The sequence below is a fragment of the Pelodiscus sinensis genome, chromosome 2, assembly GCF_052426305.1.
Source record: "Pelodiscus sinensis isolate ZL-2025 chromosome 2, ASM5242630v1, whole genome shotgun sequence".
Lineage (NCBI taxonomy): Eukaryota > Metazoa > Chordata > Testudines > Trionychidae > Pelodiscus > Pelodiscus sinensis.
In genome coordinates this window covers 242471410-242593305 of record NC_143053.1, presented here as the reverse complement: position 1 = coordinate 242593305, position 121896 = coordinate 242471410, and the positions used below count along the sequence as shown (strand labels likewise).

Sequence of the window (121896 nt, the reverse complement as noted above, 5' to 3'; positions counted from 1 at the left end):
CCCTGCCCTCGCTGGCCCTCACGTACCCCAGCCGGAGCTCCTTAACCTTTGCCCGGACTTGCTCAATGTTCCAGGCAGGGTGTCCATGGTGGGCCAGAGCCTCGGCCATGCGGCCAAATATATCCGCATTGTGGCACCGGTACCGGGTATCATGGAGACCCTCCTCCTCCTGCCATAGGTCAAGGAGGGTCTCCAGCTCCCTGGGGGTCCACAAGGGAGCCCGTTTTTTGCGGCCCCTGGGGGCCTCCTGTGCTGAGGGTGCAGGTGGCTCAGCACCCGGTGCTGCCATGGCTGGCTTCTGATGGCTGCTGGTCACAGCAGGGGCAAGGTGGCAGAGCTCAGTCACAGGCCTGAGACACGTTCCTGCCACGTGCACTCAGAAGCCTGCGACTGCTTTAAGAGCTCGGGTTACCAGGAAGTCTGGGGCTCCTACGGGGTCTCCAGGCATCCAACCCGCTTTTTTCCGTTTATTCTGCTTTTTCGGAAAAGCGTTAGCTAGCTGTCTAACCTGGCCCTTTTCCGCAACAGTTTTTTGGAAAAAGGACTTTTGCCCGAATGGGAGCGGCAAAGCTTTTCTGGAAAAGCGGCTGATTTTGCACAGTAGATCGTCATTGCTTTTGCGGAAAATCAAGCGGCCAGTATAGACAGCTGGCAAGTTTTTCTGGAAAAGCGGCTGATTTTCTGGAAAAACTTGCCAGTCTAGACACAGCTCTGGGGAGGACACTTGGAATAGGAATAGTTGGATGGGTCCTGAAGAGAGAGATTCTGGTTGGCAATACTCACCACCCTGCTTTTCCAGAGGGGTCTTGCCCTTGCACAAAGGAAATTGCAGGCATTTAAATTAAAAGCACAACAGTTCAATCCCATGGCTTCACTTATCAGAAGGGTGGTAACAAATAAAGAACCTGACCCAGATGACCCACAACTAGAAAGGGAGATAAGGCAAAACATTACTGAGATTTCCAGATCAGGTATGGGCATCTGGTCAGTTATGGAGACCCCTAGAAAGAGACACGTCTGGATTGGATGGTGAAGGTGATATCGTGAACTGTCAGAAGGTCAACATATTACCAGGTTTTAGCCCAGGCCTGTGCTAGTGCTTCTGACTAAGCAGTAATACGCAGTACTAGAGGAAGGTTAGATGGAACAGCATTGTTGCTACTGGCTGGGACTGGGTGAAGGAAGTAATGAAGGCAGTGATGTTGGAACAATTCCCGCAGTTGTTGGCTATGTAACAGAATAGGGCCCTGGTGACTTCCCAGAATTGTATGTTATTAAAAAGGAGATTCTGGCTATGGCTGTTGGGTTTGTGCCTGTGGTACTCAAAACTGCCCCGATTTCAATATATTGGCTCTTAAAGTGTCATTGTTAGATTATTTGTATTAAAAAACTAAAGTGATTTTAGGACCTGTGGATTCAGACAGGGTATACCTGGAATTGAAACAGTAGTTTTTCATGTAGCCCTTCTGCTGGTAGCAGTCGGTAGCCAGGACTGGGTTCAGTATCTAGGGAGGTGCTTTCAACAAGATAACCAAACTGACTTGAGTCCCCACCTGGTAAACTGGGAAAATTCCAACCTATTCACTGGGCGTCTTTAGAAGCACTTCTTCCCCTCTTGCAAACACTGAGTCAGAAATAGCAACAGTCTGTTTAATAACAGTAATCTCGCATCAACCTACAGGTACACACATAAAAAAAGAAAACCCGTAATCAAGATACCATCCCCAGAGTCTGCAGGGCACAGTCTTCTGCTTAAAGGTCTTTAGTTCATCCCCCAACTCATATAGTGTGTTCCCCCTACCCCTTCAAATACAGGCAGTCCCCGACTTACGCGGATCCGACTTATGTCGGATCCGCACTTACGAACAGGGCTTTCTCGCCCCGGAGGTCGAGGTAGCGGATTGCTACCTGCGAGCTCCGGGCGAGAAAGCCCCGTTCGTAAACTGCTCCGGTGCCCCTGGTCTGCTGGAGACCGTCTCCAGCAGACCAGAGGCACTGGGCGGGTTCCCGCGCTTCTGAGGCTTTGCCAGAGCAAAGCCTCAGAAGCGCGGGGAACTGCCGCTTGAGTCCCGGTGCCTGTGGTCTGCTGGGGACCGTCCCCAGCAGACCACAGGCACCGGGACTTAAGCCGCAGCCGCCGGGGGGTCCCACGCCTCTGAGACTTTGCCAGAGCAAAGCCTCAAAGGCGCGGCACCCCGCTGCCACTGCGGCTCTGCTCCCCGTGTCCCTGGTCTGCTGGGGGGGGGACGCAGCTAGTGTGCCCCCCCCAGCAGACCAGGCTTTTGTTTTGGACCCTGGAGCAGAGCAGCTGGGGCGCTGCGGATTGGTCCTGCAGCGCCCGCTCTGGGCACTACTGGACCAACCCGGCAGCACCCCAGCTGCTCTGCCCCAGGTCCTGATTCAGCCGCTGCTGGTCAGTTTCAGCAGTGGCTGAATCAGGACGCCTGGGGCAGAGCAGCTGGGGTGCTGCTGGGTTGCTCCAGTAGCGCCGAGGAGCAGTGCTACTGGAGCAACCCAGCAGCACCCCAGCTGCTCTGCCCCAGGCGTCCCCAAGTCAGCGGCTGCTGAAACTGACCAGCGCTGACCACAGGAAGCCCGAGGCAGAGTTGCTCTGCCCCAGGCTTCCTGGAATCAGCGCTGATCAGTTTCAGCAGCAGCTGACTTGGGGAAGCTTGGGGTTCTTAAGATGAATCTGTATGTAAGTCAGAACTGGTGGCCAGTTTCAGCAGCGGCTGAATCTGGACGCCAGTTCCGACTTACATACAGATTCAACTTAAGAACAAACCTACAGTCCCTATCTTGTACGTAACCTGGGGACTGCCTGTATCCCACTCATGGCTCTGTCCAGTCAGTGCAGACCCAGAGTCTGCACAGTGGTACATCATCCTGATATCTCCATTCATTAAGCATGTGGCAATGCCACCTCTGTGCTGTTCCCGCCAGCCACTCTACTGGCCACCTGCCATTGCTCCCCCTGGCCACCTCCCTTGCTAGCCAGCCTTGGGATGGATTTGGGCTTTAGGCCAAACCTAGTGATTTCAGCTCTCTGTGATGCCAGCTTTTCAGTGATTTCAGCCCACAGCACGGTCCAGTCAAAAGATTCCAGCATCCACTAGAATAACATTTTAAAATAATACAGAGACTCTTTATGGAGTCAAGTATCAGAGGGGTAGCCGTGTTAGTCTGAAGCTGCAAAAGCGGCGAGGAGTCCTGTGGCACCTTATAGACTAACTGAAGTGTTGAGCATAAGCTTTTGTGGGCTCCCACTTCGTCAGATGCATGTAGTGGAAATTTCCAGAGGCAGGTATAAATATGCAGGCCAGAATCAGGCTGGAGATGACAAGGTGTATCCAATCAGGGTTGATGAGGCCCATTTCTAGTACCTGATCTGGAGGTGTGAATTCCAAGAGAGGAAAAGTTGCTTTTGTAGTTAGCAAGCCATTCACAGTCTTTGTTTAATCCAGAGTTGATTGTGTCAAACTTGAAGATGAACTGTAGCTCAGCAGTTTCTCTTTGAAGTCTAGTCCTGAAGTTTTTTGCTGCAGGATGGCTACCTTTAGATCTGCAGTTGTGTGTTCTGGGAGATTGAAGTGTTCCCCTACAGGTTTTTGTATGTTGCCATTCCTAATATCTGATTTGTGGCCATTGATTCTTTTATGTAGGAACTGTCCGGTTTGGCCAATTTATATGGCAGTGGGGCATTGTTGGCACACGTTAGAGGAAGAAATGGATAGGAATATGGGTATCAGATGCAGATATGGGTATCCATTTGGTTAAAGGTGTTAGAGGGACATTGAGAGCAGAAGCATGGAGGAAATTCGTGCTGGAGGAACCAAAAAAGAAATGAAATGGGAAGCTCACAAGCGAGTTACGGCAGAGGGCTGCCCCTTACAGAGGCAAGAGGAACTGACTGACAATGCTCCTGTAACTCCCACAATGCACCCGGACCCCAAACGCTCGGAAGTAGTGGCCCAACTACATCATGACAAATGGGGGGGGGGGTCCCCTCTGTAGGCAATAAGGGGCAGATTGGGGGAACCACCCTGCCCCATGAATTATGCTCAGTGCCTCTGGCGCATCAATGCCCCGCTGGGAGGACAGCGGCGGCCCGGGGCGCTGTGCAAACACCGCTAGTTCCACCTGCCCGGGAGACAACGGAAGCTTTTATCGCCAGAGCGGCCCTGCCCGCGGGGAACGAGGCGTCACGCGCTCGAAGTCGCCCGGCAGCAAGTGCCTTCCCCGACGGGGGAGCGCGCGGGGCAGAACAGCGACAGCGCCGCTATCGGACAAAGCCCCAAGTGCTGGGCCGCCCGTGAAACCAGGGCACCGGCTCACCCGAGCGGGGCCTGTGACGCGCGCGGAGACGGGCCCTCACGGCCTCGGCCCCGCCTGGGCTCCCGCGCCGGTCAAGTCTCCCGCGCCACAACTCAGCCGCCAGGCGCGCTGCCTGCGGCCGGCAGATGGCGCCGCCGCTCGTTCGCTCGCTCTCCCGGCGCCGCCCTCCCCCCCGCGCTTCCGCCGCCAGGGGAGAGGGAGAGACCGTTCCAGAAACGTCCGGAAATAGAGGGCGTTAGCGGAAGTGACGTTTCGGCGTGCGACGCAATTTCTGTTTGTGCGTGGCCGGCCGACGCTTTTGTAATCGCTGCTGCTGTTCGGGGAGAAGGGAGCGCAGCGGCCGTGCAGGGTGAGCCAGAGGCTCGTCGGGGATCGGGCATTGAGGGGGCGGCGGTACCGTGCTGGCGGGGGCCGGGGTTCCGTCGGGTCTGGGGGGGGCGGAATGTGAGGCCGGCTCTCGCCCCCAGCAACCGTGTTGTTGGTAATGCAGCTCCTCGCTCCCCCCCCCCCCCCCCGCTGGTGGCGCAGAGCTGGGGCTGACGGAGCGCGGAAGGGCGGGCGGGGGTGGGGGAGCGGAGGCTGCTGCCCGGGCCCTCGCCCGCTGTGGGGGCGCTGCGGGACGCCGGGGGTGGCGCTTAGCTCTGGCCCCCGTTCGGGGCTGAGTCGGCGGCGGTGGGAAGGGAACGGGTGCAGCGCTGGGCTTCCTGCTTTGGGGACGGCGGCGAGCGAGGCAGGGCCCTGGCGGCTCGATTATCGTGACCGGCCGCTGGGCGTCCTGGAGATGCGCCGCGGCTCTGAGCAAAGGAAATGGCTCGTGTTTGATCCCTCGCAACGAGGCCAAGTCAGATGGCTCCGAGCGATCAAACGCTGCTGGGGAGATGCGGGAGGGGCGAGAGAGCTTAGAAAACTCCCAGCGCGCTCTAACGTTGTGAAAACTACTGTGCAGCCTTCTCTTTACTGTGACTTTGCTGCAAGCTTATGATGGGTGATGATGGCCCGTAGTAGTGTGTTTTTACAAAAGCAAGCAAGGAAAGCAGCTACTGCACTACATGCCAATTCCGGGGTCCTGCATTAGCTGCTGTTTACAGTAAAACTTTCATGCGCTGTGAGTTTCTTCCAGCCCAGTGTGTTGTGTGCAAAGGTGAGGGGCTTTTGGATGTTGTGAATGTGAAATTGCCAGGTTTCACACAGACAATATTCCCTGTGAAGGGGAAGTAGGTAGTTCTTGTCACTGCTGCATGCAGGACTTCTGAGATGACAGTGAGTGGGGAAGTGGAGTCTCTGGTCATCTTGCTGGTTATAACACTTAAAACTAGTTTCAGTTTGGTCACTGATAATGTAGTTTGAAGTTGACTTGTCTGCAAGCTGGTTTCCTCTTTGAGGCCAGAAGAACTTGTTCCCAAGGTATTAGGATCCTTGAAGCCATTTCTCAATATGTTTTAACTAGTAACACTAAATGGTAGATACCTACAGTAGTGTATTAGTAGCAGAGCATTGTTTTAACTGGACCAAGATGAAAGTTATAGAAGCTAAACTTGTGTAATAAGGTTTTAAATGCACATGGTCAAGCTTGTGATCTGGCATAGTAGGTCTGTTGTCTGTCTTGTGGATAGAATGTCGGGGGGGGGGCATGTCGGACACATTTTTTGACTTGTATGAGTGATTGGAATGGCTTTGGGCTCTGTTAGATTTCTATGTTCTGATTATATGGTCCTTTAGCAAAGTGTATTGCTGAGGAGTGAATAATCATATTGGGTTGGATTTTTGCTCCATTTTGGGGGTGTAAGTTATGTAACTCTAGTTACAAAAGGTGTTTGTCTCCAGGTTGGGAGGTAACATAACTGCCAAGTTCCTATGTTAGCTTACTGGGCCAACTAAATTGTCTGCTGAAGTCTGTATACAATAGGGATGTAAAATCATGTTGAATTGATTAACCGGTTAATTCTATTGTTTAACTAGTTAGCGGATTGAAGAGGGTGGTTGGGCTGCCACCAACAGAGCTGTTCTGGCAGGGATGTTGGAGCAGCCCTGTTTGCAGTGGTTCCCCCTTGGTGCTGGTGCAGTTGCCTTCCCACAGCAAGAGGAGAGCTTCTCTCGCCCCCACTAGTTAAAGATTCACATTTCAGTGTACACTGATTTACTAATCTTATTGCTAGGATCCTTGTGACTTTCAGAAATCTGCAGAATAAAAAATTAACAATTTACTTAAACTTTGGTTGTATAGATAATATTTGAGAGCCCCTGTTAGCTCTGACTATAACCACAGAGTCCTTCTTATCAGATGTTTACATCATTTTGTTTTCAATTCTCTTTTCAATTTTTGTATCTGAATTCAGCTTTGTTGTAGCTGATGTCATGGTCCCCTGTTTTGTGTCAAGAAAATCATCAACATCCAGTGAAAACACAAATATCTTGAAATCTAGACATCAGAACAACAGGGATCTTTCACTTCCTGTTGCTTAACAAGTTGCAGTAAAGTCAAAATTTCATAAAATAGTATTATACAGCATTCTACAAGTTGAACCTTTCATCTGGTATTTTCTGGTCTGGTATGATTTTGGTCGGATGTCCACTTATGTGTGTGGCCAAGTTTCCCATGGTCCCATCAAGTTTGTTTATAGCCACCAGTCCTGTCTCACTATCCTGTGCTGCTGTTCAGCTCCAATTTATCCCTAAATGTCACCTACCATCCCAGTAAGTAGAAGTGCTGGTAATGCTGCTAGACAATATTGACCTTCTGTGGTCTGGAAGATTGTCTGGTTCAGCACTGGTCGGGTCCAGAGGGTGCTGGAGTAGAAAGGTTAAATCTGTATTAAAAGATCTTGCTCTGATAGCCTAAGTGACTGCAAGATTGATTTTTCTCCTGGCTCCCTGCAAAACGGCGGAGGGTTCACCCCTTGCTGCGCCATTCCCTGCTGACCCCTTCGTAAGATTCTCCAGAAGATTTTATCAAACAGTGACCCATTAGAAAAAACCTCAGGTTTTTTTTTAAAACTTTGGAAAAAAATCTTAATTTAAAAACATTTTAGTGTCATAAATAGAGAAATTCCCACTTGCATTTGGGATGTAAGGGACTAGTTGACTATCTGATAAGCAAAAGCTTATTGGATAGTCATCTAGTGCTTTGACTATTTGCGGCCCCCCCATTAAAGGCAGCAAGGGGGGGGAGGGAGAGCAGGTGCCAGTGCTGGGAGGAACTGGCTTAAAAGCCGGTTATCCCCCCCCAGCACCGTCTCCGTGGGAGGGCAGGGGAGGCATGGAGGTAGCAGGGACTAGGTGCAAGCCAGGAATCAGTTGGTTAAATGAGGCCAAGGGGATAAGTGCCTTTCCAGTGTGCTGCATTAGTGCTGCCAATGCCAAGCTGGAAGTTGCCAGGGGGAGGGGCAGGCTGCTGACAACCATCCCATGAGCCTGCATGGACTGGGAGCTAGCAGCCCTCCCACCCCACTGCTGCTTCCGCTTCCCACTCCCTGCATGAGTCTATGCGGGGAGCCAGCGCTGTGGGCAGTAACAGTTAACCATTATCTGGTGAGCATCACCCATTAACAGTCATCGCTTTACTCTGTGTCCCACAGCCCCTCCCTCTGCCCTGCCTCCTCCTTCACCCTTTGGTGGCTGAGGTGGGGAAAAGCTGGGGTTGGCCCGTCCTTAGGGGGAGGGAGAGAACTCGGACAGGTCAGGGCTGCTGCGCCTTGGCCTGGCCCTCCTTGGCAGCCAGCAGGTGAGCCAGGGCTGCCTACCCCCAGAAAGGGGATTGGCGAGCATAGTGAGCAGGTGAGTCTGCTCTTTGATCTGATGTAATCTGACCTTGTTTTAAATGCTTCAAGCTTGTATCCTGCTCTTCAAAATGTAAACCCTAGTTCCACAATTTGCATGTCTGTTAAGTTTGTTCAGTTAAATATAAAAGAAAACTTCTGCTCAACTTCTTAGGGAGCTCTGTTTCCCACAGTTAGGAGAAAACAAGTATCTACTGAATCAGGTGTAAGAGCCTTATGAAGTATCCCATCTTAGGTATCATGTGCATCAGAGGAAGATGCAAGAACCATGCAGTAGGTAAATGTAGGATGATTGGCCTCTCTCACTAGGGCTTGTCTTGATATCCCAATAACCAGTTTGCCTCATGTTTAGTATTTCTTCCATAATTTGTTAGCATTATGATAATTCTGGATTTTCTTTATCTTTCTATAGATTTAGTCTTTTGGAATTTTGCTAGGTTCTTGATTGCAGCTCCTCCTAGTGACAATTAATTGTGCTATCTAATTCTGATGTTATGAGGAAGAGTATTTACTTATCAGATCTGAATTTCTGACCTTTTTAGCTTAATTGACTGTTACCTTGATTGTCCGTTTTCATTGTCTCATTTTATACTTTTCTCATGTATTGAGAACATAAGACTGGCCATACTGGGTCAGATTCATCATCCATCTAGCCTAGTATTTTGTCTTCTGAAGCATGTGACACTTGCCCTTGTCAGAGGGAATGAACAGAACAGGCACAGTTTCAGGCAGTTGGAGGTGTAGGGGCACCTGCAGCATGGGTGGTGAATAGGTCTTAGGAACATAAGAACTGTCATATTGGGTAAGCACAATGGATCACCAAGCTCACTGTCTCCTGTCTTCTGACCATAGCAAATACCATGTGGTTTGGGGAGAATGAACAGAACAGGCAGTTAAGTGATACCCCTCCCATTGTCCTCTCCTTGTTGGACAATTAGTAGCTAGAAACACTTAGCGCATGTGGTTGCATCTCTGATCATCTTGGCTAAGAGCCATTAATGGACTTGTCCTTCATCAATTTATCTAGGTTTTTTTAAATTAGGAATGTAAAAATGTTTTAAAGCAGTGGTCCCCAACCTTTAGAGGCTCCCGGGCCGGGCGCCTGGGGGCAGGGCTGCGCGTCCGGGGGCACGCCAGGGGACTGGGATGCCCTGGACCCGGCGCTGGCATGTGACCTAGGGCTGGGGCTAGGGCCGCCCGAGCGCCTTGTGCCTGGGGCCGAGGCCACCCAAGCGCCTTGTGCCGTGGGCCCAGGGCTGGTGCTGCCACCCAAGCCGCACGCCTGGGGCCGCCCGAGCGCCGCGCACCCGGCGCCGGTGCGTGTCGCGCGCCTGGGGCCGTTGCCTCCTTTGCGCCACTGGCGGGGCCAGCCCAGGTTGTTGGCGGGCGCACACAAATGCCCCAGCGGGCGCCATGGCGCCCGCGGGCACTGCGTTGGGGACCGCTGTTTTAAAGTGTTAAAAATTCTAGTGGTTACATGTGCTGTGGGCTCCGCAGCCTTTTACTGCAGAACCTGCAGCACGGGGGAATGGCCCACTCCCTGGGAGCAGGCATGGCAGCCAACACACACCAGCAGAGCCTGCTGGCCAGAGCCTGCCTTTGTCACCTTAGTCCCTTCCTTCCCTAACCCTCTGGCCCCTGCTCCTGCACCCTGCTCCACATATCCCAATCCCCTGTCCTGATCACAGTCTTCTCATGCCGTAGTTCACAACCCAAATTCCTGAATCCCCTCCTGTATCTCAATTCCCTGCCCTAGGTTAAAATCCAATTCCCTGCACTCCAGTCCAGTGTTGCAGGTCACAACTGCCTCCCTCACCCAAACTGCCTCCCTTGCCCCAAACTCTTCTGCAACCAATCTCCATTAATATTGTGGAAGAGTGTGGCCCTTGACCACTTTTCAAATTCTTGGAGTGGGGCCCCCGCTCTACACCATTTGTGATTTTATAAACCTCTATCAATCTCCCCTCTTCATAGCTATCTCTTTTAAATTGAACAAGTGGCTTTATATTACCTATTCCTTTCCTAATGGTTCCTAACATTGGTAGCCATTGCACATAGAAATTTTTTGGGGAACTATCCCTGGTGATACCAAGAACTTTCTTCGGTGGTAGCAACTAAATTGAACACCATATTTTTTTGTGTAGCTGCAGTTATTTTTTTCACATGTTACTTGTTTGTTTTTTTTAATCAACATAGAATGTTATCTGTCTTTCTGTTGCTCATTCACCCCGTTTTATGAGACCCCTTTGTAACTCATGGCAGTTAGTTTGGACTTAACTATGTCAGGTAATTTTGAATCCTTTGTAAATTTTGCTACTTCATTTTTCATCCCATTTTCAAAATCCTCTATGAATATGTTGAACTACACATGTTAACAGATTCTGGTGAGATCCCAGCATGTGGCTTCTCTATTGTGAGAACTGACCATTTATTCCTATCTTTTGACTTTTATTTTTACTGATTTGAGCACCTTCCCTATAATTTCATGACTGTTCTGTTTGCTTTAAAGCCTTTGGTGAGATCATCCTAGTTCACACGCTCTTTGACTTTCTCATCGAATTTTAATAGATGGAAGCATGATTTCATTTTATAAAATTCATAATGATTTCTTCCACAGCTTATATTCTATATCTGTCTGATAATTCTGTTATTTACTAGAGTTAAAATCAGTTTGCTTGGTAATGAACAAAAGGCTTTGTATTGGCTACACTGCAGTCATTTGGCACACAAGCTGACTTAAGGGATAGTTACATACCACAGTTAGTAGTTTTGCAGTTTCATGAGTTCCTTCAGAACTTTTGGGAGAATGCCAAGATGTCCTTTCTTTCTTGTTTTCTTTGAGGTAAACACTTCTAGCCTATCTGCATATAAATTTTTGCTGTAATGTATAGTATTTTTTGTAAATGTTGAGCTTCGTTTGCCAGTATAATCTCTTTCTCCACACTTATTTAGGTGCTGCTAGACTTCCTCCTGGTCCTCTATAGCTCTGATTAATTTCAAATTAAACAGGAAATTCTGTTATCTCCCTATTTATCCTCTTTGTGAGATCTAGGCTCCTAAATCAACTAGGTGTTATGCTGAGACAACAGTGCCAAGTAACTTCACAAATTTGGGTCATAGGCTCTAACACAGCTTCAAATATAATTTTAAATGTTTGGTTTTAATGAAACACATTAAGAAACACAATTCAGATACTTTAGTCAATTTTTATTCATTATATTGTTAATTATTGCTTCAGCTGATTTATGGAATTTTGAGAGCCTGACTTATGCTACCACTGTCATGAAATATAAAAGGTTGAGAGAGCCTGGAGGTTCATAAATCTTCACAAAGGTCCTTATAGTCTCTGAGCCAGAGATATAATGCTATTTACCAGAGGTGGCTTTCATCAGGTAAAGTCATTGGTTTTTAAGGCATTTTGTGTTTTTATAGTTGCTTCATTGTTGTGCATCACATTACACTTTTATTACTCTTTGAGTTACTTATTCAAACATAAAGCAGTAGATTAATTTAGGGTTGTACAAATCAAGTAAAACTGCTTGAGTGCAATACTAATATACCGAACATCAGAATGTCTGTACATTTCAGTTCAGTGGTTTCTTTGGGAAGTCACATGTTTTCATTTATATAAATAAAAGTAAACATTTGCTTACATGAGGACAACAGTACAGAGTTAAGCTTGAAGCATATAGAATTGCAGATTACAAGTCCATATTCATTTGGCTATGTAGCATTCTGTAGCAGAAGACTAATTTTCATGTAGTGGATTGACTGCGAGCCTGTTCAGTTTTGAACAGATGTAGTCAAAGTTTGAAAAGATTTGTTCTATGCTTGTTGGACGCTGATACAATTCCCCCCTTCCTACCTCCCAGGATAAATCTGATTTAAGACAGTATTTACCAATGCTTATTTATCCTACTTTTATACAATTCTGATGTAAGCTTACAGGTAACGAACAGATAAAGTGCTTCTCTATTTGCTGAAGTTCTTACATGTGTAACGCTTTTATTGACAACCTCATTTTTATATTCAAAATTTTGTATTTATGTTTTTGCAGAATGACAATAAATCTCCAGTTTTTGAAAGGGGGGAAAAAAGCCCACCAAACTTCAGATGTACTGTAATCTAAAATAATCTTAAACGTTACAGGATCAGACAATAAATATGTAAATTATCTAGGTTTAATCTAAAGTATCTTTTTCAGTTGCATATGACTTTCTGGATGAAAATTTCCAGTTTGGGCTAGTGTCAGATGATTGGGATATTTTTTTTTAGAAGCTTGATTCAATGCCACATAATCTGATTTGAATACCTATTCAAACACCTTCTTCTTGACTCTCAAAAGTTTGTCCTTTGGTGGTTTAAGGATACACATTTGGCCCAATCCCTACTTTGAACACAGTCCCTTCTAGTATCTCTTATTTAGCTAGGTTATGAATAAGAGATAAGTGGAGGAGTGGCCAATATTTCCTCTTTTCCCATCCATGTGAAGGTTGAATTTTGTTATGTGAATTACCAGTATTGAGGTTGTGTGTGGCCATGCACCACCAACCAAGCGAACCTAGATCTAATACATATTTTTTTAACTATTCATGGGAATGGAAGAAAAATATTAAAACGAGGGATAATTAATAAGATGCACTGGTTAAAATGTGTAACATGAAATAAAAAAAATTAACACTGCCCTTAGACTAGGTGCATTTTATCCTCTTTTCTAACAAATGTAGCTAGTAAGCACATCAAAATTTGGCATACTGAAGCAGTTATATAAATAAAACGAAGTTATGGCCATTCATTTTAAAGTGTGTTTAAAAAAAAAAAAAAGTACCAAAAGCTCAATTTAATAACCTACTCCTAACATAGTCTGATCACTAAATTTTCAGGGAAAGCTGCTCTCAAACATTTTTGCCAAAATGCTAACATGCTACAGACTCCTTCATATGCATACTATCAGCACACATAGCTCAGCTTTAAGATGCTAAACATATCTGAGTCAACTAGAAATAGTCATGTTCTCATTGCAAATATTAATACAATGTTTTCTGGAAAGGAGTGTATAAGGCATTCTCCCATACGTACACAGTTTTTCTGGAATGCCAACTCTTGATTGCTGTTGCACATATCTAGAACACTAAAAGAACAAAAATGGACAGAAAACAACCACAAAGTGACACACTGAAAATACAGAGGTAAGTAAAAAATGTAGTGGCTGGTTATGGGTATTCTAAATCTGTAAAGGACCCAAACTGTGCAAGTGCAACAGAGACCTGTAGAAAAAGGCATCACCGCTTCAGAGGTGGAGGTGCCCTTATTGACTAATGGAATAGTCGATGCAAATTGCATCAACTATTCAGTTAGCCAAAATTTAACATCCCTAACCCTCACTGATGTGGCCCCCAACTGACACACCTCACACCCCTGGCACTCCAGCTCCATAGTGGAGGAGGAGGGGCAGGGAGGACTGAGGTTCAAGACCTCAAGCCACATTTAATCTTCTGGGGTTTCAGGGTTAGTGGATTTTATTGACACCCTCTCCCCCCCCCCTTTGCCCCCGGGCTCTGGAGTGGGGCCAAAAATGAGGGGTTAAGTTTGTGGGACAGGGCTGCCAGTGAATGGGATAGGAATGGGGGTGCAGTATCTGGGCATGAGGTGGGGTGTAAGAGTGAGAGTGGGAGGTAGGGTGTCTGGCCGGGGGGAAGGGTCAGGTTGTCAGCCTGTGTGCAGGGTGTCTTGGAATGGAGCAGGAGTGGGCTGGGGGTAGGTTGGGCATGAATGGGTAGGCAACACTTGTGTTCACAAGGTGTGTCAGGCACTGTAACTGCTTCCATTGTCAGAAGGAAGCCTCCAGGAAGTGTGTCCCGGGGGAAGAAAAATGGCACAGAGCTATTTTTCATTCCACTTGTTCCCTACATGCTGGATCTGGTGGGGAGACTTGGGCTTTTCTCTCTCCCTCCCCCCTTGTAGGAAGCTGGTGCTGGCGTTCCGGTCTTGTGGGAAGCTGTAGCACCAGTTCTGGCTCCTTAGGGTGGTGGTGGAGTGGGGGTTTGAGTTGGGGCTCCATAAGAGCCATATCTGGATCCCTTGTGAGCCGTAGGTTGCTGACCCCTGCTTTAGAGTTTGTAGACCAATCCCTGTTTCAAAGAGCTTGCAAATGAGGTCTTCATTATACACAAAAGCTAGCATCATATCTAGTGCTGGCTACTTATGAAGCAATAGGAATACTCTGAAGAGCCAGAACTATTTCTCAGGTAAGTTTTGGCACCTCTAATTTAAAGTCCAAACAAATAAACAGGCTCCTTGGTAAAGTTCTTCTAGTTTTTAACAACTTACCGTGTATTAATTAGTAACACTGGATATTTTAAAAAATCATTAAGATACAGTTTTTCAGGTTATCAACCACACTACAAAAGAATGGTGGTGCTAAAAGAAGCCTTTTCTTTCTTAAGGAATTAATGCTAGGGAGGTGAGCGTACAACTGTGTAAATGGCTAACTGATAAACCTGATCTTATTGGTTAATGTTCATGGTTACATGGAGCTCCTGTCCTCCTCCTGGGGAGCTTACTGCTGCCCCTCTATCAGAGGCAGCAGTGTAGGGTGCCGGCTTAAAAGCCAGCTCTCTGCATGCACAGGCTCAAGGGGAGCTGGCTGTGGTTGTGTACCCTACTGATGTTTGATTAATCAGCTAATCGAGCAGTCAATGGAATTTCCGTTGACTGCTAGATTAGTCGAAGGCGGGTGGGGTGCTCGCTATCCCCGCTGTGCCTCTGCCATTTAAATGTAGTAAGAGGCGCTCATGGCAAGCAGTCTCTGCTTGTGCCAGGTCCCGACTGCTGCATTTTTGCCTTTGGGGCTCTTGCACCTCTGAAATGTAGGCAGAGGTGCAGCAGTTGGGACCTGGCACAAATGGGGACTGCTTTAGTCCCTGCTTGTGCCATTTCCCCTGCTGTGCCTTTGCCTCCCCTGTTGAGACAGTGCTGAGGGAAGCTGGCTTTTAAGACAGCTCCCCCTAGCACTGGCTCATGTCCCCCCCCCCCCCCCCCCAAGGTGTGGGGGAAGCAACTAGCCTGGGCTTACCAAGTAGTCGACTAGTTGCTTACACCCCTAGTGTAACCATTGAGTAAATGTGTAACTGCTGAAAAACTCAATTACCTGCATTTTAACATCCCTATTTAACACGTATGTAAATGTTTGAAATCTAGCTCATGGCATTTGCATGGTTATGCCTGTCCACAAGTTTTAGCTCTAGTATTTATTCACTGATGCTCTAGTCTTGTGAAATGTCTGTGTGGGAGCCCTTGTGTATAGGATCAGTATCTGAGAGAGTAAATAGTATGAAAGTAGCTTCTTAAAGGACATCCATCAAAATAAAATCCGATCTATTTCTGTGAGTGTTAGTGCTGTACTTTACCCATAAGATCACTGCAACAGAAAGATCCAAGTGTCTTTTTTTTTTTCAGTTTGCTCACTCTGTGGACTTGACAGCAGTTTACAGCCTGATCCTTCACATACTAAAATCTCATCTTCAGTCTTCACTCTTTAAAAATACTCATAACCTCCTCAGAACTCTGGGAGGTCAGATTAACACTTATCTACAAAGTAGCTTAAATGCTTTCTACAGTTAAAAAAAATAGGCTTGAGATCCTGCATTAAGATCTGCTAATGCAGAATCCCTGAACCCTCTTTACCTCTGTCTCCCTCTGATCAAACTAAATCTTAGCCCACTCTTTTCAACATCTCCCAGCAGATGTCTACCAGCTGTCAACTGAAATTCAAAATGGCCCAAAACAAGTTCTTAATCTTTCATTGCTGATTATTAGGTGAAAAGTATTTTGTTTTAGACCTGCAGTGGATTCACTGTGGTGTGTATTCGCTCTATAATTCTAATAGTGGAAAATAGCAGTGGTGCCACAATTCCTTCTCCATCCTTTTATTACTGGTGTATTTCAGATCTTGTCAACAAGGATTTGGTACTTAATACCAGGCCTTCATTACAATCTCATAGCTACCTCAACTAGAAAAGGGCAGGTGTGTTTGGTCTGATCTCAGTCTGATGAATTAATCAGACAGTAAGTTTCCCTAGGACCCATCTCCCATGTGGCCGCTTCCATCCTTATTCCCTAGAGTGGGAGTAACCCATCTGAAGTCTTGGCTCCTCATGCCCTTTGCCCCACCACAACCTACTTCCCCAGCCCTGCTTTGGGTTGGGAGAGGGTACTATCTCTCCCTGGCACTGCAGCTGCTGTTGTCTCTCCTCTTCCAGCTTGGAGTTGGAACCCTCCAATCTGCTGACCCCAGTGCACTTCCTATTTCTCCAATCACCTCAGCTTCTTTCATGTCTTTGCCAGGATTCGTGAGGCACCTAACTAATGGAGCCAGACTTGTGCTTCATTCCCTTGTGTGTTGCCACCCGGACACATGGGGATGGGCAATAATTTTTGGTGGTGGGGGCACTCAAAGGGGGAAAGTGGTCAAGGGCTACACTTTTTTTGTGGAGGAGGTGCAGGGTCTAGGATGGAGGTTGGGTGCAGAAGGTCGCATGGAGTAAGATTGGGGTACAGGAGATGTGAGATCTGAGGGAGTTTGGGTGGAGGGGATTGTGACCTGGGTGAGGAGATGAGTGTAAGGACGGGGAGGGAGTGGGGGTGCAGAAGAGGATTCTGGCGTGGGAGAGAGGTGTAGGAGGGACAGGGAGGGGCAGAGGGTTTGGAAGGTAACTTGAGGGACACAGTTGGGGTGAATGAGGGACGGGGTGTCAGAGGCAGGCTCTGGCTGGGGGATGCTTACCTAAGCATCTTCTGTCCTGCAGCACTCCCAAGGCAGGCTGGACTCCCTGTCTGCTGCAGTTCCAGAGCATTGAAAATGCAGCCTGCTCCCTCCACGTTGTTCTCAGCTCCAGGAGGGGGGAGAGGTTTGCGCTGCCCCCAGACCAGTCTCTAAGCTCCTGCCGGTTGGCTGTTTCTCAGCTCCTATTGGCCAGAATTGGGCTGGGTGTGGGGAGATCATGTGAAGCCTTCCCCTTCCCTCTGGAGGAGTCACATGGAGGAGCCCTATGTTTAAAGCAGCAGCTGGGTGCCTGAGGGTCCCATGAGGGATGTCTGTGGGCCGGATCCAGTCCGTGAGACGTAACTTGCCCACCCCTGCCGTAGAGAGAGATGGTAGTACCCAAGAGTATCTGAGGTGTAGGCTCTGCATTACCCTGCCTTCCCTGTTTTTTCTGAGGTAGAGGATTTTATTCTTAACTATTTACATTTTAGTTGGCTGATTAAGAGTGTTTTTAACTGTAATACCTTCTACAAACATGTATTTTAACACACGCTTTCCTGGTCTCAGTGTCGACTATGGTCTGTACTTGCAGTCAGTTTAATCTTACACTTTTTTCTTTTGGGGCCTCCCCCAGCTTTATGCTCTGAAAATGAGTATTATTTTCGAGAAGCAGATTTAGAAATTAAGTGACCAACCTGTGGAGGTTGTTTGACACAGCTATTTTCTCATATGTTGGTATTTTTGCTTTTTGACGTAGAACTATGTTGATTGGAAGGGAAACTGGTGTAAATGTAGGAGTTAATCATACTTCTAAAAGCGTTTTAGTTTGTAATGTAGTTTTATATGCAGCAGCGCATTTTGTGAAGATAACCTGTGCTAGTCATTCCCCAAATGATGGGGTACAGAAGAATGTTCTCGGAGGGAAGAGGTGGGATCTGGAGTGCCACACTCCCACTTCTCCCTGAACTCCAGTCTGGCCTTACTTGCAGCCCAAACTTTGGCCCCCAGCTCTCATCCCAGTGCAGCTGTGCCAGGTGCAGACAGATTCCATTAAGGGGCAAGGGAGGTGTGACAGAAAAACTTTTGGGATTGCTACTCTATGCCAGTGGGAGAGACTTCTCCTGTCTGAATCCCCCCCCCCCCCCCAAATCTCTGTGTGGCATAAGCTACATTGATGGGAGAAGCTCTCCTGCTGACATAGCACTGCACACACAAGCACTTACATCTGTAACTTATGTTACGGGTGGAATAGTCACACCTCTAAATGACACATAGATTTTGTTTAGTTTGTGTCTAGGCATTCAGATGTCTTTCACCATGTGAATCTGCAGCTGAGTTTCAGGTGTATACATGTTACATGTGCCCAGCGGTGGGGAACCTTTTTTGGGTCAGAGGCTTCTTACCACAGAAAAATCAGTTGGGGGCCACATTCAAGTGAACAAATAACAAACAAAATAACAACCCCCCCCCAACACACCAAACAAACCACCCCTTTCTTATGTGGCGCCTGACATAGGAGAGAGACACTCCTCACATTCCCCTCACAGACCAGAGTGGGGGGTGGGAGGGAGGGCCAGTGTAGTAGATTTTGTGTGCTCCAGCCTTGTGGTAGGGGAGCTGGGGGGTTGGAGTGCCAGTGTGAAGGCTCTGAGCCTCGTCTCCTAGGCCTGAGGTTCCCCACTCCTGCGTTAGCCTATGATACAGGTAGTATCTCTTTCAAGCTCAATGGTCAGATAGGATTGAAATGACAGTAGAGTTCCGATAATCTGGTACCTTTGGGACCCAGGAGGTGCCGGATTATCTGATATGCTGGAGTATCAGGAGGTGCTCCAGCGGGGGAGTTGTGACGAGTCTGCTGGGGGGGGGGAGAGCGAAGGGGTCAGCAGGGAATGGTGCAGCAAGGGGTGAACCCTCTGCTGTTTTGCAGGGAGCCGGGGGAAGCCCCGCGCAGCCACTGGCAATAGGCCAGCTGGGGCTGCAAGCGACAGCGGCGGACTTGGGGAAGCTACGGGGCAGAGCAGGTGGGGTGCTGCCAGGTTGGTCCTGCAGCGCCGCTCAGCTGAGGGGCGACGCTGCAGGACCAACCTGGCAGCACCCCACCTGCTCTGCCCCGCCGCATCCCCAAGTCCGCTGCTGCTGAAACTGGTGAGTGGCGGACTTGGGGAAGTGGCGGGGAAGAGCAGCTGGGGTGCTTGCTGGATTGGTCCTGCAGTGCCGCCCCTCGCCTCGCCCCCTCTCCTCCGCCACTGCTTGCAGCCCTAGCTGGCCTGTAGCAGGCGGCTGCTCGCGGCTTTCCCGCACCTTGCTGCAAAAGGGTGGAGGGTTGCCCCTCGCCGTGCTGTTCCCCGCTGACCCTCCGCGCCCCCCCCCCCCCTCCGGCCGGCCGCGGTGTGGGTCCTGGCAGACCCGTCAGTGGTATAATCCCCTTTCCCTCTTCTCCCCTTCCCTTTCCCGGCCTGTGAGCATGCGTGGGGCTTACAGGAGCTCCAGTTGTCCGTCTGGTTGGAGCACTTCTGGGTTCCAGTTGATGCTGGACTATCAGGAGTGCCGGGCCACTGGATGGCGGACAATTGGAGTTTTACTATGCTTTAAAATATCCCAGTTTTACATTTTAATCTACATATATGAATGTTGGTCACAAAGAGTTGCAATTGATTTCTGAAGATGATAGTGATGTTGAAAGTTGGATAAATCTTTAAGAGGTTTTCGACTGAATTCTAGTGCCCTGGCATCAGTGCAGAGCAGGTTTCATTAGTTTATTTGGCAAATGTTGTGAACGTTCATTTATACTGTGTTTGGAAGGTTTCTATAATTTGTCTCTGAAGCAAAAATAGTGGACCTATGCCAATGCATTCTTTGTGGGATCCCTCTAGGTATCCAATGGTGAATCCTTAACATTGTTTCGGGGGGGGGGGGGTCTGATGTTTCATTAAGCTTTTCAATAGCACTTCTGGGTAAAATGTATCGGGATTAATTATATTTTGATTTCAAGCTTCTCTCTCTCTCTCTCTCTCTCTCTCTCTCTCTCTTTCTCTGTCTCTCTCTGTCTCTGTCTCTCTCAAAACTGTGAACAATGGGAACCATGTTATGATTGCTACCAAAATAAAAACATCTGGGGTCATGGTAGTTTAAAACTTATTCATATTCAGATAGATTTTTGTCTTGAGTTGCTGGTCTCTACTGTATATGAAAACTGAGCAATACAACAAGCAATTCCTCTGCTGCCTTCTGCTTTTGACATAGCATTATAGCATGGAGGGCCTTTTTCACACTAAGGCTCCTTCTGTATAAAAGACAGTGAACTCATTGAGGGTTTTGGTTTTTTTCCCTTCAGTGTAGCAACAATGTTAGGTTTGTTTACTAGGTCTGGCATCCGAACAGCTGTATATGATTAAAGGCCTGCTGGGTGATTGTTATAACCCTCTTTTTGGTTGCCCCTTGATGCATGGACTGGAATCTGGTGTCTCTCCATTTCAGTTATGGCTCATATTGGGCATATAAGGGTCAGATATTAAGAAATGTGCAACTCCAAAAAGTGAACTAACAAAGTTTCCCCTACAATCTTTAAATAGCTAAGGATGGGCTCTATATGGACTCTCCTGTCACTACTGGGCTAAGTGAGCTTGCTGACTTGATTTGGGGTGGGAGTAATAAAAATCTTAAATTTGTCTTTTAAAAAATAGATGCATGAAGTTAAAACATAAGATCCCCTGCACACAGTAAGTGGGTGGGTGGGTAGCGGGGGAGAGAATCTATGTACCGTATTTTCCGGCATATAGGGCGACTGGGCGTATAAGACAACCCCCTATCTTTTTAATTAAAAGATAGGGTTTCATCTTATACCCCAGTGCCCCTCCGCCTCCTTTGCTCCCGGTGTCCCTGGTCTGCTGGAGATGGTCCCCAGCAGACCAGAGGCACCGGGAGCAAAGCCGCAGCAGCTTTGAAAGCCTCGGGGGAAGCGGGCTGGGGGGCATCCCAGGCGCGCCTGGGCTGCTCCCCCACCGGAGCCCCTCCGCGGCTTTGAAAGCCTCGGGGGAAGCCGGCAGGGGAGCAGCCCAGGCGCGCCTGGGATGTATACCTGGCGTACAAGACAACCCCCGATTTTTGGGGGATGTTTTTTAACATCAGAGGTCATCTTGTACGCCGGAATATACGGTAGTCATTTGGATTAACTGATAAATCCAGCCTTTCCAGTTAGCATATAGACATTTAAACGATTAACATCCCTAATTATAGCTGTCTTCCCAAGGGAAAAAGATGATAGGTATACACTGCAGTGAAAGGCAGATTGCATCCATACTTGTTGCTGGTGTGTAGCTATATGCAGTGAAGAAAGGCTCCAGCAGGGGAAGGCAGTGGTATACTACAGTGCTTTAAAAATAGCAGTACAGCCGGTCCCCAGCTTTACAGCCCCCACGACTTAGGACCATCCGCACTAACTACCAAAGAGGTCAACTGTGGGCTCCGAGTTACAAATGTGCTTACGAACGGCGCGGTCACAATGTAACTCAATGGGTTCCGAGTTACGACCATTCCAAGTTACTGTTCACTGAAAGGCACTATTCCCACTGATACAACACGGAAGTCATAATGATTTGACCTAGCTTGTGTCTGTCCATCTGCTTTTTTTTGTTATAGCTTCTTATTTTACACTGTAAGACATACTGGGCGTATCTAGATTATGCTGAATGGTTGAAAGAGGATTTGCAAATTCTGCGTGAATTTTCATATTTTCTTCCAATCACGCTTTCGAAAGTAATTAAGATGCGGCTTTTTTTGACAAACCTTCCCTTTGTTGAAAAGTTGCATAAACTTCCTTTTTTAAGGAAGAGCAGCTTTTTGATGAAGGGAGTGACTCCCTGAAAAAGCTGCATCTTAATTACTTGAAAGTGCGATCAGAAGAAGATATGCAAATTTCCTCTTTTGACCATTTGGTGTTGTCATGATTGAGGGTTAGCCAGCAGCCTGGGGATTAAGGGGTTAACTACACCTAGCCAGGTGGAGTGGCCAATAGGAATGTAGGTAGGACTTTCAAACTGGGACAAAGGAATTTGGGTTTTTTCCTCCTTTGTGTCTCTGGGTGAGTCCTCTGCAGCTACAGGGAGGGACAAACATGTCTCTCTCTCCCCAAGAAACAATTCTTCACTTTCTGTAAGTAGGGTAAAATTTAGATAGTTAAAAAGAAAAGCCAAACATCTCTTAAGCACTGCCAGATATCAGATCGCATTCCTAACCCTTAAAACAATAAAGCCTAACAAAACTAAGTTCTAGCCCATGGTGTAATTCCTCCGTGAGTATATTTTGTTACCTTCCTATCTAATCATTAGGCTTGCAACAGGAATATTGTTGTAATAAGTTTTCTCTTTTCTTTTAATTAACCTGGCATTGGTTAATTGTGTGCCTTGATTTTTATTCTAGGGGTGAGATTTCCCAAATGATCTTCCCCTAATCTTGTTATTAATATTTAGGTAGTGGCAGCGGAAGTTTTATTCCCAAGATCTAGGGTTTTAAGATTTTGGAGGAAGTTTTATACCAAAGCCTGGTCGATAAGGCTTTGGGGTACACTTCCGGGCTCCCACTTCTGCATTTATCGTGCCAGAGTGGGGAAGGAGTCATGACAGGCGTAGTCTAGATAAACCCACTGTTTTTATGTTGCTTTTGGTGTGTATCATTCTTGTAAGGAGGTGTTGTAAAGTCTTTGCATAATCTAGTTAGCTGTAGTGGCATATCTGGTTAAACATGAACAATTTCTGAGAAATACTTAAGTGTACTTTGAATTTTAGTTTGGTTTCTACATCTTAGCTATCCTAGCCCATTGTCATGGGTGGATAGAAATTAGAAAACCTTTTAACATTTACAACATTTTAAATGTGTTGTAAATATTGGGAATTACAGTAACCTATGCTAGGGTCTAAATTTCACCTCTGCACTACTGAAAGTCACTGGCCTGGCATCTGAAACTAGTCTGTAGTTCTAAACCATCTTTTTGCAGCATACTCTTGTTTCTGCAGGTGTAAAGAGAACTCTTTACTTTATTCAGCTTGTTCAGAGACTAAAATAGATCATTCAAAGTTAATCTGATAGGGAGTTGAAAAAGGAGAGAAGCTTGCTTTCCTCTTAAACCTGTGAATAACATTTAGATGTAAAAGATGTAATCTGAAAGGATTAGATTTTCTAGTTCTAAAATCTCAAATGACACGATGACTGGGAATAATCAGATCAATTAACTAATTACAGAATACTTTAAAATCAGTTTTAAATGCAAACCATGGCCTTCACAATTAAGGTAACATTTAATTGTTGGTTAAATTAAATTATAAAATGTCTTTGCACTTGAAATTTCAGTTTCCATCCAAATAAAAATTGACAGTCACACAAATATTATTTAGCAAATAATACAAATGATGTATTTCTTACATGGAAACTGAAATTTAAAGTGCACAAAAACAATCAGAAGATAGGAATGTAAATCTATATAATTGCTCTTATAAATGTGTATAGCATGCATTCTTCTGGATAGCAAAAAATACACTATTATGCCGGCCAATGAGAATAAATTTTTCTCTATGAAAACAAATAGCAAAACAAATTAAAAGTAATTTAAATCAGTTCATCCTGCCCATTCTTATGTTAATGGTGATCCATAGTGTTCATTAGCACTAGTATAAAATTCCTCACTTAGTGTTGTCACAGTTAATGTTTCACTGTTATGTTGCTTCTCTTAGAGCACATACTTGTTGAAATTTATGCAGTGCTCCCTTAGAAAGTGGTTTAGCTGCCTGCTTTGTCCATTGTGTGCAGGATTTTCTTGAAAAGCAGCTGGTCTTTGTGAAGGTTTGGAACCAGAGTAGGCTAGCAACCCCCCTTCAGCTCCCTGTAAGGTGGTATGTGGATGAGAAGCTGCAGTTCAGCTGCGCCTCCTTCCCTTCACCCCCTACTATGGTGTTGCTCCTCCCCTCTGCCTTGTTCCCAGAGCAGCCCCTGCCTTCAGTGGGTCTTGTGGGGCTGGAGCAGCCCCCTGCTTGGGACAGGTAGGGAGGGAGCTGCTCTGGCCCCTGTAGGGCTGGATCAGCCAACTGCTCTGGATGGGTGGGGAGCTACTCCAAGTCCTGCCAGTTAACTATTTACATCCCTATCTGGAATGGCTCCTGAAGTATCCACGTGGGACTTTGGAGTGGAGGTAGGGTCACCTCAAGTATGTCATCCAGCTCTTTGTAGAACCGGCAGGTTTTGGGTATAGCGCCAGAGCAGCAGTTTGCTTCCTATGCCTTATGGGGTAGGTATTTTGTAGCTCCTTCACTTGGACTCTACACTGAAGTCCATTCTGGTCATGGCCTCTCTTTGTCATGCAGCTAGAGATCTGTCCCTAGATCTCATTCCTACAGCTGGAATGCTGCTGGGACCAGGCATCTTCCTCTTCCCCAAATGCTGATGGGGTCTAGTACCTCAGCATGACCCCAAGCAGGGGATTTCCTGGTGCATGGAGCAGGCCTGGCCAGATTGAAAGATGTGCTGAGAATACAGCACATGTCACTGAGCAAACAGGAAGGGGATTTTATATTCCTTTAGAAATTTGAAAGAGTGGGCCTGAGGGTCACTTGAGAGCCAGGCAATAGCGTTCGAACTTGACCAGAGGCAAGAATAGCATTGTGGGAAGGGTACCAGAGGCCAATCACAACACAGTACTACACCATAGTGTCCACTAAAGATGTTAGTGCATAGTCATGTAAAGGTTCACTTCCCCCTTGCTGCTTCAATGTCTGATACAAATGGGAGAGGTAAGAGGGTAGGTGGGAACCGGTGCTCCCTGCCCTCCAGCATTAGAGGCAGCAGTGCAGAGGGTGAAGGGCTGCAGGTGGGAGCCAGTATGTGCAGGAAGCCAGCTTTAAGACTGCTCTCCTTGGGTGCTGGCTCCTGCATCGTTAGGCGGCTCCTTGGGAGCTGGTGTGTGCTGGGATCTGGCTTTTAAGTTGGCTCTGCAATTGTACTGGGAACCTGTGTGTAAATGTGAATGTTAACTGATGAGCCTAGGCTCATCAGTTAACTGTGTACACCAGCCATGTCAAACAGGCCTTGGGTGGGCTGCATGTGGCCTGATCAGAATTTTTTGTGGCCTGCCACTACATTCATGAAAGAATAAAGTGCAGCCCACTGGCCGCTTTGAGCACATGGCTGAGTGCAGATCACAGCTGGCCAACCAGCCGCTCTGCATGGCACCGCGGTGACTGCTCACGGCCACCCGGACCACTCAGCACTCCAGCGACAGCTCACAGCCGATCAGGCCACTCTGCACACAGCACCCAACATGTGCTCCCAGCTGGCCAGGCTGCTCTGCGCTCCATGCTCTAGCACGTGTTCACAGCCGGCTGGCCACTCTGCACAGGCATCAAGCACCTGCTCACAGCTGGCTGCTGTGCTCACTCCGTCCCAGTGCCTGAGGAAGAAATGGGTGGCCGTGGCTCCAGAACCCAGGCATTAGGTTAGGGGGTGCTGGGAGTGCCTGGTTCTGGAGGATGGGGGAGTCAGGTTGGGGGGTGCCTGGCTCTGGGAGAGAGGGAGGCATTAGGTTGGGGGTGAGGCTGGCTCTGCGGGAGGGATGAGGCATTGGGTTAGAGTGGGGGCGGGGAGAGCGGAGCAGGATTGGGTTAGAACGGGGGTATGGGAGTTCCTGGCTCTGCTTGGGGGAGGGGGGGAGGAAAGGGGAGAAGGGGGATATTTTGTTAATCTTTTGCTTTTTATTTATTTATTCCCAAATAAAATCACAATGTATATTAATTTTATATTAAAAAAAGTCAATTTTTTGAAATTGCATGAATATTATGTTTGTGCAAAATCTCAAACTTACAAAGTATCTTAAGTTTTCACAGAAGACTGTTCTATTTGATTAACCATGGTCTATACTTGTTTTTATTTAACAAAACAAGTTATGTATCATAAATTAAAAAGTACCTTAAATTTATATTTAAATTAAAAATTATTTTACATTGGCAAATACAATAATTTGATGTGTAAAATTGTTATTAAAACAAGACCTAAAAATTATAAAATATACCTAAAACATAATCTATAATAATAAATAATTATGATTTTCCATAGAAGTACATTTTCTTTGGTGGCCCTGAAAGCTATCAGTTTTCGTTTGTGCGACCCTCAGTAGGCTTTGAGTTTGACATGCCTGGTGTACACAGTTACACTTTCACATCACTAAATTGCATAGCTAAACACTCTAAGCTAGAAAGTCAGCTTGTGATATGGTAACTTGAGTGTTCTTTGAGTGTAAAACATTGTTTAACCATACAATTTAGATCTAGATAAAGCTAGAAAATATACTTTACATTCTCTTTACTAATTTCACAAAGTTTCAATTTAAATTATACTTGGTTCTCTAAGGTGTGTTTTTTAATTACTTGTATCCATATAGTATACATTATCTCCTCTCCATTAAGTACTTGGATGCAGTTCAAGTGATGATGCAGTTAATAATTAACTGCAGGTGGCTCATGTATGCAAGCAAGCTTTCACTAATAGGCTGTATGTATGATTCATATAAGCTATTTCTAGGATATACCTAGGGTATATCTACACTACAAGCACTTTGCTGGTGTAGTTTAGATGTTTGAATTGACAGAAGGCCACCCCTCCCCCCCCCATTGATATAGTTAATTTAACTCCCTGAGGCATGGTCTGCACTAGAAAATGAGGTAGTTTTAATTACATTGGTCAGGTATGTGGGGGGGAAAAGCCACATCCTGGAGTGGCATTAAGCTGACCTGTATCCCTGTATAACAGCGCTAGGTCAGTGGAAAATTTTTTCCACTGACCCCTTGCCTGTTGGGAGGTGGATTACCTAAAGAGATGGGCGAAACCCTGAAATATTAGCTTTCTTTCTAAGTTGGGAAACATTTCACAGCCCTGAGGAACATAGCTAGATTGATCTAACTTAAGTGTAGACAAGGTCACCGTAATATACTCACAACTTTTAGGCATACATCCTCTTGTATTGTATCTTGAGGAACTAGAGTGTCATAATGCAGGTAAAGACCGAAAGGTCTTCAGGTCATTGACTTTTGTATTCAGTGCAGCACCTAACAAAAAAGATGCCCTGATTTTGATTGAAGTGTCTGAGTACTACTGTAACAAATAATGTGTCAACACCTAGCAATGTGTATTTTGAATGCTTACTCCTGCAATTTTAATGTGCTTATCAAAGTGAGGGCTCAGAGCATTGTCTTTTGGGTTGAATTTTCTAATTTTGAAACCAAGATTGGAGAGATGGTAAAAGGATTTTTCATCTCTGGATAGACACCACCAGGGCTTCCCCAGGCACTTAGGATGGGAGGACATCTTCTCCATACTTAAGGCATTACTTCTGATTGTTAACCAAATGCACAGTAATAATAGAGATTAATGTTCTCTTTGGAACTACTTCTTCCTTTCCACAGGATAGTATCTGCTGCTTTTGCTTCAGGGTAAAATGACAAGATTATATTATTTAATTCAGTTATTTGAAGCCATATGTGCAGGATAGGGACATATGAGATTAACTGGTTAACAGATAAGCTGATACTTATCAATTACTGGCACCAGTTAAACTCTTCACAGGGCTCCAAGGAGCTGTGGTTAACCAGTAACAGAAATGTTATCTGTTACACAGTTAATTTGTTTCATCCCTAGTACAGGAAGAAGGAGGCACTTATATTTGAGGCCTTAGACTTGGACTCTGTACACCTGGCTCCAATTCCCTGCTCTTTTGTGGACTTCCTGTGACTCTTTGGGCACGTCACTTTATTATGTTTTCATTTCCCATCTGTGAAGTGGACATTAGCTTCCTTGCCTTAAGGGTGTGTTGTGGACAGGGATAAGTCCATATATGGTGAAGAGGATTGTGTAAGAGGAACACGAGCAACTCGTTATTGTTGATGGCCCTCGGTTTCTTTACTTCCTTACATCCCTAAACTGCAAACTGCTTGTTTGGAGGAAATAGTTAATTAGCAACAGGTCTATTTTGAATGTTCATACAGGTTGTATCTCCCTAATCCAGGACTCTGCAGTCTGTGCCTGACCACGGATACCAGGAACAGGGAGGTCTGGTGGCAGGGTAGGAACATGGTAGTGGGGGGGGGGGGGCAGTGACTCAGCTGAGAGTCCCATATCAGAGGGGAGCTGGTGGCACAGTAGGGAGTTCTGGCCCTAGTGGTTGGGAAGCACCAGCCTCAGTGGCAACCAGGGAGCTCCAGGCCCCACCTCAGCTGTGGAGCCAATCAGCTCTGGAGCTCCAGTCCCAGCTGTGGAGCCAAGGAGCTCCAGCCCTGGGTGTGGAGTTCTGGTTGTGGTGCTTTTCCCTGGCAGAAGCTGAGCTGGTGGCAGCTAGAGACCCCCAGGGTAGCTGGGGCAGTAGCAGGGCCAGGATGGAGCGCTAGCCTGGGGGCAGCAGGACAAGCATGCACCATTAGGGAAAGGACCTTCCCCGGTCCAGTAAATCCCCTTGTTTGACACTGGTGAGATTCCAGTGATGCCAGACCCAGAGGTTCAACCTGTATTTACTTTGGCAAGATAAACCTCTGGGTGCAGCTAAACTGAATGCTGAGCATGATCAATCTACATATTTAGACAAAAACACAAACAAAAGGTAACTTGATCTGTGATTTTGTAATTTGAAAGTTCAAACATGAAATAGTAGCAGGCATTCAGAATGATTACTTAAGTAGAATTTGCAAGGATGCGTATCCTATGCAAGTAACCTTTTTGTTTGAAAGGAAGAATTAAGTATCAGTAGCTCTGCATGATGGAGTAATGCAATGGTTGTGTTTTTGCCTTGGCTGTCAAGTTTTCATGACCATTTTGCAAGCCTACATCAGTAGGGATGTGAGGATGTCAAATTTTTCTCAGATGGTGAATTACAATTGTTGTTCAAAAACTGACTTTCAGCAACACATGCTTTAACTTGCAGGGTGGCTTGCACAACAGATCTTCCTTATGTAGGCTGTCCCATTGTTGATGGGTTATGCAGATGTTTGGCTTTCATCTTATAGCTTTTGTTAGTGAAAATCACTTGTCTTCATAGAAAAGTTCCTAGTTGTCATGATCTTGGAACATTATGCTTTTAATGTTGTGTACTACAGCAGTATTTAACTGGTCTGTGGACTAGTGTTGGTTCCAGAGATCTTCACGATACAGTTTAGGAAGGCAGCAAGCCAGTCCCTGTTATCAAAAGTTGAGAAACATTGTTCTTGGCGAATTATGCTAAGTCACTTTTGTCTGTTTCTATTTCAATCAACTTATGTAACATACTGGAAACTCATGAGCAGCAAGGCCTTCCCAAGTAGCTTCATATCTTGTTAGACATAGTCATATCTGAGTTCCTATTATGAACAAATAACCTTTGGCCACAATTTTACTTATGTAGGCATCAATAATTGAGCCAGTACAAAATCTTCTAATCTATTCCATGCTGGTTGAGGATGTGTTGGAGTCATTTGTGATTTTCTTTAGTGGGTTTTTTGGTAGCCATTTTACATATTTTTAATGTTAAACTGGTAAAGTGGGTGTCTTGTACATTTGTTTGATTAATGTTCTAATTGCTAGTATAACTTCAAGTTTAAGACTTTATCCTAAGCTCAGCACTAAAATTCTTTTCTTATTTGCCATAAAGAGGCCAAGGACTTAACTTGTTACTATGAGAATAGTAACTACCTAAACTCAAAATGGATAGGTAAAAAGCCTGTTTTTTATTTGCCAACATTACCACCTTCCAATATCTTAAATTTCCACAAGTCAAGAAAACCTATTTGTTTTGATTGTTATACACCTAAGTTTTGCAGGCTGAAGTCAGTGGGACTTGTGATTCAAAATCACTAAAGTTCTCTAAACATTAGAACTGAGCAAAATCTTGTCAGCTATTGATATGCTAAAAAGTAGTTTTGTGGGGTAAACAACTGATTGCAAATTAGGATAGGATATTACAATTTTAGCTGAATAGAGTAACTTATTTTCAGAAAACATCAGGATAGTTGACTTCATTTTCTAAACCAGGTCTGGGCAAGATGTGGCCCGGGGACTGGATTGGGCCCACCCAACACTTTGATCCATCCCGAGGACTTCATCTGCCCACTTTCTATTTATATCCTGCCACCCATGTCACCGGGTTTCCAGGCAGTGGCACAGGCAGCAGGATGAGTCCTGGTTCTCGGGTGCAGTGCTACCCCAGCCGGAGCCATGAGCTTTTTAAATAGCTGTAGCAACCCCAGGTGTCTGCCAGGCAATGCTGTAGCAGCTGGGTGCCATGAGCTCTTTGCTGTGTTTTTAATTCAAAGCCTCAGCCCCAACAACTCTATGGGGAGACTAGTCCCCTGTCCCGCCCCTTCTGCTCCAGGTCTTGCCCCTTCCACGAGTGGAGCTGGCCTGTGACCATGTACCAAAATTCATCAAGTGGCCCCACTCTGAAAATTATTGCCCATCCCTGTTGTAAGCTGTATTGACATTGTTATAAAATGTCTTTTTTTTTTTTTTTTTTTTTTTTTTTAAATTGTGGCCTTTTCTTTTTGGAAAGAAAATAATTCACTTTCACAGAATTGGTTGGCTAGCTCATCTGTACTGAATATGAATTTAGGAGTCAAATCTTAGGCACCAGTGTCTAAAATTACTGCTGTATATGAAAATTCATAAAATTAATGTACTCAGTTTAACCTAATCCCTAAAAGAAACAACTTCATTGTGATTTGATATATTCTATGCCACTAAATGTTTTATTGAAAAAAATGTAGCCACCAGTGCTAGAAATATGTAAGGGCATATTTAATGGCAAGTAAATGAGTAAATCAGAAGACAGTAGGGATTAACCATGTCAGTAAATTTACATACCTGTATGTGCGCCAAACATCTTGTTCTGGACAGACAGCAGTAGGGGAAAATGGATTGTGTGCCTTCATGTTCCAGATCTAAACCCCTCTATGGTGAGAGTCCCTTTTTAGGTCCCAGCCCTCAGTAGGGGACAAAGAGGACTTTGCTTCAGTTGGGGTGCCTGAGACCTGTCCTCCCCCATGTGCCAGCATTTTGTTGGCCCTACCCATTTATGTCCATTTATCTGCCTCCAATTCCCCTTCATGTGAGTCAGATTTAGGAGTGGGGATATCTTGTCTGTCTTGGGGTATCTGAGTTCTTCTCCGATTCCCTGTGTTTGTAGTTTGTATCAGATCATCTGTCGGTTTCTGATTCTCCCTCCATCTCACCTCCAGTAAACTAGACTCTGGAAAAGCCCCATCCCACTGGGTGGGCATCTTGGAACAGGCATGGAAAATGCGCCAGGGTCACACTGATGATAGTGGTTGAGGAGCTTACTTGGCATATCAGAATCTCTTCAGCACTGGGTTGGGGAAAGATGCATTGACAAGAGTTGAGCAGTTCTTGAGTAAAAATCCATAACTGAAGTTCTGATTACTCCAGGTCTGTTTCTTTTTCTGTCAGTAAATTTCTATTACCAGTGGAAGTACTTTTTGACTGTGTGAGGTAAAATCCAATGTTTGATACTTATCAATAAAAATCTAAACCTTCCAAGCATTGCTATGCGTCAGACAGCAAGGAGCAACTTGTGAGTGTCAGTAGCTTCTGTTGTGTCAATTAATGGCTTAATCAGTTTGGAAAGGGAGGGGATATCAGAAGGGTTGCTTGGATATGGAGGGTGCTTCTGTTGCAGGCAATGGCGGGAAAGGAGAGACACCAATCCTCTCACTATTTAACAGCCTTGTAATAAAACAGAGTATTGGGGCATATACCATGGATGAGACTTTTCACTGAGTCTGTTAGAAATACTCACAATGTGTAGTTGTTAAGCATAGCCATTCTCCTATGTACTTTTGTTGGTAAAACTTTGTCGGGTATGGGAAAACATTTGACTGATGGGTTTCACAGATAAGTGCCATTGTGGACCATGCCATGTTTTCAGGATAAATGTTAGCAGGAGAGCCTAATACTGATAATTGGGGTAATAATGTTGGCAGGAGAGCTCTCTTCCTGTCAGAATGGCTAAATGGAAAGCCTTGTAGTTGTGCTGCTTAAGATATGTAGTGTAGACATAGCCTGAGGAATTGCATAGCACTGTGTCCCAATGGAAAGACCACTGGACTGACTAGTCCTTGCTCTGCCTCTGGCCTGCTGAATGACCATACCTAAGTGACTTCTACATCTGTGCCTCAGATTCACACCTGCAAAATGGATATTATGTAAAGTTCTTTCAGATCTTTAGTATCGTGAAAAGCACTATACTAAAGCTAAATCTCTTTGTTACTACTACCCTAAAAGTATATCTGCTGCAAATATATAGATGAGAATTACACCTGCTTAAATGACCATTAACTGCTACCAACAAACATTTCTCTTCCTGTTTCTTCAAAAAAATAGGAAATTAAATGGCAAAACTTCATTAGTGCAATTAAGGTTACTTGGTGATAGCTCGTGGCCTTCCAGAGCATAGAGTTCAGGGAAACAAAAACATCATACGAACAGGAAATAGAGGTAAGGTAAGCATCCACACAGCCTCTGTCATCTTTGAGCGATACCCCCAATATGCTTATCTCACATACACTTTATCCCTTTTACTGTAATAGACAGTACCTGCACTTGCCTTATTCAGACACTGAGCCTGCTCTGACCGAATTTTACACTTGTATATTTTAACAGCCTCTTCTATCCTCTTCCAATTTCTTCATACTTCAGCACAGGATAGGGAGGGATGCGATTCAAAGATGGCTCATCTATCACTGTCTCAGTTGCCCCAATCTACTTCAACTCATCTCTCCGCCATTCAGTACTGTTATATGTAGCACAGTGAATGTAGCTGGAATGCATGCAGATACCTAACGACTGTTACCAGGTCCACAGAGCCACATTGCAGTTGTATGTATGGGTGTAAATTGTAACTCTTTGCTGGTTTTTAGACTGCTGGACTCTGGAAGGGTACAGTGCTGATAAAGCCACTGACATTTGTTGTCTTGTTCTTTGGGTCTCTTCCCCACCCTGGCCTGCTGGACTAGATCTCCTGGTCTCTTTGCCTTGTCAAGGCACAGAGCTGAGATAACTGACCTACTCCCCCAAGAGCAATGCAGACATTGAATGTGGTACCCCACACCCTGTTAGAACTTTATTTCATGGCTTCTTAAATGTTGGCTTACGGTTCCACGGAAATTGTAACTCAGGATATAAAACTTTAAAAAAACCAAAAAAAACCCACTAGAACAATTGGGTTCAGAGGTTACTTGAAATCTTACAGTGGATCAAGAAGCATGAGTAGCCTAATGTTGAAAAGAAGGGTAATTATTTACAGAATACAGCAAGGAGGTAAAGTCTCTAGTAGTATTCCAGAAAGACTCTTGTACTCAAGACCATTCAGCTTAAGTGGGGACTCAGTGAACTCCTACTGTTGTATTTCTGTCTCTTAATAGTGACCAAAACATCAGTATTGACTTCTTAAAAAAACTGGACAAGACTGTTGCTTTAAGCCAGTAAGTCAAAATTTGTTCACTAAAATTACATCCGATAAAATGCCTAATTTGGCTACTATACATCTAATATTGATCATAAGATAAACTGCATAGGGGTATTCTACTGCAGGGTAGCCAGTCTTAATGACCTGTGACTGTAGATTTACAACTGGGAAAAGTGACCACAGTAGCAGTAGATCTTGACAAATGTTTGTGTCTAAGAAAATATTAGCATCCACTTTTATGTACTGTCAATACTCATCTCTCTGGCTGTGTAGATATGTGCCTAAATGGCACAACTGGAGAATAGAAAGCCAAATTGCCTCAGTACAGCTTTTTCTGCTGCAATTTCTTCCTATGTATAACTTCATCATATGAGCAACCTATTCCTTGTATTACCATTTACAGGAAATGTTTGGATTTAATAAAAAAATCTGTTAAATCTTGCAATGGTCAAGATGGAATGTTAGAGTTGTAGTACTGTACCCATTTGGTAAAAGGTTCTTGTAATTGCAGGATTTGCTATTAACAAGACGACTGTTAAAACATGGTGGATTATTATGAGGTTCTAGGAGTGCATAAACATGCCTCACCAGAAGACATTAAAAAGGCGTAAGTACCATTTTCTTGGTGTACAATATTTGACTCAAATATTCTCTTAAACTTACACATGGTCTCTAGATATCAAATTTCGAATCTAAAGTATTGAATATTTGTAATTCAGAAAACTTACATTATTAGTGAGATTAGCGGTGTGCCAAAATCCATCTGTTTTATGTGCGCACATCAGGAGAAATGTTTCATTAAGGTACTTTTTGTATCCTAATAAGCACATTAACATTCCAAAAATTGATCCCAAGCTCACTTTAAAAAGAGAAACTTCTGTATCAGTCGCTTCATTCTAGAGTATTTAGGCTAATTTAGTGTCTAATTTAGAATAAATTACTTAACTCTGTAGTTTCCAATTCTCTTATTGTAGATCATTTCAGGTTAGAACTTTCCTTGGTTCTCTCGTGCTTCCTTGGCTTTTGTGTCTCATAAATTTTCTTTTCTTTCACTTGCTGTAGACTGCATGATTGAAGCTCTCCTCTTGTTTCCTCCAAACCCAGACTACTTCAAGTCATTTTGCGTTCTGATGCTGCCCTCCTGTGTATGCTCTGTCTACTTCTGACACCATTTGCAAATTTGATCAGATTGGTACAAACCAAAATTAAGCTCTAGCATCTGTTCATACTTGTGGAGAGAAGCTTTTTTAGATTGCTTTGCCGAAAAGCTTCTAGAAACCCTTAAGGTTCTAGAATTCACAGAACTTTCAGGAATAGTCACCATTTTCAGACTGAGGACTTCCTGGAAGTATACCATGGCCCACCATTGAGAACTGGCTTCTCGTATTACATGCAGTTCCCTTTATAGTAGGTTTTTAACTGGCATTAGATTATCATTGTGACCAGGGTCCCGGGGCAGCCACACTGAGGCTACGCAATTAGCGCAAACTGTAAAGAATGGGACTGACAACCTCCAAAATTGTGGATAATCTAGTACTTAGTTTAGGGATGTTGGTGTGTAATGGAATAGTCATGTAACCACATCAAAATTTAGCGTTTATATGACTATTTGATAGTCCCTGGAGGTGGGGCCAGCACCCAGTGAGTTCCTGGCCCCACTCTCTGGGAGCCCCCTGCCATCCCCATGCTGCAGCATCTCTATCGGAGGCAGCAACGCAGGATGGTAGTCAGGAGCTCATCCACCAGGGGAGCCTGTTTAAAAACTAGCTCCTCACGCAGACCGGCTCCTGCCTGCCACTTTGTGTTGCTGCTTCTGATACGGAGGCAGCAGAAGCCCCTGTCTGCAGAGGGCCTGAGCTTCTCATGAACAGAGGCTACACTGGCATCCATGGAGTAGCCTTTGTGTGTGATGAGCCCAGGCCCGCTGTGGACAGAGGCAGTTCCACGGCAGCCTCCCCGTCTCCCTCCCCTCCATTCACTGCTGCCCAGAGTCCTTAAGTAATCAAGAGGTAGTCTTCCAGGCTGTGAAGTAGACCTGTTTCCTAAGAATCATTGGTAATTAGCTACCATGGATTAACATAAGGCCTGTTCTCTAGCATTCATAGGTGACTTGCTATATACTCCTAAGATAGCTGAATCCAGTAACATAACTACAGTTCATTTAAATGTTAAGATTTCCTTTTGATCTCTGAATTATCAGAATACAGCATAGACAGACTGGTGGTTTACATTGTTTACCTCTAATAATCTATATCTAAGCACAGACATTACCTACTGCAGTGTCTAAAGCCATGGTATCTCAACATGCTGGCCGTGGTTTAGTGTGGTTAGTTTGCTATAGCAGTAACCACTGATTGAATACTAGGGATGTTAAATATTGTGTAATTGAGTATTTGGGTAACTGGCTCCCTCCTGCCACGCCATGCTGCTTCCACTGATAGAGAAGCTGCAGTGTGGAGTGGCAAGGGGCTCTCCGGGAGTGAGGCTGTGAGCCAATTTAAAAACCAGCTCCCTGCACAGACCAGCTACCTGCCCCCCCCCCCCCCCCCGAGCTGCTGTCTCTCATATAGAGTCAGCAGTGTGGCATGGCAGCAGCCCCCGTCCATGGGGGTCCAAGCTCCCTGTGGAGAGAGGCTGATCTGTGGGATGCTGGAGCAGGCTTTTTCTGTGGGCACCTCAGGCCCCCCATGGACAGAGGCTGCTACTGTGGACCAGCCTCTGTCTGCAGCAAGCTCAGGCCAACATAGACAGAAGTTGCTTTGTGGCAGTCTCTCCTGTGGCTGCCTCTGATAGAGGCAGGGGCGGGGGACCAGCTTTTAAGCCAGCTCCCCCTGGCATGGTGGGATGACAGGCAGATCCAGTGCTCTTGGGGAGCCTGCTTAAAGCCAGCTCCTCATGGTCACAGACTCCCGCTCCCCCCCCCCCCTGCTTCTGATACATAGGTAGCAAATGGGCAGGTTGGGAAGTGCATGTAGTCGACAGGATTAACAGTTAATCGTGTCATCGGCTACACATTGACATTCCTATTGGTCACCACAGATTTAAGAGTTGAACTGAGTCACTTACCCTGCAATTTGGATAACCCTTTCTGGCTGTGTCACATCATGCTTTATGCAACTTTTAACTTGCTTCGGATTGTTGTGCTTCAGTCTGTAGTTATCACTTCACAATATGGAGGAATGACTTCAAATACTATTAAAAGATTTCTACAGAGCTGAGTTGAGCAAGAATGGCATTGAGCTGTTGGAGTACTTTACAGCTTCAGCCCTAGGTCCACATGGCACCTACAAGTGCTTCCACCTAATCTGAACTGACATTGCCCTGCAAGTTCGCCTCAGGTTTTGAGGCCGCACAGTTAATGGTAACATCTGCTGTGTGGATCAGCCAAGGTTATCAGTCTGATTCTTTTCACAAGTTATTCATTCACTTCACTTGTTTAGAAGAGTCTTGTGCAATATTATAACAAACATTTTCTTCCCACTTCAAAATGTTCGGCATGCCTCAAAGATGAGGTCTCATCTGATAAAACTAGACAGTTAAATTTGGAGATTGGTTTTCCAATTTGCGTATCTTTCTGACTTTTCTTTGCAGTCTAGACATAGCCTAATTTAGGCTATCTTTTAGAGAAATCAAATACAGCTTTTAGTTTAGGCTTTTGTGCCTTATTTGGGGCTATAAAATAGCTGTCTGGTAGCAACACACTTATAAAGTGAATGAATGATGGGTATCTTAATTTCCAATCCCTCTTTTCAGAAACAATTCGGAGGGAACTTTTCTTGTGGAACATCTTCCTTTCATGGGCTGTCAAATATTATGCAACACTTCTGGTTTCCAGTAAATACTGTGTCATTTCCTGTCCCTGACACATATATAAGGCTTATGCTGATCAAACCCTGGTAGCAAATGTTTCTTAAGCTATCACAGTATCCTTAGTTTTTCTAAAGTTACTTACCTGTGTATCAGCAAAATTTCTTGGCATAGATCTACAAATAAGCTTTGAATAACTAAATATCCTACCTAATTAATTACTTCCTTTATTGCGTACATCTGACTGGTGCTTATGAGTACCGTTTACTGAAATAGAATATGATTTATTTTCCCTTTTTATTTCAGTTACCGCAAACTAGCATTAAAGTGGCATCCTGACAAAAATCCAGACAATAAAGAAGAAGCCGAGAGGCGATTCAAACAAGTTGCAGAAGCATATGAGGTTTTGTCAGATGGTAGGTATCTTAAAAGGGCTAATCTTTGGTTATGGAGTGATACAGAGGAAATGCTGAATAAGTATAGTGCTTTAAAGGTTTCTTCAAAAATTGGTCCATAAATGGCACTTTGTGGTGAGTGGTTCAATTTGGTGCTCTTGGAAAGAAGTGTAAGTAGTTGGACAGTGTAGGGTGGAGGAGCAGGGTGACAGATGAGAAATCCCAAAACACAAGAAGGTTCTTGAATGAGTTAATGTAACAGTTTCACCCTTCATGTTAAATCCTGTGTCTAGAAACCTGTGATTAAGAGAATCCTTGATAAAAGTCCATAAAGATCTGAGAGCATAGAATTTGAAGTAATACATCCTTGGAATCCGTAGTGGTGATGCTTCCTCCTAAACTCCTAAAAGTCTCTTCTTACCAACTCTTCTCACCACTTGGTTCTCCATTTTTTTCCCCCCCTAATCATCTCATGTTAATTGGGATTAGTTCAAATAATTTTTTTCTTTACCAAGTAGCCAGCTGTATTCTAGGGATGTGAATGGATAACCAGTTAATTGGTTACCTGGTAAGCATCACCCTCAACAGATGATGCTTACTGGGTAACAGTTAGCAATTACTGGGGAGCAAGCCACTGCTGGTGGAGGCTTGTGACTCATGGCTCCTAGCCCACATGGGCTGAGGGGCGGCAGCTTTGCGTGGTGGGAGAGGTTGGAGGGGGTAGAAGTGGAAGTGGGCTGGGAGTTAACTTTAAGTCTTTAAAAGCACTGAACATCTTCCCTCCAAATCTGGGTCTCTCCTTTGGCATTTTTCCCTCTTCTCTCATTGCTTCCCAAAAAAGTAAACTGGTAAAGTTGGGCATTCTCCTCTGCACCTATTTCATCTGTATTAATGCTGCCAGGAATATTCATTGTACATGAGCTGGTCATAAGTTTGTTGTTCTATCCAAAACATTATTATTCAGACTAATAGGGGTGTATTACCACCTCCTCTTCAGAAATATCCTTGTGAATTGTCTCTCAAAATAGGGCCTAGTTTGGCAGGATATAGACATGTTTACTCCACCTCATCTTTTGGTTTCTGCTGTCTAATTTGTAAGGATTAAACTGAAACTTCTTCCATAACTGTCCTTCTGAGTGGTTTTTTGTGCTTTCCTGTGGAACATTTGCCTCTGAGTGTTAGGGACAGGATATTGGACTAGATGGATTGATCTGTTACAATTGTGTTGCACTGAGATGATTATTTCAGTGTAATATATCTTGGATATTTTTTATAACCAAGCTGTACAAATCATACCGTTGTTATCCAGAGGGTAAGGTACTATGATTTTGATTCAACGTGGCAAATTTAATCCTAGAAAGTGGTTGGAGAGGCAATAAATTCTCCTAAACTTTATTAATAATTTTGTCACTACAGTTTTAAACAGAGATGGGTTTTGGCAAGAACAGCTCTAAGGATGATCCCTGCAAAGAATATTTGACCTGCAGTCACTGTAAAAGTGACTAGTGCTTTTTCACTTGCTTACAGTTCCTGGTCAGACTCCCACTAATGTCAATGGGAAGACTCCAGTGGTAGTTCGATCAAACTGTAAATATCTAGTTGTGTCAAATCCTCTGGCAGTCTTGCACTTGCAGAATAGTGTCCAGACTGCTGGAGCGATAAGCCCCATGTTCTAACGTGCAAGATATCATCAGCCTGCTGTGTCCGTAATAAAAGCGCAGACTAAACTCTTATATAAATGAAAACTTGATTTTCTTTGCCCTCTCCATCCCCCCCCCCCCCCCCCCCCCCAAAAAAAAATATTGAAGAATGAAGTTCTTTGCTTATGGACTGTAGAATGTGGCAAGCAACTAATTTCAGTCAGCTCTTTTTTGACCTACATGGTCTCTGTCCTTCACTTGCTTTTTCATCCTGCATCCGTTCCTAGCAATTATCAATGCATATCCTTTTTGAAAGAGGCCTTCCTATAATCTGATGTCACGGTGGCGAAGTTTCTTAAAGTTTTGCCACAGTGTATTTAGTTATTTTGGTAAATATATATATAAACATGAAGACCATAGGCTTCCTCCAAGCAAGAGCAACCTTTCAGCATACTAAATGTGTCTCAGTGGAAATTTTGATACAATATAGTGAACATGGCATCTTATTAGCAGCTATTAGAACTAAATTATTGATACTTGTGAAGAGGGTTTTTTTGCACCTGCAGTGCTTTGATCCTCAGCAACATATTTTTACTCAGCATTTTCTGTAGCAAACTTGCTGTGATAAAATTCAGCTTGGTACATTAGAGATGTTTACTGCATTTCTTTTGCTTCCAAGTCAACTTTACTGATGTAGTTAATGTAATTTATTGCAGCTAAAAAACGTGATATCTATGACAGATATGGAAAAGAAGGCTTAAATGGAGGAGGAGGTATGTAGGCATTTAGCATGTTTTTTCTTCTTTGTAATCTGAATGATAAACCGTTTCACTCTGCAGACTTTAGTTTCAGATTAGAACATGTTCTGAAAAACATTTACAGCCATAAGAGCTAAAATCTTTTAAAATGGATTGAAATTATATAGAAATAGAGGCACTAACGTTGTTGTTGTTAGCACATACCATAGGATACCAATTTGACATGATCCTGATAAACACACTGGCTGGCTCTAGTCCTGGGAAATGTAAAACAATATTTTTAAAAAGCATATAAGTGGGTATGGTCAAAGTAATTCAGGAAAAGCAAGTTAGAATTTAACTTGGTCTAATGTTTTAATTTGAAAAATATTTTAGAAAGCATAAGACCAGAAGGAGACTCTACAATTTTTCTAAAATATATTCCAGTCATCAATTGTTTTTCAAACAAACGTGACACTAACCTGCAAAGCAGAATCTATAATAGCTTTATTTTTATTTGTTGATGTTTACCCAATTTTTTTAAAGACTATTTTAAGTAATCAAATAATAAATCAGATGAGAAACTCTTCCAAAATTCTTCTGAGAATCTATGATCATAAATAGTTTTAAGTACTAAAATCTAATTTTTAACTTGTGTTTTCGAACTGTAAGTCAGTGTCTTTGTATATTATAAATCAGTGGTTTTCAATCTGTGGTCCCCAGACTCCTAAAGATCTGCAGACTAAGATTTCCAAAGGGCCCTGCCCCTCCTATTCAAAATATTTTGGGTGTCCGAACATGAAAACAAGTTGAAAACCACTGACATAAATCAAGAACTGGCAAGTGATGTGATCAAATAAACCATTGCAAGATTATACTGATTCAGGGTGTAAAGCTGCACAAGACTTCAGCACTGACAAAGGACTCTGATATATTTTTTTTTATGTTAACAATAAGGGCTTAGTCAACTCTCTACCTTCAAATATAGTGGAGTAATAAATAATGATGTCTACACACCTGCAGAAGGACATAAATGATCATTTGAAGATTACTGTTAATTTTAGTGTTATCTAGAAGAAGGGAGGGAAAGAAATTGAACAGTCTTAAACTAGATGAACTGTTTCAATATTTTACTAATTGGACAATCATTGTTCTTTGCTGTTGAAAAACTGATTACAGTAATTTAGGTACAATAAAGCTTTTTAGCTGAATGGGAATTTAACATGAAAATATTGTTTTAACTGTATTAAGTGTTTGAAGAATATATTAGAATCCATCTGAGCGAGGAATGAACTATTGTGAAACTAGAATTCTGTAATTTAAAAAAATATAAAAACACAGCTTGTACATACCATTCAAATAAATTGTGCTTTTGTAGTGTGAAGAGTGAAATGCCACTACTTTTTTGCAGGTGGAAGTCATTTTGATAGCCCGTTTGAATATGGATTCACATTCCGTAATCCAGAAGATGTCTTTAGGGAGTTTTTTGGTGGAAGGGACCCCTTTTCATTTGACTTCTTTGGTAAGTTGACTGCTTGTGGGGGAAAGGGAAGGGAGATGGATCATAATTAAACTAATCCTTTTATAACATGTGTGTAATTTGACTTTCACAGGACATTTTTCTCTTCTCCTTTCTTGTTCTCTGATGTTTGGCATTTAATGGATGGTTTTGTGGTCATTTTATGCTCTTAACATCTGATTTGTTTTAAAAATAGTATATCAAGTTAGCTTTGTACTTTCTAAAAGAGGAAACTAATAAATCACACAACAATCCTGCTTTAGTACATTTAGATTGCTATGTATGGCATACAATCACTTTCTTCCAAAGTCTGGTGCGTGTCAGTGAGAACCAAAAATGAACCGAGAAAAGCACATGCAATAGGTGCAGTTTAACCAGATTCTACCACGGAGTTTAAGAAAATAATACTTAAGCTGTCAACAGAGCAGTTTTAAAAATACTTCTCTTGCCAGCATCATGCCAATGAGCTGTTTTGCTTATGAATGCACCTACGACCTAACAAAAGATCTCACCAAAAGTGCTGGGGATCTTATTTAGTCTCTGCCAGTGCAGCTGCTTTCACCTTTGATCCATAAAAGGGAACATATCCTGTATTGAGCCTTTCAATCCTGGAGCTTCATGGAGGATCCAGGAAGAGTGACACCTGGAAGATTGCAAGAAGAATTCTCTGCCTGTTTACAGACAAGATCTGAGATACAAGAAGTCTCTTGGCTCTTTCATGGAGCTGAAGAGGAATTAATGCATGACTACTGCAGACAGTAGGTGACTTTTATGATTCTCTCCAGAATGGGAAAGGAGCACAAATCACTGTCTTACTGTAGGAATCTGGAAAAAAATAAACTAGTGGGTCAGAGGAAGCTTGTCTACTAAATGTTCACCGTATACATGTACAGTTTATATAGTTTAATGTACAGTGGGAGATATTTGTACTGTGAATTTATTTTAGGGTAATGAGGCTTCCCAGAAACTGACACATGTACCAACATCTCATGATCTTAATCAGACCCCATTTTTCTGTCCTCTCCTTGCCCTCTTATTTACATATATGCCAGCACTATGTAGGTATATAGAAGATCTAGCTAGGTTGACAGTCCACCTTATTTCCCAGAGATTGTGCCAAGTCTATCAAAACATGTAAAACAAATGGGGGAAAGATGATGAAATCCTTGGAAACGTGGGGACTTGTTTTCTAATGTTTTACAGAGGAGGAAAGTGGGGGATTTTAAGGGCTTTTATTTCTTTTGCCCTAGTTGATAAGAAGCAAGAGAGGCTTGGATTCTCTCTGTTAATAATGAAAAACAGAAATTTTCATTCTTTTGGAGATGAGCCCTATTGACCTACAGGAAAAAGAAAAGGGCTTACTGAGGGAAGAGAAGAAAGGAGTGAAAGGAGTCAGGATTTTAGACTTGGTCTCCTATTCAGAAGCTATCTTGTTAATTGCTCTGTAATCTCCACTCTCCCACGTACCATTCTCCCCTCCTCCCTCACCCTACCCCCCATACCTTTAGTACTGGCAACATTTAAATAAGATACATGAGGTAAGGGGGTTACTTGCAATTGGAGTACAGATAAGTGGTGATGGTTTTTTCAACTACAGGTTGAACCTCTCTAATCTGGCATCCTCGGCACCTGATCTGTCCTGAACCAGGGAATTTGTCAGACAATGGGTGATGAATATTGTCTAGCAACATTACCAGTACTTCTGCTGTTCACAGAGATGTTAGAAGACATTTAGGGGTAAAATAGAGCTAAATAACAGCACAGAACATGGAGAGCCAGGGCTGATGGCTGTAAACAAATTTTATGGGACTGCAGGAAAGTTGGCCACACCTGTGATAGGTGGACATATAACTAAAATCATGCTGGACTACAGATGTTGCTGGACCAGAGTGTGTTGGATTAGAGGTTCAACCTATACTTTGATTATAAAATTAAATATTTAAACATGAACTGAGTGCAAGGAAACTTGCATCTAACCACAGCATCCTTACACTGAAACTATTTCATTTCAGTATAATATATAGAAAAATAAGCTAAAGTAAAAAGGTCTACACACATAGCATCTTCATTTTAGAGATCAGCTTCTAAAATAAAACATGCATACATTGAGTAATTAAATACAAATATTAAACCATTTCATTACTGCTTGTAGTTTATTGTTGCTGCTTTCCTGTTCAAATGGCAGATAATAGGGCTAGCTTATAAAGGAGGAAGATGTTTATTGGTACTATCTTATATTTAAGATGACATGTAAATTCACTGACATATCTGGTAGGTGACAAACTAGTTTAGAATTATGAGCTTACTTAGTAATAACAGTGAGCATGTTTCTTTAGATTCCTACTCAGTGGTCATCAGATGGCTGCCTGAGGAGCTTAATGAAGGATCAGAGGAAGGGTTTGTGGAGGATCTGGAGGAAGAATCTAGTGGAGGAGTAGCAGAGGAGTTAGTGGAGGAGCTGGAGGAAGAGTTCAGTGGTGGCTCAGTGGAGGAGCTGGAGGAAGAGTTCGGTGGCGGCTCAGTGGAGGAGCTGGAGGAAGAGTTCGGTGGCGGCTCAGTGGAGGAGCTGGAGGAAGAGTTCGGTGGCGAATCTATAGAAGAACTGGAGGAAGATTTCGGTGGTGGATTGGTGGATGAGCTGGAGGAAGATTTCAGTGGCGGATTGGTGGAGGAGCTGGAGGAAGATTTCAGTGGCAGAGCGTCAGAGGAAGAATCTGATGAAATATTGGAGGAGGACATTATAGGATTAGAGTGGAGGGCAGCAGTTTAGTAGACAATCTGAGGAGGAAGTGGCTGAAGAATTGAAAGAGGAACTCAGCTGAAGATGTTAGTTAAAACAATAAAAGTTTATTTTTGGAAGTGTTTTGATTCCTCTTTACATTGTTTCTTTAGTGGGAAGAAGTGTAACAAATATCTTCACTATCTGCATGTTCAGTCCTGGAGATTGATTGGTCTTCAGATCTCAATCTCAACAAAAGATTAATTTAGGGTTTGAAAAAAAAAATTGAAAATGTGTGGGTAAGCATTTGAGTTCTGCATATGAGGTGGTGAAGATTTTGAGGTTCAGAAAAATTACAAGTAGTTTGAAAACTTTGTAGGTAAAAAGATATACATTTGCATTTTGAACTAGGAAATAGCCTGACTACCTGTCTGGGCATTGGGGACATCAAGGTACGCCTCTACAAAAAAGATCCTGAGATGAACTGGTGCGAAGAGAATGCAGATACCACAGTGCCTGTCAGTCTTGAGGTCTGACTATGGTATCAAGAATTCCAGGTTCTACTGAGTGGTATTAAATATATTTAATGTGTGTGGGGTGATGTGGTTTATTCAAAGACCATACACTATGTAATAGACTTATGGCATCAGCTATCTAAATTCTGCATAGAATAATGACACACCTTGCTTTATCAGTGGAGAATTGTGCTGTTTTCTCTGCTTTTGAGGAACACACAAGTCGATTACTGTGTTTTGATGTTCCCCAACTCCCTGTAGTTGTGCATTGATGCAGAAATCTAATTGTATGACACAAATGTCCTCAACGTTTTTTTCACACTCTTAACCAAAATATCATTGAACTTTCCAATGCTTTTTCTGTATTGTACTTGAAGTGTTGCCTTTATGGGAGGTGCCTGATGCATAATATTGAATTCATACCTAAAATGATACTACAAGTGAAGCCAGTGAAAATTTGACAGCACAAGGATTGAAGTAGGTTAATATTCCAGTTAGAATGAAAAGTTGTGATTGCTTATTCTGACCAGATTACTAAATGTACCATGTGTACTTACTGCTTGAACTAGTGAACCAGAATTATTGTGGATTAGGGATGTTAACTAATGTGTTTGTGTAAATGTGTAACAACTGGATTTTTTTTTAGTGGTTATATGTTTACACCCAGTGGGAGCAGGCAGGAGCCAGTACTTGCGGGGAGCCAGCTCCCACCTGTCCCTCTTCTCCCATGCTGCTGCCTCTCTATCAGCCAGATCTTGTTCACTCTGGTCAACTAGTTTAAAAAAAAGTTAATAATGTCTTGGTCAGCAGGGATCTGCATACTTAGAGAAGAGTGTTTTTACTGAAGTTTTCCTACCTCTGGTTAGGTTCCTTTTTCCTTTTTTATTTAGTAAGTTTTGGAGCATCTTTGTTTACTACTCAAGTACTGAACCAGAATAGATAATTGAGAAAATAAATAGTTAGACATAAGAATTGCCATAATGATTCAGACCAGTGATTTATGTAGCCCAATAGCCTGTTTTTGAACAGTAGCCAGTGCAAGGTGCTTCAGAGAATGGCCAAAAGAGATAAGTTGCTTGAGTGAACAACTCCTGTCATCTGGTACTAGCTTCTAGTAGTCAGAGCTTTAAGGACAGCCAAAACATGGTGGTGGTTGCAACATTGATAGTCTTAGCTAATTGCCATTGATTGATCTATTCATGAAGATTACTAATTTTCTAAACCCATTTGTGCTTTTGACCTTCACAACATCCCTACAGCAAGGAGGTTTGCAGACTGACTGACTGCATTGCATGATGTACTTATTCTGGTTTGTCTTTAAATCTGCTACCTATTAATTTCATTGGCTGACTTCCTAGTTAAGTTGTATGACGGGATAAATAACACTGCAAAAAACAGCAATCATGATTGTATAGATCTATGTCATTCTAAGCTGAACAGTTTGTGTTTAATCTCTTCTTGTATGGAAATTGGTCCATATTCCTAATAGCTTTTGCTCTTCTGTATACCTCGTCTAATTCTAATATCATTTGAGATGAGGTGACTGGAACTGCATATAGTATTCAAATGATTGATATTGATACTGATTTTTGTTTTTTGTTTTACTATCTCTGTCTTTGCTAATGGCTTCTAACATTGTATGTTTTTTGAGTGTCTCTGTGTTAAGCAGATTTTCCCCAGGGAACTATCCACAATGAGACAGTTTGCTTTCTAAACAGCAGCAGCAAATTTAGATCCCACCATTTTGTGTGCATAGCCGGGACTCTTTTCCCTCATACATTCCTTTTTATATTTGACTTTTGCCTGCCATTTTGTTGTCCGGTCACCTAGTTTAATAAGGTCTTCTAATAACTCATTGTGGTCCACTTTGGCTATAATTGTCTTGAATGATTACATTGCGCAAATTTTGCCACCTCACTGTTCAGCCCTTTTCCAGATCACCTTTTTGAAGAGGTTGAACACAGATCTGAGTTGAGATCCTTGAAGAACCTTGCTGTTTACTGCGTCCCATTGTGAAAATTGATCATGTTTCTTCTCTTAATCATTTATGAGATCCTTCCCTATTATTGTATTGCTGTTTACTTTGCGTAAGAACTTTTGGTGAGGGGCCTTGTCAAAGGCTTTCTGAAACACCACTTGCATTATATAAATTGGAACGTGCCTATCCATGTGTTTGACTCCCTCAGTGAATTCTGATTAATGAAGCATGATTTCTGTTTACAAAAATCATGTTGACTCTTCCTCCAACTGTTACATAATGGCAGTAAATATTTCATTTATTAGCAAAAGTAAAAAGATTTAGTTTATATGTATGGGCAAGAAGGGCTTGTAGATAACTTGGTGCTTTCCTGATCTATATTACTGCCTGAAACCAAGATAAAATTACATCTGACTACAGCTTACGTATGTACACCTTAAATAACTGTCTTTGAGTTCCAAGACAGTTGAATTTTAGTAGCTTGATGCGGAGTACAGCCATCAGTCGGTATTATGGAAGAATGCATAGGTGCTGTACAAAAGCAAAGGAAGCTGTTGAGGAGGGGAAGAAAATACTGTGCGCGACATGGTTATAGGCATGTCGTGTTCTGTTTTTATAACTATATGCTTATTCTTTGTTAGAGAATGTAGTGTCTTTTGGGGACACTTAGTTAATTTTAAGGCATTAGTGAAGTGTGCATGGTGTACGCCAAGGATTAGGAAGTGGAGGACTAAGCATGGAATATGAGGAACAAAGGTCAGGGCAGTTGGGGGACTGCAGCAGTAAAAGTGGACATCGACACAGGGAAGGGGCACCATCTGGAGTGTAAGGCTACAACTACATTGTGGAACTCATGATGTCCTAGCCCCCTAACATAGATGCAGACTGCGCTGGCAAAGGAGTTTCTTCTTTTAAGTGTCAGAACTCCAGCTTTCTGAACTTAGTACAAAGCTGCATAAACCCTGAGTTGATTGGCTTATGTAGAAATGTACATGGGCAAGTAAAATTCACCTTTCCACTTACAACCAGAGTGGTAGGCTGCAAAACAGACCGTCCCAGGACTACTGCTCCACTCTGTGCTACAATAGTGGCTACTTCATCCCACTTATATTGCAGCAAACACGTTCACTTAAATATGGATCTGATGATCCCTCCTCTGGTCAGCACAGACTCTTTTTAAAGCACCCAGAATATGTGCAGAACTTTTGGCAAAGTGGCTATAGTGCACATAGCTTTCCCCCCGTATGGCCTCCAACTTGGGGCTTAAATACGGAATGTGGTTGATGGCCGGCCACATCACTGGTGCATTGCATCCTTAATGTGTAGTACTGACTGGGAAAACTGTTGCTCTGACAGTCTCCAGCTTCCCCCATGTGCACTGGCCTGGTGGTGTTCTGAGGCACCCAAAGCTGAAGGGAGGAAAGAAGAAAAGCCATCAAAACAGTATATTTAAAAAAAAATACAGAGATCCTGGCAGCAGGAAGAATTGTTTTTCAGCCACTAATGGAGGTATTATTGACTTTAAAAACTGTCAGTGGCAGGCAGATCTGTAAATAAAAGTGTGTAAGTTAAATCTTGGCACGCCACTTCTGAAAGATTGCAACCCTTGGTCTATCCCCTTCAGGCTCCTCTTAGCTTGTGTTACTGTTGTGACTGAGATAAGGAGAATTGGGGTTTGGTGGCACAGGTTGCTTGTAAGGGGCCAATAGTGCAATAGATTATAAAAATATATATTGTAGCTTTGACATGAGTGTTTTTGTTTTTATTTTAATACCAGGTAACTGAACATAAGCTGCATTATAAATAGAAAGCATAATAGTGGCAGTAATATAATATAGATCACTTGTATGCATGAGTAAATGACCTTCATAACTCACTAGTGAGTCATTCTCTAACTAGAAGGAATAAATTGGACTATACCACTGTTAACTGCAATGGCTTTATTTGCTAGCTAATATGCTAGACTGAGAAACTCTTCTATGCTAGTCTTTGAAATAGCTACTCTAGGTATATGATGACTTGGCCAGTAACATTTTTTATGTTGAAAGTTGGTCCTAAGATTTTACTATTGCAATTTGGTGTTAAAGGTGATCTACAAAGGATTTTTTAAAATTGAGATTTAAAAAATCTGAATGTTTTAACGTGGAGAAAAGGGGCTAAAAGCATTTTAATGGAGGAAAAACACTGCCTGAATTTTACCTCACAATTAAGTCTGGGCTGTCTCTCTGTTTCTGGTTTTGTTGGAGGACCAGTGAGACGTGCAATAGATTTTTGAGTTCTAATTCATATTTGATGGGAGTAAGAATATTAGAGTGCCAGCAAAGGCTTCTTTTATTCAAAATTTAACTTGTCACATATGTTAAGTAGGTGTAAGTAAAACAAGCAGAGGTTTAAGGCGTGACTTAAAAATCCCATCTTTCCTTTCAGTTCTTAGCTGTTTTTATTTGTAATGTTATTTTTCTAGCACTCGGTGATCAGTCTTCCAACCTAGTCTGGAAGTGGATTTTAATTGGGAGGCGAGGAAGGAAACCTGCTGTAGGTCTCTGATTTTTCACTTAACCATTGTAACTAGAATTACAAGTTGATTTTATTATGAATTGTCTGAAAATGATAATGGTCCAGATTCAGGAACACTAGGACATGCTTAACTTCAGCTATTGCCTTCAGTGGGACTTCAGGATGTAGTTATTATCCTTTTATTGAGAAGTAACCCATTCTCTGAAACATGAAGACAGATTTGGTTTAGAATAAGAAAGTTCTGTAGTTGAAGAAAGTATTACAGACCTCATAAATTAGAAAATAACTCATTTCCGGTCACTTTTACACTTTTAAACTCTCTCTTTTTTGCAATGTTATGTTTTTCAATAACAATTACAGACCTGGTAAACATGTCTAAAACTGTTCTGTAGCTAACCCAGACCTGTAAAATATTTTGTAAATGTTGCCAGTGTCCTGTGTGGTGTAGTACAGGGTCTTGTACAATTCTACTGCAGTGAGAACTTTAATCCAAAATAACTTGCATTCATAATTAAAGATCCCTACCTTAATGGCACATTGTATTGTGTAAATCATGGTTTTGTACAAATGCTGATGCTATGCTAGTATGATGTAAAACTCAAACATAGGTTTCCTTATACTTATATTCTAGTGAAATTTCCCTTTTATCTGCAGCTTTCTATAAAGTAATAACTTCCATATAGGTATTCCATAGTTACTGATTATAACACACTAGTCAGATTATAACACACAGTTACTAATTATAACACATAAAAGGAAAAAAAAATCTGTTCCAGGGAATAGAACAAGTGGCCTGCCAGTTTTATTTTATTCAGCTACAGGTCTTTGAGTTCAGCTGGTCCTTAATTCAGGGAAATGCTTGCATGGCCCGAATCTCTGCACCTCTGGGCTTGCTATATCAGGTATGAAAGTTGTAAAAAAAATTTCCTTGAACCCCAGCACCTCTTACATTGCCCATTAAGCACTGCCTTCAACCCTCTTTTCTTCCCAAAAGTTCTTATCTGAATTTCCTCTTAAGATCTTAAGCATCTAATCCTCAAACTAGAAAGCTTAAACTAAAACGTTTGCAGATCCTTTAAAAGTGAATATTTTAACTTCCTGTTTCCAATACCTTTTACATTACAGACTTAATGGAACACTAGCATATGTTGAGTCTGTCTTATGCAGAGTTCTGGTGGTAATGGCCATCCAATAAATCTTGAATTAAATTCTACAAGAAATCTTAGATTATTTAGGGATTGAATCAGATTTAATAACCACAACTCCACTTGAGAGATGATATATTTTACAGAGAAAAGGGCTTTTCTTGCAGTAACTTTTGATATTTTGACATTCTAATGTTGAACAGCATGTAAATTGTTCCCTTTCTGAACCAAAAAAGTTGTCATGTCTTGATACCATGGTTAAAGCAAAGTGTTCTTTGTAGTTAATGGCCATGTAAGGAGGAGACAAATTCTTAATTACCCAAATGTTAACTGATCTCCTCTATGTGAATTTGCTACAAAACATGGATTTGTGTGTGCGTATATATGAGCCATATAGTTATTGAATAAGTAGTAAGGCTTACTTATATAGCATAATTCATGTGGAACACATTTCTCTGCTGAAAAGTGAATTCATGTTTTTTCCTGCTTCCCTACCCCTGTATTTATTAGTTATTTGCAAACTGGAACAGAATCAAGGAAGCAGGACTTCGTTCTTAGCATACCCTTACTTTAATAATAGTTCCTAAAGTTCTGGAGGCCAAAAACAGCTGGGTGGATGTGAGAGATAATATTGGTCTCTTACAGGGCTCAAGAGAACACAGAATTGCTATATTGAATCAGACCTGTGGTCAGATCCTGTCTGGCAGTAACCAGTACCAGATGCTTCAGAGGACAGCGCAAAGCAACTTCCTTCTCTACTGAAAGTCCCCATAGTTATTAAAGAACTACTGAATAAAACTGATCCCTTTCATGTCCTCTATTGAAGTCTGTTTTTTGTTGTAGAAGATCCCTTTGAGGACTTATTTGGAAATCGCCGAGGTCAACGTGGGAACAGAAACAGAGGTGGTGGGCCATTTTTTTCAGCATTTAATGGTTTCCCTGCATTTGGGAGTGGTTTTTCTTCATTTGATACAGGTAAATATTTTAAATCAACCTTAAAGCCAAATATAATAATGCTACAGTAGTAGTTTCTCTGCAGTAAGTTGGTACGGCATGTTTGAGAAATTGAAGCCTGTTAATTTCACTGGAGATTCCCTTAGTTTCAATAGAACCACAGTGTTGTAGAGAATTTGTTCTATCTAAAGTCTTATATAAAAAAAGGAAATAAGCCCTATCAAAGGAATTGAATCTCTTCTTCTGCTTGATCTTTTATTTATGTCCTTACACTGGCCAAGTCTTAACCTCTCAGTATGTCAGTTTCTATATTGGTGTTACTTACCTTACTTAGGGGGTATTTTCCAATGTTTTTTAGAGCTCTAAAGGCGCATACTACACCTTTTTAAAAAAGATTATGGCCTTTTGTGATCTCAATTATTGGAATCTAGTTCAGTGGTTTCCAACCTTTTCAAGCCTACAGACGCCTTTTCAGTCTATTAATTTCAAAGACCTCTCCCTGAGGAAGAAAAATAAAAGGAATAGAAAAAAGTAAGGCTTGAGCCCCCCCACAGTGGGCCTGATCCTTTTTTTTAAACTTTCCACGGACCCCCTGCATTACTGTCCATGGACCACAAGTTAGGAACCACTGGTCTAGTTCAATGTTAGAGGCCTTGTTTTCACAGCTCCACTTAGTCAGTGGGAGTAGAAATTACCAAGTTACTGGACTTGTTGGGTATCTGAAATTGGGGAGCTGGAATTAGTAGACCAGAATTTGATGGTCCAGCAGACCAGCTGGGAAAAAAACAAATTTGGCAGTTGCTTCTGTAGTATCTTTCCTATAGTAGGAGTTGTTACACTATCTGACCCATTGCTGAAGCTTATTAGCTGATATATTTTTGCTTTTGTGCATGTGCACAAACTATATAGATACCATAATTTCATTAGAAATTTCTTCACATTGCCTTATTCAAATACTTTCCATGTCTTCTCCACCCTCCAGGTTTTACTTCGTTTGGTTCACTGGGACATGGGGGCCTTACTTCGTTCTCTTCTACGTCATTTGGTGGCAGTGGGATGGGTAGCTTCAAATCCGTATCAACTTCTACAAAAATAGTTAATGGCAGAAAAATTACTACAAAGAGGTAACAATGATGTAAACAAGTTAAATGTTGTAAAAGAATTGGTCAATATTTTTTGAATAACTTTATTTACCCTTACTGTTTTGGTGTCCTGTACTGTGTAACTTAGATCTCCAGTTGTGTGAATTGTAATGATAGATTGGTTTTGATTCTCTTTTCTTTCCAGGGTGATGCCCTGCTACAGTATGTGTAAGCATGCACAAGTTGGGCAAAAAGTGTTTAATATCCTACAGTCAAGCGTTTATTTAAAAGTGGGGAAAACCCGTGACAGCAGTACCCTGTATAGCCTGATTGGTGTTTTGGTGAACTTCTTTGGCAGTACGGGTTGAACCTCTCCGGTTCGGCAACACCTGTGGTCCAGAATGATTTTAGTTAGCTGGATATCCACTTATTATGGGTGTGGTCAAGTTTCCCACAATTCCATAATTTGTTTACAGCCACCAGACCTGTCTCTTAGTATTCTGTGCTGCTGTTTAGGGGTAAATTAGAGTTAAATGTCTTTTCAGAGCTCAGTACGTGGTGCGAAGTGTTGGTAATACTGCTAGACAATATTGACCTCCCATGGTTTGGCAGAGTCTCTGGTTAGGCACTGGTCAGGTCCCAAGGTTGCCAATCTAGAGAGGTTCAACCTGTAGTGGATAAGGTTTTGGTTTCTTGAACAGCTATTGCATCAGGAAGTTTACCAGTGTTAGACTGAGACATCAACAGTTGAAGTCAAGTCCCTTTATTAGCAAATCCACCATGCAGATAAATAATCCCATAAACACCAAAATAAAACTGCAGATAAAGTGAGTGTTTGGTGCATAGAATCTTCCAATGACCTTCCCAGCAGATAATGAGAGTGATGCCAGTAACAGGTTTAAACAAACAAGCATTAACTGCTAACAGGAAGAAAGTTATTTCAGTCCAGGAGGAAAAATGCTGTTAGCTGACATAGTAGTTAACCAAGTAGTAACTGTCCACAAATTATGCTTAAAATTACCCAGGCCACAAACTCGTTACCAGTGTTAAGTTGTGGGATGGATAGGATTTTTTTCTTTGACTAGTAAAAATAACAATGAATTGCTCACGCAAGCAAGCAGGAAGCTATTGCAACATATGGAACACAGGTGTACTGTGCTTAGCATAACTAGCACTCTGAGAAAAGGGGTAATGTTTGCATGATATCCTTTTGAAAGACTACCATCTTGTGTGCTGTGGCAAGAAGTTCATGATCTTGCTACGTGATCTCTGAAATGTAGGTGTAGTTATACAGGCAGTCCCCGACTTACACGGATCCGACTTATGTCGGATCCGCACTTACGAATGGAGCTTTCTCGCCCCGGAAGTCGGGGCGAGAAAGCCCCGTTTGTAAGCTGCTCCGGTGCCCCTGGTCTGCTGGAGACCGTCTCCAGCAGACCAGGGGCACCGGGCGGGTTCCCGCGCTTATGAGGCTTTGCCAGAGCAAAGCCTCAGAAGCGCGGGAACCGCTGCTGCTGCCCCTTGAGACCCGGTGCCTGTGGTCTGCTGGGGACGGTCCCCAGCAGACCACAGGCACCCGGACTGAAGCCGCAGCCGCGGGGGGGTCCCGCGCCTCTGAGGCTTTGCCAGAGCAAAGCCTCAGAGGCACGGGGAACCGCCGCTGCTGCCACTTTGACTGAAGCGGCAGCAGCGGCGGTTCCCCGCGCCTCTGAGGCTTTGCTCTGGCAAAGCCTCAGAGGCGCGGGACCCCCCCGCGGCTGCGGCTTCAGTCCGGGTGCCTGTGGTCTGCTGGGGACCGTCCCCAGCAGACCACAGGCACCCAGACTGGAGCGGCAGCAGCGGCGGTTCCCCGCGCCTCTGAGGCTTTGCTCTGGCAAAGCCTCAGAGGCGCGGGACCCCCCCGCGGCTGCGGCTTCACTCAGGGTGCCTGTGGTCTGCTGGGGACCGTCCCCAGCAGACCACAGGCACCCAGACTGGAGCCGCAGCCGTGGCGGGGTCCCTCGCCTCTGAGGCTTTGCCAGAGCAAAGCCTCAGAGGCGCGGCACCCCGCTGCTGCTGCGGCTCTGCACCCCGTGTCCCTGGTCTGCTGGGGGGGGGGGGCGCAGCTAGTGTGCTCCCCCCCCCCCCCCCCCCCCAGCAGACCAGGCTTTTGTTTTGGACTCTGGGGCAGAGCAGCTGGGGCACTGCCGATTGGTCCTGCAGCGCCCGTGGGCACTACTGGACCAACCCGGCAGCACCCCAGCTGCTCTGCCCCAGGTCCTGATTCAGCTGCTGCTGGTCAGTTTTAGCAGCGGCTGAATCAGGACGTCTGGGGCAGAGCAGATGGGGTGCTGCTGGGTTGGTCCAGTAGCACCCCAGCTGCTCTGCCCCAGGCGTCCCCAAGTCAGCTTCTGCTGAAACTGACCAGCGCTGACTACAGGAAGCCCCAGGCAGAGTTGCTCTGCCCCGGGCTTCCTGGAATCAGCTGCTGATCAGTTTCAGCAGCAGCTGACTTGGGGACGCCTGGGGTTCTTAAGTTGATTCTGTATGTAAGTCAGAACTGGCGGTCAGTTTCAGCAGTGTCTGAATCTGGACGCCAGTTCCGACTTACATACAGATTCAACTTAAGAACAAACCTACAGTCCCTATCTTGTACGTAACCCGGGGACTGCCTGTAATTTAAAAACAAAGAGAAGCCCTGTCCATGATGACAGAGCAGACAGTCTTCTTTGGAGAGAGCAGAGAGCAACTTTCTCCTAACCACTATTACAACTATTTTGTGATTCTTTACTGAGTAGTTCCTTCCTCTCGTCAGAATAGACCTCTATCAATTTGGCTTATGCAGAAGTTTTTCATTTCATATTTCTGTACTCTAAAATCAGGTTACTTATGGATAGTATTAATATCACCACCCCTAAATATTGCCTACACTTGTGCTTTAAACAATTATAATCAAAGGGATAAAATGGACTATTTTTCAAAACCAAAATTAAATATTTAACAATGGGGGGGGGAGGGGGGGTTAAACTTTATGTGCAACATCAAGATTGCCTGTGAAAACCAGTCGAGATGCAAAAGTTAATGTGTTTGAACCTTAACTTGGCCACGTTAAGCAGCATGAAACAACATACGCTTAACTAGTTAAATGTAATTGAACATTGAGGAAAATGTACACTAAACACACAATCTGCTGAACACTGCTGCATATCCTGACTACTGCTTTTAACTGCAATACACAAATTGCAAATGATGCTTTTTGCATGGCAGGGAGGGGAGAAAAGGAGAGAGATGAAAAAACTTCAACCGAAGAGGAGAATTGGGATTATGGAGAGTGCAGTGCAGTAGCAGGCAACCTGCGTAATCTTATTGTAGGCCACAAGACATTTTGCTGTTGTTGACCCCCCACAGCTCCCAGTGACTGACTGGTATGCCGTTCCTGGCTAAATGGAGCTGTTGGGGACAATGCCTGAAGGCAGATGGGTCAAAGAGACCTACAGTCAACATCAGCAAAATGTCTTGCGGCTTGAAAATCCAGTCACCCTGATGAGCCACAGGCTGCCTGTCACTAATGTAGTGCCTCTTCAGCTGCAGCAAATGTTACAATGCTGCCTATAACACTTCAGTATAATACATGGGAGGGGAGGGAGTTAGTCACTTCCAGAAGGGCTTTTCATGGGTTGGAAGAGAAGTTTTTTACTTTTGATCCCTACTGTTGAATGTGATCACTTACTGCAGTTGTATCCGCCAAGTATTAGCCCTAGACTTGGGCACAGTATTTCATTATATAAACATCTGCATGTGTGGTGTACTTCGATCATATTGAAATTGCTTTACAGTTGTGCTTAAATGGATTTTATCCTACAGAATTGTTGAGAATGGACAAGAGAGAGTGGAAGTTGAAGAAGATGGCCAGTTAAAGTCATTAACAATAAATGGTAAGGAGCAGCTGCTACGCTTGGATAACAAGTAATTCAACGCACGTGTTTAACAGAAATGTTAAGCTATAACAAGCACCATTTGAGGAGTAACAGGAACATTTTTTTTGAAGATTTCAAACGAACTCTTTCAATATCTACTTAATCTAAAGTATTTATAAACAGCTCATCGGAGCTCATGGTATTTGTCATAGACTTTTGAGTTAATTGTTGGGACCACATCAGTAGGACCATTTTTTTGTCCTTAAAACTGTTGTAAATTTCTGTATGCACTTTGCTTTTTATTAAACATGATCCAAGGTGAGCCGTGAACCTTCAGTAGTGCTAGGGCAAAATGTACACTAACCACTAGCATGAACCTTGCTTTTCCCATTTTGTTTGAAATGTGAGCCAGCTGGTAGTTTGTCTGCTGTGAAGTTAACATTTCAAAGATGAACTTTTCAATAATTTCAACTTTTTTAATATTTAGTAGTGAAAGATGTTAATACATTCCTGGTAATGCATTTCTGGTTTAAATAAATTAAGGATGTTTTCTAGTTGTGCATGAATGCCGACAACTTAGTAAGTTCTGACAATGTTTAAATATGTAATGTTTAAGTCTAGGAAAACAACAAAGTAAAGCTGGTGAGCTGGGTCTTTTGTCAAATGCTAAAAAATTCAAAACGAATAAATGCTGATGTTTGTGGTGCATTCTTTCATGGCTGGCATTTGTAGCCTTCTTGTGTCTGTGTGTGATTTGGGCAAGTGGGGAACCATATTTTGCTTTTCAGCAACTGCTTCCTTCAGGATGAGGGGCTTTTCTTTGAAGGTGTTTTCTTCAGTGTGACTGAAAACATAGCTTGTAGTTTCCTTTTCAGGCCTAATTGTGAAGTGTTTTTATGGTGTTTCTTCAGCCTTGTAATTAAGGTGTCTAACAGAAGAGTACTATATCTCTGAAAACACTGCATTAAAAATCCTTTTGGAAGGATGTTTTTTTCACATGAAGCAATATGCCCATCTGTAGATGGACTTCCACAAAATTATCAGTGACTGTAAATGAAGAGCAAACCCAGAGTGTCTGAATTAGCAGTATTTTCTAATGTTCTGGCATAGATGTAAAAGGAAGAGAAATTGTGATGCATAAATGCCAGCATCTTCAAAATTGAGTCGTCAAGAAACTAACTTTAAACTGCTATTGATGTGGTGTCTTCAGCTGCAAACACTTGAGTGCCACTGGTTTACACACTTACTAACCAACATTAAAATTGAGAAAAGTGCTTACTTACATTAACGGAATGAGGAGTGATGCAAAGTAATAATCTGTAGATAATGCAACATAGTTAAAACAATGGAGACCTATGGCATCTTAAAGACTAACAAGTTTATTTGGGCATAAGCTTTTGTGTACTGGAGCCCACTTCATCATGCCAAAAAAAGCTTATGCCCAAATTTGTTAGTCTTGAAGTTGTTTTTGCTAAAATAGACTAACGCAATTATCCCTCTGAAACTTGAAAATATCATCAGATTTTCAAAGCTAGGCAAAAGCATCCATGACTCCTTAGGCCTTCTTTATACAGTAAATATTTCTGCTCATTCATTCAGTATTTGATATACTGGATATTTCTGTATCTAAGTAGTGCATGTGCAATTTTATCATGCAGTTATCTCTGACCTACAGTGAATTATTTAGGCTTGTTTAACATTCAGAAATATCTCAAATTATATGGTTTGAAATGATAATTAATCCTTTCTAGACCATGCTGTCTGATGTTACATTACACTAATGAATGTTTAAAATCTAAAGTTCAGGACATGGAAAAACTTAAATTTTTCTTAAACCAAGAACAAATAACTGAACAAATTGTTTTAATTGTTGGTGACTGTAGTGAGGTTAAAAAAGGTAATGAGGTTATACAATTTTAGATTTTTCTCTTCCCTACCCCTCCCCATAAAATTGAATCAAAGAATTAGAGGGTAGGAATAAAATAGAAAAGTTATACTTTTTGGTTGGGAGATCAAAAGGTACGCACCCTTTTCAAGTTTGTCATGTCCTTGCAATAGAAGTATTAGCAGTTCAGAACTCAATCTAGTAATTCTCCATGGCTTCCTTTTCAGTTTTCCTCCCATGTGCACACCACTCTTTGCCCAAAAGATGAATAAACAGAGGGACAAGAAGTTATTTAAATGTTTTGAAATACTGTTGTCATTAGATCTGAAAATAGACACAATGCACTCCCCCCGAGTGCATTGTCTTCAATTGGTTGCAATTCCTACCTATGAGAGACGTGTGGCTTTTCTACCTCTCTAGCTGTTTGGCCTAAACTGAGTTATAAATTGCATTATCAGGGAAGTCACCATGTTGAATTCTAAAGATCCAGTCTGGATGTTGCTTTCTATGCCTTTAGATTTGCATAGTTGGCATTTTCAGTGTTAGGCCCCATGAAGTTATGAAATGTGGCAACACTGCACTTTTCAAGTAAAACGGGAGAACGGGGGAAAAAAAGCTGGCCAGTGATCTGTTCATTCTCTAATTAGTCCATCAGCAAAAGACCTGCACAATATTAAAAAACAAACCTACCTACACACTAACATCTGTGGGACCCTTGAACCAGATAGCTATTTTGATTTGGTCTCGGCTTTTACTACTTGACTGGCAATTTCACTTCCCAATACTGAGTGCAGTGGTATAAAGGCTTTTTTTATGCCCTTGGTAGGAAAGGCTTTAAGGCTCCACTTGGTTTCAACATGAAGATTGCTGTTATTTCAGAATAAATTCATCCTTGCTGCTCAGTCTTAATTGTCCCTTGCTACTGTTCATTCTGGACATAAAAATCAAGCCTGAGACCCTATGACTGCATGTCTCTGGTAGCCTTAATGTGTTAAAATGGTCTCACTGTTGTAATACAGAAATGGGTTACTCTTTTCTACCATATTGAAAACCTACTTTTATTAGGTTGCATTTAAGAACTTTGTATCACTTTTCTTACTAATAAGTTCTTTGCATGTAAGACTACTCCTTTGAAGTAAAGGGATACTTTGGGTGCCATATTTAAATCCTCATTAACTTTCCCTTCTGCATGGTCACTAGAAGAATACCTAGTAACTGGTATACCTTTTCTGTTCCAGAAAAATCTGCACTATGCTTCATCAAATATGTAGAGTAAAATGGGACTAAATGGACATTTTTCGTCTTAAAAGCTATTTGACTAAAAGTAGGAGAAATGTACAAGTTGGGACACAGATTATGATAAAGCTTTCTTGAGATGATTTTGAAATATTAGAAGAAGTTTCCAGAAATACCAACTTTTCTGTGATCTGGACTTTCATGTTTAGTTTTCAGTCTACTGGTAGCGTACAATATTCTTCTAATGCTTTTCAGCTGCAAGGACCATGTGCCTCTAGTCACTGCATGCTCTTTGCTGTGGGAGAGGGAAGACTTCGCACACTGTCGCTGCCCCCAGCACAATCGTAACTCACATTGGCCAGAAACCGGCTGTGAGAGTGGTGGTGATTGTGCTGGGGTGGAGGCAGTGCACAGAGACACCTGCCTCCCCTTCAACACTCCCTGGTATGTGGAGCAGAGGCACGTGGCCCTAGCTTTGAGCAGCTTGGGGCTACACCTGAGTTTCCCACTGAATTGGTTGGGAGCTGCCTCCTAGCCACAGCTAGCATCTGGCACCACACTCCCTTCTATAGCCCAACTCCCTGCACCAGTTCACCACCCCCTGTACAACTGCTTCCCAGACCCTGGCCCTCAGGCCAGAATCCTCTCCTGCACCTATACCTATTCCTTGGATTATTACACCCTTTGCTCCCCCCAATCCCCTGCCGTAGGTCATTACCTAAATCCTCTGCATCCTGGTCGTACTCCTTTCCTAGGTCAGAATCCTCTCCTGAATCCCTCCCCCTTCATGGATCCCGAACCCCAATCCTCTGCCCCAGGTTGCAATTCCCTCCTTCACCCATTCTCCCTCTGTACTCCAGGCTCCCTTTTGCACCCAACCTTCATCCTAGACTCCACGCCCCTTCCATAGAAAAGTGTGGTCCTTGACCACTCACCAAAATTGAGTGCCCTGCCGTCAAATCTTATTGCCTAGCCCTGGATTACATAGTGTGGTGATTGGTGATGGAGGGGTTTGGATTATTTAGTTTTCAATGCTTTCAATGTGATAGTCAGAGAATGCTTTATAAACTAATGGTTTTGGTGTTGATGAACATATTTAGATGGCAAGATACTACTTTGTTAATAATGTTCATGATTGAAATTGTGTATGTTTGCATCATTCAGTCTTAATTTGTAACCCAGGGGAATCTAAAAGACATTGAGCAATATAATTGGCAAAGCCCTGAATGCATGTTGTATAATGTAGTGAATAAGCTACAGTTATAACTGAATTAAATTGCTTATGTCCGTTTGATAGATGGTAAAATGACTGCATTTCATGGAATTGATGTCTGATATTTTTAGACCAGCTATACTTTGTAGTTTCCTGCAGTAACAGCAGCTTGTCAGTTTGGAAAACTATTGATATGAAACTTTAACTTCTTAAAATCCCATCAAAAGGAAAGTCAGTAATAGTTTTACATCTTATGTGTGTCATGCTCATATTTTACTTTGCTGTTGTCCATGTTGGTCTGGCTAAGCACAGTAGGTTTTATTTTAGTGGTGTTTCTTAGTATTGTGTGTAGTTGTGCCTCTGTGTGTGGTATTGTCTTTAAGCTGCTTTGGCTAAGGAGGTTTGGAGACCTGAGTATCTATCTGCCAGTATCCTGTTGCCATAGTGAGGGCATTCACTTCTGTGCCTCAGTTTCTTCATCATTAACAAGGGCAGAATTTACACTTTCCAGACTGTAATCAAATTAAAATGGGTATTTCAGGTATATATTTTGCTTGCAGTTAAAGTTTATTTTAAGACCATTTGAACATGGTGGTAACACTTCTCCCTCAATGAAAAAAATAGGCAAATTGAGTATTTGGGAAGACCCATTTCTTGTGTCAATGCTTAGTACTTTTTTTTTCTTAAAACAAAACTTTCCACAGTGCAGATGCACTCTAGCTATTAGTTATCCTGACAGCAAGTTGCAACTCTTACTTTTAAGGCTTATCTTTCTTTAAGGGGGGGGGAAGAAACAGTTTAATCTGTCCATTTTGTCCAGACATTTGATTAGTTTACTTTGGTCCTGAATTGTGCCAAACTCACTTCACATCCTAACTGATTTCAAATCCAAAGATAAAAAGAAAGCAGTGGCTACAAGTAAAAGGTCTTCACCTCCTCATGCATTTGGGCCTGCCCAAATCCTTCTAATTTTCTAGTGATTTGAAAACTACTTGCAGGTAAGGACTTGTATTGCATTACTGCTTAAACCAAAAAAGATCTTAGACTTTGGGCTGTGAAGGCCGGCATAGTTTACATATATTGCATGAAGTTGTCCACATAGGGTAAACTATATCTTATGGTTTCTAATTATAATGGGATTTGTTTTGTTCTGAATTTGGATTTAGTAAAAAGGGAAGATATGGTGAGTGGGAGGAGAGACAGCTCATGCCAAGGATGGACAAAATGGGTGAAGGTAAATAGAAGATTTAGACTTAAGATTTAGTTGCACCAGCTTGTCAGTGTAACTGCGTTGCTCAAGGATGCGGAAAATCCACACCCATGAACAATGCAGTTATACCACACCAACTCCCAGTGTAAACAGCGCTATGTTCCTGGGATGGCTTCTCTCTTTGACCTAGGTACCACCTCTTGGGGAGGTAGATTACCTATGCCAATGTGAGAAGCCCTCCTGTCAGCTTAGTTAGCATCTTCAGAGGGGCAATGTCTCAACTACTAAATTGTCTGTCTAACTTATGTCCGCATACAACCATTGCAGTTAATACATGACTTGTACACGTGCACACTTTGCTCCTTGTTGGTGGTGCATGTCCTCACCAGTGTTCCCTCTGATTTCGGTCCACGGGCGGTATGAATTTTATGTGCACTGGTAACAGAAGTGATGTGTGACCTGTTTAACCAGTTAACCGTGGAGGGCTGGGATCCCATTCCCATAGGCAAGGGAAGGTGACTGCTAGGGCCGGGTCCTCCTCTTTTAAACTGGTAAACATGCTGGTAAGGCTAATGTTTGCCAAGTAACTGGCTTGTATTTCATATCCTAATCTCACAATACTTTGCACTGTCAGCCGACGGTCAGGGCTCCCTATATCTGTCCCTTTATGACCTGCTGAAGTTCTTTTAAATTGTGCTTGGTTCTATTACAGCAACTGAAGGAGTCAGGTTAAAACTTAAACAGTTACAGGTTTATTAAAGAAGCTTATAAATCATATGGTTACAATGGCTATTGCTCTATTTCTTAACTACTAGCAAAATATAGATCTTAAAAATGGTTACAAAGAAGATAAAGATAGAAAAATAGAAATAATGGTACCAAGTAACAGCTTACTCTTTCTATGTGTACACTTAAGACCACATCCAGGTACAGTTTTTATCCCCTTCTGTGCCTCTCGACTCCAGCGTGTCAGGCCAGGGCCGGTCCCTCAATTCCTAGGAAAGACGAAAATACGAGGTGGGCGTCCCCATAGAACCTCGGGAGGTCAAACACCTAACCCGACCAGCAGGTAGAGGGTAGAATGACACTCAAAGTGAGTGTGTGCTGGACCTATCTTTTATACTCATGGGGTCACGTATTTCTCTTTCTTGTCTGTCATGCCAAATGGGGCTGGTCTGTCTTTTGTGAGACCAGTTCTTACAAGGGAGTTGTGAACTTAATTTACACTTGTAAGAGAGAATTGAGATGATTAAATTGGAAGTACTGGGGATTCTTTTCTCAGTGGGAAATTCCTCTCCCAGGGACTGTGTGTGTTCGAATCAACATAGGTGCCAGCCTGACACTTCTTGCAGCCTCGAGCTTAGCTTATTTCCTTAATCGTTACTCAGAGTCAGAAACTCCCATATCCTGGTCAAAGCAGATCAAAGCTTAATGGCTATGCTGATCTTCTTATTGTTCCTTCTCTGCTCTGTATACAGACATCTCAGAGGGCAAGCAAGATTGTTTGAGATGGGGCAGTCTGTCTGGCTACATGCACGTTTTCAAAGTCTGCACAAACCTGTGTGTCCCTCCCCACCGTCTGCTATATCTGGCAGAAGCATGAAGCCTGTGCAGCTCTGCACTGTAGTAATCCAGCAGTATTTGCAGAGCTGCGGGGAACATGACAATTCCTTGGAGCTTTGATCACTGTGTGTGTGTGTGGGGGGGGGGGGGTTCATTCATGGAATAGTTAGAAATGATGGAACACTGGTTCTTGGCCCAGGAAATAAGCACTGACTGGTTTGGGATGACTGGAAGTGTCTGCAGAACTTTTGGATGTATAAAGCCACATTCCGAGACCAGTGTGCTGAACTTGCTCAAGGACCACAAAATGAAAGCCCCTCTTAACAGCTAAGAAAAGTAGTGATTTCACTACTTGAATACTGCATACAGATGTGGTCTCATCTCAAAAAAGATATACTGGCATTAAAAAAAGTTCAGAGAAGGGCAACTAAAATGATTAGGGGTTTGGAACAGGTCCCATATGAAGAAAGATTAGAGACTAGGACTTTTCAGTTTAGAAAAGAGAGGACTAAGGGGGGATATGATAGAGGTATATGAAACCATGAGTGGTGTGGAGAAGTGAATAAGGAAAAATTATTTACTTGTTCCCATAATATAAGAACTAGGTGCAACCAAATGAAACTAATGAACAGCAGGTTTAAAACAAATAAAAGGAAGTTCTTCTCACAGCCAACTTGTGGAATTCCTTGCCTGAGGAGGTTGTGAAGGGTAGGACTATAACAGGGTTTTAGAAAGAGCTAAATAAATTCATGGAGGTTAAGGAATGGTGTTCCTAGCCTCTGTCAGAGAGTGGAGATGGCTGGCAGAAGAGAGATTGCTTGATCTTTACCTGTTCAATTCACTCCCTCTGGGACACTTGGCATTGGCCACTGTCGGCAGATAGGATACTGTGCTCGATGGACCTTTGGTCTGCCTCAGTATGGCCATTCTTATGTTCTTATATTTAAAATACTAATATAATCCTTGAAATGCAGTATTGTAATTAGTCTGCATTATTTTTAGAGTTTTTTTTCATGATGATCTTAGTGTTCAGGTATTTGTTTAAAAGTGAAGAAATGCAAATCTTGAAATCCCTCATTCTTCGCAAAATTTCAGTACAGCTGTAGTATACATTGACAGATTTATTTTCTGTCAAACTTTGATTGCATAAGAAGCAACACTTCATCTAGAAAAATGATAGGTAGTGGAGCTTGTACTAGATTTAGATGTGGAGAGTTAAGGATGACTGATACTTAAGACTTACCTTGAGTTTTTAGTAATATTACTTAGATGCTGTTGAGAGCTATATATTATTGTTCAAAGATCTCATGTCTAAAGCACTGCATGTTTTTAGAGTAGCAGATTTGATTTTCTTACTGACTTTGTCTCTGGATCCCTTTAACATAATTTGCAGTCTTTAGTATCACATTTTCTTACCTAAATTACATAGCTTTTTCACACAATGGTAAAAGAAAATGAGACTAAACAAAATGTTGTGAAGTTCACTATTTGTTTTATAGTTTTACAGTAATCTTTGGTGTTGGTTACAATAAATTAAAAAAGGAGATGGAAGTGTGATTAGATTATATTTAAATACAAGGATGTTTGTTTAAACCTTCCCATTTAAAAATAGTTTAGTTAAACTCTGCTACTTGAAGAATCACTCTGTCTCCACAATATGTGCTTTGTCCCTGAAAAGTTTATATAAGATTACATCCATGGTAACAATATTCTGTTACACAAAATCACTGAGGCTGGGTGCTCAAATGTTCAGTGTATTGTGTTTTTCCCTCTGGACAAAAGTTTCCTACTATAAAAGGCCATTTCAGAGCAAGTACTGTTTTGCTTGCGTATCCCAGCTAGCAGACTTTAACTGTTAAGTAATTAACATCTAACTCCTGATCTAACTTCATTGCTAGTTTTTCTAGGCATGGTAAGAAATTGCTACTGTCTTAAGGGACAAGTGTGAGCTTGTTAGGGGCAGACAGCCAATTTAAGAGATTTGAAATACAATTTATTGTAGATATATAACACATGCAATATAGGAGATAATTTAAAATCAAGAGACTATCTTGATGTTTCTGGCTAGTCTCCTAACTTCAAAAGGACTTAAAACATCTAATTCTAACATTAGTAGATTGAGAGAGAAGCGTAAGATATTAATACTCCTTTATTCTAGGGCTATAGTCTTTAATTTACTTAGTGCATAAGTGTGTGCATAAAGAGGATTTCAGTCAATAATCTCCAGTGATAGCAGCACAGAGTTAAATGTTACACAGATGCATTTCTAGAAAGAAGATAAGCCCAGGGAGATATTAATTAATGGTGATTTTGATATAGTAGAAATGGGGTGGGTATATACATGAAATTACAGCCATATGTTCTATAAGAATTTGCAGTGTACAACAGCTGTAGTTGTGATGTGTTAAGACAAGATTGTTTTTAACTTTTAGATTGTTTAATAACAATTATGTTACCTAACATTCTTTACAATGTTCTTGATCAAAGCTTTCTTTTGGCAATGTCACCCTGGTGTCAGTATCCAGATTTTGCCTAATTCTGTGCTACCTTAAATGGGAGAAACTGCTTTACATTCTCAGTTTAGTTTTCTTTTTGAGTATAGAATTCAGAATGAGGGGAAGAGAGTAACCGGTATATACAAGGTACCTAATACTGTCAGTTCTTTATTTCTCTATTGTGAGTAAAGGTACTCAGTATTGTCAATTCTCTCTTTCTCTATTGTCAGTTGATATGTTTTTCATATTACTTTGAATTTGCTTTAAGGTGAGAACATGGACTGCATGAATGTGGTGCGCCTGTTTTGTAACTTGTGCTAAAGTGAGCTAGAGAACTCTAGTTATGGATCACAGAGAATAGGTATACTTTGCATTTGTAAGTATATTTAAGCCCCGGGCGCATTTCTGCAATTAAGAGGGATTCTAAAGAAGAATTTTTAGATATTTCTAGAGATCTATCAGTATTAAATCAATTTTCTCTTACTATCAGATCATGGTTTCTGGATAATGACAATAGTTGATCTTTTTCATATGTGAGTGAATTTTCATACAGGAGGAGGACAAATCAAAGGACTGTGCAAAAATTATTTCAAGCATTGCTTCCAGTTGCATGTTAGTCTGAGTCTTATTTCTTTAAATAAGAGGGTTTAGAAAGTCCCCAAGAATATATTAGCGCATTACCTGTTGTATGGTGTCCTAAGCAAAGTTGTGATTATGCCATGTGTGTATTATGTAACACTTGTACATTTCAATGCCTACATTGATACAGGATTTCAATAGGAGCTGTTGGGCTCTCAGCATCTTTAAAAATCAGACCACTCATTTAGATGCCTAAAAATAGAAATTCATTCTTGAAAATCTTGTCTGCATAACTTAAGCTCTACTAGCTCCATGTTTATTTTAATGTAATTTCATCACTTAGAAGCCGCTGTCACTTTCACCTGTCACTCAAGTGGGTGGTGACCAGTTCAACTGAAGTAATTGTTCCCAGTTTTGTACAGCTTCTCCAACCTGCAGCTCTTCAAATTCATTCCTTTCTCTTGTCAAAGCAGCTATGTCTCTTAGGCTTAGTCCTTTGATGGTGTCTGGCCTAGACCAAAGAATTGTCATGGAACGGAAGAGGGGAACCCACAGGAAAGTGTGAAGGCAAGAGACTGGAGGAAGGGATCAGATGGCAAGCGGTTAGCAATCTTTTATAGCAGGCCCAGCTGCCTCCATGTAAGGCAACTGCAGAAGCAGAAACAAAATAGGCATGTGCTCATTGTGCTTTTCCCTGCTCAAGTCTTTCTTATATTTTATCTCTTGTGCCCAAACTGTAACTTATGTATGATCTTTGTGCAGATGGTCAGCATAACTTTGCTTGTCAGAGCTTAGCTTATCTATTTTGTCATTTGTGGGTCTTTATACTCCCTAAACTTGCCTGTTCCTGGCTGTCTACTTTACAACCCTCAATGTTGAAACTCTTGTTAGGAGCATTCCTGAGGTGGGGGGAGGGAGGAGTGCCTTAAGAAAAATGCTCCGCAGCTGCTAGTTTTAATAATGGAATTTCTGAGTTTCACCCAAGGCCAGTCCAGGTTAGTTAGTATGGGGTGAATGAAGTCTCAGGCCTTCAGAATTCCTTATCCCACAGTTCTCCATCTGAGACAGGAGACAAGTGTTCATGGTGGAGTGGGGGGGAAGGGGGAGTGCATGGATGGGAAGGAAATGTGCAGTTCCTGGAATGCCAGTCAACCAGAATCTGTGTTAGTGTAGCCATTCCTCAGAAAAGTAAGTTTGTTCCTACCTGCTTTTCCTTGGTCTGGCACCAGTTGTGTGTATGCTGGCTAGGTGAGTAGGCTAGACAGTAATAAGCCAACACATTGCTGCATTATCAATTATTGCCCTGGGAGAAGTCTGGGTGATACATTTCTTATCCTGCTTGGGCAGCTGCTGCCAGAGACAAGTATCAGTTCTGTTGTAATCATGCCAGAGAAAATGATTAATGCGTAAGGGAATTATTTTGCTTAGATCATATCTGAAAGAATGAAATATCTCTTGACAAAAGAAGGAAACTGAGGGGATTAACAGTCTGGTTCTAAACTGGACTTGCTCTTGTTATCACTTATACTTAAGGTACACACACAAAGCAAACTGCCTTCCTCGTAAGTATATTATGGTAACTTAGCTGTTTACAGCACTCAGTTGCGAAAAGCCATAACCCTTCTTTCCACCGCCAGCTTCAGCTTTTGACTAATGTATTGGCACATGCAGAACAGTTCAGTCGTGCAAAAATAACAAATGCCACTGGCAATCAAAATGGAGAATCCTTTTTTGTCTTAAGTGGGAGATAGCTGAGAAATAAAAGAAACCCAAAAGGATTTGCAAGGCTTAGTTGCAAAAGCTTTCTTTGAGGAGTTTCTGTAAATCATAACTATGAGAGTTCAGGTATTTTCAAAAAGTCATCTTGGGCCTATGAAATGGATACCTGACACTCTGGCAACCTAGAGTTCATCTGCAAGACACAAGCAGCTCTTCCCTTGATGTCTCATTTCTTAAGTCAAACAGCACTCTGAAGCTTGCTTAGCTCTATTGCAGGTGTCCTTTTTTTTGACACTTTAGCTGAGATGTTAAACAGACTGGTTCTCATGCCAAAGATTTATCAATTTTTAACTGTAAGCCACAATAAACATATGAAACTTTGAACACAGGATTGTAGAGCTGAAAGATTTCCCACAAAATTAAACTTACTCTTTCCAAGATATTTCCAAATACCTTTTTAGGAGATACTAGGGGGCTGCATCCCTCGCTCACTACATTCACCAACACCCCACGCCCCAGAGGTAGGTTTCTAGCCGGGGGGAAGGGGCAGGAGCAGGGTGGTAAGTGAGCGGGCTGGGGGTGTGGGGTCTCAGCCGAGGGTGTGTGTGATAGAGCTGGGTTGGGGGGGAAGGCTTGCAGTTCCCGCTCCCCCAGAGCACTAGGGAAGGAGCAGGGGGTGGAGTGAGAGACAGCATAGATCTCCCCCCCCCCCCCCCCCAGCAATTTTTTTTATGTATAGAGATTTTCTGCTTTTCATTTTGCCCTGTTTTAACCAAAAACCCTGGCAAAGATTCTGCAGAGAGGTTTGGTCTGAACTTACTTGGTGCATTTCAAAAGTATGTTTTACTATCAAGTGTTAGCATGAATGGCAGGACAAATCCTCTTATAGCTGCCTGCTTGTTCTTTTCTGTCCAGTGATCAGATTAAACTTCTGAGGCTGTCCTTATGAAAGAAACTTGGATGGAGTTAATGGAGAGTCTTGGCATTTTTTAAATCTGCTATTCCATCAATCAGGAGGATGCATAGGTATTGTTTGGCTCTGTCTGTTAGACAGATATTCATGCCTAACTTCATCCAGTTCAGTTCATGCTTACCATGTTTGGATCATACCTATCAAGCTTATTCTTAAAAGAAAAACCTTACATGAAACTGCATATTTTCAGTGGAATATAACAAATGTGCACATTAAAGAAATTTCAGTGTGTTTGTTAGAAACAATTTCTAGACCATTTCCTTGTGTCCAATATGTTTAGTCAGTTTCCCCTTGTGTAAGATTGAGGGAGAGGGGTCTTGCAGAGCAACAGGGTAGAGACATTTTCATAATTAAAGAAAAAAAAAAAACCTAAAGTGAGGCATTTTTATCTAAAATGGTTTAATCTACAGGCTTGTCTGCACTAATTATCATACCAATATAACTGCTCTGGCAAAAACACCATGTGTATGTGCAGTATGAGTCTGACTTTACTGTGGTTTGAAAAGAGTGAATGACATAAGCAAACTTTTAGAGATATCAGATCAATATCCCTTTTAGATCACATCTCTCTTCTTGATTTCCTGATCCTTTACTCTCTATCACAGAAGCGGAGTGTACAAGCAGAATCAATGGAGACAGTCTATATCACAATTTCTTTAGTTAATCTTGCTTTATCCACACCAGAGCACTTTATTTCCATCAACCTTTATTTTTAGCTGACCTAAGAATGAATTCCTGCTACTCATTCTTTCTGGCTACTTAATGAACTTTGTTTTGTGTGGTTGAAATTTTGCTATGCTGGTTATTCCCCTATTGCAACAAAGTTTAAGTTTAGATTTTTAATTGTAGCTTTGACCCTGTAGCACCTGTCACAATGCAAATTTTATTAATCTTGAGCACCGAGAACTTTAAAGTATTTTTCTCTCAAGTTAAATGAAATTTTGTTTTTCATAGTAGTTGCCTATGACAAGCTATGGAATTAATTTTCTTTAAGAAAGGAAGAGTGCTGTACTTCACAGCATGTTTGAATTAGAAGATTGGATTAGAAGAAGAGTCTAGCAAAGAAACTATCCACCAGTATTCTAATACTTTTGTGTCAAGTTCTTTCAAGTTGGATGGAGGAAGATCTTTTGTATACAAAAGTAGTGCATCATGCTGATATTCTGGGCAGCCAATGTTCTGCAACCTAGGTGTGACCTGACAGGCTTCCTGCTTGCTGCAGCCCCACATGCCGTTCAAAGCGGCTGGCTACAGTGGCCTATGTGTGTGCCTCTACACAGCACATGCCCCTTGGTGGGAGGAAGGGATCTCCGTGGGCTGTCCCCAACTCCCAGCACAATCCTCACAGCTCCTATTGGCTGGAAACATACGGTAAGCACCTTCTGGCCAGAGCCTGCACCTGGCACTCCAGTTCCTCCCGCATTAGGGATGCAAATAACTAGTCGACTAGCCAGTAAGCCTAGCAGGGAACTCACTACTCGACGATGCTTTCCCCCTTCTTGCTGCCTCTGTATCTGAGGTTTAAAAGTCAGTTCCCTCCCCAGCACCCTCTCAGGGGAGGCAGACACACAATGGAGGGGAACAGCTTGAGCTGGGACTGAGCAGTTGGGTCCCAGATGCTGTGGCTCTGCTTTAAATGCGGCAGCGAACCTCCTTATTGAGTGATCGAGTAGTCAATGGAAATTCTATCGACTACTTGATTAGCTTCCTAACTGCTACTTAATATCCCAATCCTGCATCCAAACTCCCTGCCCCAGATTACAACCCAAACCCTTTGCACACTCTCCTGCACCTCTGCCCTGATCAGAAGTCCCTCCCAGACCCTGCATCCCCATTCCCTGGTCCAGGTCACAACCTCCTCTTTCATCCAAACTCCTTCCTAGTCCCCTACTCAGAGCTCTCTTCTGTACCCAATTTCCATTCCAAACTCTGTACTCCCTCCATTAATATCATAGAAAATTGAGGCCCTTGACCACGTTCCAAATTCTTGGAGTAGGCTCCCTATCAAAAATTATTACCCACCCCAGTCTGAGTTAAAGGACCTCCACTTGAGTCATGTTAACTCCAAGTTCTTCAAGGAGTGTCCTGTGGGTGCTCCACGTTAGGCGTCTGAGGCACCACTGCGCCTCTAGTCAGAGATTTTAAGTAGCAGTGCGTGGTTCCGCTACTACACATGTGCAGCCAACTGTCCCTTCAGTTCTTTCTGCAGCCGCCAGCTTTGGTTCCAACCAACAGCTGCCCTCCAGACTTCTCAAATTTTTGCTAGTTCTTAGCCATAGTGAAGTTTAGAGTAGTACAGCATAGTTTTCAGTTTGACAGTTATGTAGTTATTGTTGACAATTTTTTTTCTCTGCTGGCAATATTTTTCTTCCGGGGATGACAGGTGTTCCCCAGGCTTTAAACATTGCCTGTCTGCAGGTTCTCAATCCCGGCCTCCGAGCATGCATAGTGCGCTCAGTGGCTGGGACAGCTGCATGCTACCACCCAGTGCCAGCCATGCAAGCAGCTAATGGCCTGCATGCACAAAGCCAGGGAGTTGTAACTGAAGCTTCTCTCCCTTGAAAACACTGTGCAGCCAGCTTCAGACCTGACGCATTCTACTCCCCCTTGGTGGCCCTCTCCGGTGGCCATGTGTGAGAAGGGTGCTCCTTCAGGCTCCAGCTCGAGGGACTTCCTCTGATTAGCAACCAAGGAGGAGACCCGCCTCATCAAGCAGAGGTGATTCCCCTTCAAAAAGAGCAGGCTCACACACCTAAGACAGTGGTTCCCAATCTTCTTTTATACTGGGGACCAGCAAACCCATTCGCAAACTTTTAGCGAACGAGAAACATTTTATTTGCATATTTGCATGTTCATTATGCAAATAAGGAATATGTGAATATGCAAAGTTACTGGTCAGCCAAAAGTTGAGCCCCCCAGTACCAGCCTTAACCCCTGCACCCCCTGTAGCGACAGCAACAGACCCCAGAGTCCCCTGTACTGAGCCCTACTGTCAGCCTCCTGCCCTCAGAACCCCCCTTTACCAGCCCCCATCCCAAATGCCTGTGCCAATCCCCTACCCCTCAGTGCCAGTCTCCTGTTTCCAGAGCCACACTGCACCCAGCTCCCCCAGAGCTGTCCCCAGTCTCAGTTCCGAGTCTCTAATATTAGCTCCGTCTCCAGAGCCCCCCTTTGCCAGCCCTGCCCCCACTACTAGCCTTGTCCCCAGAGGCGCCCCGTGCCTCCAAGTGTCAGCCCCCTGCTTCCTAGAGCTCCCTAGTACTAGCCAAGCCTCCAGAACCCCCTGAGTATTAGCTTCACCCTCAGCCCCCCAGCACTAGTCCCACCCCCCAGTACCTGCCCCGCCCCGCTCCCATCACCTAGCACTGCGCTGCCTCCCTGATGCCAGCTGAGCACTGCTGTCTGGGTCACAGCTGCTCTAAGGCTGCTGTGTTGGGCTCCGCGAGGCCCTCCTGCCAGGCAGCAAAGTGCTTTTCCACATTCAGGAGGAGACCCTGCCCCTGCCCAGCGGTGATTGGCTCAGAGATGGGCCAGGACATGCCTCTCCCAACGGCTGTGGCAGGAGCGGTATACCCCAGCCCTGGCCTCCAGAGCCGCTGCAGCCTGGCAGTCAGAGGTCTGTGGCTGGCAGCTGGGAACTGCTGACATATAACCCCCTGCATCGATCTTGACCAAGGTACTGGACAGGAAGGTACAAGGACCATCAGGCACCGATAGCTCATGAGGCTCTAAGGACCATACCAGGATGGGTTCCAAGACACACCGCCAGCACTCAACCTCAGTACCAATGATGGCAAAGGTCAAGTCAGCACACCCCTCATGCATTGTTGGCACCGAAGAAGCCAAGGTCCCATTTGGCACTGTCAGTACCTATGCCACCTCCGGCAACAAAGAAGCACAAGTGCAGCATCAGCAACCATTGGCACCTCAAGTAGCATCCATACCACCCTCTGCACTGCCTACGGCACTGGTCCCCCCTGCACTGCAGCATTTCACCATGGCAGAAGAACTGACAATAACATCCATGCTTATGACCCCACTTTTTGGCACTGACAGTATGCCCATGGTGAGCAGATTCACTCTCTTCACTCCTGCAGGCTTGGCACTGCTGCTGTGTAGTGATGAAGATGAGGAACCTCTGGTTGGTACCCACACACCTAGACATTCCTTAACAACAGACACCGCCTCAATGGCTTCCGCCTTCAGTATCACTGCCAGCCAACTGGCCTTACTGGGATCTCTAGACACCCTACAGAGATTAGCAACCACAGCAGGCACAACCACAGGCACCTCCTTCTGCCCCTCCTTCCATAGCGGGAGACTATTTTAAATCTTTCCAAGAACTTTCCAAGAGGGTGGTGGACTTGCTGGAAGTCTCCCTAATGAGCCTCCCTGAAACCCAACACACGTTAACCAGCATCCTACATGCTTCACTATCTGCTCAGCTGGCATTACCAATGGACACTGCCAAAGTGATGTGGCAGACACCAGCTATAATCCCCCTGGTCTGTAAGAGGTCAGACTGTAAATACTCATAGCACCACAAGGCGCTGACTTCTTGTTTTCATACCCATCACCAAATTTCCTAGTGGTGGATCCAGTTAACTAAAGGAGAAAACAGAATGTGAACAGAACCACACCTCATGACAAGGAGTGGAAACGCCTGGACCTCATGGGGAGGAAGGCATATTCCTCTCCTTCTCTTCAACTGAGGATTTCTAGATAGACAGCAATAAATAAATTAATGGAGATTGCCGATCTCCTAGAACTGGAAGGGACCTTGAATTGTCATCTAGTCCAGTCCCCTGCCTTCACAGCAGGACCAAGTACCAACTCTGACAAATTTTTGCCCCAAATCCCTAAATGGCCTCCACAAGGATTGAACTCACAACCCTGGGTTTAGCAGGCCAGTGCTCAAACCACTGAGCTATCCCTCCTAATGCTTGCAAAATATACACACCAGTATGAGCAATTATTGCATTTTATTGAAAGTCTCCCAGATGAAAAAAGAGATCAGTTCAGAGACACTATAAATGAAGGGGCTCTAATTTCACACATGACTCTACAAGCTGCCTTGGACGCCTCTGATACTAAATCCCACTCCAGTGTGATGGCTGTTGTAATGAGGGCCTCAAGCCACTGTAGAGGACCTCCCCTTCCAAGTTGTTTGTGGACACCACCAATGTGTCCCTCCACTCACTCAGATTCCTGTGCCATGTTGAAGGTGCTTGGCATTCATGTCCCTGCAACAGGGAAGAGATTTTATGCATAGGTACGAACCAATGTCTTTTAGTCAACCACAGAGGCATTACGACAACAAAAGGAGGCAACGTCAAACCAGACATAGACAAACTCCTGACCAGCTCTCTACCTCTTAACCCTCAACTTAGAGGCAAACATTTTGAAATTCAGGTCGAAGGTCAGGTAATGTCCTTCTGATTTAAGGCAACCACATCCCTACTAGCTATTCCACAGATGTCTGGCACCTTTCAACCCCTGGTGATCCTCAGTCATAACAGGCAGATGGTTACTGGACATTATAAAGGGTGGATACTGTATCCCATTTTTATCTATCTCCCCTTCCCGCCTTGTCACTCTTCAGGAACTCATCTCACTAGAGCATTCTCCTCCATGAGCTCAGCCACCTGTTCCATCTGGAGACTATAGAATCTGTACCTCACTGCTACAGAGGCAAACCTTTTCATTCCCATTATTTTCTCAACAAAAAAGTTAGGTTTGAGACCGATCCTCGATCTCAGGAGATTCAATCGATACATTCAACCACCACAGTTCAAGATGGATCACCCTGTCTATTTTAATCCCTACCTTAAACAAAGGAGACTGGTTATTGACACTCGACTTCCAGGATGCGTACTTCCACATATCCATTCACCCAGCACACCAGAAATACCTCAGTTTTGCAATGCACACGTCCAGTATACAGTGCTTCCATTTGGATTCTCCACAGCTCCTTTTTGAAAGTGCTTGCTGTGTTCACCACTCACAAGGAGTCTCAATATTTCTGTACCTCAATGATTGTCTGATCAGAGCATGTACAAGTCAAAAAGTGGAAAACACGCTTTCGCTAACCAAATCGCTCTTTCAGGTCCCTGGGCCTGCCAATAAATCTTCTCAAGGACAAACTCCAACCAGTTCAGACAATAGAATTTATTGGAGCGCACCTCAATTGTGAAGAGGTTGTGGCCTTTCTACCACAACATAGGTTCCAGATAATACAGGACCTCACCTCAGTGGTTCAATCCAGTCCACAAATCATGACAAGGATATGTCTCTAGTTGCTAGGGCACATGGAGGCAGCAGCTTCTTCAGTAGTACAGAATACCATGCCAGACTGACCGTGGGACCTATGCAACAGTAGGTGAGAACTTCATTCAAACTACGCTTCCACACTATCAACAAACTTATCAATAAATCAGTAAGGGAGGAGTACTTGCTGCAGCTCTGCAGTTTAAATGTAGTAGGAGCTGGATGCGCAGGCAGCAGGCTTCTACTACATTTAAACTGCAGAGCCACAGCAGGGTTAGCTCCTGGGGGCAGCGCAAGCTGGGCCTGAGCAGTCCCGTGGGCTCTTACAACATTTAAAATGCAGAGCTGCTGCAGGGTTAGCTTCTGGGGCCAGCACGAACAGTCCGGCTCGCATGGGTACAGGACCACTGTGGCTCTGTCTTCCATGTACACATTGTGGAGATGGTGCTGGGGGTAGCTGGCTTTTCAGCTGTCTTCCCCTCCATGCTGCCTGTGACACCGAGGTAGCAAAGGGCTGGGAAGAGCGAGTACAGGTTGAAACTCTCTTAACTGCAATTCTTTGTTGCAGCAACATCCATGGTCTGGCATGGATGTTGGAGGACCAGAGTGTCCCGGTGGAGAGCCTGCAGTAAGGATCCCTGCAGGGTCGGCAAGCAGTGGGCTGCTGCAGGGAGCTGATGGCAAGGCTGCCCGACGTGGCCCAGTGGCTACTCAGTGGGTTGGCAGGGAGCCAGCTGGGAGGTCAGTGGCTGGGTCTGGGGGAGGGAGGGTGGTGGCAGGGGTTCCAAAATGGCCTCTCCTGGTCTGGCAAATCCCTCATCCGGGGCCAATCAGGTCCTGAGGGTGCCGAACCAGGGAGGTCTAACTTATAGTCAACTTATTACTTAATAAGCATAGTCTTACTGGTGGGTTGACTAGTCCCTTGGGGTATGTCTACACTATCACCCTAGTTCGAACTAGGGTGGTAATGTAGGCAACCGGAGTTGCAAATGAAGCCCGGGATTTGAATTTCCCGGGCTTCATTTGCATAAAGCTGGGCGCTGCCATTTTTAAATGTCTGCTAGCACGGACTCCATGCCCCGCGGTTACACGCGGCACGGACTAGGTAGTTCAGACTCCTCGTGAAATGAGGAGCAACGGTAGTTCGGACTAGGAAGCCTAGTCCGAACTACCTAGTCCATGCCGCGTGTAGCCGCGGGGCACGGAGTCCGCGCTAGCGGACATTAAAAAATGGCGGCGCCCAGCTTTATGCAAATGAAACCCGGGAAATTCAAATCCCGGGCTTCATTTGCAACTCCGGTTGCCTACATTACCACCCTAGTTCGAACTAGGGTGGTAGTGTAGATATACCGTTACATCCTTAGTTGGAGTACTTTTCCACAAAAAAACCCATCTGTGACCGTCATGATGGATGTGTGTCTCCTGGGCTGAGGAGCACCCTCACACTTCCTCAAAACTCAGGGAAAGTGGTCTCTGCAAGAATCCAACATGCACATAAACATACTAGAGTTCAGAGCAGTATTTTATGCACACCAACGTTTTCTGCACCTCATAAGCAACAACATGGTACAAGTCTTTATGGACAATCAATCTACTATGTGTTACATCAACAGGCAGGGAAGTGCTGTGCATGCGTATTAGCGGCACCACACATGTCATCTGCTCCGTGTGCACAGCCTACCAAGGGCACTTCTGCCTAAAATCTCTGCTGGTGCACAGCAGTGCCCACAGACAACTAAGGTGGAGCATCCATAGAGGCACACATTTTGAAGAGCCTCCGTAATTGCACAAGGTGAGTAACCCACTCTGCTAGTTTGTCCAATATATCTGTCAAATGCTGAGTGATATAGAAATAAATGTTCGCGGCAAACTGGACACAGAAGAGGTGATCAACATCAGCATGAATTATACAGAGTAGATCTTACCCATTGAGTTGTAAGAGACAGAAAAATAATCTGATCCATGAACTGGCATACACGTACCATAAAATAATAAAGCAGAATGGAGGCGGAGAGCCTTTTGTGTTTTGGTTTTGCTGTTAGCCTGGTTCACTACTCTCCAGTTAGAAAGACATCACGGGAGCAGAAGACTATTACTACTTCCAAATGCTTTTTATCGAGCTTGCAGTGTTGTAGCTGTGTTAGTGGCAGGATATCAGACACATGATAGATGAGATCTTTTACTGGACCAGCTTCTGCTGCTGGGAGGGACAAGCTGTCAGGCTTCTCGGAGATGTTTTTCATGTCTGGAGAAAGATTCTGGAGTGTCCAAGCTAAACGCAAGTTGGGAGATTAAGAATAAGGCTTTCACACATGCTGTCGGAGGCATTTAAAATGACATGGGCAATTAAGGACGAGCAGGCAGTAAGATGTAGTCAGTGACAAAAGCAGGGTCTCTTAAGTTCATAATGTGTTAGTGTCCTTCAGAGTTAGGAATGTAAGTTCCCAAGCTTGTCTCTTGTGGATGTTGTGCAGGTTTCTTTAGAGGACAAAGACTGAGACTTCAAATGTGAAGTGATCATTTTGTGACGTGTTCTTTCACAGGTGATGGGAAATTTTGTCATTTTGTTACTTTCATTCAAGAGTGTAAGGACTGTGTAATTTCATCCACGTAGTAGCTGTTGGTACAGTTGATCCACTGTATGATGTACACCGCATGTTGTCTTAGGGATGTGTAGCACCCATGTATCTTGAAAAGTGTGGTGTAGAGGGTGTAGATCATCATAGCAGCAGAGATAAGTTTGTGTGATTTGAATGTGTTCTGGTGCCACTTTGAGCAGTGTCTTGGTATGTAGGGAGCTTGCTTCTGATGATCTAGGTGGGGCTGGGGGTTCGTTTGGAAGAGATGCCTTTTAGGATAAGGTTTCCCCTCAAGCGTGGGCTGTAATTGTTTGATATCCTGTTTAGGGTCCTGCAGAGTGTAGTAGGTGATAATTAGGGGTGTGCACTTCTCCGATGGAGTGGCCTTGTTTTAATGAAGGGATTTTTAGGTGTGTATTCTGGACTTCCTTAGATGCATCAGTATTTTCATCTTCCACCTTAACTCCCACATACCGTATTTTCCGGCGTATAAGACGACTTTTTATGCTAAAAAAATCCCCCAAAAATCGGAGGTCGTCTTATACGCCGGGTATACAGGCAGTCCCCGACTTGCAGGTACGAACGGGGCTTTTCTCGCCCCGGAGGACACGGACTGCGGGACCTCGCGGTCCCACCGCCCGTGTACTCTGGGGCGAGAAAAGCTGCTCCGCGTCTCCCTGGTCTGCAGACCAGGAAGACGCGGAGCAAAGTCGTGGAGGGGCTCCGGCAGCGGGGCAGCCCAGGCGTGCCGCGGCTGTCCCGCTGCCAGCGTCCTCAGAGGCTTTGCTCCCGGTGTCCCTGGTCTGCTGGAGACGGTCCCCAGCAGACCAGAGGCACCGGGAGCAAAGCGGAGGCGGGGTGCTGCGCTTCTGAGGCTTTGCTCTAGCAAAGCCTCAGAGGCTTGGGACCCCGCCGCTGCTGCGGCTTTGCTCCCGGTGCCTCTGGTCTGCTGGGGACCGTCTCCAGCAGACCAGGGACACCGGGAGCAAAGCCAGGGAGGCGGAGGGGCGCTGGGGCGCTGCCGGTTGGCCTCTTAAGGGGGGGGCAGTCTTATACGGCGAATATAAGACGAAAACCTATGTTTCAACTAGAAAATTAGGGGGTCTTCTTATATGCCCAGTCGCCTTATATGCCGGAAAATACGGTAGCTTTCTACTCCCCATTCTTTCAGTTCCTTCTGGAGCACTCTCACATCAGCACCAACTTCCTGGACACCACAATCATCTTGACCCATGGAACCCTGCAGGGAAACCTATGGATCACAACAGTTACCATATCTTGGTGGGTCTGTGGCGGTATCTGCAGCCATGCACCAGAACCACCGAATTTGCTGCAAAGAGTCTCCAGGATATTAATCAAAATGCAATTTAAACCACCTTTGCTGTCAAGAGAAAATGTTCCTTTTGGACACAATCTGACAATGTCCAATGAGACATTTTGCTTCAGTTTATTATTCTTAAACTCAAGCAGTGGCCTATCATAAGAACATCAGACCAAAGGTCCATCAGCACAGTATCCTATCTGCCAACAGTGGCCAATGCCATGTGTTCCAGAGGGAGTGAATCGAACAGGTAAAGATCAAGCAATCTCTCCCTTGCCGTCCATCTCCACCCTCTGACAAATAGAGGCTAGGGACACCATTCCTTACCCATGCTGGCTAATAGCCATTAATTGATTTAATATCCATGAATTTATTTAATTTTCTTTTAAACCCTGTTATTGTCTGAGCCTTCACAACCTCCTTAGTCAATCTGTGGAACTCCTTGCCTATGTGCTGTGTGAAGAACTTCCTTTTATTTGTTTTAAACCTGCTGCCTATTAGTTTCATTTGGTGGCCCCTAGTTCTTATATTATGTGAACAAGTAAATAGCTTTTCCTTATTCACTTTCTCCACACCACTCATGATTCTATATACCGCTATCATATTCCCCCTTAGTCTCCTCTTTTCTAAACTGAAAAGTCCTAGTCTCTAATCTCTCTTCACATGGGACCTGTTCCAAACCCCTAATCGTTTTGGTTGCCCTTCTCTGAACCTTTTCTAATGCCGGTATATCTTTTTTGAGATGAGAAGACCACATCTGTACACAGTATTCAATATGTGGGCGTACCATGGATTTATATAAGGGCAATAAGATATTCTCCATCTTATTATCTCTCCCTTTTTTAATGATTCCTAATATCCTATTTGCGTTTTTGACTGCTACTGCACACTGTTAGGACGTCTTCAGAGAACTATCCACGATGACTCCAAGATCTCTTTTCTGATTAGTTGTAGCTAAATTAGCCCCCATCATATTATATGTATAGTTGGGGTTATTTTTTCTAAGGTGCATTACTTTACATTTATCCACATTAAATTTCATTTGCCATTTTCTTGCCCAATCACTTAGTTTGGTGAGATCTTTTTGAAATTCTTCAGTCTGCTTTGGTCTTAACTTCCTTGAGCAGTTTAGTATCATCTGCAAATTTTGACACTCCTCTGTTTACCCCTTTCTCCGGATCATTTATGAATAAGTTGAATAGGATTGGTCCTAGGACTGATCCTTAGAGAACACCATAAGTTACCCCTCTCCATTCTGAAAATTTACCATTTATTCCTACCCTTTGTTTCCTGTCTTTTAACCAGTTCTCAGTCCATGAAAGGATCTTCCCTCTTATCCTATGACAACTTAATTTACGTAAGAGCCTTTGGTGAGGAACCATGTCAAAGGCTTTCTGGAAATCTAAGCACACTAGATCTACTGGATTCCCCTTGTTTGTTTGACCCCTTCAAAGAACTCTAATAGATTAATAAGCCATTATTTCCCTTTACAGAAACCATGTTGACTTTTGCCCAACACATTATGTTCTTCTATGTGTCTGCCAATTTTATTCTTTACTATTGTTTCTACTAATTTGCCCAGTATTTACATTAGACTTACCGGTCTGTAATTGCTGAGATCACCTCTAGACCCCTTTTAAAATATTGGCGTTACATTAGCTATCTTCCAATCATTGGGTACAGAAGCTGATTTAAGGGATAGGTTACAAACCATAGATAATAGTTTTGCAATTTCACATTTGAGTTTTCAGACTATCAATAAAATAGTCTCTGTACTTGATTAGTGGAAACATGCAGGTTTATGTTTGGTCTCCCTCTCAATGCCTCATCTCAGAGACCTTCCTTCTGTACAAGGACAGCTAAAATAGCCTCTTTGAAACCTACTATGACTGCTCTTACAGGATTGATAACTGCATGTGGTTCTCTAAGACCTTGCCAAGTCAGGCCACTACATTTCATAATGCAAGTTTTAATTCCTTTTTGTGCTCACAGTAAACTTAAGAGCTGCTTGAGGGCATCAGACCCAAATATTCTTCCTGTTTGAAAGCATCAGCAGAGATGATGCCTCTGATTAGTAAACTTTGGCAATGGAAGAGTAAATTCAGATTCATTTACTACTCACCCACTGGCATCTCTATAATGTAGGCTGCACTATTTCAATGTTATCAGATGCTGTCAGATGGAAACCACGAGCAGTAGCATAATATACACTGGAGGCAAATGAAATAGGCAGCATTTATCTTATCCTGCTATTACCTGCTCAGAGAGAACGTTGCAGGAACAGGACCTTCCTGACTTTTACTGTATTTATAGTAGTGTACTGTGCTATGGTAGTGCTGATTTTTGTGTTTGCACAGCATATTGTTTAACTTTCATGGTATAAAGCAGTTGGAAATTTGTTTTAATATATTATTCAGTATCTGTTTATTTTTAAAAATACTTAGTGGCAAGCAGGTGAACACAAGTTATGTTCAACTGCAGTGCAGAGTCTGGTCTTTAAGGAGCAATTTATTTGGCTGGCTGGCTGAGAAATACTGTCTGTTAAGGTGAACACACTGTTTCTGGTATTCTCTATATTAGTTCATTGCTGCTCAATAAGGTGAAGAAAAGGATGGGTTTACTGCAAAGTTAACCAGAGTAAGTTGCTCAGTTAAAGGAGAGGGATAGCAAAGGGGAAAGAATGGGAGTTTCCCTGCCTCTCTGTAACATTACAGAAAGTCAAGACTGTAGCAACAGCATGAGCTGGCATGGGAGTAGCTGGATATGAAGTCAGAGATAAAAGGACTGAGCCCATTGCCAGCTCTGAGCCTGAAGGGCGGAGGATTGCCTTGTTTCTGTTCAGCAAAAAGCAGTGAGCCCTGCCCTTTCCCAGTGCTTGAGCCATGCTGAAGCAATGGCCTTTCCATGACAGAAATAGAACAGCAGTGCTTGCTTCATCACTCTTCACTCCTTTTTTGTTGTCCCAGATTCCCTGCTGTTCCCTCTCGTTACTTAATGTTGTGAAGGAAAACTGCCAATCTCTCCATTCCCTGTCTGATTACAAATAACATTCCTACATTTTCTTCAGCCACTTCCCTCACCCTGCTGGCTCATATGTGGTGGTCAAAGTCCTGCTTCAGTCTACAGTGTGGGTGCATTGCCATTGGAATTCCCGTACTGCTAAGGTTTCCTGGCTCTGTCTCTAATGGGAAATTCCCAAGGTACCCCAGTTGCACATGGAGCAAGATTGATGGCAGAAGGAGTTTGTCTGAGCAGCATTCTTACAGCATAGATGAGGATTTAATGTGGTGTGACTCCTTGCCTGAGGTCCCCATGTCAGAAGCTTGGAAGGTGGTCACTATGAGAGAGCAATTTTATGAAATTAACTGGATTCAGAGTGGTTGAAGTCCCTTTCTGTGGATGAAAAGAGTGGCCTAGATAGGTCTAAGTTCCTATGGCAGTGTTGTGTGGATTGAAAGCAGGGTGATCCTTCCAAAAGAGATGTAGAGAAACAGGATGGGTGAACTAATAGTATTTATTGGGCAAATTTCTGTTGGTGGAAGGAATGGAGTGAGACCTGGGAGGGCAAGCTTCTGGATTGAACATTGATCAAGAAACAGGAAGGCCTTTTGATATCTCTCTACCCAGACCAGTAACTGCTGAGCATCACATAAATGCCTGGAGATTAATTTAATTGTGTGCTTTAAGAGTTTCATGTGTGAAGGGTTTTCCACAAAGAGAGTGAACAGGAGCTCCATGGAAATGGGAAGGTTTATTACATTGCTCTTGCAAGCAAACCGTTGTTTGGATTCTGTGTGTTAGTTTGTGGAAATGCTGCCATGAGAAATAATGGTGCAGATTTAGCAGCTGCTCTAACATTCCATGGATAGCTTCTGAATGATTTCAGGCCCTTTTGGCCAAGAAGCTATAATTGCATTTTTATCAGATTTTAAAATGGCTGTTTATTTCACATGGACATATCAGATATCAAGTGTCTTTTTTAAGCAAAAACAACAAGGAGTGCAGTGTGGATTTTTTTTAAGACACATTAATTTGTCCGCCTAACACAAAGCTACATTTTTCTACGAAGATTGAATGAAAACTTAGCTTCCATTGAGTGTGGCAGAAATCTGCAGAGCATGTACTTAAGTGGATTATGTAACTCTTCATTCTGGTGAGCTTTGCTGCAGTATTATAGTATGTCCTTGAATTTTAAAAAAACAGACATAGCAATTATTAATCAAAATAACTTGCACAATATGCTTTACAGTTGTATACCCTGAGCAGTCTTTTTCCATGCATCTGTTTGAAGTGTTAGCCCTAAAACTTAATGGCCTTGGGAGGGGGGTACTTTTTTCAGGGGGAATCACTTTGTGAGTTCCAAATTTTAGAGGAAACTAGGGTTTGCTTTGGTCCCGTTTGAAGTCGAGGGAACCTGTAGGTGTGTAGCAACTCTGAAAATTTGGTTCAATTTTAGCACCCAACATCAGAAATTAAAAAAATTGGCCTTGATACAATTTTGTCTCTGTAAATTTCAGGGTATCTCTATTCTTCACGTGGTTTGCTTTCTGTTTGTGCCCTCATCTGCCAGATATATGTATTTTAAAGTGGCTTTCAAGAGGGGAGCAGAAGAATCAATTTGGGATTTCGGTGTACAGTAATCTAGGACTGCTCTGGTAATTTTTTCAATGAAAAAAGTTGTCTACTCAAATAAGCTGTACTAATAGATCTGATTTGTTTGAAATTAACTTTTAAAAGTTCTGATTTCAGATAAATCTTGGCACTTCCAAAGGATATTTATACTGCTAAAGTTCTGTTCTGTCCTGTCTCGGAGCAACTCGTATGTGCTTCCCATTTAAGAGAAGACAGTGGACAATGATAACTGCTAACATTTCTAGGGCAACACTAAGCCCCATAATGTTTCATCGAGCTAACTGATTCTAGAACTCTCATCGGATGGTATTTTGTGCTTAGTGCCTTGAGTTAATCAAGGCTCATGGGTTGTAGATCCACCACTCTGCATCTTGTGTACTAATTATTTTTTATCAAGTGTCAACAGAATGGCAGAATCTCAAATTAACCAAGCCAAGTCTTTAAGTTATTTAATGAAGTTAACTGCTCAAAAAAAATCCCACTATTAATATAAATATCTATGAACAGTACCTTGGAAAGCTTTATATTCAGATTGCTTTAAATTGTGCTTGCAAAACGAGCTTTGTTCCTTTAGGAATTTTATTTTCTCTTTGATTTGTAGCCCTATTTTTACAGCAGCCACTATGTTCTCATGGACTTTTGATCTTATCCGGATCAGAGGTACTCCTGAGTGGGAGATGTCCACCTTTCAATGTGCCTGTGTAGCACTGTTAAGAGTGATGGAAAAATAACTAGATAGGAAAAACTGGATGTTCTTTGTTTTTTTTTTGTTTTTTTTTATAAAAAAAGTCTTATTGGTCACTTCATTCCCAGCAGTAGTTAAGAGTGAAATCTCCCGGGGCCATACCTGAATAAAGAGTTCTAGTTTTGACCCCATTTCTACAAACAGACAGAGAAGCCCACACTGAGTTCTTTTAATGGGTCATGTTATTTCTGTAACTCTTGAGGAACATTAATATGTTAAACAAAGGTGCTTAGATGTATTGGGCACCACTGGAAGAACATAAGTAAGGTGGAGGGAAAAATAATCTTTTCATTTTAAAGTACTTTTATGATGCTCTGTAATTTCTGAGGCTCAGCATAACTGTTGGTTTAGTTATGAATTGGTGCATTCTGTCTCATGTGTCATACTGTGTACCTGCTCCTGACAGCATTAATACTAAGAGTATGTACTTTCCATGCTTAAAAAATAAATTTCTGCACTATTATTGCTCAAGACAGGATGTTACATTACCAACAGTGTAAGAAAATAACAAGCATATGTTAATCGTTCGATATAGGAATAAACTCCCTTTCAGCTTAGGTAATTTTACTGTGTCATTATTTCGCACTGAAAAGGAAATAAATGGTGCAATGCCTTTAAGGTTTCTCTGCCAATGCAGGTGTTGCATATTTACATAATTTTGTGCAAGTAAAATTGTGCTGCTTCATTACAGGAATTTCAAGTCCAGTCATGATTAGTTAGTGCTCATACTAATCTTGCCTTTTTAAAATGTGGATATGTAGAGGGGAATTTAACCTTCCCTTTAAAAGAATTATAATGTATGTTGTGTGTTGAAGCTGGGACAATCTCTCAGTTAGGAAATGAGAATATATAATCCCATGTAATTTCTGTAGTCATAAATATATATTTATTCTCTGTTTAGATATGGCTGCTAAATGAGGCCTATTTCTAAACTTTAGTCCACAGAGCCTAGGGACATGACAATTTTATCTAAATTTTCTATCACCTTCTGTCCAAGGACCTCAATGTGCATTGTGAAGATAAACTTAATTTCACAAGCTTCAGGGGGTAGCCAAGTTAGTCTGTAACTGGAAAAACTTAAACAACAAATAGTCTAATCGCACCTTTAGAGAGTAACAAAATATGTAGATGGTATCATGAGCTTTCGTGGGCACAACCCACGTCTTCAGATGAATGGAGTTATTCAAGGTCCGGTTTCTAAATACGGAATGGGGGGAGAGAAAGAAAATACAGAAGAAAAGGGGAAAGAAATAGTCAATTAAGTGTGTCCATGCTACCTGAAGCTGGTAAAGAAGGTAATAAAAAACCAAAGAAAAATTATGTCATTAGGATGTGGAATGTAGCAGGCTATCTAGCCACCGTTTTTATTCATACCTCTGTTACAGGAATCAAACTTGTAAATTAAGTTCTAAGGCTTTCCTGTAGAGTTGGCCTGTAAAATTGGCCTGAAAAACAATATGGTGACTGAGATCTATTAATGAGTGCTGGGGCAAGTTAAAAAGATCCCCAACAGATTTGTGTGCTGCCTTTATAGATATCTGATTTGTGTCCATTAATTCTTTCTTGTAGAGACTGTCCAGTTTGGTCAATATACATGGCAGAAGGGCATTGCTGGCATTTGATGGCATAAATCACATTAGTGGATGTGCAGTTAAATGAACCTCTGATGTGGTGCTTTATGTGGTTAGGTCCTGTGATATTGCCTGTATAGATGTTGGCATCAGGGTTGATTGCAGGTGTGTTCCTGGATGAGTATGATGGAGACTTAATTTCACAGTATGCACATGATGTAAGCAAGGAACTAAGGCACAGATCCTGTGTCACTTTGGACATCTGTCTCGGTCTCTAGCCCAGGTTTCCTGCCTCTGAGTCTTATGCCTTAACCAAAATTATTCTACTGAGGCTTCTAAATGAAGGTGTGTTTGCAAATTTCTTAATGCAGAAGAGACTAAAGTGCAATAATCATTCACTTTTTAGTGACATACTCAATACGCTTTTTTCCTTGCTCTTCTAAAACCTTTTGTCAAGCTCTTATGAAGTTGGTTATTCAACTGAAGTATGTGAAGGGACAGAACTGCTAATGCACTGCCTACCTGCATAAAATGTTACTTATCAGATTCAGCTCTTAATTACTAAGTACTTTCAATTTAAGAGTTATGGGGGAAGAAATGTTTTTCAGAAGCAAATGAGCATGTGCCTGAATAGCATCATCCCCATTGAAAGTTTTTATTTAGTGAAAGAATCTCTGTTTTAAGTGTAATACTTACTGGATACAAATATATTTATTTTTAAATAAAAGGCATGACAGCTATTTTTTGTTTTGACAGATGTGAGTTTTCCTTTTGATATGCAATATTGCCCTCTGCTGGTTAAATGAACTTCTTAAGGTTTTTCCCTTCTAGATCACAGAACCTTGTTCCCACAATTTATTAGACCGTATTCTGCTTAGTGAGTTGATTTAACTAGCTATAACAGAAGATAGAATTTGGCCCTAATTAGATGAGCTTCAAATACATTATATTTGTGGTTCTAATTTTTCTGATATGACAAGCACCAAGAGCCTTTCTGTAGTAGCAATTCTGTGCTTCTAACTATACAGCCAAACCTGTATATTCTTAAACTATTTAAGTATTTTGACCAAAGGTCAAAATAATGAATAATTGATTCTAAGGGTTAGACTGGTAAACATACTAGTAAACACATCTGGCAGCCACTGGGTGCCAGGAGAGGACGGTAGCCCAGATGCCACCAGGTGCAGGGAACACAGCCAGGCTGGCCACCACTAGGGGGCCAGGAGCAGGGCAACAACCAGGAGGGGAGCCAGCCTGGAGGCCAGTGCTCCTGGCAGAGCCCTCAACTCCTGTAGTTTGGTAAATCCACTGGTTCGGGACCAGTCAGGTCCAAAGGGTACCAGATCAGGGATGTCCAACCTGTATGCCACCCCAGGATTGGGGGTGGGGGGGTGGGAAATCAAAGACTGAGCCTGCCCAGGGCCAAAGATGAAGCCCAAGGGCTTCTGCCCTGAGTGGGAAGCATGTAACCTAAACTCACTTAGGCTTCAGACTTGCTGGGGCCTAGGACCCCACTTTGAGGTCCTGATGTACCGTTTGAGAACCTCTGCACTTGTCAGGATATAAGGAAATGCAATTTCTTGTCATAAAGTACTCACTAAATTAGGGCTTTGTCTAGGGTTGCCAGATGGTTTCAACAAAAATACCGGACATGCTTGACATTACATCACAGTCTACTTTGGAAAGTACATTTATATTTTCTCAATTTGTGTCCTGAACAGAAAGCTCAAATACTGGACTGTGCAGTTCAAAACTGGACACCTGGCAACCCTAGCTTTGTCTACACTTAGCTACTCCCCTTGCTGAGCTTTAAACTGTTCAGAGCACTGGGAATGTGGCTCCCAATACTGTAGCCTGGTTCACACTAGTGCTTTACAGTGCTGTAACTTGCTGCTCTGAGGGAGGGGTGTGGGTTTTTTTCACACCCCTGAACCAGAAAGTTAGTGCTGTAAAAGTGCCAGCGTAGGCTTGGCCTACGCTTACATTTAGGTGAGCTCCTTTGTTGGGAGGGGATGCAGGAAACACTATCAAAATTCCTTGAGGAAACCTTAATTCCAGGATCATAAGCTGGGCTTGTAAATAAGTTTAAAGTATTTATTTCCATAACTGGTGCTGTCTTGCTGCATTCCAGATCCAGAGCTGTACTGTTCTAGTGCATGTTGTCATCCCCTTCTAGGCAAGAGAGGGGCTTCAGCTAATTTGAAAACATCCCTTGCTGGGTTTGCTCTTTGCTGACAATGCCTAAATATTTAATTGTTTTTTTTCTCCAGCAGGCTAAGCCTTTTTCTGCTTAAGGTGCAGCTGAATCACTCAATAAGCCTCAAACAGGGTGAAACCTGTCTTGTGTGGCTGACTTAATTTTGGCAGCTCAGCTATTAGGAAATTTTCTGTGTGCAACTTTTGGTACACAGCAACTAGTATAGCTGAGAAATCGGATGGCTTCAGTGGAGCTGTGGCAATTTGTAGTAGCACACCCATGTGCTCTTGGTATGGCTATGTAGTTTTCCCTAACCCAAATGAGTACTAGAGAAATCCTCTCATGTATGCTATCACAATATAGCATCTGAAAGTACTAGGCAGTAAACTCGTTGAAGACAGTCCTTCCTAAATGACTTATTCTAAACAGATTCTCTAAAGAGAATTTTACAGATGGGGGAGAGGGCACAAAGTAAGTGACTTGTCCAAGAAACCCAGATTTCTGGGATCCCAGTCTGCAGTTTTGACTAAACACTGTCCTTCAGCACTTGGTATAACTGAGGTCTCCTAGGAAGAGGATCTGCTGTGGAATTAAATAAAAGCCCTATAGACTACAACTGTCTCTTGCTGAGAATGTAATTGAATTCAGTGGCAGTTGAGGGCATTTGGCATCTTTCAAGCATACTTTAGTCCACTTAAGTTTTAACCTGTAAAATATTATTTCACAAGCCTGGAGCCAAGAAGCGTTAGAATCATAAAGTCCAACTGACTTGGACTCTAGTTCCTGGAGTGATCTGCAGGGAAAAGGAAGGGTAACCGCTGGATAGGGGAGTTAGAGTGTAAGGGGCTGAGCGCAAAATCATGTTGGTGTTTCTGAGGAGCGCACTGCTCGCATAGTCTGTTTACACTACCCTGATCTATCGGAAAAAGGTACACAAATTGTAGAGCACAATTTGCGTACCTTTCGCTAATAGGTTTTTTTTTTCAGAAGAGGCTTTTCCGAAATTTGGCCTGTATATGCTCTTTTGGAAGAGCCCTTCTTCCTCGTGAGAGGTGGAAGACAGGGCTTCCAAAAGAGCGCATCTGATCTTCTGCCCAAAAAAAAAAAAAAAAGTCAGAAGAGCAGACACACGTTCTCTGGACAGGGCAGAGTTTTTTCCAGAAAACCTCCATATTTTAGACATAGTCATAGTGAGATCACAGTACTCTGAATTCCATGCCTTTCAAACTGTTCCTTCATATTGGCTGACTAAAAGTAAAAACTTTGGGATTCTGGATATGACAGGGACCTAGCTGGAATGGTTCAGTGAATTCAGTCTATGCGTGTAGCATATCATTTGGTAATTGAACACCTGCCTCCATTTTTACAGTCATGCCCATTTCATTTCAGCTGATATGAAGCAGCCTTTCCTGAAAGGGGCACAAACATAAAACCCCTACAATTAATGAGTAATGCACATCTCTAATGTGTGCGTCTGCTCTCGGATATAAATTGTAAATGTGCGCTGGAGAACTTTGATGTACATCAAAGGAAGAGCTGAGTAGTCTGTTCTTGTAGGAGGGAAGGAATCATTTACTGACTTCCCCAAGTAATTTGGGAAATCAACACCCTTGATCTGCCATGATCACTTAATGAGTACATGGGTCTTTCCCACCAAGTTGGATTTCTATTCTTAACATTTTTTATAAAAGGATTCATTCCTCTTAGCTGGCCTGGTGTAATGGGATTGATACATGTGTGAGAAGTGCCTGAGCCAAGTGCTATGTAGACAGCAGCATCTCAAATAATAACATGGACATTAATCCCTTCACAAGGACTTATGCGAGAAGCTAAAGATTTGAATTAAATCTTTGTTTGGCTATTGGCTCTGATCCTGCTCAGTGCAGAGGACACTCAGGGTATGTTTACACAGCAGGGCTAAGCTCGAAATAACCGACGCAACATCAGCTACGTCAATTGCGTAGCTTAAGCTGAAATAGCTTATTTCGGCTTTCGACACTCTTCCTCCAACTTCCCTTACTCCTTGTAAAATGAGGGTTATAGGAGTCAGAGTAAGAAGTCCTCCAGCTCAACATTATTTTGAATTACAAGTATAACAAAACTGCTTGTAGTGTAGACGTGGACTATGTTATTTCAGAATGTCAATGATTCCAAAATAATACTGCTGTGTAGACGTACCCTCAGTTGCTTTCCATAGCAATGGTAGATGAAGGTGCTCTGCTCCACATGGGATCAAGGCTATTGAATTTGTCAGGTGAAGCCGTAGTGTTGGGGATCTCCTATTGTCAGCACAGGAGAAGTTGGGGAACAGCTCGCCAATTACATTCTTCTGCAGTCCAAATAACAGGCACAGCCAGGTTGCTCCCCCATGTGGAAAGATCCATCTTTTTTTCACACAACTTCTTTTCTGTGTCTTCCTCTTGTTTGCCTCTTTCAAAGACAGCAAAGTTTGTAAATATCTATGAAGGCAGCCTAGACCTAACCAAAACATAGTACAGCACAGACAGATCAATTCTGCCATCTTTATAATATTCCTGGCAATAATGTGGTGTATGTTCAAAACTGCTGGCAAGCTAAATTCACTCAAATACAAGTATGATAAACACAGCTGCCACGTGAGTTCAATTCTAGTTGTATGTGACTCAATGCTGAATTGTCCTGTGAAACGAGTAAAAATTACACCCCAGCTCTTTCCTGCCCTCCCTAAAAAGTAACACTCCATATACAATGACAAGTTAAAAAGAACAATAATCGTTCCATGTGAAAGTATCCCAAAGCCATTTTAAAGCGCAAGAGTTGCTTAGATAACTGAATAACAACTGACTGTGGATTACTGTTCTTGCTTATTGTATAACTAGTGCTTTTCCATCTTCAAAGCATTTTCCAGACATTAACTAATGCAACACACCCATTCCTATACAGCTGATGCAGGAAACCATATTGAAAAAACTTAGAATATGGTACACCAGTTTTGATGCATAGAATACGTCACTATTTTTCAACTATTAAGTGATGAATAATTGGATTAATAAAACTTCAACAAAATACCTCTTTGTTCACCTATTCACCTTTGTTTTCCTTCAGTATTTTCCCTGTTAGGTAACTGTATCTAATTCAAGTTCTCTGCTTTCTTTTCCATTATAGATTGTTAGCTTTTCTGTATCTTTTCCCTCCTGTGCTTGAAGATTTTTTCCTCCAGTTTCCTTTTGGTGTGTTTACTGCTAATGTTGCTTCATCTGGTAGCTCCAGCAAAAGGAGCTGAATTCTCTGCTTTATTGCATAGATGTCACAGCTCCTGAAGCAAAGCAAATTTACTTCAAGTCCCACCACTATGGGAGATTTTCTGATATATTTTCATGAATTTTTAATTTGATTTCCATCATGTTTTTTCTCTGTGTGGGGGGGGGGGAGTGCAGACGGGCGCATTAAGGATGTAAAATCCCATTTAACTAGCTAACAGGTTAAAACATTGTTTAACTTGTTGACCGATTAGACAGGGGCAGTCCAGGGAGCCACTCTAGCCAGATGGACCAGAAAGGCTGCCTCCCTGCCTACCATGGCTGGGCTGGAGCTGCCTGTGGTGCACCAGGCCAAGCCCACTACAGGCAGAAGGCTATTCCAGTCAGGCTGGAGCAGCCCCTTCCTGCAGTGGACCCTGCAAGATCTTTCTTCCCACTTTTTCCTCTTCAACCCTATTTCCTCCCTCCAGATGATCTTTCCTCTTACTTTTCATTCTCTAGTTTCAGAGTTGCTGCTCCATTCCCTCCTAAGACCCAAATTCACCCTCTGTCCTAGAGTCAGCCTGACTGGACTCTTTCTTTCTTGGCGATAGATGGCACTTACCCTGTCTGTGGAGCTTCCATTAGAGCAGGAGTGGGAGGGCCTTTTGAGTTGCAACATTAAAAAATAAATTCAGTACGGAAGGGCTCGGTTTGTGTGCGCTGCTGCTCAGGAAGACTGACACAATTGGGCACCAGTAGCTTGATTGTCTGCCAGAATCTGGCAGGGTAACTTTTGTTATGGTGGAACCTTTGTGGTAAAACTGGCAGGGGAGGGATAGAAGGGGACATTTCCAGACTTTGTGCAGTAGCTCATAGAGCAGTAACATGGCTAGGTGGTAGACAGAAATATTATCCCTGTCTTCCCCATGGAGACACTGATGTATGAAGAGTTTAAAAGTCTTGCTCAAGACGACAGATTGAGTCTGTCAGTACCAGGGTGTAACTTAGTGGCTCCTGACTTTCAGCCTGGTTTCCAGTAGTTTCAGGTTAAGTTAAAAGCCTTGATGTGCATCCAGCTCATTTCTCTTGACTTGTATGCTTTTCAGGTGTGGCAGACGAGGAAGCTCTTGCCGAGGAGTGCAGCCGTAGAGGACAACAAGCCCTGCCTTTCCAGTCTACCAATAGCCGCCCCCTGAAGTCCCACAAGCCTGCCACTTTCCCCAAACATGCCTATCATAATGATGAGATGGAAGAACAAGATAGAGCTCGGGTTACAAGCGGCCTGGAGACCCCTTTTTATTCCTCAGGTGTGCACATAAAGGTTAATGAGAAATGTACAGAAAACGACTCAGTCAGTCAAAAGGAAACTTCAAAAGCCCAAGAAAGAAAGCACTGCTGTATACTGATTTAAAGCTAGCTCCCCAGCGGGTAACACATACTGGCTTGTCTTGTTTCTTTCTGTACTAGATGCGCTCCATAATTTAGTCTAGATTCACAAATGTCCTGGAGGGATAAGGCACATCCTCCAAAGGAGGATGGAAGTATGATCCAGTAGGAATGAGCAGAACATAATGCCTTTTGAAGACAGGAAAGTCCTTAACTAATAAGTGTTCTTCATATTTATTTAAAAACAATGTTGGGTTTTCCCTCTCCAAATAAGACTTAAGTCCAGACTTGAGCAACTGAATATTGTTTCTGGAAGTTGGAATTCTGGGAACAGTCAGTCTACACAACAGCTGTGAGCAAGCCTCCGAGCCCAAGTAGACAGACTTGCGCTAGCATGGTATAAGTGGCTGCTGTGGCACTCCAGCCCAGCCATCTCCCTGAGTCTCCACTTGCACCTCAACATCCATGCTCCTTTTTTTTTTTTTTTAGGATGCTAGCATGAGCAAAGCTGGCACAAGTCTGTCTGTCCAGGCTGAGAGCTTCGCTCCCTGTTGTAGTATGGATATACCAAAGATACTTTGCATGGATTGTGCTTTGTCATGTGAAATGATTTTTAGTGCTAGGCATTGAGCCGCCTCCAAAGGAAAATAAGGAATCCCAACAACTGTTACTTTCTGCCATAATTTTGACCATGTGATCTAGTCCTCAATCAAATTCTAGATCTGATTAGATTTCCCCACTCTTCAGCACATTTTGTAGCTTGGACAACAAAATCCATTCGACAACTTCAGTTTTTCTGACTAGTGAGACCTTTGTCATGCATAGAATATGGTTCTGCAGGTCTCAAGCATGCAAAACCCCTGTTGGGTTCGCAAATCTCCAGCTAACTCTAAGGACAGCGGATTTTAGTGGCTCAAATAAAGGGTCTTTTTCAGCAGTGTTGAAGCAGGCTAACTGTCATAACTTTCAACAGTGTTGCCTTCAGGAGCAAATTAACTTTAATAGGGCCTAATAGAAGTGGTGATGATACATGAAAGGCCAAAAACGTTGACTGGAATACTTCTATTTACGGATCCTATTTCCTTGCTCATCAACGTTGATGGACAAAAACCCTTTCCTCTCAAGTTCCTCCTCTGCCATGTTTTTCCACCTATGATCCTCTGCTTGTGACATTGTCTTGCACTGCAGCCCAAGAGATGTCAAGCACATGACTGCTTTAGGTTGGGAAATCAGCACAAATGAGGGAATATTTGAGAAACTACCTTTTCTTGATCCAGTAGTCTCGGGGAGGGGGGGCGTGTCTACACAGCAAAGTTACTTCAGAATAACAGCCGTTATTCCGAAATAACTATGCGAGCATCTACACAACAATTCTGTTTCGAAATAATTTATTCCGACTTCTGTAAACCTCATTCTATGAAGAATAATGCCTATTCCAAAATAGCTATTTTGAAATAAGGCGTGTAGACACTCCACTGTTGCTATTTCAAAATAGCCCCTTACCAGAGCCATTCTAAGATACTCCGCCTAGGGCTCTAAATTGACATAGCACATCTACATTAGGGAAGCCTGCCTCAGACTAATTTTGAGGCTTCCCTGCAATGTAGATGTGGTGTTCTGAAATATCTTATTTCAAAATAACTATTCACAGTTATTTTGGAATGAACTATTCTGGAAGTGTAGATGTAGCCTGGGAGTTTTGCCTACATAAGGACTGCAGAATCTGGCCTTTAATGTGTGTATATATGATGTAGCAAAAATTCTTGTAGGGATGAGTCTGAACCAAATCCTGGAGCTGAAGATCTGGGTTTGATTTGTGTGACTGTCCCCTGTGTCTGTGCCCCCCCTCCCCCCCCCCCAAGCCCTAGATCTGTCCTTTTGAGGGAATTCAGTTCCCATTGCATTTAGAGGAAACCATTTGAACACTTTCTAAGCAATATTCAAATTTGACAAAAAAAAATTATTTGAATTTTTATTACCATCTTAACACCATTTACATAGTGTTTTCTGATCAGTAAATCTCCTTATGCCCCTATGGGTCCTAATCTGTAATTAAAGTAAGTAAATATGCACAGAGACCTAACATGACTAATTGGTCGCTCTCTGCTATACGGGCTCTTTATCAGCTCTCACACAATCCCTTGCCACTTTTTTGTATTTATTCAACAGGTGGAAGGACACGTAGTATGGGGGAATCCCGGCCCCATTAAAGCAAGTTTTGCAATTGACTTTAGGGGGTTCAGGATTTCTCTGTCCTTCTGTAATCATTTTACACCTATTGCTTGTTCCCCTAGTAGACTGGTTACTGAAGAAGTTGTTTTGTAGGCTTACGTGGTAGGATTCAAAGTTAAAAAGCAAACAACTCCCACCCTTCTCTATTTCAACATTTTATTTGAAGTTTGTCAGTGCATTTCTTACTGCTTGGTTATAAACCGCTCCATAATGAGCCTTTACGATAAGAAGTGGACTGTGTGTGCACCTGGTGTCCCTCCTGTCCTTGATTATGTAGATAATCTCCACTCTGTCTGGGATCCCAAACATCACGGTGGAAAATACATCAGATGTTCTCATGGAAAAATATTAGGAAACTAATGTACTGTTGGCATGTTTTAGAACCCGATCCAAAGCCTATTGAAGTCAATGAGCTGTACCATTGACATCAATCAGCTTTGAAATGAGGAGGTGGAGTTAACAGTGCTACCACCAACTAATATCCATAGGCTACCAGTTGGGAGACAAACCGCAGCTTGACAACCATTGCTGCAGCACAACACCTAAAATAAGATTAAGGTAAAATGATTTAACCATTTTTGCTCAAGCTAAAAGTGGGATTCAATTTGTGGCCATCATGGAAGATTGTTGCAAACCTTTTAAAAAAAATCCCTGGTAAGTGTGGCTGGGAGAAATTTAAGGTTAATTTCCCATTCAGTGGGACAATTTGTCACACAAACTGAACATAATTAGGGTGAAAGGTGTTGGGATGGAAGAAATCTGCACTCCGATTTTTATCACCTCCTTGTTGCTTTCCTAAAGAAATGTGTTAAATCTCTCATCACTAATTATTTTAGTGGATAGTTGGGTTAACTGCATATTAGAATATAGAAAATCCATGTTGAAACCACATTTACCTCAAACTGCTCTAACTTGAACAAGTTCATTTGATATTTGTATAGTGTAGATACCTTCCAGATATATCCAAGTTTGAACTTTTCCTAGTGAAATTGTTTGAATGTTTTAATGTTTAGTGTTCAATTAATACATAGAAATTAAAAGTTCTTAACTTGTAAATTAATACTGCAAAGTTTGTTTTTCCCTTTTGAGTGATAAAGTATCTTGTATTAACCTATATCTTAAACCCTAATCCATTCATTACTTGATACCCATTTTCATCTGCTAGCATTACTGAAAAGGAAACCATTTTTAAAAACCCAGCATAACTAATCTTGATCTAATTCTGGCATGGATTCCTCAGCTGAGAAATCAAGTTACTAGAATTTACTGTATCCATAATGCAATCTTTCTTTGCAAATATCATGAATTACATACCTAAGTAGTAAAATTACCAAATAATATAGAGTTCCCCAACTTATTACTCTAGAATTTACCAAAGTGTTTTGATTTGACTGTACAATAGATGGAAAAAATGCTTGGCAAGCTGCATGAGAAGAGTTACTGGGTTTCTGTGAATCTATAAGCAGAGCTGTTGGGTTTCTTGGGAGGTGAGAGTGAGACTGTGGAAGATGATGTGAATGGAGCCCCAGCCCAGGGATCCTTAAGAGGCAGGGATAGAGCAGAATGAATACTCTGCATGCCTGAATGCGATATGGTAGCAGCTGCACTCCTGTGTGAATATAGGTTGGGAAAATAGGCCAGTGGATTTGGTACTGGCTTGCTGCTTCCCATCCTGGCTCAGAAAAAGTTACTTTCAGGCACTGCTCTTTGCTTATGAGGGTGGTGGCATCCCCCTGCACAACTGTCTCATGTAGAGAAATAAGTTGGTGAATCTCTTGTGCATATAGAGCTTCCTAAGTTGTGTAGCCTTGCAAGATTCTGCTTACCCAGGGTGAATTAAAAACATTGACAGGGTTTCTTCATTAGTAGTGTGTAGTATCTGTTCTTATCAGCTTTGCAAAAGGTAGGAAATAGGCTTTGTTTAGGTCATATTTTCATGGAAGTTCTGCGAGGCTGACTGAGTAGGTAACATGTACCTTGGAGTACAATGTAAAGGGAAGGTCTGAATAGGCAGTTAAAGCGTTTTTGTGTCCTTAAAAGCCTGTTAATTTAAACAGTGATGCTAAATTACTTGAAATGGCTGGATGATGAAGCAAGGTAAACTCAGGTTACAAATAAGGTACAGCACTTGAGCCATGAGGGTAGTTAACAATTGAAACAATTTGCCAAGGGATGAGGTTCATTCCATATCAGTTGAAATCTTTGAATAAGATCGTTGTCTTCCTAAATGATACACTCCAGCTCAACCAAGTTCTGGACTTGGTGCAAGAATTAGATTAGAGAGTGACCTTCTATAGCTTGTGTTGTGCTGAAGGTTAAACACCCTCCTGGTGTTGCGCTGTCTCTCAGAATCAAATTGGACCTGTGTTTTTTTTTTTTTCCTGGTATAACTTAGGCCTGAGGCTAATGGCTTGTAGGAAGGTGTGAATATCAAGTAATTAATGGTAACCTTCAAATCACACTTTGCTAGCACTTAATGTGTTTGGATGTCAAATAATCAAACATATGTGAAAGCAAAATAATAGAAAACATTATCTATCTATAGGTTAATCCCCTCCAGAGTCATGTCAGCCTAGGAAGCCCCAAGTACTGAACTGAGCCCTTGCTATTCCACTTCTTGGGGAGTGGTTGGGCAGGGGGATTCTACCTCATGAAAGTCTGAGCATAGTACCATCTGGGCCTAAAGGCAGTGAGCCAGTGACTGAATCCATTGGCTGAGCTGCCCACCCTCTGCCCACATAGGAGAGCAGCTGCTACTATACTTCAAGCAGGCTGTAACAGCAGCCAGGGAGTATTGCTGCCAACTAGGAGCCAAGGAAAGATTGATTCACCACCCCCTGCTTCTCTGGGAGTCTGTGATAAAGCCAATGATGAAAGATCAGGATGTGTTCTTTGCTGCTGACCACAATGAGCTGGGGGACATGAAGAGGAAGAGAAACTGCTCTAGGAGATGCACTTCATGCTAGTTATGCTCAGTGAAACTAGCCTGCTGAGTTCATTGATCCTCATTGCTGCCTCCCAATCTACTTGCTCCTACTCTTCTTTTTGCAGGCCAAGGGGAGAAGGAATGGGGCTGCTCTCACTATCCCACTGATCTGCAGGCCTAACACAGTATCTCCCACTTTTGCCTCCCCATACCCATTGATTCTGTGTTGGTGAAGAGAACTGCAGAGATGCTGGATAGTAGCGCTGTCTCCCGGGCACTTTTTGGGTAAACACTGTCCATACGCTCCTCTGTGTTTCCCAAGGGCATAGTGTGCTTTGAAGCCCTAGACTAAATAGATCTGTTCCATTCACTTGGGAGATTCAGAAACATTGCATGCTCTGAAGCCCATTTAAAAGGAGGACCCAGGGCACTGGAAAGACTAAAGGAAAGGGGCTGCCAAGTCCCAGAAGAGCTCTATGACAGGGGAAGTTGTTTGAACTCTATAGCTTCAGTTTTACTTAAGTAGACTTTTAAGGGTAAAGCAGCGTTCACAGTCTTTTGAAATCTTCCATTAGGTGGAAGCTTTGTAGAGCAGCGGTGTTCAGGTGAGGAGGTAGTGGCATGTAACACAGGTTTCCAGATTCTAGGAATGGGCTACAGTTCCAGATAGGTGAAGCACTATAGATAATGTAACTGGCACTGTTTGTGACAGGGCATGATAAAAGCAAGAGAATGGCAAGTTAGTAGCTGCCACCTGTATTAAATAGGCCTATTTTCTGCATATTGAGGCTTTGTGAAGATCTGCAAGCTTTCTTTACAGCCTCCCTGGCCTTGTGTACTCTCTGTGTTGCGATGCCTAACTTTTAGAAAAAGTACCTGATAGTTTCTGTATGTGAGAATTTTCTCACATCTCTGTTGCCCCTTGTTCCTCCGTCTCTCCCCCGTTTGCCCCAAAACAAAATATTTGACGGAAGAGAGACTGTAAAAACCCTGAGCCAGTTTCACCAAATCTTAATTGTGTGACTTCTCCTCTTCTTGCTTTACCTTGGCCTCTGACCATGTCTTTGACTCTCCAGAGACAAGTATTTTGAATTAATCAAACATTAACATTAATGAAGCAGCAGTGTCATTATCTTACCACGATATGTCATCTGCCTGCCAGCTGTGAAATTCTACTGCTTGGTAAGTCAAATAGCTTTGTTTCCCATTGACTTTGGGGGCAATCTAGCATCTCATTGAAGATTACTAGATATGCTTCAATTGGAAAGGTCAGTGGGATTATTCCTATAAGAGTTAAAGGGCTGAGCACCATGTCTCACTAGGAATTCCTCTGCCTGTTCAGTTCAGATTCTCTGCTGCTGCAAATCACCCTAATACCACTCACTGTTGAGCTATGCTGATTTATCCCAGCAGAGATTCTGGCCTGCATTGCTGGTGGGAAAAGGACTACTTCTCCATTTCTAAGCTTCTGGGATGAAGACCCATCAGGCCTGCCTTTCCAGGAGTGGGCCTTGCTGTAGTGTTTTGGAAGTCGAGTTTAATATGGGTCATGTGATAGGGCTTCCGTTGTTTCCCACAAGAGATCATTCCAGAGACTAGCCATCAGTCTTCCAGTTTCTTAGTGCCTCTTTATTATAACATTTAGTGCTAGTTTTGGTCAGTTACTTACGTAATGAAGCATATTGTGTCCATTTACAAGAAGTTAATTTATACTACATTGGCTGCATCCTGGTTAAGCGATACAGGGTTCCTTTCAGTGTTTTTGAATGCGTGCTTTTTAAAAGCCATGTAATGCAATATCAACTTCAGCAGCTGTCACCTGTATGTGAAAGCCTCTTCTGAATTACTGACAGTCTTTTGTGAAGGAAAAATGAGAATAAGGGTGTAAAATCGTTAGGCTGTAATGGTTCCTTTCAGAATATCTTTGCTAATGTAGTCATTAAACTGACTAGTTTGGAGTGGCTGATTGTGCTACTCATTTTGCTTTTTCTCACTAAAAGGAAAAATCCTGTGAATGCAGCCCTTTGCTAACTGATTCTTTTTTATAGGAGATCCTTCACCTGACCACTTTATTCCGCATTGTCTTCTCCCCTCTATTCCAAAGGGGCTGCTAGCTTGGGGCATTCAGATAGATATAAGGCAACTCAAGGAGTTTTTCCAATTGTCAGTCAAGTGCAGTTGAAGGGCTTGACTTTCAGAATGAGCTATTTTTAATAGATGAAGCAAAATATGAATGACAGTTTCATTTTTAATAGTAAGCATATGTTCAGTCACCTCTGTAATGGCAGCATCTGTGGACATCAAGGTGGCATGATGCACTTGAATAGGAAGACTCTTGTCAGCATCTCTTTAAATTATAGTCAGAACACTGCTGGGTGTTTTACCCTTACACAGCAAACGTAGTTTCCTCTTCAACTTTCCCAGGCTAAGAGCACATGGCTGATCTATTAAATAAGGAGCACAGTTTCTTAAATCCTATGGTCACTAAGCATACATGATGAAATCATGCTGCTGTACACAGTATAAAAACTGAAATAATAGCCAAGGAACAAACTCACCATTGGTGCAACTCCGGTGAATTCAAAAACTATGAGCTTGTCCATGAAGTGAATTTGGCCCGAAAGAATATCCTGTGGTTCTGGTGACCAAGAGCTGGAAACTTACTTTTAAGTACCACAGTTGGGGTGTGGGCAAAACTCCAATGGATTTAATTGTGCTCTACTTATGAGAGGACTTAAAAATAGAGCCCACAGAGAGGTTGTAAAGCATGGTGGTTAACACTTAGTTCTGTGTGAAAATGTGAAATGCCAGTTCTAGGAGTGGGCAAGCAGGGCAGTCAGCCCCAGGCACTAACTTCTAGAGGGGCAATTTTGAAGTTGAGCCAAATAATTTCCACTCTTGACTGATGCAATGGCTAGAGTTGCTCCTGCAGTGTGATCACATGACCTGATGGAAAACCATGGGAAAAAAAATATAGTGCCGCAAAAACAATTTTCATTTGCATATGCTCCCCGAAGTTAAATTACATAGTTGCTTGAGTTCATTAGTAGTTCAATCCTTTTCCTCTTGCTCAAGGTTTACAATATAAATCTGCCTAACTTAACTACTTGATGAAGCCAGGACAGGGCTGAAGTTCAGCAAATGCAATGGGCTCATTTAGCATATCATTTATTTACTCAGAATTAGTATTTGCTAACCTTAGGCTACATCTCCACTTGTGGGAAGATCATTGTGGCGGTGGTTGATCTTCCAGCATCTGATTTAGCAGGTCTAGTAAACAACTGCTAAATTGAATGTGAAGGGCGCACCCATTGGCGCCAGTATGCCTACTCCTTGTGAGGAGTAAGGGAGGTCAACGGGACCATTTCTCCCATCGATCTCCCACAGTGAGGATAGTGTTGAAGCTTAGCTTAAGGTACGTCAACTCCAGCTATGTTTTTTATGTAGCTGGAATTGTGTACCTTGAGCCAACCTTCTTCTGTAGAGTGGACCTGGCATTAGCATGAGGAAGACGTAATGCAAATACTATGGTAATTTCAGCTGCTGTGAACAGGCAGTAACATTGTTTACATATTTGCTAAGCTTATTTATTTTTTCTTTGTTTTGTAAGTTATCTTCCTGAATGGCTTTGAAGTCCTTTGGTGAATGTTTTTATTGCATCTTTCCAAACTTCAAAGATACTGAAGCTTTTTCTTCCTTAGCTTTGCATTAGACTGTGTCAAACTGGTCACTAAAGAAACAAACCAAATTAGACCAAGTCATCTTGAAGGAATATCTAAACCATTCAGAGAATGTGTGCATTTATAAAGGAAAAGTCAATTGAGTATTTTGAATAGTGTTTTACCAGCCATATCTCCTCAGGACACAAAGAAGGCAGCAAGAGGAGGAAGCAGAAGCAGAGAGAGGAACAGAAGAAGAAGAAGCCAACCAAAGGGATTCACTAAAATGGACTTCACCGATACTCAGTACCTTGACAATGACACCATATGTTATCCTTACATCTGAGCACATTTTTGTGTATATTTTTTTCGATTGTATCCACTGTTAGTAAGGAAGATGCCTCGTGTTTAAAACTAAACTAAAATTGCACTGTATTACCCTTTAGCAGCACAGTGGCTTTTTTGCCGGTCAGATTGGGGACTTTGAAGTAGGCTAGTCTTGGTTAGAGGTGCATTGTATTTGAAGTTTGGAAAAATCTTACAGAATCACTTATCGATCTTCCTGGCAACTAGATCTACTTGTAGTCTAGTGTTTTCCTCTAGGATATAAGGGGTTGTAACAATGTCTCTGTCTACTATCCTCAGTGGGTTGAAATACCTGAGTTAAAGCTAGATCCTGTTCCTATAGAAATCAGTAAGCTTTGCCATTGACTTCAGTGGGAGTAGGATTAAGCCTTTAGAAACTTGGTTTAAGAATCAATCTAGTAGTAAGAATGCAAACTTCATAATTGGATTTTGTTAATTTTTTTCTAACTTAGGCAGATAACAATGGTTATGATAATTAAATATGCTGTCACATGTATGTTGTATTGTAAAGTTGTATCTGGTGATTTAAGAAAGCCATTGTGATTCTGATATCATGTAAATATTCATACTGATTTGTTATGCATGGTAGACTCCTGGTGAATTGCTGAAATAATTGCTAGTGTTTTTCATCAAAAGTCTCTCCAGATAAATTATCTAAAAGTTATTTTAAATTTACACTTAGTTTCTGCTGAGTGGATTTCAGATCCTGAACATATTTTCAGATTCCATATGATTCTGCCAAGTAATTATTTGTAGACATGTATATGCAGAGTATCAGTCACACAAGAGGAAAGTAATATACACAGTTATATTGCAGGACTAAACTTTTAATTTGGAAACATTTCCTTCACTTTAAAAGCAATATTTTGAGTATGCCATGATTGTTTCCTATAACTGTTTCATGTGCATGATATACTGCTTCTCCTAATCTTTTAATTGAGCTCTCAGTAGAATCCTTCTGTTGTCTTAACTGCTTCCCTGCATGTTCCTTGCCAGTGTGCTGCCTGTACTTTTCAACCTATAAATAGTAATTATCAGCCATGTTTTTGTTTTGTTCTTTTGTCTTGGCTCCTTTTGTCAGTATGTTGGTGATGTAACTGACTCTAAACCTGACACTGTTGGAAACCCAAATTTCTTAGAGAAATTCACTCATCTTTGGTATTTGCAGAAAAAATAAAATCTGCTGTTGTAGAATGTTAAAATATAAGAAATCTTGGTAATCCACACTATTTGGATGGTTTAGCATATAATGTTTGAATAAGGAAAATGTAACCTTATGCAGATTGTTAAGCTACTTAAATTAGGTTTATCTGAAATTTAAGATTGAGAACAGGCTGTTTTTTGTTTGTCACTTGAAAGTACCACTTAATTGTTTTGTGCAGTGTTACTAATATTTAAAAATAAAGACAATTCTCCTTATTCTTTATCATTTTTAACTGGTGACAAAATGGTTATCCCTAAATTAAGTTTTAGGGTACTAAAAAAATGGAGGCTTTGTGGCCATAAGACAGTCCAAGTACCCGTGAGGAATGATTTCTTTAGCAACAACGAACATGGTAATGTAGCTTTGTACTTATGGTGGACATACTGCAGTGGGAACACTTAAAGTAAATGCTAGTTTTAGATAGTATGCTCCCTATACTTAAAACAGGTAAGATTGCTAAAACTAGAAATACTTTCACGTTCTGATGGTAATGCACCTTCCATAAGCAAGCCGTTCAAATTAACACCACAGGGTTACTTGGAATACACAGCTACTCTGGGGGATTTTGAAAATCATTCCATTTGGGAATTTGTTTCTGGAGAAATCTCCGTGCTACATTCTGGGATGCTTTCAAATGGTGAGTACCAATGGTTTCTGCTGGTATGTTATAGTAAGAAGAGGTAATAATAGTTGACGCATCGTTTCAGAAGTTTTTTTCTGAGGATTCCAAATACTGGCTTCGGGGTGGATGTATTGGGGGGAGGCGGGAGGAGAGAGACTACACATATCATTCTTAAGAAGTTGCATGACACACCCTGGGCAGTTTGCTGTAATACTGAGAGGACTAAGCTCTTATCTGAGCTTCAGCAGCAGTGTCGGCTCCAGGGCAGGAAAGGGGAGTACCTTTAAGTGCACAGTAGAAAAGACTTAGTGGACCCCACAGTCCTTCCTAAATCTGGGGGGTGGTTTTCTTACCTAGTGCAGGGCCACTGGTATCCTGCAGCTCCAGCCAACAATGCACCCTCTGCTTCAAGGGCTGCAGGATGTTTGGTTAGCTGGGAGAATGGGCAATGCCTGATCATAACAGAATGGTCTCAGCAAATATTTCTGCTACAGGGCAGGGGAATATTTACCAAGTTAACTTTCAGTGTTGGTAATGAATGTTGCTGCCTTTGGCTGTGCGTTCACTTCTGTTTGAATCAGCGGAGTGTCACAAAGACTCATTACACTGACTCACATAAGTCAATTTTATTTTGTCACTATGGAAGCCCCCTAAGGCAACTCCCGTCCTTGCTTGCTTTTTACAGGAAGAGTAGTGACCTTTATGTGGATTCAGAATGTACAGTGTGTTTCTAGAGATACCACTTCCATATTTTTTCTTAGGAAAATGGCTGTTTTTGGAGAAGTCAGATACCAAAAAGCATGCACTGTCTATCCCCTATCTATGACTGAACATGATTGCTCTACATTGCCTATTTACAAACCATTTCTTAAATTCATAATTGCTGTGACCCATCTGTCCTCCAATGTGCATTTCAGGATACCTAGCACCAACTTAGCACATTCTTTTGGTCTCTCTGATTCTGAGACTGTTTATTACATTTAACACACAGTGTTTTTCTCTCTGACATGTTTCTACATCTCTAATTGCACTTTAATTCTCTCTACTGACCTGGTAGCAACTGAGAAATAGAAAACCTAAATAAGCATGATTGTGGGTTTCCTATTCTTAGTATTGGCTAAAAAGCCTTCTGCAAGCAGTCTGTCTTTCGTCTCATCGCTTTGGGCACAATTTAGTTTTACTTCCCATATTTAACTGCATATTGATTCTCCCCTCTCCGTCTCTGCCATCCTTCTCTTTGACCCTTGCATTGGGGCAGAAATCAGAACAAACTGATCATGATGTTCCACACATCACAATTTCCAAACAGTGAGGTGCAGGGATTAGTGAAGTTGAATTATCCTGCTTTTCTGACAGATGAGCTGGAACAGTTTTAAGTGACTTCTCCTGGCCATCCATGAGTCAACAGCTGAGCTCATGGCTTTTACTGCTGTTTGTAGGCCAGTGAACCATGCTGCCTGTCAGTCTAATTTTAAGGGCCATGTTTATAGATTTGGCTGTTAAGTTAGGCATCTCAGTCCTCAATAGGTGCACAAGAGTAGAACCCAGGCCTGAAATGGCAGCAAATTGTTGATCTGAGAGAGCTCTGTTCATTTTGTCATTCTTATTATAACCTCTCTTCTACTAGAAATCTTTAACATTTAAAAAATGTCTGATTTGTAAGGTATCCTATTAGTCTCTAGTGACATTAGCATCCTGAAACAACACTGAAATGAGCCAGCTGCCCCCATTCATCTCAGTAGAGCAGTGTTGACTCTAAAACCTAACTGCAAATTTGTCCCTGTCAACTTCAAATATTTAATAGTTAATCTTTTTAAGAAACAACAAGGAACCCTGTGGCACTTTATAGATTTATTAGCTTTCATGGGTGAAACCCACTTCATCAGATGAATTGGAGTGAAAGCTACAGAAGCAAGGGTGTATATGTAAGGAAGAAGTTGCTTTTGTTAATGAAGCTGATCAAGTCAGGGTGAAAGTGGGTCATTCACAGGATTTGGTGTGGAGATGTGACTATCCAGAAAGGGGAAATTGCTGTTGTAATGCATTAACCAGTTGAATTTTATTCAATCCTAAGATGATAGTGTTGAATTTGCAAATAAATTCTAGTTCAGCTGTCTCTTTGTAATCCGGCTTTGAAAATCCTTTTGTAGAAGTATGGCTACTTTCAAATGCATTACTGAATATCCAGGGAGGTTAAAGTGTTCCCCTGCAGGTTTGTGTGCTTCCTATGAAAGCTTTATGCCCTAATAAATCTGTTTAATCACTTAGGTACCATAGGACTCCTCATTGTTTTTGCAGTAACACAGCTAACCCTCTGAGATGTTTTAAGAAAGAACTTCTAGCAGATGTGCTTATCCTGAACTGTCGCCCAAACCTCCACTGCTGCCAACAGCTTCATTTCTCCCATGCCTCTGCTGCTGCCAAAATGTTTTGCTTCCTGTGCCAATTTCTACACTAGGACAGTGTAAATATGAATCTTTGCCATGTGCAAAGCTGAAAATGTTTTAAAAATGTATCCAAGATGCCATGAGTTGTTATACTGTGCATATTCGTCTTCCTGTTTAATATAGAAAACTGCAATTACAAACTTTGTAGCCAGACACAGTGGAGCACAAGTGTGCATGGGAAGAAATTTCTTGCTGTACAGTTTAGGTCCTATGAAATATATGGGACTTCATTTGTGACATTTGATGGGAACAACCTGCCCTCTCTTATAATTTCAAACAAGACATGGATCCTGACTTTAGCAGCTCCTAATGAGTCATACATCTATCAGCTGTTTTTGTGGAGTTTGATATGAGGGTATTTAGTGAGTCAATGACTAATCTTGTACTTTATACAGTTTGTATCGAGTACACGATTAATCAGTAAGGGGCTGCTGCGGCTCTGCAGTTTAAATATAGTAGGAGCTGGGCATGCAGGCAGTGGGGCAGCTCTTACTACATTTAAAAGGCAGAGCCGCAGCGCTGCTGCTCTTCTGTCTCCCTTGCCTTCCTCTCCCACACATTGCGGAGATAGTACTGGGGGGAACTGGCTTTTAAGCTAGCTCCCCCCTTGCTGCTTCTGATACAGGGAATGTAAGTAGTCGACTTGACTACCCTAAGACTTGGTTGCTAGATGTCACATATGGCCCTTTAATGGACTTCTGTGGCCTAGGAAAGGTAGAAATAAATTGTAATGGACTTGGCCTTTAGCACTTGGTAATGGCACAGGAAGCAGAACAGGCTGGTTGTGGTGATAGTAAAGGTACATTGGTTGGTACCTTTTGCATTGTTAGTTTGCCTTATGGCTATGTCTACACTGGCCACTTGAATTTCCGCAAAAGCACTGACGATCTCATGTAAGATTGTCAGTGCTTTTGTGGAAATACTATGCTGCTCCCTTTCGGGCAGAAGTCTTTTTCCGAAAAACTTTTGCGCAAAAGGGCCAGTGTAGACAACAGAGATTTGTTTTAGCAAAAAATCCCCGATCACGAAAATGGTGATCAGGGATTTTTTGCGGAAAAGCACGTCTAGATTGGCCACGGACGCTTTTCCGCAAAAGTGCTTTTGCAGAAAAGCGTCCTGCCAATCTAGACATGCTTTTCCGAAAATGCTTTTAACGGAAAACTTTTCCATTAAAAGCATTTCCAGAAAATCATGTCAGTGTAGACGTAGCCTACGTGTTTGCTATGACAAACCAGGTAAGTTAGAGGCACTTGAAACATTCTCCACTGTTGTAAGCCATTGCCCACAGACAGGCTAATTATGGAGTGTTTCCAGTTCTGTATTGGAATTTGAGGTTGTCCAAATAAGCATAATAATTAAGACAACTGAAAAATTTAACAAATGCGCCGCATTTTGGGAGAGATGACGAGTGGTGTATCTAACTGAAAGTAGAGAGGCTGTGGAGAATTTAAGATAGACTGAAATTTGTAACATTGGCTAAAGCCTCAAATATAGCATTGGCTAAAGCCTCTTGCAAATGCACAGTTGGCCTCTATCATATCCACAAATGATCAGGAATGGTTTTTTTTTTAACATCTTATACGGAAACAGCACCCTCCTAGCCTGGCACTACCATCCCCACACATCTCATTCCTTTCCTGACCCTCAAAAACACTGCTTTGGATATTCCTTCACTACTGACTCATCAGCATCACTTCCTAAAGCACCTAAAAGCTCCTTAAATGTCTCACATGCAGGTATTAGTCCAGCCTCTCCTTGCTTGGCTTGAATGCTGACAGTCCCAGCACAAGGCGCACACAATAAAAATCTTTAACACATGAACTGAGTAATGTTAAAAATACCAGCCTGTCTGATCCTAGGAAATAAAAGGTTATGACCCCTCCTTTTTTTGCGATGGTACTGCCCGGTACACAGTACCAGCACATCTACTCACAACTCAACTTCTCCCCTGGAGTACTGGCACCTTCTTTTTACAAAAAAGCACTGGTTATGACTATAAGGGCTACCTACTAGTCAGGCAATAAACCTTGGAAGGTAGCTTGTTCCTCCTTTTGGAACGTCCATTTATGCAGCTGCCTTGTCTAGATGGCACTTAGCAATGTTTGCCAGTTAGCATTGTGTTGCTTCCTAAATTGCTGCTGAGAGACGGGTATGGAAATGGCAGTAGGGCTGTGACTTCAATGGAGCATTAGGCCAGTTTAGTAGTCAGTCTATTTTTATTCAGGTCATGTTGGTAGTTAACTGAAGTGATTTGATCTTGCCACCCCCCACTGTCTTACGTGTATGGGATATCACCTCACCCAACTTCAGGGCTACCTGTTTGACCTGGCAACCCCCAGGGATAGTCTGTAGAGGAAGTGGAGTAAGTGCCTGACTATAGATCTAGTTTCCTAGAAGCACTAAGGCTCTGTAGGAATTATATGGAAAGCAGCGGGAAGGGCCAACGGCCCGAGTCTAATTTCCACTCCCAAATTGCAGAAGTAAAACTTGCTCTATTCGGTATCCAAATCCTGGAAGGTGAGCCTGTAGTTCTGATCCATCCCTTAGTTAAAATAGTTTTGCTCAACATGGTTTCAGTTCCAGGGCAATCTGGCCTAATGCTACAGGTAGGTTTCTGAAAGTAATGAATCTGTTTTTTGTAAATATTCCATGTTGCAATTGAAAGTTGGCGAGGGTTGGACTTCTGGGTTGACAATGCATTAATTATCATGACAGCTGAATCACAGCCTTTTCTTACTGGATGGTATTAAGGTGTTTTTCCTCAAATCCAACAAGATGACTTTTTCCTCAGAACAGGGCTACTTTTCCCAAGCTCTTGTGATTGGAAAACATTGTTCAGTCAATGTGTTATGTGCGTGTCTGTCGAATTAAGGGATGGAATGTGACTGACTCACTTGTATCATGTTCTATCTAGTATCATATTTTATTGTGGTGTGTCAGCTGACAGAGCTGGAGCAATTCAGGCATTTCTACCAACCGTAGATATGAAATACACATGCTGACATGACTAGATATTTCCTAAGCTAGTTAGTGAATGTCTTGCTCTGTGTGATTAGCAATTTAAATAAGATTGCTCAGTGATGCTATACCTCCCACGCTTTTTCCATTTGCATGTGTCAAGGTACCTAGTCAGCTAGAATTCACCTTTCTTAAGATGAGTCATCCACATTAAAATGTCTCCATCTGCATGTCCAAAAGTTGACAAGGTTGCCTCTATTTATTCCAGGATTGCTTTATGCCACTCCACTAACTAAAATGAACAGGATTTGGCCCTAGGTGGAGGCACTAATCTTTATAGTGCTCTTCCGAATGTCCCACCCCATAGATGACTTCATCTGTTCTTCCTGTGTATCTCAGCATTTTAAGCCCCACTTAAAATATTGGGGTCAAATTAATGAAAGCAAAGGAGTTGCACAAAGAGCTAAACCTGGCCCAGTATCTTGTAATCTGGTTCAGGAAGTGGAAGAAATTCAAATGGGAAAGTGTTTTCTAGGTATGCTTTGCTTTACATTACTGCTGGCTGCAAAGCTTAGAGAGGGTGTAAATATGCTGATACACTACATAAATACAGCTGTCTGAAGTAGGGTGGCCAAACGGATAGGCATGTCAGACTTCCTGCCTCTACTGATATTCTGAGAGACTTTCAGCAAGACATTTTGCCTCTTTGTGCAATGCTATGTATTTGCAAATAGTTGGTTAGCTACTCTAACTTACACTGCTAACTTGTGTGTGTATTTCATGCACATTTCAATGTGTGGCACTCATTCTCAGAATACACATACAGACACCAAATTCCAGCCTGGGTTATAATTTATTTTGAACGTGAGTGGATTCAGTGCTAAGGCTAATGCTATTAATCCCTCACTTTTACAAGACAAAGGCAGGTATGATGTAAGTTTCTCCTGCTTTAGCCCTGCTATTACAGCTTGTTGCTGATTTTTGGCATCTCCTGGGTTCTTCCAGCCCTAGGGTTCATTTGAAGTAGAAATTGTCACACATACCAACTGCTTGGGTAGCGTTGTGGTGTTAATAAATGAAGACTAGAGTGGGGACCACTGAGTTCATTTCTGCAGCAGTTTGAACTCCCCACTCCAGAGATGCAAAGTTCAGTCCATTAAATTAGTGTGATTCCAGTCTAACAACAATAAGTACAAGCAGCTAAAAATCCCTGCAAATAAGGCGTGTGTGTAGGAGAAAGGATAATGGAAGTGTTCACTTCTTGATCTCTGGTGTCTTCTTGATCACCACCATTCATCCTACTTAGTGAACAAACTTATTTCTTCTTTTTAGGATTGAAGTTGCTCTGATTGGCTCGCATTATCAGTTGACAGTGCCTGCCAAGAAACAATGACACTTCCTGTTCACAAAGTGAACTTGATGCAGGAGAGCACCAACCAATAGCTATCTGTCTTACAATCATGGTGCGCACTGAGGAGCCGCAGTTATCACAGATAGGGGAAGACACTGCCTTCCCAAACCTCCAGGCATGGTCCTGCCCACATTCTACCCCTGAACACCTAGTGTTGTGGTTAACATTTATGTACATTTTCTTTCAAATTTTTTCTTTGGTTATCTTTCACACTGAATCTGCTTGTTTTCAAACATTTGAGAAGCACCTGGAACCACTTATGAGGAGAACATAAATACGTGAAATATCTTCTCTTCCTCCCTGGTGGCATTCTGTGCCACACTTGATGGGGAGTGTGTGAATCAAGGGGATCTTTCAAATGCACTGAAATCTGGCTGTACATGCACATGGCCTGGGTCAAGACTTGGGCTTAGGGGGCTCACGCTCTTCTTCTAGAAATAGATGGTACTTGGAAATAGGTTTGTGCTCTCAAGCTGAGGCAATGGGTGGGCTTCAGAGTATGTCAAAGACCTGCCTATATAGCTACTTTCAGAGCTCTAGGGTGAGTTGCATGCACCAAAGTCTGTCTGCACAGCCTGGCAGGAATGCTGCCAGGAGCTGCCCAGAGGTGTCACTAAGGGCCTAGTTCAAAGCCCTTATGAAGGCAAGAGGAGTTTACTGAATGGGCTTTAGGTCAGGGCCTCTCCTGAAACTTTTGAGTTTGTAGTGGTACAGCCCCAACTGCAATGGGACTTCAGTCCTAATTAATAAATAATTCATAGATCTGTATGGCAGAAAGGGAATACTATGACCCAATCTGCCCTCCAAAATGCAACCTCCACCATACAATTTCACCCACTCATTCTTGCAAGCTAGCCCAGTAGCGTATACGTCAACTAGAGCATCTGTGTCCACTAAGACATCTAGTTGATTTAAATAAATACTTCCTCACAGGTATCTTCTTACAGAACATGCCTCAACGTCTCCGAATCCAAAAAAAAATCAGATGCTTTCCCCTGCCTATCTCTCTAGATTGTCATCTCTGCCATTCTTCCCAGCAGCTTAGGCTCCAAAACTAGAAAGCAGGAGAGTGATTGATACTGTCATTGCATCAATTTAACTTGGTGGGGGTGGTTTTATTTTATTCAACTTAAATCAGATACAGCCCATCGTATAAAAAGTTCTATCAATATATAGGTGGTTTATGACTAAATTAACAGGACTGTTCTGAACAACATAAGCACTTTTATTCCAGTATAACTGCATCCACACTTGGGTTGTATTGTTTTAACTATAAAGGCAGAGTCAGCGGTGCAATTTTTATATACAGGCAGTCGGATCCACAGTTACGAATGGGGCTTTTCTCGCCCCGGAGGACGAGAGCGGTGGGATGCCCAGATGCGCCGCAGTCTGCTGCCCCCATCCTCCAGGGTGAGAAAAGCTGCTCCCCATCTCCCTGGTCTGCAGGGAGACGGGGAGCAAAGCCTCGGAGCACACCCGCAGCGGGACAGCCGCGGCGCGCCTAGGCTGTCCCGCTGCGGGCGTGCTCCAAGGCTTTGCTCCCTGTCTCCCTGGTCTGCTGGGGGGGGGGGTGCAGCTAGTGCCCCCCCCCCCAGCAGAGCAGGCTTTTCTTGCCTACCGCTGGGGTAGAGCAGCTGGGGGCTGCCGGGTTGGTCCCGCAGCGCCCCTCTGGACCAACCCGGCAGCACCCCTGCTGCTCTGCCCCAGGCGTCCTGATTCATCTGCTGCTGGTCCCCAAGTCAGCCGCTGCTGAAACTGACCAGCGGCTGACTACAGGAAGCCCGAGGCAGAGTTGCTCTGCCCCAGGCTTCCTGGAATCAGCCGCTGATCAGTTTCAGCAGCAGCTGACTTGGGGACACCTGGGTTTCTTAAGTTGAATCTGTATGTAAGTCAGAACTGGTGTCCAGATTCAGCCGCGGTTGAAACTGATCAGTTTCAGCAGCGGCTGACGCCAGTTCCGACTTACATACAGATTCAACTTAAGAACAAACCTACAGTCCCTATCTTGTACGTAACCCGGGGACTACCTGTATAGACAAAGCATCACATGTTACATAGATAAATATTAAATAGGCCATCAAGCTAAATGTCACTTTGAGGGTACTATTTTATTTTGACAAACAGGCCTGCTACATTAAGAAACAATACATAATATCTGGTCAACACCTCTAAATTCCACTGAACATTGCCTACGTTTTATGGACACATATTGTAAGAAAGAGTCTACCTTCTTCCAATTTAAATTATGTACTGCATTCCATACATTTCTTTTCTGCAACAAAACTAGGCAAACCTCTCTTCCGATCTTTCAGTTGCTGTGTTATTTCAGCTAATATAGACTTAAAACATAAGCTTCCTTCCAAGGGTAATAGTTAAGAAATCCTGTCAATGCACATTATCATAAACCAGTCTTCTCAAACCAATTTGGATTGCCTCCAAATGTGGAATTTGTTACTGGGATTACTTAACTTAAACACTGACTGAGTAAAAACTAAGCCCTGCTATCATTTATGAGCCTACAAAAAGCTGGTTTGCTCCACTGAGTTTCATGTACTCTGTTCAATTTTTTGAGCTCATAAATAAAGCAGTGGTCTGTTTTGCCTTCAGTAACCATAGACTCCAGATTAAATTGGAATGGATGCTAAAATTCTCCTCTTGGCATCCACCAAGGATCTTTCACATTCAGCAATACCTGATTCTTATTTTAATGTAACTATACAATAGTAAACCTACAATCAGATCTGCTGGAATGGAATATTCCCCTCCCACTCCTGACGTCTCTGCAGTGTTCCCTGTAAGATCTACACTTGTGCAGCCACTGAGGAGAAATTAAAATGTTGCCCAGCTAGCAGAGTGCTCATAGCTGGGTTTGTGTCTGTGGGTGGTGAACATTCACACATGCCTCAGTGCATGGATGGAAAAAATCCAGACATGGATGGACAAGATTTGAGGGAACATTGGTTCGGTCCTCTGCAGTTGCTAAGAGTTCAGTTCTATGAAATTGATCAGGCTGGAGCTTTAGAGGACCCAGACCATCAGAGGTCTGAAGAAAAGATAGAAATTCATTGAATGAAGTTAGTCAACAAGTGATATGATATAAGGCCTGTGCCTGATACAGAGGCACATTGTGGCATCCGTATTTAAACAATGCTGCAATTTGGGAAGATAGTCTTGGGGTTAAGTCTTGGCGAGGGCTTTTAAAATCTCAGTTAAACTCCTGAGTCTACTTGGTGTGTGAACTTTGTACAGGTCACTTAACCTCTTTTGGTTTCTGTTCCCTTTTTGTACGACGCAGAGACCATTGCTGCTGATTCCCATGCTTGAGCTTTCATCTATTTAAATTGTAAGCATTAGTACGTAGGCAAAGCACTTAGAACAACGTGACATAACCCTACTCCATCATAGAGGGATATGGATTAGTAAATCATATGGCTTAGTAAAGATACATAAGCTGCTTCCCACTATTAGCAATAAGAAGGATAAAGCAGATGTTCTCAGTATCAGACACACACAGCCATAGAAAATGCAGGTGGGATATGTCTGACTGAAATTTATTAAAAGGGACCATTATGATTATCTAGTCAAGTCTAGTGCATAGCACAGGACATAGAATTTCACCCAGTGACTTTTGTCTCAGGTCCATAACTTCTGCTTGTTTGGAAGGACATAAGATAAGAACTGCCAGACTGGGTCAGACCAAAGGTTCATTGAGCCCAGTGTCTTATCTTCCGAGAGTGGCCAATGCCAGGTGCCCTGGGGAAATGAACAGACCAGGCAATCACCGAGGGTGCATCTACACAGTGGGGCTAGCTCAAAATAAGCTTTGCAAGTTGAGCACACAAATTGAGTTGCTTATTTCTAAATAGACTGCTATTCTGACAAGTCCCTTAATCCTCCTAGAACGAGGTTTACCAGAATGTCAGAAGAGCAAGCCTGTTATTTTGGTTGCATTTCAAAATAACAGATGTGCTGTTAAGATGTAGAAAACACTATTTCAGGATACTGGATGTATCTCGCAATAGCGCCACTGTCTAGACATACCCCAAGTGATACGTCCCCTGTTGCCCATTCCCAACTTCTGGCAAACAGATGCTAGGGACACCATTTCTGCCCATCCTGGCTAATAGCCATTGATGGACCTAGCCTCCATTAATTTATCTAGTTCTTTTTTGAACCCTGTAAAGTCCCGGTCTTCACAATGTCCTTTGGCAAGTAGTTCCACAGGTTGATTGTGCATTCTTGAAGAAATACTTCCTTTTGTTTATTAAAAAAAAAAAAAAGGTGCTGCATCGGTGATGAATTTGATCAACTTATGATCAAGTTCACTCTGTAAAGATTTCAAGTGATGGAGAATCTACCACAGGCATTGTGGTGATAAAGTTCAGCTGTTATGAGCATCACATCTCTGCATTCTCAATTGAACAATTTCATGGTTTCAGTCTGACATCGATTGTGTGAGAGCTCAAGGTCCTGAAGGTGTCTAAGCTAGCCAGGATAGCTTTTAGTTGTAGCTTTTTTAGGGTTGCATGGTTTTGTTCCACTAATCCAATGTGGACGTTGTGTGTGGATAACCGTAGCAAAGTTTTGTGATGCTCAGTATTCTGACCAATCATGGGACAGAAGAATAGACTTTTTTTTAACCTTTTTAAAATATATATTTTTGAATATTCAGTAACAGTGGGGAATCGAAAAGGAGCCGAAGGCTGAAGACTTTAACAAATAAATACAAATGCCTCAAACTTTGAGGAGGTGAAAGAAAAAGAAAGTTCTGTGAAATGATTCCTTCTTCCCACTAGCCTTTCCTGGGTGTTCTCTCCACTAGATCTTTCATTCAGTCAACAGAAGCCCAAACATATCTATACCTTTTGCATATATTGAGCCAGGGTCTTTCCTATGATATGGTAGAAAGGGGCTGTAAAGCCAATAGATCCAATCATATGGGAATTTCCCAAGTGTTACCAGAGTCCCTGGTCAGCCTAGCAATTCCCCCTCCCCTCCCCCCGCCCAGTGGTGGGAGTGTGACTAGAACAAAGAGGGCATGGTCAGAACACTTCTCTGTTCAGAGTTGGAGGCCCCATTACACTATGGTGAGCAACATCATTTGAAATAGCTTTAAGTCTCTAAGAACCAGACCAGTGTAGAACAAACCCCAGGATTAGAGTGCTGGGTTATAGGCCTGCTCTCAATAAAGCCAGTGTCTATTGTCTGCAATTGAGAATTTAGGCTAGACTCCTTCTAAATGCCCATATAAAAGCAGTTTAAGCATTAGACAAAACCTAATCCAACTCAAGGAGACCATGCCAAGCAGTGCTATGAAATCTCTGAAATCAAGCACAGAAGCAATCTTTAGAAAGATCCTAACAATTGCAACATTTAATGCAATTGTGTAGCTTATATAAATAAGTAAAAGAGACATTGTTTCTTATGGCAAAGGCTGATCTCAGTGATTTCCCTGGAGGGAAAATCAGTAAAGAAAAGAAAAAACCCTCTGTAAAACCAAAGGGATGTGTCAGCTAGACAGCAGAAATTGGAGAAACCACTCAAGCAAGAAGAGGATTAGGCTATCTCCTATCAAAACACGTGTATCAGTTTGTTACAGCGAGTTACTAGGAAAAGGGTTCTCCCAACCAATTCCAGCTACAGTAAAGATTGAAGGAGAATGTATGTACTATATAAAATATGCAATCCTTAAGTTAAAATCTTCCAGATGACACCATTATAAGTCTGTTCTGTTCTTATTTTGGTAACCGAGAAGGAAGGCTAAAGTAAGTTTGTTGTGGACACTTCTTTGAAGACCGAGAATCAGTAGTTCTGAATATGCAAGTGCCTCGGTCAGAGAATATTTGCTTCCTACATTATTTGCAAACTTAGGGGGTTCACTGCATAGTGGTGAACAGCATAGAAAACAGAGGGGAAGGAACCAGCCTCCTCTTTCTTCTGTTTCCACATCTTTGGGTGCGTCTACACTGCATCATTATTTCAAGATAACGAGCATTATTTCGAAATAACAATGTGAACATCTACACAGACATTCCATTATTTCAAAATAATTTCAAAATACAGGCAGTCCCCGGGTTACGTACAAGATAGGGACTGTAGGTTTGTTCTTAAGTTGAATCTGTATGTAAGTCGGAACTGGCATCCAGATTCAGCTGCTGCTGAAACTGATCAGTTTCAACAGCGGCTGAATCTGGACACCAGTTCTGACTTACATACAGATTCAACTTAAGAACCCCAGGCGTCCCCAACTCAGCTGCTGCTGAAACTGATCAGCAGCTGATTCCAGGAAGCCCGGGGCAGAGCAACTCTGCCTCGGGCTTCCTGTAGTCAGCCGCTGGTCAGTTTCAGCAGCGGCTAACTTGGGGACGCCTGGGGCAGAGCAGCTCAGGTGCTGCTGGGTTGGTCCAGTAGCGCGGCTGTAGCGCGGCCACTCCTCGGCGCTACTGGACCAACCCAGCAGCACCCCAGCTGCTCTGTCCCAGGCGTCCTGATTCAACCACTGCTGAAACTGATCAGCAGCGGCTAAATCAGGACTCCTGGGGCAGAGCAGCTGGGGTGCTGCCGGGTTGGTCCAGTAGCGCCAAGGAGCGGTGCTGTGGGACCAACCGGCAGCGCCCCACCTGCTCTACCACAGGCCCCGGGCTTTGCTCCACGTCTCCTTGGTCTGCTGGGGTCTAGAGAACATGACCTATGAGGGAAGGCTGAAGGAATTGGGTTTGTTTAGTTTAGAAAAGAGAAGAATGAGGGGGGACGTGATAGCAGTTTTCAGATATCTAAAAGGGTGTCATAAGAAGGAGGGAGAAAACTTGTTCATCTTGGCCTCTGAGGATAGAACAAGAAGCAATGGGCTTAAACTGCAGCAAGGGAGGTTTAGGTTGGACATTAGGAAAAAGTTCCTAACTGTCAGGGTGGTCAAACAGTGGAATAAATTGCCCAGGGAGGTTGTGGAATTCCCATCTCTGGAGATATTTAAGAGTAGGTTAGAAAAATGTCTATCAGGGATGGTCTAGACAGTATTTGGTCCTGCCATGAGGGCAGGGGACTGGACTAGATGACCTCTCGAGATCCCTTCCAGTCCTAGTATTCTATGATTCTGTGAGCCCCCAGTGGGGCAGGCCAGGGAGGCTCTTAGTGCTCCTCAGGGTGGAAGCTCTCCCACAGGTACTCCTGGATACTGACAGCCCCCCGATGGACCTCCTGGATGGCAGCCTGCAGAAAGTGCAGCCAGGCTCGCAGCAACACGTCCAAGAGAAGTACCAGAGTGCCCGGGGCAGCTCTCGCTCCATATTGCAGAGTGCTGTAGTGTCCTGAGTGAGGGCAATCAGAGCCCGCAGAGACAAAATACTTTGCTGTCCCTCATCGAGGTAGACAAGCAAACAGGGAAACCTGAGAACTGGCTGTCCGGGGGGTGTCCTTTTAAGCACAGGCCTCAGATAGCCTCAGGCAGCAGCCCCACACAGTAATTCCTGACCGGGTGCCCTGCTGGAACTGGTTCCAGCCAGCCTTAAATGTGATTCAGTCTACTCAGTGTGGACGCGCTATTTCGAAATAGCAAAACACTATTTTGAAATGCATTTTGTGTGTAGATGTGTTATTTTGAAATAGCTATTTCGGAATAAGGTATTTTGAAATAACACTGTAGTGTAGACATGCCCTTAGACTAATTTTGAGGCTTCTCTGCAGTGTAGATGTGCTAGTTCGAAATAAGCTATTTTGGATTAACTATTCCGGAATAGCTTATTTTGAAATAAGCATGCAGTGTAGATGTACCCCGAGTTCCATAGCCTCTCTCTTAGTGCAAACATTAAACGAAAATTACTCCCTTCAGTTAATTTTTGCTACTTTAACTCCTGAAAGACACACATCCTGTTTTGAAATAACTTTTATAAGAAGTAAAATACAGGACTATGTAGCACTTTAAAGACTAACAAGATGGTTTATTAGATGATGAGCTTTCGTGGGCCAGACCCACTTCCTCAGATCAAATAATGGAAGAAAATAGTCACAACCATATATACCAGAGGATACAATTTGATCTGAGGAAGTGGGTCTGGCCCACGAAAGCTCATCATCTAATACAGTGAGCCCTCGCTACTTCGCGGTTCGACCATCGCGGATTCACGACTTCGCGGACTTTTTTCATTACGTATGTATATATTATAAAAGAAATATATCGCGGATTTTCCGGAAATTTCGAAAATAGCCGCGATATATGAAGACCCCAAATATTTCGTTAATTCCATTAATAATTAGTAATATCTGCTCTTACTGATGGTTCATTGCATTACATATGACATATAATTCAGTACAGAAAGAAATAAAACACGAAAAGTCTGAATATACATGTTCAATAAATACGTAAATATGGTGTCCCTACTTCGCGGATTTTCAGCTATCGCGGTCGGGTTTGGAACCTATCTACCGCGATAAACGAGGGTTCACTGTAAACCATCTTGTTAGTCTTTAAAGTGCTACATAGTCCTGTATTTTGTTTCAGCCACACCAGACTAACACGGCTACATCTCTATCACTATTTTATAAGAAGTGTTTTTTTTTTTAAGTAAATGGTGCTTTGTTAAATGGAAATTAGCATCACCAAGCCTTTTCCATGGTCTCTGTGTGATTCCGGTCTCTCCATCTAAACTTTAAGGGTTTTGGAAGTGATCACATGGATCCTAATCAGAGTACTTGTCATAGGCCAGAATACAACAACTTGTGACTTTTGCTTACCTTTTTAGATCTACTTTGATCCACATAGTTTAGTGAACATTTGTTTTCCTCACAGTGCTGCTGGAACAATATTCTTCCCCTCATCGGTCAAGCTTACCTGGCTAATTAATTTCTCCCTAAATAAGGTCTCAGTTTGGCATTCAACTCTGCTTTTGCTTTAGACCATCCTTATAAAATTGTTAATGTGAGTATATGTAAAATTAGAGCTCTCTGATTTGGTTTCAAATACAGGTAATTTTGAAGTAATGTGTATGTGTTCATCTTGATCTAGCTGTCTCTATGTCCCCTACCATTATAATATGACTTCTCTCCTCACATTTCTTCTGTGATAAAGGGACATATTCCCATTTTACAAAGGGAAATGAGGCACAAAGGCTATGTCTACACTTGCGGATTCTTCCGCGAGTAATATGCAAATGAGGCTAAGCATGGAATATTGCCGAGCCTAATTTGCATACCTGATGAGCCACCATTTTTTTCAGACGAGGCTCTTGCGCAAGAAGGAGTGCCTACACTGCCCCTTCTTGCGCAAGAAAAACCCTCTTGCGCAATGCCGTTCTTCCTGAAAAGTAATAGGTGTAACGGCATTGCACAAGAGGGTTTTTCTTGTTCAAGAAGGGGCAGTGTAGGCACTCCTTCTTGCGCAAGAGCCTCTTCTGAAAAAAATGGTGGCTCATCAGGTATGCAAATGAGGCTCGGTGATATTCCACCCTTAGCCTCATTTGCATATTACTCGCGCAAGAAGCCGTGAGTGTAGACATAGCCAAAGAGTTTAAGTGGATTGACCAAGTGCACACATGTGATTTAAAGACAGCTTTGATCTATTTATCTCTATGGTAGGCTTATCAGAAATATGTCACTCATTACTCAATTTCTTTTCCACATGGAGTCCATATCTTTAGAGCTGTGACTTTATATATTAGCAAGACTAAAGACAACTTTCAAGTGGCTTGTGTACAGTTTCTAAATATTTTTCTCTTTTGTAGTAAGTCATCTGGCACTTTCTGTTGCAAAAATTCTTCCAGCAAGGTTTTGGAAGGGCTGTAGTACTTCTCAGGTTTGCAGCATGAATTTAAAATTTTGGAGAAGAATATTCCTGAGGTTGGTGAGATGCCTTATTAGTGCCATGAAAAGCCATTAATATTTTTAAAACTATGAACTGCTGAAAAAGACCTCTTCCCAGTGTTGTTTTGCTTAATGTCGATTGCTGCTAGAGGGCTGCCAAAAACTGGTCAATATTCTATTTGCACTGTCTAGGTACAATTCTAGTATTTTGCTTTATTGTGTCACATGCTTTTAGCCATACTGGCTCTGGGAGAGAATCTACCAAATCTTTATACTGTCTGCAACCCCCAGAAACCTCTACAATTACTATTTTAAATAGTTCAGGAGCGGAACTAATCCTTAATGTCATTCACTGATGCTATTGATATAGCACACATTTTATTAAGTCACTAGCTCACAGCCTAAGAAGTCATCTAGCTTTTTTGTGAAAATACCTGTCCTCCATCTGAAACATAGACCATTTTTCCTTCTGAGATCTTACCTTTATACTTCAATAAACCTGGATAATAATTTTATGGCTTTATTTAAATCTCTTGGATCAATGTCATGGATCAGTGTATATTCATACTTTATTTTACCCCTCAGTTAGAGCTATAGAATTCATTAACCTTGTTGTGAATGACATGGGGATGCCTTTAATATTTTATGCATATTATCTAGTTAAGCTGTTGGCTGGTTGTTATTGTGGTGTTTACTGCATGTATAAAAGGGGTTAGTTCAGGAGGAGTTAGCAGCACCTGTCCAGAAATGGGGGAAACAATGGCTCCTGATTACAGCTGCTCTGCAAACACCTGAAACAGTGCAGAAAACCACTCATTTTAGAATCACCCCTGACACTTAAACCAATTTAATCAGGCTCGAGAGACAGAAAACCCCCCCAAAGAACTTGAAAGCATTAATAAAGGGACACTTTTCCAAAAGGCAAGAGACGGAGATTTTAACTACAGTTAACTCAGGCTCCAGGAATTGGTCTGGGATAAGAAAACCTACTGAGAACTGTAGGTAAAATGGATATGTAGGTAGGCTTTATATTGTGGTAAAGACCCTTTTCCCTGGTATTCCTTTGCTGTGTCCCTACTTTGTTCTCAAGAGACTGTGGTCACTGTATTAACTACCAGTCACAGCTCTCAAAAGCTACATCTGTATTGCACCGTAATTTGAAATAAGATACACAATTTGAGCTACGCAAATTAGGTATCTTACTTTGATCTTATTTTGAAATGTG

The 121896-nt window shown here is 42.7% G+C and overlaps 1 protein-coding gene across 3 annotated transcripts; it reads left to right on the top strand.

The window, feature by feature from the left end:
- The first annotated feature begins 4527 nt into the window (after nucleotides 1–4527).
- Nucleotides 4528–103653, top strand: DNAJB6 (DnaJ heat shock protein family (Hsp40) member B6). 3 transcript variants are annotated; one of them, XM_075922747.2, is made up of 10 exons: nucleotides 4528–4684; nucleotides 33867–33962; nucleotides 37469–37578; nucleotides 39914–39970; nucleotides 41346–41456; nucleotides 51174–51302; nucleotides 52264–52405; nucleotides 56207–56277; nucleotides 92772–92972; nucleotides 102071–103653. In XM_075922747.2, the coding sequence occupies exons 2-10, from the start codon at nucleotides 33898–33900 to the stop codon at nucleotides 102151–102153; spliced, it is 969 nt and encodes a 322-aa protein (XP_075778862.2). In that variant the 5' UTR covers nucleotides 4528–4684; nucleotides 33867–33897; the 3' UTR covers nucleotides 102154–103653. The 3 variants fall into 3 exon arrangements, with proteins under 3 accessions (XP_075778862.2, XP_075778861.2, XP_075778863.1); XM_075922746.2 differs by having other exon boundaries at nucleotides 51171–51302; XM_075922748.2 differs by lacking the exon at nucleotides 92772–92972 and having other exon boundaries at nucleotides 51171–51302.
- The last annotated feature ends 18243 nt before the right edge of the window (nucleotides 103654–121896 follow it).

Excerpts from the sequence above, each read along its gene's own strand:
- DNAJB6 (XM_075922746.2), top strand. The coding sequence starts at position 33,898 with ATGGTGGATTATTATGAGGTTCTAGGAGTGCATAAACATGCCTCACCA. Across the intron at positions 37,579-39,913 it reads ATATGAGGTTTTGTCAGATG|CTAAAAAACGTGATATCTAT; the intron begins GTAGGTATCTTA and ends AATTTATTGCAG. Across the intron at positions 51,303-52,263 it reads TTTTTCTTCATTTGATACAG|GTTTTACTTCGTTTGGTTCA; the intron begins GTAAATATTTTA and ends TCCACCCTCCAG.